The following is a 144,179-nucleotide window of genomic DNA, read 5'->3' as shown; positions in this document are numbered from 1 at the left end:
TAGCCTTTTAGAGCTTATTTATTTCGTTGGAGTGTCTAGCTTCTTAAATCAATTTTTGAGCATTTTTCAAATGTCAGTCTACTCACTGCTCTACTGAAATTAGTTAAATTCTGTCCCTCAAAGAAATCCTTCTTCTAAACTTGGGGAATGGTAAACATTTGTCATTAGCAACCACTTGCCAAGGAGTCTTGTTAAAGCTGAAAAATAAAGGTTTATAGCTTTAGGAACTCAGAGAATATGTAATATGTTTTTCCCTTTTACTCTATCAACAATATTGACTTCTGAGAATGAAATATTTTCAAAACAAATTGAAAGGAAATAAAAAATTCTCTCTTTTAAAAATAATTTACTTGTGTTATTTTGAATAGAATTCTGTGCCAAAAGACATAAAAGTCAAAACATTTTTACCAAGATTCTATAGTTTTCATGTTAGTTACATAATGAAAATAATCCCGGTTGGAAGTTGAAAATACAAGTTGTAACACCAAGCCTACCATTCATTAACTTTTTCTTTTACCTTAGAACTTAAGGTCTCAATTATAAAAAAATAGATAGCTTTAATTCTACCTGGCCTGACTATATGACAGGTTAAGCCTCGTAAGCTATAAGAACACCCTACAAACAGAAAATATTTGTAGATACTATTTAAATATTGTCCAAGTAAGAATATGTCATTCAATTTAAACAGTTTTAGGGAATAATAAGAATAGCTTACATAGTTATTACATGTTTGGCTCTATTCTAAGCAATGTATGTGTATTTATGTAGAGAGAGAGACTCATTTAATAATCATAAACACTACGAAATTCCATTATTTAGATGAGAAAGCTGAGACACAGAGAAGTAAAGTAACCTGTTAAAGATCCCACAGACTTTCAATTATTTTGCACAAAGGCAACAAGAAAGAAACAAAAAAAAAATTTTTTTTGATGAACGTATCACTATCCATAAATCTTTTGAAATTCACTCTGGCATCTTGATAATACTATAAAATGAATACAAAATGTTTTCTTTATGAAGCTCAAAAAAAGCATGCTTTTTTTTTTTGTAACTGAGAGGAGTTTGCACTATTCTCACTTCTTTTCCATAGCGCATGGCGCTAAGATAATTTCCTGCCTTTGCGCAGATAGCAAAAATAGCCAACTGGCATGCCATGCAATTGCTGGAATTTTAATTGTCTGGAAAACAGGAGCATAAATTAATATTACAGCCAGAGTCAGCCTAGATTTAAAGTCAGTGACTACGTAAGTTTGTGATTTATGAGTCTCAACAGTGTGTGCCCTCCCTTCCAACTGCTTTACCATAAAACTACAGCCCCTGTACCTAATACCCTATACCTACACCTAATCTAAACTTCTTACCATTAGTGACACTTCTATGTTATATCAGTTTTTACCAAAATTTTTCTGGTTAAAGATGTGGAAGCCATTATGTTCATTGTTTATCACTGTGAATTACTGATTAATATTAACCATGAGATTCAGCACCAATAATTTCATGTCAAATTAGATATCATTGACTCTACTTCACTAGATTATGGCATACCCTTAGCAAAGGTTTAAGAAAAAAAAAAAGTCAAGAGTATAAAATTTGATTACTTAGCTTTGTTGGCTTCTTAACATTAGAAAAAAGGCTTAAAATTAGAAAAAGGATATGAGTTCCAAGAATACTCTAGTCCCATGGGGGGAATCTCTCAAGTTGTATGGATGAGTGTAAGATGTCCAGAATGGAGAGAAAAGAGATTCCTGCTACTTCCCTCTTACTGAAAGCCCAGCTAGAGTGATTGCTTTACATGCTTTATATATTTACACTTGCAGAAGCACAGAGAATCTGTTCCCAAGATCATGAGACTCAACCGGCCAGTCCCAAAGGGTATCAGAACAGGAGGTGAAGGGAGGTGGGCAGCTACATGAGGGTCTACAAGCAAGAGATGCCAGGCACTGAAATGAAAACCTCTGGGCTTTGATTTCGTGTAGGAAGGTCATGTGGGGGAAGTAGGACTAGTGTCAGGAGAAATATTCAAAATGGTAAAGAAGGCAGTGGTGGTATTCCCATCATACCCCATTTAATTTGCCAAAAATAGTTGGATCATGGTGGTCTACCGCATACTTAATCAAATAGTACTCTCAATTATAGCTACTGTGCCTGATAAATTGTCTTTGCTGGGCAGATTATCACAGCCCCTGTCACATGGCCAGCAGACGTTCATCTGGCAAATGTGTTCTTTTTGACCCATATGAGAAAGCAGGATCAGAAGCAGTTCACATTCCTGTGTGAATGGACAACCTTAAACACTTATGATCTTGTCCCAGGGCAACGTTAACTCTCCTGCTATCTAACATAAGGTAGTTGGAAGGAACCTGGACTATCTGAACATTTCACAAACACGTTATTCTAATCTAATGAGATGAGCAAAATGACAAGTGAAATTGGTAAACACATGCAATCTGTACCCTGGCAATGGCATGGTAACTAGAGGCTCAGATCTCTCAGGAATGAGGGTATGGGTCACCCAACCAGGCAAGCTGCCTAGACAAGCAGAGATATTAACTGAGGGAGAGAGGAATCTAGAATGGGTGCTGGAGGACAGAGATGATGAGTGTCGATTATAGTTTTGAGATAATCTGCAGCAGCAGGAGCTGTAGTTCCCCCCACTAATTCTTTTTTCCTAATTTCCCCAGGAAACAAGACCAACTGAAATCCTGAAAAACTTCTTCCAGGTGGAGAGAGATTACTTAGGAAGTGAGTGGTTGTGGACCTTTCAAAGAGAGCATAGAGTGGATACTTTGGTGCCCTACCCAGAACTCTTTTGTAGGGTCAGTTAACTGCTCCTCAGCTGATAATTGCCATCAGACATAGGGAATTGCCATCAGTTATAGGCAGCTATCCTTGGTTGCAGGGAACTTCCTTACGCGAAACGGCCAGAGCCAATAACTCTCTGATGTAAAGATACAAGGCCAGGGTCTTGTCTTAATTGGAAGAATTCCATAGCCCCCCTGTAAGATCAACTGAGGCCTCAGTAGGAACTGCATGGTAGGCAGTCATCCTCACTTACTTTCAAGTGTATCTCCTTGAAAGCACACCCCCAAAAACCTTCTGGCACACAATTCTGTGTCTTAGAATTTGTTTCCAGGGGCTTAATGTAAGACATGCGGGCATAAGGCAGACTACTGTAAGTAGAAGAGTAATTGGTGGGAAAGAGGTGGAGACAGTAAAAGCAGCATATCTTTAAATTAATTAAGAGAATGGAAGAAACATGGTGGTAGCTAAGAACTGCGAGGGTTGGGAGAGTTGTCGTTGTTGATTGGTTACTTAAGATAGGAAGCACTTAAGCATTCTTAAATATTGATGGAACAGAGAGGTAGGACATATACAGAAAAGTGAGGAAAATCAGTGGAATGAGGTTACAGGGGTGACGGGAAGGGCTGGAATTTAGCACTCAAGTGGAAAGTGAAGCCTTAACCTTATTTTAGAATTTAGTGTAAAGTATGATTTCTAAATCTGACTTAATGTTTTTCCAAATGATTAGTCACTCAAGTCAACACTATTATTGACTAGTTCATTCTTCCCTACTTTTATAAATTGCTATTTTTATCAACTAAATTCTCATATATATGTGAACTTGCTTTTGACATCTTCTATTTCATAACCTTTTAACCTATTCTTCATCCAATATTAAAGTGATACAATTACTATAGTCTTATATAGCATTTTGATAACTAGTAGAGCAAGACCTTCCTCCTCATTGCCCTCTTTTTTTTTTTTTTTTTAATTTATTCAATATAGATCACTCTTCTTTTTAGGTTTACTTCTTGGGTATTACGCTGTTTGGTTGCTATTCAGAACTTTTTCCATTGTATTTTTAAATTGTCAATACTGGGCAGCTACAGATTTTAGTATATTTATATTTTATTTGGAAACCCTCGTGAGGTAGTGGTTAAGTGCTATGGCTGCCAACCAAAAGGTCGGCAGTTTGAATCCGCCAGGCACTCCTTGGAAACTCTGTGGGGCATTTCTACCCTGTCCTATAGGGCCAGTATGAGTCAGAATCAACTCAATGGCAGTGGATTTGGTTTTTTTGGTTTTGATATTTTATTGATCACCCTTGTATAATTCTTATGTTTTTACATTTATTTACTTTCTTTGGGTTTATTTTCAGATAACAATTTCTCTCTTTTCAATAATTTGTACCATTAATTTATTGTTAACATTATTAGCTAGAACCTTTTTTTTTTTTTTTTTAATACATTAGTGAGTCCTTGAGATGATAGCAGGTGACTTTACCTTGTTTTATTAAAAATTTTTTATTTTTTTCACTATTGAGTGTGTTTGTTGAAGAGTTTGGTAGATGTTCTTTAACAATGTGAAGAATTTTATTTTCTCCATACTTTGTTTTAATTAAAAATGGAGAGTGATTTTTATCAAATACTTTTTCAGTATTTCCTTTCTCTTCTTTTTTTTTTTTTTTTTTGAGGGGGGCATGGTAAGATAAAACATTTGTGGATCAAATAGAGGTGACTTTTGACCTTAAATAATGTTATGCATAGATTGTTCTAATGCATAGATTAAAATATCACATTACCCTTTGACTATTCACCAAAGGTTTCATTCTTGAGAAGTCTCTGAGATGGAAGTTTGAGTGCAGGAAGATATTTTGAAAGTGCTCTTGGGGAATCAATACCTGTGAGGGGAGAAGAGATCAGGTTTGAGCAGAAAGAGAAGCTGGGTTGTTACATAGTCTCAATAAAATCCTTAGCAACCCACATGGAACTCTGAGGCAGAGATCGTCTTTCAGAGTTTGGGGAGGGAACCCTAGGTAACCAGTCATTGTATGTAGGCTGTCCTTGAAGGAGGTTTGACCTTGGCCCAGGTGATTCACTTCAAATGAGGCAATTCCTGAAGAAATCTGATTGCTGAGGGCTGTTGACCTAGGCAGCACCCCCTGCAGTCTTCCAGGCAGCTAAGGAAATAAGAGTTTCCAAGGAAATAAGTGTTCCACTCCTGAAGGAGGATTTGTTAGCATATCACAGCATTCACTACACCTCTTATATGAAAGATGAGAAAAATTTTGCAATTATGCTTCCTCCATCTCTGGTTCCCCATTTTGATGAGATAATGAAATTTTTTTGTTGTTTTTGAAAAATTATTTTTATTATTCTTTTTATTTCAAGAATCACAACTTTAAGTTCTATTCTGTAATCGTATTCCGTATTATTTTAGAATTAATTACCTGTTTAAATGGTTCACATATTCACAACTAGTCTTTTACGCAATGATTTCTTATGAATGAATAATTTACTTATTTGTTTATCTACCCACGCATAATGTATTTCTTACGTACTTGCTTATTGGAGAATATCTTCCTGATGCCTCAACTTTAATTAATATGATACTTTTGTGATACAAATTTTTCCTCACAACTCAGCAAATATCACTCCTTAGACTTATGGTATAAAATACTGCTGAAAAGAAATCTAAGGCCAAGGGAGTCATAAAAATGTGCAGATAATTAACTTTCTTAAGTCAAATATTTTAGTAACATCTTTTTTATTTATAAAACAAGGGGCTCATTATAAAATTTTGAGTAGAATTGAAATGTGTAAAGTAAAAAGTATAAGCTCCTCCTTTCCCTTTTCTGCCTCCTACCCACTTTACCAGTTTAGTGTGTTGTTGTGTGATGTCAAATCCATCCAACTCATAGTGATCTTATAGTGACCCTATAGGACAGGGCAGAACTGCCCCACAGGGTTTCTTAGACTGTAACCTTTACAGGAGCAGATGACCAGGTCTTTTCTCCTGCAAAAGGCTGGTGGGCTCAAATCTCTGACCTTTCAGATAGCAGAGTGTTTTAACCATTGCTCCACCAGGGCTCCTTCAGTTTACTGTATACCTCTTCATATACAAGTTTTAATTTTATAATATGTGATTATAGTATAGATTGTTCACTCAATAATCTATCATAAGCACCCTTCCTTTCCAATACACATTTCTGTTTTTTGTTTGTTTTTTGCCACAAAGTAATTTTTAGCTTTAATATGGTCTGTGGTCAAATCTATGTTTATTATCTCTGGGATTTCTTCTGTTTAAGCATTTTTAAATGTTTTGAATGAAGTCTAAAATGTATTTAGATATTACACCAATGCAAGGTATTTATTTAATTTACTGAGAGAAAAGAATGTTGCTTTTCACCTCTCCAAAATATAACTTTTTTAAAATAAGAATTTAAGAGAAGACTGAAAAGAACCTAGTGTGTGAAAGTCTGGTTCTGTGCTAATGTAATTATATGGTTACCTTGAACTAGCCAAATCAACGACAACTTCAGTGTCCCTGTGCAGTGTCAGTTTGCAAAGCTACATATTTTAGACCAGCAATATTCTTTGTTCCAAAGCCTGATTGTAGAAATGGTAACTGTACAGATAGAAACCTGGCAGAGACAGTCAAGCTAATTAGAATCTTAATAACTTGTTCTTTCCATTCGTTGACCTCTAATTTTTAGCATGCTATGCTTCTTGTCTTAGCTGCTGCTTTCCCCCGTGGTTATCCTTTAACACTCATTTATTTCTCTCTCTCTAAATATTTGCCTTATTTTGTGTGGACCTGTATTTTTCCAACATAGATTTATGGTCCCTCTTGTGATCTCTTTCCTTTTGTATCCAAAGCCTACTCTATAAATCACTTACACATAAAAGGACAGTTTTCAAAGTTAACATCTTTTGTGGGATTCTTTGTCTGGGTATATTGCCAAAAGAGCAATGACTTCCCTCATTGATTACATTTCTTTTTGGCCTTACTAAACATCTTGATTGCTTCTATATTACTAGCTACATTGAGCAGTCTGCTCTCAACCTGATCACTTCAAACTTCAGGTTTTTTTTTTCTTCCTGTCTTTTATTCTTCTCCTTCTTCCCAGACCCTCAGATCCTACTACGCCTTTCACGTTTGGTATTTGGTCAGGGAATTAACTGGCCTTCATAGTTAGGGACAAAAAAAAAAAAAAAAAAAACCCATTGCCGTTGAGTTGGTTCCAACTTATAGTGACCCTATAGGACAGAGTAGAACTGCCCCCATAGAATTTCCAAGGAGCACCTGGTGGTTTCGAACTGCCAACCTTTTTGTTAGCAGTTGTAGCACTTAACCACTAGGCCACCAGGGCTTGCAATTAGGCACAAAGTACTACAAAACCTACTTGCCCATCTGTGCTAGGTTATGTGTTGGCAACTGAGCACCATTTCCTCTCTCCTGGTCTCCCACCCACCCAGCCACCCATTGCAGTGGCTAAGAGCCTGAGAATTACACTTGCCAGAATTTCTACCTGGACTTTCCAGTTTAGGTTCTACCAATTGGAAAGACTTACTTAAGATTTGGAAGAAAGATGACAAGTAGAAGTCATATTATTGTTCTTACAGCAACAGTGGGCAGTCGCATGTGAATTTTAGCAGAGATATTGCCACATCCTCCTAGCATTTTCTTGTGAATTACTTGTCTTATGCTTTAGGTAACTGTGGTTAGTGCTACTGGCTTCCTGCAGTTCCTATCACTTACTGAACCCCTGAAAACTAGGGACAACCTCGAGATCTAGCAGTGACTTTTCTTGACTCTCTCTCTTCCAATGGTAAGCACCTAATTCTCAGTGTTAAATCTTTTTCTGCTAGAAATAACTAGGTTGTTTCCTGCTTTATTGATTGACACAGTATCAAAATCCTGAGGGAGTTTTTAAAAATTACAGACACCTGGACTTTTCACATACAAAATAAATTAGAATTTTTAAGGTCGGAAGCCCAGGATTGTACATTTGAAAAATTCCCTAAATTATTTCAATAGAGCCCGCACAAACTAAAAGCCAGTATTTAGTAACCACTTTTTTTTTCTTTCTTTGCTTTAGTAGTTGCTATGGCTGTTTATGGAAACCCTGGTGGGAGTGGTTAAGTGCTATGGCTGCTAACGCCAGGCGCTCCTTGGAAACTCTATGGGGCAGTTCTAATCTGTCCTGTAGGATCGCTACGAGTCGGAATGGACTTGACGGCACTGGGTGGGTATGGCTGTTTATGATATGTTTCCAGCTCTCCTCTTTCTGGGTACCCAGTAAGAGTGCACTTCTCTACCTCTCTGAGGTTATGCAGTCATGTGACTTGTTTTGATCAATGAAATGTGAATGAAAGCATATTCAGGTGATGTGCTATTTGCCATGTTCCTTCGTCCTGTGAAATACTAGCGAATTGCATTCAAAATGTAGGGTTAATGAGAAATAAAATTTTATCGTCCTCTAAAGTTTTGGGTGTTCCTAACAACAAATTATTTTTTTTCTATCTTGCTTGATTCAGAAATTAAAACTGCTACAAAAAATATCAAATGTATTTTAATGGAGTAATGCTACAAAAAATATCAAATATGTGGCATGATGTAGAAGTGAGAGTGTGGGTAGTAAGAAAATTGTTATCAGACAGAACTGTAGATCTACGCTAGGCAGTGGCAAAACATTTGGTAAAACCATTGCTTTTCTAGAGGCTTTTTGCACAAAACTTGCAGTTCCAGGCGAAGTCAGCAAACACGATGTGGGCATTGTTTTTGTTGTCTGTATTTGGCAAAGTTTTTAAAGATGAGATCAGAAAGTAGCTGGCCAGTTTGCAAACAGGAGTGAAATGAAAGAGTCCCTAAATCCTGGGACTTGTAGACCTGAAAGAGGCAACTACTTGTAAACTCAAAGGAAAAAAAAGAAAGAAAGAAAGGAATCCTGGCGGGCCAACGGCTAAATAAATCCGCACTCTGTGGTAACGGTCAAACCGAGGGTCTCTGAACGACAATGCTGAGGAACGGAATCTCCTCAGCCAAGATCATGAAGCAAAACTGAGAAATACACATTTATTTTATTTTAGCCATTTTGTTTTGGGGAACTGTTAGCACAGTATAATCTAACACAGTGGTTATCAAAGTGTCCAACTTGGAACACCATCATCAGCATTGTATGAAAATTTGCTAGAAATGCAAAATCTCACACCCCTGAAGAAACCAAACCCACTGCCGTGGAGTCGATTCTGACTCCTAGCGACCCTATAGGACAGAGTAGAACTGCACCATAGAATTTCCAAGGAGCACCTGGCAGGTTCCAACTGCTGACCTCTTGGTTAGCAGGCCTAGCACTTAACCACTAGACCACCAGGAGTTCCTCTCACACCCCAACTAGCAAAAAACAAAGGAAAAAGAGACACATGCAGAAGCTCTGGAGATGGAGCCCAACTTTTCTGTGTTTCACCAAGCCTTCTATTTGGTTCTGTCTGACAACACTGGGAACCACCAAAGCCTTTTCTACTGGCCAAGTTTTCAAATTGGGCTGATTATCAGAATTACCTGGAATAATCCTGAAATCTCTGGATTCTTGGGTCCAAGCTCATACCTCCCCATAAACATGAGTTTCCAGGAAAAGGGCCTATGATCCTGTAATTTTACAAATATCCCCAGGCGATTCTGATTGTTAGCTAAGTGTAGGAAGTTAGTCAAGGACTGCTTTGTGGTCTTCCCATTTTCTTGTTTAAGTAACAGTCCCTTTTCCTTATATTTTTTCCCTAGAGGAAGGGACAAAACAATTACATTTTAATGAAAAAGCTGTATCTTGTTTATAGCTCTCACTGATTCAAAAACAAAAAAAGGAAGTCCTTTTTAAAATTTTTTACATTGTGTAGCTTTGCATTTCTCAGAATTAACAAAGGACCTGCTATGGAATTGTTTCTCTGGGGACGGGCCATGTTTAACGAACACAACAACACACAAAAGCTTAAGAGCCATCGACCATTTTTTTTTTTTTTTTTTATTGTGCTTTAAGTGAAAGTTTACAAATCAAGTCAGTCTCTCATACATCTCATACAAAAATTTGTATACACCTTCCTATGTTCTCCTAGTTGCTCTCCTCCTAGTAAGATAGCACACTCCTCCTCTCTACCTTGTTCTCCCTTATCCATTGAGCCAGGTTCTGTGCCCCTCTACCTTTTCATCTCCCCTCCAGACAGGAGCTGCCCACATAGTCTCATGTGTCTACTTGAGCCAAGAAGCTCGCTCCTCACCAGTATCATTTTCTATCCCATAGTCCAGTCCAATCCCTGTCTGAAGAGTTGGTTTTGGGAATGGTTCCAGTCTTGGGCCTACAGAAGGTCTGGTGACCATGACCTCCGGGATCCCTCTAGTCTCAGTCAGACCATTAAGTCTGATCTTTTTATAAGAATTGAAGACTGCATCCCATTGCTCTCCTGCTCCGTCAGGGATTCTCTGTTTTGTTCCCTGTCAGGGCAGTCATCAGCCATCAACCAATTTTTTCCTGGTTTATACTATGCCATACTAGAATGTGTCATCCGATGTGCTATCTATACTACGAGAGCAAATGTGATGAAGGGAATCCTACAAATGGTGCTGCTTTAAAACATTAGCTCTGAGTAAAATGAAGAAATGGGAATAAATTATCTCTAATTTCTCTTCCTGTTTAAAGTGCTGTGATCGAATTGTTTATTTATCAACCTATACACATATTCACTTCCAAGAGCCATAAATAACGTTAACATTGCTTTTATTGAGAATCCATTTACTGCATTGGCAAGAGGCAAGTATTTCAAGGTTATCATCCTTGTTGGCACAGAACAAAGAGGGAAAAGAGATGGAAAGGAAGGCTTTAAATACTTTGCTCATGCTTTGCTCCACTTCTGACGAATTTATTACTTGTCTCTACTCAAAATATTCAAAATGATGAAAATATTCTTGCAATCTTACAGAATGACAGAATTAGATTTCATTTTCAAATGAAAATACCAAATGCTTAAAAAAGAAAATTTCAAAAAAATCCATAATACTCAATAACATCTCATTTTATCTCAATGTCCAATTTTACTCACAAACATTATTCTTTATTGTAAAAACATACCATATTCATTTCTTATACTCTCTTAATGGCTAAATTAACTAAATGTTTAACCATTTAGACATTCTATTATTGTTTTATTATGAGTTAAAATGTGTCTCCTTAGCCTATGAATTCGTAATGGTAAATAATATATACTCCTAAAGTGAAGATGAACCTATGTTGAAAAGCATCTTGCATATTATCTTGCATTGGTACTTAATAAATATTTCTTGAATGGTAATTAAGTGCCTTTTCCGTGATTTGAATTATTAACAGTAAATCTTACTAGGGTCTCATAACAGAAGCTTCAGTTCTGTGCAAACCTTCACAGGATTATAAAGTATCTTAAAATAATTTCTCATTACCCTGTAATGCTGAAATTGTTCCAAGTAAATTAAGAATTCTTAGGGCATGGAAATGACAATTATGAAATGGCGGAAACGACATTATTTCTCTCATAAATGAATTTTGGTGGGTGCAGGGATCTTTTCATTGAAGAAAATATCATGAAAAATCTGCATAAAGGTGAAATCCAGCAATCACCCAAAACTGATGAGAAGTTCTCCTGCTTTTTGGTGACTTAATCTGGAATGGCAAGTAAGTGAAAAGTGTTGGTTTGTTGGCTTTTCCTGTCAGTTGTTAAGATGCATCCAAAAGTTAATTTTGTAGTCGTCTTATTTCTGGAATCTTCCAACCTGGGAAAGTGTTATGAATTAATGACAAGGAAAGGGCAAAGCCATAGCTAGTGGTCATGGTCCAACAAAGCTGAGTCTGTTGGCCTTCAGGGCTCAGTGCAGGATCCATCTGTTTAGCCAGACTTTTTTCTAACTGAGGAGAAATCAGTTTGTTCCTTAATTTCAAGATTGCACCAGTTAATTTTATTTTGACGGTCTAGCTTTTATATTCATAGTTCCTGTGATGTTTGATATTGGTAAGTTTTCAGAAATAAAAGTTTACAGTAATTATTATGCTTTTTGGCCTTTGAATAGATTTCACTTTATTATTGCTGAAAATAATACTGGTATAAGAATATGTGTGATTTGTGCAAAACATGTCAAGCTTAGAACACGTATTTAAAAAATATATGTTGTTGTTGTTAGGGGCCATTGAGTCACCTTCGACTCACAGCCACTCTATGTACAACATGAAACACTGCCCGGTCCTGCACCATCCTCACAATTGTTGCTAGGCTTGAGTCCGTTGTTGCAGCCACCGTGTCAATCCATCTTGTTGAAGCTCTCCCTCTTTTTTGTTGACCTCTACTGTACCAAGCATGATATCCCTCTCCAGGAACCAATCGCTCCTGATAACATGTCCAAAGTCTGTAAGACGTAGTCTCGCCATCCCTGTTTGGGAGAAGCATCCCGGTTATGATTCTTTGGAGACAGATTTTTTCTTCCTTTTGGCAGCAGATTTACCTAAGGCAATGCATCTTTTGATTTCTTGACTGCTGCTTCCACGGCTGTTGATTGTGGATCCAAGTAAAATGAAATCCTTGACAACCTCAATCTTTTCTCCATTTATCATGATGTTGCTTGTTGGTCCAGCTGTGAGGATTTTTTTTTTTCTTTATGTTGAGGTGTACAATCCATACTCAAGGCTGTGGTCTTTGATCTTCATTAGTAAGTGCTTCAAGTCCTCTTCACTTTCAGCAAGCAAGGTTGTGTCATTTGCATAATGCAGTTTGTTAATTAGTCTTCTTCCAATCTGCCCCGTTCTTCATAGAGTCCGCCTTCTCAGATTATTAGCTGAGCCCTGTTGGTGCAGTGGTTAAGAGTTTGGCTGCTAACCAAAATGTTGGCAGTTCAAATCCACCAGCTGCTCCTTGGTTTTTTAAAAAATATATATTCAGTATGAAAATGACTTGCTACCCACATGACTTCATTCACCAGGCATAAGAAATGTTAATATGCTAAGCATAAAGTATAGAAGAGACCTTTGATATTGTGGGACTCTTTTATTTTATGAAAAAAATTAAATTATTGACCCTAGATTATATTTAATGTGATTAAAGCACACACAATTAAAAAAAAAAAAAGATTTTATTTTTAACAAGAACCTTGAAATGTTTTATGAGTATTTGCAAAACACGTCAGGCTTGACTATAAAATCCACAGTGGTTAAATTTTCCTTGGTAATATTTTGCTAGAAGAAAAAGTATCTTGTATGAACTAACTAATGTTCCTAGAGAATTGGAAGAAGAGTAATGCCACATAAAGAATAGTGTACCAGCATGTTCAGACTAAAATGAACTTGATTCTGACTCTGAGTTATGAGAGGAGAGGCAGCCCCAGGTACTGGATTTTGTCATATGCTGCAACCTCATTGTAGACAGAAACATAGGTCAGACAGACCACTCTAATGATAATGCTGGGTGAGCTTCTTTTAAATCACAAATAGCACTGAACCATCAGATTGTTTTATATGCTCTTCATTGTATATGCCTTATTCTAAAAAAAAGAAAAGAAGTTTTCCCCTTATTTAAATCAGAATTCTTTTTAAAAGGAGAAACAGTATAAAAATTATTTTGAGGGACATTTCAAATCCCTGTATTTATTTCTCACTTCTGTAATAAAATAAAAGTGTGTCACAGTTTTTAAATCTTTGTTTCCTTTTTGAATTTTTTGCAGTGTACAGGTGTGAAAATAAAAATACTCTGTATATCTAAATTAATAAAGGGAGAAAATATGAACAGTTCAGTCTCTCCAGCAACAAAACAAATCTTTTTTTTAAATTATCATTTCCTAAATGATTGCCTTAGATTAATTGTTCTCAAAGTCTGGTCTCTGAATCAGCAGCAGCAGCATCTGGATACTTGTTTATAAATGCAAATTATCAGGCCCCATCCAGACCTACTAAGTCAGAAATCTATGTTTCGACAAGTCCTCCGTGTACTTCTGATGCCTACTAAAGTTTAAGAATCACTGCCTTAGACCAGGGAACATGAATTAGCAAAGCTAAAATGGAAGGTCTAAATTCCTAGGTAGACTCATTGGTTCTCATTGGATCTCAGTCTTGCATTCTGTTCCCACTTGGAAATATTTTCAAGGCCCCATCCCAGACCAATTGAATGAAAATCTGTTCTTCACCCTCAGCGTTTTTGAAAGCTCTCTGGTGGTTCTGTTGAGCAGACAGGATAAAAAGACACTGTCAGGAGCTAAGCTTACGTACTTATTTTATACTTATACGTCCACTGCTTGCTGAGTTTTAAGCATCTACTAATGTGTGTCATTCCTGTTGTCACTTTCTGCTGCCCCTGCTTCCCTGCTGTTTCTCATCACCCCATTAGTTAAAGCTTCAGAGAGCCAGAAAGAGCATCAGTCAACTGCCAGACTAAATTTCATGTAAGTTCCTCCCATCTGCGGAGAGTTTTATATTCAGTTTAAAAAATAAGCCCACTCTCCCTTGAATTCTTAAATGGATCCCCACTGTTGATATTACTTTTAGTCTTCTTTCTTTTCATCCAATTTTCTGCATTATAGTCTGTGTTAGCTTTCTAAAATGCAAATCAATCAAGTCCAAACTTAAAAATGGCTTGCACGGCTTATTCTATTCACTATTTCCCTCCCCAAACTACTTCTATGATGTAGCCATATTAAGTTTAGTTTCTTAAACCTAGCATGCTTTCTATCCCCTCCCATCAGTAGAACACACGATGTTCTCTTCACTTAGAGTAAAGCTCCCCCATGGTCACTTCACCTTTATGTCTTACCTTTGACATTATTTCTTCCAAGAAAACTTATCTGATCACTCAAGCTGGAATAACCCTTTCTGAGGTACCTAGAATCTCCTTATGACACACCGTTATAGCTTGCTTAGTTGTCTGAAATTTCCAGTGGACTTGAAATTTCTAATGGCCATTAAACCTTGCACTTTAGCGAAGGTATTGTTCATATACCTTTTGTAAACTTTTCATTCCTGTACCTAGCACTTGAACCCTGGTGGCACAGTTGTTAAGAGCTCAGCTGCTAACCAAAAGGTTGGCAGTTTGAATTTACCAGCGGCTCCTTGGCAACCTTATCGAGTTCTACTCTGTCTTGTAGGGTCATTATGAGTTGGAATTGACTTGATGGCAACGTGTTAGTTTTTTTGGTAACTAGCACTTTTTTTTTTTTTTTAGCACAGAGCCTACACATATATTTTTAATAAACATTTATTGAATGAACAAAAGGATGAGTTAAACTGTTATTGTGTTCCAGTGAATCAATTCTAATTCACTGCAACCATATATACAGAGTAGAACTGCCCCATAGGGTTTCCTAGGCTGTAATCTTTGCATGAGCAGATTGCCAGGTCTTTTCTTGTGCAGAGCCATGAGTGAATTCAAACTGCTGACTTTTTGGTCAGCAGCTGAGCACTTAAACCATTGCAGCAACCAGGGCTCCTCTAAAACAACATAAAGACAGATAATACAAACAAATAATGTAAATTAAAAGTAAGCTAGAAATGAACCCCAAACCCACCACCCAGTGCTGTCGAGTTGATTCCGACTCATAGCAACCCTATAGGACAGGGTAGAACTGCACCATAGAGTTTCCAAGGAGCACCTGGCGGATTTGAACTGCCGACCCTTTGGTTAGCAGCCGTAACACTTAAAGTAATATAGAGTTAAAAGAGTTAAAGTTGTACATTAAACACATGCACAATACCTATTTGTGCAAATATGAAGAGTAAAAAACAAAAAAATATATGAAGAGTACACTATAGTATATGAACAAGAGGCCCTGGTGGCGAAGTGGTTAAGAGTTTGGCTGCTAACCAAAAGATCTGCAGTTTGAATTCACCAGCCACTCCCTGGAAATCCTACAGGGCAGTTCTATTCTGTCCTATAGGGTCGCTATGAGTCGGAATCCACTCAACGGCAATGGGTTTGATTTTGGATATGAACAAAGCTATATGAACAATGCCTTCACTAAGGTTCAAGGTTTAACTGCCACTGGAAATTTCTAGTCCACTGGAAATTCCAGACAACTAAGCAAGCTGTAACAATGTGTCATAAGTTGTACCACCCTGACTTTTTAATCTTTTTCCTTCCATCTTGCATGAGGTCACTATCTTCTGCAAAATATTTCAGAGATGTCAGTGTCTTATCAAAAGGAAGTCCACACCTTTTTATTTGTCAGCATTTCCCATACTGTGTTCCTCAATTATCTATTCTGCAATTTGCTAATAGATGTTTCACATAAAAAGTTCTCTAGTCAAATAAGTTTGGGAAGTACTGGGTTACATTAAATTAAGCCACTTTCTTTAATGCAGAAATATTCAGAATCTTTATTATGATAATGTACTTGTGAATTTCTACGAGGAAGAAATAGTAATCATTTCTTTGGAATATTTTTGAGAGACATCTTGCAGAACTGTCTGAAACAGTTTGAAAAACACTAGCTTGAATGCGTCATTAAATTATCCACTTCAAAAAAAAGGAAGTGGGTGTTGTAGAGAGATTTCCTTCATCTCTCAGTAAACCGATTAGTTAGAATTATTTCCCGAAGTATGTGAACTTTATGGGCTTATAGAAAAGAAAATCTATACACAAAAATGATGACCAATTTATATATAATACATTTTCTTGTTGAACATACAACTCACTGGGCTGTTTCCATTGGGGAAATGCCCCTCTTCCATCCCATTCGGTTCTAAGTAAATCTTCCAATCACACACTACTCCACCCGTCTTCTGGCCAAAGTGCTGGGCCCAGACCTGGCCTAGCTTATTGTGATAATCTATCACCCTAATCAGCATGAGGGGTCCTAGCAGTGCAGTGGTTAAGTGCTGGGCTGCTAACCAGAAGATCAGAAGGTCAAATCCACCAGCAGCTCCTTGGAAACCCTATGGGGCAGTCAATAGGGTTGCTATGAGCCTGTCCTATAGGATCACTATGAACCTGTCCTTTAGGGTCGCTGTAAGTGTGACCTATAGGGTCACTACGAGCTGGAATCAACTTGATAGCAACAGGTTTGGTTTGGTTTTAATCAGCATGATAGTCCATGAAGTGGAGATGTGACCCAAACAGGACTTGTCCGAGTCCTTCATGAGTTTAGATATAGGGATAATGGGAAATGGAGAGGCTCTTTTTCTTTTGGTTCATATACTATGGAGTTATTAACCCGAGGCTGCCAACAGCTGTCCTTCCTACCATGTGGAAGAGGTTACATAAGAATGAAGCCAACACACAGAGGAAAGCAGGGCCCAGAGACAGAAAGTGAGTCCATGGATCCGAATGTGCTCAAAGTTTACCCTTTGCTTAGATTCCCAGGTATGTGTGTCAATACTTTATTTATCTGCTTATTTAGGCAAATTTGTGTTTACATTTGATTTCATTTACAAAGACAATTCAGACTGATGGATACAGCATACTTTTCCTCACAATAAGGAGCCAAGAAACAGACGGGGCCATTGGCAGAAGTTTTTTTTATCAGACTCTTGGGTAGCATGTGGTCCAACAGTGACACTAGGAAGTCAGGAAGAGGTAATTGGTGTTGAGATGAGTCAGAGACTTGCAGAATTGCTAGGGCTTCCAGCAAAGATAGCAGTAACATTTTAGCAATGTTCAGTCTCACCACTGGGAGACTGAATTAATTATAATTAATTGCTGGCAATGGCACATGGACCATGGTTGAGGGTCTGGAAATGAAAGAGATTTGGAAAGGGAGTTTGAACTCTCGGAACTTATTTTGAGGTCTTATCCCCTTGTAGTCATGAAGGGCAAGACTAATGAAAAAATACTTCATAATTTACGAATAGTAAATGTTGGAATTTCTGAAAAACAGAATCCCTTAAAAATACTGGAATCCCTATAAGCAATAAAATCTAGGCATATACACAAGGCTCTGAGAAAACCAGGCTGATAAGGCAAGCTGAAATTTTGGAGTGGGTTGTGAGAAATACCAATGACTAGTTATAATAGGGCTACCTAGGGCCAGTGTAGGATAAATCTTGTGCAAGAAGTTTAAATTGGATTTAGCACGAAATAAGAGGCAAAAGGAAAGTTTTTATGTCCTTAAATGATATGGAGCTGGCATAACTAGCTTAATTAGCTCCCAGTATTTTTTTTTTTATGAATACAGTCACATTTCTTAAATTTCCAGTTAATTGTTTGCACTTCCGAGTGTCCTTATGAAGAATGAGGTCCTCTATCACCCTTTTTAGGATCTTCTCCCACCCACCTACCCCAATCCCACACTAAATTGTCTAAAACTCAAACAATAACTTAATACAAATGGATTAGCTCTGCTTCCAAACCCCAGACAGGAGAGAGAAACGTGAAGTCAGATTGTCCTTGTCCACTGTTGATTTGGCCACCAATCAACTGTGCCTCTGTGGAGAGTACATCTCACAAAGTCAGGTGGAGATTTCCCCTCCTGCAGAGATGGACTTGCTGGTCTAGTTCCGTGCAAAGGATGAACTGGACACCATCCTTGAACTTCAAGAATATAGATCTTATTTAAATACTTATATTCTAAAACGCTAGTTCCTAAAACAGGACACCACACTAAAGTGGCTTAGTCTGAATTTAGGCTGACTCACAAGGAAGCAGGAACACAGGTATGTTTTTAGCGGGTTACTCAAAATTCTACAAGCTCTGTCTCCTACCAGCTGATCACGGAGCAAGCTTAGCTGGCCTGCTGCAAATTAGCTACAAGTTTAATAATACCAAGTGAGTTGGTGACGTGGATAAATTGTGTAAGTTTTATAAAGGCTGGTAAGAGTACAAATTGCTACATACACCTTGGAACACAATTTCACATCTAGGAAATTAAAAAGATGTGAATACACTTGAACCCACTAATTCCACTCATTAAATACATGCCAAGATAAGCTAGCTCAAGGCAGTATTGGCAAAATGAAATGGAAACAACCGGAATGTCCAGCAATGGAGAACGAGTGAATAAATTAGGATATGGACATACAATGGATGTAAATTCAGCAGTAAAAATAAATGAACTACATAGCTACACATGTCAACATGGGTAAATTTCATAAACAAATTTCATAAACAATACCGAACAACAACAAAACACAAGCCATTGAGCAACACATGCAGTTTGAGGTCAGATACCCAAAGTTCAAAAGTATGAAAAACTAAACAATATATAGTTAAGAGATATGTAAATACGTGGTAATTAAAGTGAAACAAAACAAAAACATGGAATGGAAAACACAAACTTCAGAGAGAGCTGTGATCAGCACAAAAGGGGCTTCCAAAGATACTGCAACCTTATGTATAAGACCGCTATGAGTTGGAATCAACTCAACAGCAATGGATATGGGTGTATCAAGTGTTTGTTTTATTCTTTACACCACATGCCTATTCACATACAAACACATATATAATTTTATAATTTTAGAAAGAATCACTTAAGTGGGCCGTTTAGTTATATAAGGCCAGTCAGTAAATCAATTGGTAATCATGGCTCTTCCTTGACCCTTTGGCTTACAAAAGTCTAAAGAAGGAAGGCCCCTTTGCATAAGAATCCCAGGCATTTTGGGGGAAAAATCCAACCCCACTGTCAGTCAAGTCGATTCCCACTTGTAGCAACCCTACAGGACGGAGTAGAACTGCTCCATAGGGTATCCAAGGCTGTAAAATAAACCTTTACGGAAACAGACTGCCACATCTTTCTCCCACAGAGCAGCTGGTGGGTTGAACTGAACTGACTTTTTGGTTAGCAGCCAAGCGCTTTAACCACTGCATCACCAGGGCTCTTTTTTTGGGAGAGAAACGACCAAAATAGCAACCTCTCCCTAGCTGTCCTCTGCAAACCACCCCACAGACATTTGTGACCATATCATTAAACACTGAGACAACTTCCTCTTAAATCTTTCTGTGGGCGGTGACCACTCACGTCTTCTTCAGAAGTTTACCTCTAAGCCTTTTGTCTCCAGGTGACCATGGCTCAGTGTGTGGCTTCTTGTTTACCCATCTGTTCAACATTTATTGAACATTTCTGCCCTTCAACATTTTTTCTCCTCCTCTTTGCCTTCCTTCACCTATTCCCCCACCCCTTTTTTTCTTCATTCTCTGCTTGCCAAGTTCTTAAAGCTCAAATTAATAGAACAGAGATGGGGTGGGAAGAAGGGAAAAAACAACAACAAAAAAAGGTACTTAAAAAAAAAACCATTCTATGTATACTCATTGCGTTTCTGTAGGTATTTGAGTAGGGTGGAAGCTTCATTATCAAATAAGTATAGGAAGTGTTGTAAAAAAAATTTTTTTTGGCAACAGGATGTATTAGAGACTTTAAATCTCCAAAAGGGGGATGTAATATGCTGTTTATTTCCAAATTTGTTTGCAAAAAAAAAAAAATTCCCTGTTTTCCAAATACCTATCTTGGACAATACTCTGTTCAGTGGAAAAAATGTGGAAAATTTTGAGTTAGGATTACCACCAAGAATGTTCTCATGGTATAAGGAGAAGGGGTTATTCATATATACTTTTTTTTTCTACATTAAATATTGGTAACAAAATGCTTTTATTGAATTCACTCACTTTCTACAATGAATTATTTGTTCATTTGGATATAACAAATTACCTGTGGTAAATATTGCATTTTAGTGAATGCTTTCTCAGCATAATAACATACTTAAAAATTTTACATATTTGTTTCTCTCTCAAAATTGAATAAGTGCCTGTTCTATATCAGATACTATCATAACGCTAAGGACGTGACAGTGAATAATATAGATATAGTTCCTAACAACGTGAAGCTTATAAGTAAAAAAAGAAAAAAAATTCACTCCTCAATTAAATATCCTAGAGAGCTCCTGGGTGGTGTAAGCGGCTAAGTGCTCAACTACTAGCCGAAAGTTTGGCAGTTCAAACACACCCAAGGCACCTTGGAAGGCAGGCCTGGCTATCTCCTTCTGAAAGGTCACATCCTGAAAAACCCTATGAAGCAGCTCTGCTCTGCACACACAGGGTTGCCATGAGTTGGAATTAACTGACAACAACTAACAACAATCTTAATTGTACTTAGTAGGAAAATAAAGAGTAAAACTTTAAGGCAAATTTAATGTGATTTTTAGTATCCCCCAATTTTTTCCCCAAGCTATTACATCTCTATTTACCTAAAAGGTGGAACTGATTCCTCAGGCATTCATTATTTTAGTTTCCCATAGTAAAATAAAAGTTTGCATAGGGAATAAAAAGTCACCATATGATGAAAAATTCATTTAGAACTTTTTTTATAATTTATTTTATTTCGGTTGTGATTGAGAATATACAAAGCAGAACATACACCAATTCAACAATTTCTACATGTACACTTCAGTGACACTGATTACATTTTCCAGATTGTGTGACCATTCTCACCCTCCTTTTCTGAGTTGTTTCTCTCCCATGAATATGTAACTGTCCCCTGAGTTTCCCATCTAATCTTTCAAGTTGCTGTTGTCAATTTAATCCCATATAAATAGATCTTAAAAGAGTACAATGCTGAAGGCAGACATTCTTTACTAGTTAAGCTAAACTATTATTTGGTTTTACAAAGACTTTAGGGGATATTTTTGGTATAAGGGTTACGATTTAAAGGTTATCTCAGGGTAATGGTTTCAGGGGTTCATTTAGAACTTTTGATTTTGTTCGTCCCTGCTCAAACATCCATCTCCTGTTAATAGAAGCACATAGCTCCACCATGACAGCAACATCTTAGCATATCCAGTCTTTTAATTATTGAATTTGTGTTGTACGATCTAATGTTCTATGCAAATGTGACTTAAATCAACTATGAAGTAAAAATACAAATATTATTGAGAATATAAGATTTAATGTAATTGATGGAAATAATGTTGGAGAAATACTGTAATCAAATTCCATAAAACTAAGAAATGAGGAACTAGCAAAATTAAAATTGTTAACAAATAGACAAATACATATACGAATGATGACAAAATAGAGTCTTCTGAGGTGCATAAATAACAGAGGTGCTTGAGAAAATTGGTAAGCCCTCCAATATATTTTCAGAAATAACTTTTTATGATCATGCCATGAAAGACATATAGGAAGGCAGTCATATTCTATCACATATTTTAACAAATATTACCCCAAAAGGCTCAACTTGTTTTACTCTTTTTTCAACAAATTACCACACAGTTGAAATTAACCCCAAATTTTGTTAAACATAGCATACTCATTTTTAGAATTCTAAGTTTTTTTTTTGTTGAGAAAACACCCAGTCAGCCTTCTTTATCATCACTTACTATATGGATTTCTTTCCCTTATTTTAAGAGGATTTGCTTTTAGAGCCTCTTTCCAGTACCATTTAGTCTCAGATACTGAGGATTTCCTTCACTGGTATTCTTCTAGTTGAAACATCTAACTAAAAGGTCACTTTGAAGTTTGGAGTATTATTTTCTCAGTTAAGTGAATTCCTGATTCTGCTTTTGGAAATGCAGTTAGCTAATTTAGCCGTGTGCTCGAGATAGTTAAGATTTTGAACATTTCATCTTTAATAGGATGGTATTTGGCTGTAAATACTGCAGTAAAACCTGTGAAAGCCAGAACTCGTGTAAGGCTGAAACCTGTCAGAGAAGAAAAACTCAAATATTTTCCACTAAATAGAGGGCAATAGAAAAGTGGTGACTGCACCCTGAAAAGGAGGAAAACTTGTGAGACCTGGAAAAACAAGTTCTAGCTCTCACAGGTTTCAGTGAGTGCTCTTGGTACCAGACCAATGAAAGCAGTAAATCACTGTGGTAGGCTGAATAATGGTCCCCCAAAGATGTCCACATACTAATCCCCAGAACCTGTGAACCTGTAACTTCACATGGTCAAAGACACTTTGCCAAAAAAAAAAAAAAACCAAAACCTGCTGCTGTGTAGTCGATTCCGACTCACAGCGACCCTATGACACTTTGCAGATGTGACTAAATTAAGACACTTTGCAGATGTGATTAAATTAAGACACTTTGCAGATGTGATTAAATTAAGACACTTTGCAGATGTGATTAAATTACCCAGTACCCCAGTGCCGTTGAGTCGATTCTGACTCATAGCGACCCTATAAGACAGAGTAGAACTGCCCCAGAGTTTCCAATGAGCGCCTGGCGGATTTAAACTGTGATTAAATTAAGGATCTTAAAATGAAGTGATTACCTTGGATTATCCAGGTAGGCCCAATGTAATCATAAGGCTCCTTACAAGAGGGAGGCAGGAGGATCAGGGTATATACAGAAGTAAAGACAGAAGTAGAGGTTAGAACACAGAGGAAATGTTATTCTGCTGGCTTTGAAGAGAGAGGAAGGGCCTATGAGCCAAGGATTGCAGGCGGCCTTAGAGGCTAGAAGGAGCAAGGAAACAGATTCTCTCCTAAAGCCTCCAGATGTAATAGCCCTCCAGACCGTTCTAGACTCATGACCTCCAGAATTGTAAGACTTTAAATGTGTGTTGCTTTAAGCCACTAAGTTCATGATAATTTGGTACAGGAGCAATAGCAAAAGAATGCAGTCTCCTGAGGAATTTTTCTCTTTTCTGCTCTACTGAAAATTCAAGGGAAACCCAGCCTTCACCCTTACAGTGCCCTTTCAGGAAAAGCTTGGTGAGGGACAGAGAAATGGCTTTCCCTCCTATCCCTGTTTCTTTCATGGGTCAGTAAAATCTTTTCCTTTGTGAGGCCTTAAGTCCATCCTCTGGCTTCTCATATGAGGTTGCTTTTATTTACAGTGACCACAGGTTAATTCTAAGAGTGAAAGGAGATGAAATTATAATTATGCTGATGTCCCTGGAATAAACCAGGATTGTGATGGGACAGATGGTAACGCTGCTTATATCTCCATTACAGTGCTCATTTCATTTTACCTTGAATTACAATTAATTGCTTACATGCTGGTCTCCTCCATCTTCTTCCTCCCTTTTCCTGAAGGCAAAGAAGTTTTTATCTCTATTCTCCATAATATATCCATCTTCCTAATCACCATCACTACCATCGTGACCATTATAGTGGCTAAAATGTCTATCATGCTATGTGCTGGGCATATGGTTTTAAGCACTCTCCATGTAATAACTCATTTAGTCTTTTCAAGGCACTAATATTACCCTCATTAAACAGAGAAATTATTGAGACATGGAAAGGTTAAGTCCTCTGCTCAAGGTCACACAATGGGAAGTGGCAGGGCTGGGATTCAGTTTCAAACTATCTGGCTTCTTCATCTCTGTCCCGTTTTGCCTCCTCAAATAGGACTTTTCACAGAGAAGGTGCTAAGTAGCTTACACCCCTAAATCTAAATATTATATTAATGGAAAAAGGACACATATGCAATAAGGTCAATATAATAATTTATGTTCTATCCAAAACTATGTGGCAAATTAAAAAAAAAAAAAAGTAATCCACACAAAATGTTCCTGGTCCTTGGAGATCTAAATTAAAGTTATTAGAATTGACATGGAGAAATAAGTTATTAAAAAAAACATGCATTTTTAAGCTGTTTTTTGATTAATGCTTAACCACAGTAGTAAGTGGAGCTGGCAGCTGTATTTTTCTTAATAGGTCAAATGCTTCCCAACTGTTCGTCAATAACTGAACAGAAAGGGCATTTTTGTGAAAAGGTTCAACATGGTTCATGGAAAGAGGGATAACATTTAATTAGAAAAGATGGGAGTATTTATATGGCTTCTTAGATAAACTATTTAGCCAAATTTTAAATAAGTCATGTTGAGAAACAGCTCTGGACTGGAACTGTCAGTCTGGTGAAGTCTTCTGCTACTTAGTAAACAGCGTAACCATTATTTTATTATCCACACACTTAGGCCAAGAAAAACCACACTCCTGAAAGGTAAAGATGAGCTCTAAGAAATTAGGTAGCAGGGTTGACGCTGCTTTTTTTTCCCATGTAAATCTTTGCTTCTAAGTGGACCATGATATATTTAAGTAAAGGTGAATATATCCCACTAATTTAGTGATAGGAAGAAATAGGTAGAATTTCCTGAATGGAGACAGGACTTGGATAAGTATGGGCATGACTGATAAAATTTTTTTTAAACATTAGATTTTTTAATATAAAATAATATAAATACAAATTTAACTGAATCTTAACACCTCTTTTGGATACATAATTGTTATGGATTGAATTGTGTCCCGAAAAAGATGTGCTGAAGGCCTAATGCCTATACCTGTGAATGTGATCTTATCTGGAAATAGGGTCTTTGAAGATATTATCAGTTAACAAGAAGTCATATTGAAGCAGTAAAGTAGTCCTTATCTAATGTGAATGACGCCCTTATAAAAGAGAAGAGACACATAGAGGGACGAGGCATCTATAAATCAAGGGACACCAAGGGTTGCATAAGGCTACCAGAAGCTGGAAGAGACAAGGTAGGATCTCCTCCTAGAGCAGACAGAGAGCATGGCTCTGCCAACACCTTGACTTTGGAATCCTAGCCTTCAAAACTGCGAGACAATACATTTCCGTTCTTATAAACCACCCAATTTGTGGTATTTTGGAAGGGAATACAGTAGCATTTAATTAAATGATAAATTGATATAAAATCTATCATTTTTCTTTCTTCATATGTTAGAGCAATGTAGATAAATTTTATTTGATGCACACGGTGCCAAGTAGAAAGTTGCCATAGAGATCATGGGGTGATCTCTATATGTACACTCTAAGGAGTGTAGCTATAATGTGCATACACACACATAATAAATATGTATAGGTATATGCAGATTGATCCTATTAAGCTAATGAACTCAAATTCTCAGATTGATCTCATTAAGCTAATGAACTGAAATTCTGAGGGATGTTTGAGAATCTAATAAGCTTCAATTATACAGATTGTGTGGTTCTTAGGTGCCGTCAAAGTCGGTTCCAAGTCATAGTGACCCTATGTACAACAGAACGAAACACTGCCCAGTCCTGCGCCACCCTCACAATCGTTGCTATGTTAGAGTCCACTGTCGCAGCCACTGTTGTCAATCCGTTTCAGTGAGGGTCTTCCTCTTTTTCACTGTCTCCTTTACCGAGCATAATGTGATTTTATTGAACCTTACAGAGTAAACCCATTTGTGGTGTTCTGTCTTCAACAAAAAACAGAATAAGCATCCAAGGACTTCGAATATGTGACCCGGTTTTTATCCTCACTTAAGTACTTTTTTTTTTTTTTTAAGTACTGCAGAATATCAAATTCTTGTCCTCCTTCACAGCTCCAGGGAGCTACTCTAAACCAGGAAGCTTTTTTAATGCATGACTGTGCTCAGCCCAGTCCTGTGGGAGGTATGGAGGGAGAAAGGAATTTGTCTGGTAGAATTAACATATTAAAAAACACAACATAATAGCAACGTAAAAAAAACACAAATATTGTGATTTGGCTAAAAAAGGCTGAAAAAATGGGTTTGTAAACGAGGGCTTAGTAATTTTCTGGTATTCTGATAGGTCAACTCCTACTCCACGTATTTGAACTAAAAATAAAAATACTACTAATTTCAAAATCCAGTTTTAGAGTATAGCTTTCAAAATGTGGATTGTTCTCTTCTATTACAGCTGACATATTTGAAGTGAAAATGAAATAGGTTCCCCTTCAACCCCTCAGAACAGGCCATATTATTCAACCAAACCACTGGAATAGTCCAACCCTTTAGGGAGGCCCAAGAAAGACACCAAGGTAGTGACTTATCCAATTAATCAAGACTTAGCTTTTGTCCACTATTTCTACTTTTCTAAAACTTGAGAACATGTGTCCATAGAATGTAAATAGAGCTGCTTTGAAAGGAAAAGTGTTCCACACTGTAGTATTCACTGCCATCAAGTCGATTCTGAATTACAATGCTGCCCAAATTGCAATACATTACAAGCCATGTAATTTTAAATTTTGTAGTTGCTGCATTAACAATGTAAAAACAAAACAAAACAAAAACAGGTGGCATTTTAGATAATTGTTTCATTTAACCCAATACATCCAAAATTCTATCAGTTCTAACAGGTACATTCCTTTTTTCGTGATTTTGAATTCCCATGAGCATTTTACACTTAACAGTACATTTCAATTAACTAGCTTCATTTCAAGTGCTCTGTAGCCACATGTGACTAGTGGTTGCTGTGTTAGCGTAACTACTGTTTGGAAAACATTGGGTTAAACACATACAGGCCTTGAGTCTTAGGCTATCAAGAGTCCTATTCCACATACTTTCTGTGGCACTCAGAAAGAAACATCACCTTCATTTATTAAAAATGGCACTCTATCACCTAATGAAATAGAAGACAAAATCCCTACCTTGATTGTTGTTCTACACGTGCTTTTCTCAACACCTACTGTCTTGATTTCAATTGATTACAATACATTCTTAATTTAAGGAACTGTCTCTTTGCATAAGTGTTCCATCCATTTTCTTGGTATGAAGAACAAGGAAGATGAGCACTAAATCAAAGAAGCTGGAAATATTAGACCTTATACATGGCGCTCAAGATTTACGACATGGCGGGGCTGTCCCAGTCAGGTTTCCTCAGCGCTGGCCTGGACAATTTCAACAGATTTCTGTCTGTGCATATTTGGGTGTGTTACTGACTTGATAAAACGTGTTTCATAACTTTTAAAGTAACTCAAAAATCCAAGTAAATAACAAATCACAACAGGCACCATAGCAAGCAGTTATAATAGGTTAAGGGGAAATGCCCGGGAAACAGGCCAGTGGAGTTGTGAAATATAAAACTTGACATAAATGTATTTTAGCTGTTAAGATAGGGTACTGAAATGCAACTACAAGAGAAAAATTTCCAAACTAACTTGAAAATAACATAAATCTCCAGGTTCTTTATAACATTAACATAACACAAATGTGTCCTGAAGTTACAAAGACGTAGCCTCATTCACATTTTTCTAAAATCAATACCAAAGTGAAATAAAGTCCTAACTATAAGATAAATTATGATTATTGTTCTTGAGGCATTTCAAAACTCCTGTCGACAACTATTTAAGAAATGACTGATCGTAAAGACACCTTAAAATTAAATGTTCTTTATAACCAAATAATGACGACACTTACTGGGGGCTTAGCACATGTCAGACTCACTCCTAAGCGCTTAGTTGTATTGTGAACTTATTTAATACTGATGACCATTAAGATTAACGGTCTGATTATTTAATCCCCACTTTTCATATGATAAAATGGAGGCAGAGAAAGATGAAGTAACTTGCCCCAGGTTACCCAGTTAATAAGAGATTTGAATCCAGACTGGGCTAGCTGCTCAGCAACACTTTCTTCTGCCTCTCTAAAAATAACAACAGTGCTAACATCTGCAAGGTTGATTACATTATTAATTAAATTCATTTACAAAATGCCCTGTAAATGGATCTGCATACAATAAAAGATGTAAAAATGTATAAAACCGTTGGTTCGCTTAAGTAGCTTCTAATCTAATGGGTGTTAAGATGACATAGTTTTGATACAAAACTTAATAGGTCTTATGTTGTTTTACTCTAACAAAGTATTATGGTTCAGAGAAACTTGGAACGCACAGTAGGGACAGGCAGACTTCTTACACATTCCAAAAAAATAAAATAAAACCAAACCTGTTGCCATTGAGTCCATTCCTACTCACAGCGACCCTAGCAGACAGAGCAGAACCACCTCAAAGGGCTTCCAAGGAGTGGTTGATGGATTCAAACTGCCAATATTTTGGTTATCAACTGTAGCTCTTAGCCACTGCCACCAGGGCTCCTATACATTCCAACTGGACCTTAAAAACCAGGCAGAAATTTTACAGAAAGGGATTGTTTTCTGGAAACAAGGTAGCATTCTTTGGAATGAACAATAGGCATGGAGTTGGAAGTCATAGTTTAAAATCTTGTTCTGATCTTCCTCAAGTTAATTTGAGCCTTTTTCTGATCTATCTCAGTTATTGTGGTTATTCGGTAACAAGGCATTTTAGTTAGTACTTTTTTCATTTAGGGACTGAACTTGATTAAATTAGATCAAGCATTAAAAAAGCTTTTTAGGAGTCCTGGTGGCACAGTGGTTAAGAGTTCGGCTGCAAACCAAAAGTTTGAATCTACCAGCTGCTCCTTGTAAACCTTATGGGGGAGTTCTACTCTGTCCTATGGGGTCACTATGAGTTGGACTCGAGCTTGGTTTTTTGGTTCTGGGGTAAATAAACTTCAGAAACTACAAGAACTTTAGGGACTTTAGGAATGGGAACTGGGACTATGATTGGCTTATCTGGGCCACCTGCCCAACGACCATGGACTATAACTGGTTAGGCCTGAGTCTATGCCCAAGGAGGTGAAGAATGTGATTGGCAGCTCTACCAGATCACGCAGTTCCCAAAAGGGCAGACTAAAGAATTAGTTGAATCTAAGGAAGGTATCATGAGCAAAAGTGCTAATTAACAAACAATAAAATTCACCAGCACAAATTAGCACTTCCCATGTTTTAGGCACTAGTCCAAATACATCTCATATAACATGTAGCATAATGTTTAGAGGAAAGCCCAGGCTATGCACAGGGCACTATTTGGATGTAGTGTACGGCAGTAGTGGGGGGTAATACGGGTGGGGTCAGATGGTGAACAGACTTGAATGTGAGGCTAAGTTATACTTAATTCAAATCAGTGTCAATGAAAGTTAATGTAAAAGGCAACAAACACACTTAAAGTTCTATATTAATTAACTGGATGAAGGGAGGAAAAAATGAGAGTTGGGGGATTTAATAACTATTTCAACTGTAAGTTAAGCAAACATTGAAGTTCGGGAGGTGGTAGTGGGAATGGAAAGGAAAAGAAAAAACACGTGTGGACTGGAAAGTAGAATCGTTAGCAAATGGTTTAGTAGAGATGGAGATGAGATAAAGAGTTGAAAACGGTTAAGAAGTTCCTTACTAAACGCGTTGCCCTTGAGTTAATTCCAACTCATAGTGATCCCACAGGACAGAGCAGAACTGCCTCAAAGGGTTTCCAAGAAGTGAGTGGTGGATTTGAACTCCTGAACTTTTGGTTAGCAGCTGAGCTCTTTAAACAATATGCCACCAGGGTTCTTGTTCTTTACTATATGGATTAAATGAAACAGTTGCCGTGGACTGGATTCCGGCTCATGGTGACACTGTGTGTTACAGAGTAAAACTGCTTCACAGGGTTTTCTTGGATATAATCTTAATGGAGGGGGCGCCCTGGTGGCACAGGGGTTAAAGTACTCAGCTGCTAACAGAAAGATCAGCAATTCGAACATATCAGCCTATCAGCAGAAGAAAGATGTGGCAGTCTACTACTATAAAGAAGTAGAGACCCTGTGGGGCAGATCTATTTTATCTAATAGAGTCACTATGAGTCGGAATCAATTTGATGGCAATGGGAACCTTAATGAAAGCAGACTGCTAGGCCTTTTCTTCCGTGGTTAGCAGTGAGCACAAACAACCTGCACCACCTAGGGATTTTAAGATAATAGCTAAAATGGCAAAGTCTGGGGTGAGAACTGGCTTAAAGGGAGAATGATGACAAATTTGGCTTTGGCCATACTAAGTTGAAAAAAAAAAGGGGGGAGCAATAAATTCTCAGAAAAGAATGTCAAACAGGCAATTCCAAATATGACACCATATCTCAACATAACTTGGGGTTGGGAAAACTCACGCTTCTAGAGTAGATGAAACTATAAAAAGAGCATAGAGAAAGAGGAAAATTAATATGTGATAGACTGAGACTCAACTAATGCAACGCATGTGTTTAGCCCACAGGTTTGTAAAATTTTAAAAATTTAAATTTATTAGGATTTATTAGTAACACAATTACACAGAATAAAGTTCAGGAATTTATCAATGATGATCACCAATATGTGCTTCCTCATGGCTTTTAAAACTGTTATATTTCTTATGATTCAAATTTATTCATAATGTAGTTGAATTTCATACATAGTTTCACAATGTAGATATTACAGGTCTTCCATCAGTAAAATTAATGAAAAACATATCGTTCATGAAAGGCACATAATTTAAACACATTTAAGGAATTTTGACAACTTCGAATTTCTTTACATTACAGAAAAGAAAAAAACCAATGCCCCAAATGAAAGAGATACAAATGTAGTTTATGGTTACCCCTCCACAAATATATACATACTTCAACAAATACAAGGTGACAGCACATAATTGAACCTATAAACTACTTACTAGCAAAGCTTACTAAAAGATGAACTTTTTCAAAATCAGAAAAAAAAAAAAGGGTGAGGTGGGGTAGGAAATGCTGCTATTTTTGCCAAAACAAGGTCACAGAGACATCATGAATAATCAAAGAAAAATGATTCTATCAAAGTTCAGTATCTAGCTAATGTGTAACACTTATTTCACCATACATACAATCACTGACTTTATTAAATACTATTACTCATTTTCTAAGTGTAACTGCCCATTTCATTCCTCAGAAATAATAGCACATTTTCCAAAGAAATAATATAGACCCGAGCATGTGAAGGAAATCTGAATATCTATGTAAGGGAAAAAAGTAATTTTAGCATAGTGTGATAATCAAATTTGAAACTAGTTACATACGTGAATTTAAAGCTTGCATTGTATCAGCAGTAGGTTATTCCAAGATCTTTCTTACTATCTTTCAAACAAGAAACTGTTACGTATGCTAGGTACGAGGGATTTCCCAGAGGAAATACACAAATGAATGTCTCAAAATGCGTTATGCTGACATTTTTTTTTTTTTGCCCACAAAAAACTCTCAACAGCCACCTAAACTTAGTTTTAAATAAAAATGTAGTTACTGAAAGAGTATAAAAATTAATCTAGGCATTGCCTTTAAGGCAATGCATGGATATCATCCAAATATTAAAATTCAAAGTGAAAACTAACCGAGTAAAAATTAAGAATATATAATAAGTTTAACATAGTGTATCCTCAAAAATCTGAACTTTTAGTTTTTCAAACCAAATCCAATGTAGATTAAAGCAGCATGCACTCCTAAAATAAAAGGAAAATTAAAATGTATATGGTGTTTAAATAATTGATCCAAAGGCAGGTATAGCCATCCTCTTAGGAACATCTCATAAAACATATTAAATGTAAAGAACAAATCATGTTATTAAAATACTCTGTGCAATGTTTGTACAAATAACATTTTTATGACTACAAGTATATATATATGATTATATGCAGATAAGGTCTGCAATGTTTCCTAATATTAATTATTGTACTTAAACATTTACAGGACCTGAACATAAATAAAGCTGCTTAAAACTGGCACATATGGAAATGGTCTGTCATTCAGTACAAGGTACTCTGTGTTTCTGTTATTTCCAAAGCCATTCACACTAGAATCTTAAGTTGCCATTATTAAAACCTAAAAGTAATGTGAAAAACTAAACTTATAAATACAGGTATACATATATTTGCATATTTACACTTATGCAGAAATCATCACTAACCTAGAGTCCAGCTTTAACACTGCCCTTCAGTTTCACGCTGCAGGACCTTCTTTCACATTTAAGAAAGGTCCTTCTGTTAGTTTCGGTTAAAAAAAAATGGAACAACTTTGGTCAGGTCCCAGAGGCATCTGCTGTATACTACATTCTGTGTTGCTGCAAGACTCTAGTCTAGAGAGATCCACATATAAGTACTCGTTTGGTTTGAAAAATGCATTTTACCATTGACTGCAAACCCTAGAAGAGGCCACAATCTTTTAGGTTATTTTTTATGATAACATCTGTTACGGCATCGAAAACAAACTGCACATTCTTAGTATCTGTGGCACATGTGAAGTGGGTGTATATTTCCTTTGTGTCCTTTCTTTTATTGAGGTCTTCAAACTGACATTGAATATATGCAGCTGCCTCTTCATATGTGTTTGATCCTGAGATGGGAAAAGGAAAAGAAACACATTGTGAAGTTCAAATGAGTATACTGCTAAGCAAATACAGAACTTAAAATATTGAAGTGAGTTTCATATATGTAAAACGTGTGGACTCTGTATTTGCATTTTCCCTTCTGGAAATACAGAAATTGTTTCTTCTTGATGAAAAACACCAAATGTTAATTACCTTTTCATGACTGTAAGTTACTCTAAAATATAAAAGAATCTTTTACAGCATTCAACATTCTCCATAATTTTTGTTCCTACCTAAATCTCCTTATGTCAGGTCCCTTGTGTTTCCCCTGATCCCCCATCCTCCACATTCCAACACCGAACTACCTATAGTTCCTGCACTGGCATGCTATTTCAGTTCTGGCCCAGTACCCCTTCAATAAATACTGGCTGAAAGCTAACCAGTATTTTTTATTCTCTTTCCTATAAACACATTAGCATTTCATATTGATTTTTCTTTATTCAAAAATTATACATGGGTCCAATATGCGGGTTAGTACTGCAAGGTTAAATAAGTGAATGACACACTCCTGGCCATCAGGTTACTCATTAAAGACTTTCTCTGAGTACAAACACTCTAGAAATGCTTTGGTAGTATCCAAAGCTCATCACATACATACTCTGTGATCGACCAATTCAATTTCTAGGTGTACACCTGAAACAACTGTGCACATATGTTCACCAGGAGACATAAACAAGAATGCTAAGAGCCACACTGCTTCCACTTTAGGAAACGACCTAAACACTCATTGATTGTAGACTGGCCAATAAACTGCAGTAATGAGAAATAATGCAAATATGACTGCGACACACAATGACATGAATGAATCTCATACACACATTACTGCACAAAAGATGCTGGAAACGAAAAAGTACATACATGTATGATTAAATTTATATAAAGTTTAAAAATACCCAAAATTAACTGACAAGGAAAGGTCAAGATAATGTTTACCCTTGTGTGTGGGGGGTCTGATCAGCTGACTGGGAGGGGGAATGATAGGACTTAGGAAGTCCTGGAAATCTTCTATTTCCTTCTTATTTTTTTCTGCATTATGCTTTGTATGTGTGTGTAAAAATATACACAACAAAACATACACCAACTTAACAATTTCTACACGTTTAAATCAATGACACTGGTTACATTGTTCAAACGGAATGTTCTATTTCTTGACCTCTGTGGTGGAGATACTGGACATACTGTTCACTTTTAAAAAATGAACTGAACTTCACACTTATGCTGAATACTTTTCTATGTATATGTTATATACTTAAATAAAATGTTCATTTGAAAAAGATATTTAGCAGTAATAATCCAAAATTATTTGCCCCCCTTTTAAAGTCCCCTACTCTTAAAATGGCATAGTGGTTAAGTGCTATGGCTGCTAACCAAAAGGTCGGCAGTTCAAATCCACCAGGCGCTCCCTGGAAACTCTATGGGCCAGTTCTACTCTGTCCTCTAGGGTCGCTATGAGTCGAAATTGACTCGACGGCAGTGGGCAGTGGCACACTTATAATGGAGTCCCTGGGTGGTACAAATGATTAATGCACTCAGCTGTGAACTGAAAGGTTGGTGGTGTTAGTCCACTCAGAAGCACCTCGGAAAAAAGGTCTGGCAACCTGATTCCAAAAAATCGGTCATTGAAAATGTTATGAAGCACTGTTCTAGTCTGACACACATGGGGTCACTATGAGTCAGAATAAACTCCACTGCAACTGGTTAAACTGGTTATTCTTATAATGCTGTTCTTAAGTCCTCTACTGCACATGTGAGGCTTGCTTTATGTGTAAGGACCAATATATAAACTGCCACCTATGTTGCTGGAGTACTTCCTCCCCACTGTACTTAACTGGCTGACATATCCTACTGCCTTCACATTTGTTCAAAACTGCACTATATAAAAGTTTTCCTAATTTTCCAAATCCAGATGGGCTCTCTATCTCTTAAAAATGTTTTCTTCCACCTATATACTATAAAACAAAAAAAATGCTCTATTTCAGTTTTTGTTATATAGCTTTATAGAATCTCAAATGCTTTTTAGTGTTAAGTCTTCTAAACTAGAAGGTGAGTTTTAAAGAATAAACATCATATCCTACAGCCCCCTAACCCCTTTTTATATCTTATATAATGCCCTGTACAATGCAATGTGACAAACACCCGTAGGAATGTTTTCTTTAAACTGCTATGACAGCATAAATTATGGAACTCATTATATTAAGACATAAAAAGCAAACAAAACCATGGTCTTCAAATAATTAACACTTTCAAGTTGCTAGAGACAATCATACACCTTTATAAATCAAATTTTCTTTTATTAAATCATAATAAGGTTAGTGCTCTGAAATTCAAAAGCAATAAAGTGTCTTTTTGGCCTGCAGAAGTTAATGCAACCTATAAATTAAACATGCGTCTGGGGAAATAACTGATAGTGAGTGCATAAAACTCAATTCTCTGTATATTCTGGGTAGCTCTCTAGATTACTGTATCCTAAGAGCTAGGAAATCCACGAATGAACTAATGAACAGATTCGTTAACCTGATTTTAAGTCCTAAGAAAGGAATAACAGGTAAGAGGAAGAAGAAAATGTGATTATTCTCTAAACATGTGATGGAATTGTCATGAATAATGGTAAATATAGGTGATAACAGGTCTCAAGAACGTTGGTGATATAATTAAAAGGCAGACAGATACTATTTGAGGAAAAAAATTAACCTGAGTTCAGTTTGAGTTTCAGGTGTTAGAAAAACATGCCCATGTCCAACAAGCAGTTGGAAATGCAAGCCTGAAGCTCTAGAGAAATCAAAGTTGAGAAAAGAATTTAACATAGTGAGCATCTAGGATTATGAAAGGATCCAGGGCTAAAAGATTACAGGACTAAAGGTAGAACCTGGTGAAATGCCAACACACAGATAAAAAGAAGAGAAGGAGGAAACAGGAACAGACAGAAAAGAAGGAGATAAACCAAGTGAGTAGTCTGGAGGCTACACAGTGATCTTCTACAGTAAACAACCACCAGAAATGAAAATCGAGGTTGAAACGAGGCAACTGACCAGTGCTTAGGGCATACAACGGAGATTTTAAACTATAATCTTGACAGTGGAGATGCGAAGACTTATGTACTCTCCTACATGTGCAAAGATTCTGAGATCAAGGATTCTGACAACATAAGTAAAAATTCTTGATCATATTGTATACATAGCAGGAAAAGAACTAACAAGTATATTCTCAGTTAACTCGGAAATCCCCGTGGATGTATAGTATTTATCAATTCATTTGGGGACTCTGGTGATGTTAATTACTACAAAATGGCTAGCTACTTCATAATAGAAAAGGATAAAAATAAACTGAATGACAGTCTCAAATAAGGACAAAACTGAGCCACTTTGTCTTTGGATAACTTCAATCTTGGAATGAGAACTACAGTTACAATAGAACTATAAATAAATTAGGAATTTTATTCCTAATAAGCATTGAAAATGTTTCTGAATAAGGTGACAAGATATTATGACTTTCAAAAAGAACAAAAATTTTAAAATAAGCAACTGTATGAAATCATTTTGAAGTATAACTTTGTAATATATAAAAAGTGCTATAATAATAAGTGCTATGATTATATTTATCATAGAAAGCTTCCCCTCTTTGGTTCAAATAAGAATTAATTAAAGGCAGCCTAGTTGTTAATGCCCTGAGCATCAGAGTCCAAAAGGCCTGGTCTAGATTTAGGCTCTGTCACTCCAGCAGGCCTCGAGGTTCTCGTCTGTAAGAGTAGAGATATAACAGCACTGACATCAGAGGGTTGTTGTATAATTTACTCAGTAAAGGAACTGACTAAAATTTAGTTTAAAATTAAACAAAATCTTGAGACTTTTTTAAATAGGAAGATGGGGTAAGAAAAAGCAACTTATATCCCATCCATCCATTAGCTAAATAAAAAACCCAAAAACCCTTTATAATATTTAGATTTAGAGATCATACAAACCAGTGGCAGTCAAACTTTTTTTTTAGGCACAGAGTTCTCTTTGTTAAAATATAATCATATTCAGAGCCAATATGTAAAACAGATGAAAGCTGAGTTACTCTGCTTTAATGAGAGAACAAACTGTGAAGGGGGAAGGGTCTGAAACAGAAGTCGTCTGTTTCCATACTCACCTTCTATAGCAGCCCAGGAGGTACTCCAAGGAACTGAACTAAACCAATGTTTTACAGATGGCGTACTGAGACCTAGGTAAATTAACTGCCTTGATCAAGATCAAAGAGCCAATTACGGAAGAGCCAAGATTGTACCTCAGGTCTCCTTTTCCACGGGAGTCAAATTACAGTATCACTAGCAGTCTCATTACCAACCTATGAATTTCTTGTGAAACCTTCCCTGACTCTCCTGAGGGGTTAGCTGCTTCACTACTTCCTTCTTCATTTTTGTCCCTTACAGTAGTGTTCATGCTCCTTTTAAGGACCATGTTGCATTGCTATTGCTTACTTGTTTGTTTGTTTTTTAGTAAGTCTGTCTCTTAGATTAGACAGTGGGTAGAGGCCATGTCTCATTTACTTTGCATTATATGATTCCTGACATGGCATATGTTAACTGAATGAACAAACTAATATTTTAAATATACAAAGGCTTGGAGTCAGCATTGAAAATTATCTAACACCTTTTTCAAAACATGAGCATGTTTTTTCAGCAATTTCATTTACAACTCTAGAACTATCTGTAAAAACCTTTTATAATGTGCTCGAATGCAGTTTGATAATTTCTTTTAAAGCTAAGAATTACCAAGCGAAGAAATTGAAATCAAAGAATAAAATCTTGAATTAAGGGAAATTTCACTTAGAAATGTATGATTTTACAAATTTTCTACAGGATGTAAAATACCTGCATACTCTGGATAGCATATAGTAAGAGGGCTCTTTTTGATTTTTTCTTCGAAGAGATCCTTCTTGTTTAGAAAAAGTATGATAGATGTATCTGTAAACCATTTGTTGTTACATATGCTGTCAAACAACTTCATGCTTTCATGCATTCGATTCTGTAACAGGAAAGAATACAACCAGTTTGGCATTAATAACAAGAATTAAATATTACGTTCAAAAAGTAACAAGTGTCCTAATGAAATGGAGTTGAAAAATAAACAACATGCCACAAAAATAAATTTCTGCCATTTCAAACTAAGCATATTTTGCTTTTAGGGGAAGCGAGTGTCTAATCATCATTCATCCCTTTTTGCACTTAACCAGTTCTTGCTGGGTGCCTACTATGTTTCGTGTGCAGTGCCTGGGACATCCCGCTTCAGGGACTTCCAATCTGGGGATGCCTAGTGTGAACATCTGATAAGATATATGATTGTTATGGAGTTTAAGTTTTGATTAAAAGATAAGTAGAGGATATTAAAGATTAATAGAACAATCTAGAATTCAATTAGCCCCAACACCCTCAACATAATGGCATATTAAAGAAAGGAGATTTCCAATTCCTGTTTCCTGCCCTTCAAGTAGCTGTGGTTTCTGAAAGGGCACTGCTATATTTTACAGCGCCAAAATGAGGGAAATGAATGATGCCGTTGACCTGAACCTACTGCAGTAGAGCTGCAAATTACTGATTTAAAAAATACTAAACTGACATTTCTTCCTCCTTTTTTTCCAATTTGTACCACAATTCGACGGCACTGGGTTTTTTTGTTTTTTGGGTTTTACCACAATTAGTTTAAAATGACAAAGTTTTAAATTACTATTTCAAAACATTTCCTTCTGATCTGTGGTACATTTAAACATATTTGAAAATGACATGGCAGTAGCAAAGCATGACATATATCAGAGATGACTGAATTTACAGAAATAAGAAAAGTGAGCCTTGGACAACTACGGAGCTTTCTTTTCATTCAATATGTAGTCGATAGCACTGCGTTTAGATATAGGAAAGGCATCAATCTTTTCCTTTTTCTCAGGATCTGTCTGTGCTGCTTTAGTTTATTTCCCTTCTAGTATGCAAACTGAAAAGTCAGAGATAAGAGCCTGAACTTTCAATTCACACATTAACAAGAATTTCTCTCAGAAAATTTCTTCTCAAAAAAGCAGTGTCTCTATTCCTTTATATTTCCTGCTCAATCCTTAAAAGTGGTTCTACTTGCCATTTCTTCATCTTCAGCTAGAACCAGGTCATAGTCACTAAGTGCTACACAGAAGATAATCGCAGTCACTCCTTCAAAGCAATGAATCCACTTCTTCCGCTCAGATCTCTGTCCTCCCACATCAAACATTCTGTAAGAGGAAAAATAATCAGTTGACATCACATTAAATGTGTTCAAAAGCTCTGAGGAGTTTTGTAACGTCAACAAAATAGCCCCAAAGAGCTGGGGAGAAAGGAGAAGAGGGAGAAAAAAAAATGCCACAAAACTGGTTTCACGACGAGGGAAAAAAAAAAAAAAAGCTTGGCCTTTTTTTTTTTTTTTAACTGGAGGAAATAGGACATAAAAACAAGCACAAATGAATGGACTGCAAACTATGTGTGAACACTGAGAAGTCACATGAAGCAACTAGGGAATGCAGAGATAATACATTCAATTTGCTAAAGTCATGGGACATTAGTGGCAGAGGACACGGTCCCCTCTTCCCATTACAAAATGTTATTTTGTCTCAGAGGCAATGAACAGAATTTTGACATAAAGGAGAAGGCACTTCAGGTAAGAAAACGCAAGGCAAGCAAGGCAAATACAGACAGAGGCCAAAAAGGTTTGCCTAAATTAAAAAGTAAAGCTATGGTATAGAGAAAATGAGAGTTGAAATGTGAAATGGGTAACTATCAAAAAGCCCTGAAATTTAGAGTGAAAAACCCTATTTTCAGACAAGTTATGACATGGGACCATTGTAGGTTAACGACCAGGGTAGTAACACAATCGAGACCCTATAAAGACTGTCCCTCTTTTTTCTTAGAACAGCTTATAAAGTTAAGCAAAAGTTGAAATTTGCATAGATTACATTACGTAACCTAGAAAATAACGAGTTATATAACCGAAACACTATGCAAGCTGGTACATTTTTAAAGGCTCCATTTATCTAGACAGTGCACTAATTACAACAGTCCCTATTTAACTCTCAGGCAAAAAGAATTTTCCCTAAAGAGCAGTACTGGCCTATAAACCAAATCTGAGTACAACAACTAGTATTGTTACTTTTATCATCATTTAAGCGGCCTTCATTTAATTGGCTTAGCTAGTAAATTGTTCGTTAAGTTTTAAGTATGCTATATAACAAAATGATTCTACCACATAATAAATCAAAATGGATAGGATACAAAAAGGACAGCTGGTAAAATAAAGATCAAACAAGGACATGAGAAAAAAAAGTAAATTAAAATGATTATTCATTTGTTCCATAGTTTATGACCACCACTTGAAAATAAATTTAACTAAAAGATAACATATTAGATAACTTCTCTGCTCAAATGTCACACATTACCCAGACTACTTAATATAAGCCATCCCCCATCCCACATTTCCTCTCCTATCCTGTTTTAGTTTTTCCCCATAGCCCTTATCATCAACTGATATATTAAATATTTGTTTATCTCATCTCCTTTCTCCCATCCCAAGAAATGTAAAACAAGGACTTGGTCTCTTTTGTTCACTTTTTGAGTCCCTGGGTAGGGCAAATGGTCAGTCCTTGGGTAGGGCAAATGGTTCAGTGATTGACTACTAACTGAACCTATCCCAACGTGCCTCAGAAGAAAAATCTGGTGAGCTGCTTGCAAAAGGTCACAGCCTTGAAAACCCTATGAAGCGCAGTTATGCTCTCTAGACACGGGATCACCGTGAGTAGAAACTGACTCAATGGCAACTAGTTTTGTTTTTGTTCACTTTATATTCCCAACAGTAGACACACAGTAAGTACTTCATAAATATTTATTGACTGAAAGAGTGAAATACGCCTACAGGATATTTTAATGAACTTTCAAGCAAGCAAAATAGGTTACCTTTGCTATGCTGAAAATCAAGATCTACCAGTTATACTGTTAAATTTAAGAGAACTTCAGCTTGATAAATAATTCAACCATGGAGGAAATGTCTTAAATTTATGAACTAAAATGAAGGAAGGTCATTCACATACTGGTCATAAACAAAGAACCTCTGGTCTAATCTAGTGGTTCTCAAACTTTAGTGTGCGTCAGAATTCATCAGGTGGGTGATGCTGGTGCGACTGGTCTAATCCATAAGCTAAGGGGCAAAAATGACTGAGAATGGGTCTTATAAATGATTACACTGTGCTTAACAGTTTATTAGAATTTAGAGAGAGCTAGATGAAGAAAATAACTAGAACACTGATATTACTATTGCTCTTATCTTCCCTGAAAAGCTAGGTTAAAAAAGAACAGAGCGTTAGTCATTGTTTCATACACTAGAAATATCTTAATTATTTTATATATGCTTTTAATTTCCGAACCCATAATAATAAAAATAAGAAAGAGTAATCACAACAGGAAAAAATACAGCATGCTCTCCCTCATATGAAAAAATGGCACTCTTGGCTAGCAGCAAATAGGGAGTGCACTTAAATTTCTTTAGGATTATTTTGGTGTGGGAAGGAAGATATTAGAGATCCTACGATGCACCAATTCATCCTTAGACTGTCATCTAATATCATTTGTGCCCAAGATTGATGGGTACAAAGCTAACTGGCTATATACAGGTATCAAAAACCATAAAATTGGCATTGTACCCCAACCTATTATACATGTATACTCCTAGGGGAAACAGAAATCTCTCCCATTATAATGATGAATTTTTAATTATACCCAGAAATTGGAATGGCATTAATTCTATATTTAGCAAAATTTCACCAACAGTAAAAGAAAACTGCTGGTTCTTATATTAAAGCAAAATAATCTAGATAGATACTGTCTATAAGTGCCCAGTCACAGAGGTGACAATATCCATTCTTAAATTATAACTGCCCTATTGCCTCAGTTTGAATTTGTTACTACCAATCATACAAAAAAGTAAATGAAACTGGTATTTTTATGTCAGCAGTTAAAAATCACACAAAGAATTAACACATGAAACATACAGAACTGCAAAATACTGAACACACCTGGCTTCCCAATGGAATTATTCTAAGTATATTTCTGCCATCATTCATTCATCTGAGGCTCATTTAATATATAAAAAGAACAAAGCTGAAACCATAAATTAAAATGATAGTAATTTAACAGAATTCAAATCCCAAATGAGACAAAGTTTATGTGAAGTTCCTGACAAACCTATGTTTATCTTCAAGTCAGCAAGAGAAAGCAGTAACTAAATTCATCACATGAAATTCTACCTCACTCAAGGAGACCAAAAAGAACAATATAAATGGACTTCCTGGAAGGATTATGGTGAGAGACAATTTTACTGAAGTACTGTAGTACTTGCTTGATGCTGAAATGGTAACTTTGAGAAATCTAGGCTGGAAGTAAAAAGTATGGACTGAAAGAAAATGTTTACGAGTGAATCTAGCTAAGGTTAAAAGTGAACTTTACATAGTTAGATTGCCTTAAGTATCACATGATTGACTTAACATTTACCATTGCCATTTCCCACCATTTATAGAGCTCTCATCTTTATGAAGTTTCATTTATAGTCAATATCACACTACAGCTTGAAAACTCTGGCAAAAGGCAAGACTAATGCTCATTGTGTTAAGAATCTTAACCAGCTTTGCCGACTTAATCAACAGTGGAATCTATGTCTCGAATCCCTACCTCCTAACCCCAACTCCATGCCTTTCTCCTCAGAATACACTGGTTAAAATAAGACATTATTTGAACAGAACAATAATTTAAGTTTGCTTTAGGACATGGTCTTTAATAAAGGCAAACAAACAACCAAGCAAAAAATCAGTATCTAAGGTGCACAGTAAAAACACAAAACAAAACAAAAAAATGGCTTGACTCTAACACTGAACTTTTTAATAATTATAATCACTTCATAGTTTTATGATAAATATGACAATAATCCCCAGATCAGGGATCTCCCATTACTTGAAATCAGTCCTGGGTTTGGTCATTTGGTATTTTAGAGACAGAACGCAGACTAAAAGAAGCTGAATGATTTTAATAAGAGATAATCATAATAGTAAAAAATAATTGCTTGAGAAAGAATGAACATTGAAAAAAAACTTAAAGCAGATGCAAAGCTGTACCATGTATTAAAGCACAAAGTTACATGGTCAGGTAAACTAATTGTGATCTGTATCTCCATTTAAGAAAGCAGTACAATGTTCTTATTTATTTGCAGGGGTTTGGGAGGGAGAAGCTGCCATGAAAATATCTGAAACTAAATTTTAGCTCTCTGGAAAACTTAATTGCATGAATCACTAAATGTGTTAAAAATTAGTGACAAATGAGCATAACAAATACTTAAACAATACTTAAAATAAATACTTAAGGAAGGAATCAGAGGTATGTTGTTTTTGTTACGTGCTATGAGTGGGTTCCAACTCATAGTGACCCTGTGTACAACAGAACGAAACACTGCCTGGTCCTGTGCCATCCTATCATTGCTATGTTTGAGCCCACTGTTGAAGCCACTGTGTCAATCCGTCTTGTTGGGGTTCTTCTTATTTTTCACTGACTCTCTACCTTACCAAGCCTGCTGTCTGTCATAGATTGAATTATTTTCCCCCAAAAATGTGTATATCAACTTGGTTAGGCCATGATTCCCAGTATTCTGTGGTTGCCCCCATTTTGTGGTTGTAATTTTATGTTAAAGAGGATTAGGGTGGGATTGTAACACCCTTCGCCAGGTCACATTCCTGATCCAATATAAAGGGAGTTTCCCTGGGGTATGGCCTGTACCGCCTTTTCTCTCTCAAGAGATAAAAAGGAAATGGAAGCAAGCAGAGAGCTGGGGACCTCAAACCACCAAGAAAGCAGCACCAGGAGCAAAGCATGTCCTTTGGACCTGGGGTCCCCATGCCTGAGAAGCTCCTAGACCAGAGGAAGACTGATGACAAGGAATCTTCTTCCAGGGCCGACAGAGAGAGAAAGCTGTCCCCTGGAGCTGACACCTTGAATTTGCACTTGTAACCCGCTAGACTATGAGAGAATCAATTTCTCTTTGTTAAAACCATCCACTTGTGGTATTTTTGTTATGGCAGCACTAGATGGCTAAGACAATGTCCTTCTCTAGGGACTGATCCCTCCTGATAACACGTCCAAAATAAGGGAGATGAAGTCTCGCCATCCTTGTTTCTAAGGAGCATTCGGGCTATACTTCTCCCAAGTTAGATTTGTTCGTTCTCTTGGCCGTTCATGGTACATTCAATACTCTTCACCAACACCATAATTCAAGGGCATCGATTTTTCTTTAGCCTTTCTTATTCACTGTCTGGCTTTCACAAACGTATGTAGTGACGAAAAACACCGTGGCTTGGGTAAGGTGCACCACAGTCCTCAAAGTGACATCTTTGCATTTTAACTGTTTAAAAAGGTCTTTTGCAGCAGATCTGCCCAATATGATTCATTGTATGTTTTCTTGACTGCTGCTTCCACGGGCACTGATTGTGGATCCAAGTAAAATGAAATACTTGACAACTTCAATATTTTCTCCATTTATCATGATGTTGCTTATTGTTCCAGTTGCAAGGATTTTTGTTTCATGTTGAGGTATAATCCATACTGAAGGCTGTAGTCTTTGATCTTCATCAGTAAGTGCTTCAAATCCTCTTCACTTTCAGCAAGCAAGGTTGTGTCATCTGAGTATCGCAGGTTGTTAATGAGTCTTCCTCCCACCCTAATGCTGAGTTTTTTCATCATATAGTCTAGCCTCTCAGACTCTTTGCTCAGCACACAGATTGGATAAGAATGGGGAAAGGACACAACGCTGCTGCACACCTTTCCTGACTTTAAACCATTCAGTATCCCCTTGTTCTGTTCAAACGACGGCCTTCTGGTCTATGTACAGGTTCCATATGAGCACAATTACGTGTTCTTGAATTCCCACTCTTTGTAGTGTTATCCATAATTTGTTAAGATCCACACAGTCGAATGCCTTTGCATAGGCAATAAAACACAGGTAAATATCTTTCTGGTATTCTCTACTATCAGCCAGGATCTACCTGACATCAGCAATGATATCCCTTGTTCCATGTCCTCTTCTGAATCCAGCTTGAATTTCTGGCAGTTCCCTGATGATGTACGGCTATACCTGTTTTTGAATTATCTTCAGCAAAACTTTACTTGTGTGTGATATTAATGATACTCTTAGATAATTTCTGCATTCCACTAGATCACCTTTCTTTGGAATGGGCACGAATACAGATCTCTTCTAGTCGGTCGGCCAGGTAGCTGTCTTCCAAATTTCTTGGCATAGACGAGTGAGTGCTTCCAGTGTTTCATCTGTTTGCTGAAACATCTCAAATGGTATCCCATCAATTCCTGGAGCCTTGTTTTTCATCAGTGCCTTCAGTGCAGCTTGGACTTCTTCCTTCAGCACCACTGGTTCTTGATCATTTGCTATTTCCTGAAACAGCTGAATGTCGACCAATACTTTTTGGTACAGTGACTGTGTATTCCTTCCATCTTCCCTTGATGCTTCCCACATTTTTTTCTTCAGTTCTTTCAGCCTGAGAAATCTAAGCGTGTTTGTCATGAATTGGATTGTGTCCCCCCCACACAACATGTGTCACCTTGGCTAGGCCATGATTCCCAGTATTGTGTGATTGTCCACCATTTTGTCATCTGATGTGATTATCCTATGTGTTACAAATCCTACCTCTATGTTAGAGTCTCTTCTGACATCCGTTTCGGTCTTTTCTCTTTCCTGTCCTTTTAATGACCTTTTGCCTTCTTCACATTTGATGTACTTGATGTTATCCCACAACTTGTCTGGTCTTTGGTCATTAGTGTTCAATGCATCAAATCTATTTTTGAGCTGCTCTCTAAATTCAGGTGGGGCATACTCAAGGTCGTAGTTTGGCTCTTGTGGATTTGTTCTAATTTTCTTCAGCTATAACTTGAACTTGCATGGGAGAAACTGATGGTCTGTTCCATAGTTAGCCCCTGGCCTTGTTCTAACTGATGATATTGAGCTTCTCCATGGTCTCTTTCCACAGATGCAGTCAATTTGATTTCTGTGTATTCCATCTGTGCGGTCCACATGTATAGTAGCCATTTATGTTGATTAAGAAAGGTTTTGTCAATGAACAAATCATTGGTCTTGCAAAATTCTATCATGTGATCCCCCATTGTCGTTTTTATCACCAAGGCCGTATTTTCCAACTACTGATCATTCTTATCAGAGGTATAGTTGCATGTATTTAACTATGCTTCTCACAACTTGCAAGAGGAAGTTTCTTTATGAGGTGGCTTCATGATTATTTGTTTTCTATGTTCAACTAGGAACCTTTTTTTAAAGAGGCTGTGAGAAATTGTTTATCATTACAGTTTGAAAGATTCGTGTTCAGTGAGGAAGTGTCTAAGCCATAGTGCAAATTAATGCCTCATGTAAAGTGATTGCATCAGAAAAGTTTTATTCAAAGTAACAGAGGAAAGGTAAAGTAATTCCAATAGCAACATGGAATACTCCACTTGCAGACCAAATGCAGATAAAATTTTTATAAACTTAGAATGGATTAACAGTTTGCTGTTGTTTGACTATTTTCACACATACATACACACACGTACTTTATCATTTTATTTTATTCTAGCTTTGTGGTGTTGTGGGGATGGAGTTATAGGTTAAAAGCTCAAGGTCTTTTAACAGTCTTGTGAAATTTGAAATTCTATAAAGAAACCAGAAACTTCAACTAGATATAATCTGAAAAAATACAGAAAGAAATGACTTCTCTAATTCCTCACCGTATTAAAAAATTACAATTAAACATGGAGTATAAAAATTATGAAAGTTTTACAAAATACAAAGCATCATAAATGTCTTTTCTAATTCAATTTTCTGCAGTGACAACTGGAGTTTTCTCAATTTGAGTCAACATTATAAAGCTCTGCAAGTGCAAGATGGTATCTGATTGACTCATAAGCTTATAAAAGTAACCTTTCTAAAAGTGAATCTCAACCTTGTTGGATTGAAAAAAAAAATATCTCCAAGGATATTAGTAAATACGTATTTGGTATAGGTAATATCTGAGTTTTAATACAATCTGAATGATGCGACCCTACTGCAGTTATATAAATTAGGCACTGCCTCTCAGTGGACTTGTTTTGTGTCCCTTCTGCTGAAAAGACAACTGGCACCTCGGAAATGCTACATTTCAAGTGAATTTGAATTAAGGGAAGCTAGCAGTTTTTAAAAAGCAACTTCTGCCAGCCCTTTTATGTAGCTTCAGTATTCTTAAACAAGCAATAGCATTGAAGAAAAAAAGGGAAATAGCTGTAATTTTTTTTTTTTTTTTAAATCAGTATTTTTTAAGATCAAGTGACACTATAGTGGCCTGGGATTTCTATGAAAACAAAGAAGTTTTGTTTCAGTGGAATACCTCATGATGTTAAATCACCTTACTCATGTATATATATCCTTACATGGGAAATATACACTTTTCCCATGATTTCATCTATATTAATTTAACCAGAGCAAAGGGGAGAGAGATATGAAGGACAATGTATGCTTAGTGGAATTAGTAAATGGAGCTTTTTGTAGAAGAATGTCATGGTGCCTGAAACCAGGTAGCAGAAAACCTGCTAGGAGAAGGCAGATTAAATAAAGTAGCTGACTATAGGTGGGCTATATAGATAAATACATTTTGTATTTAAGCCTAGCAATTTTTCTCATATCTTGAAAATTTTTAATTCTTGAAAAAGAGAAAAGCAGTTCTGAGTGTATTTAACTGAGTTTCCCTGAGCCTGGTGCATTATAAAACGACGGTTCTCAATAAAATGAACTCTAAGGTACCTCCCATTTCCAAAGGATATGATTCATTATTTTTGCTCAGACTCCAGTAGGCCAATATTCCATAACTTTACATTAAACATTTTTCATCATGAAATAGTGCAAACCTCAGTTTACTATGAATAAATATTTTGATAGATATTAAAAGCACCTCTCTTTTTAATATATCCAGGAATAAGTATATATTTTATCAGTAAAACTTTACCTCTTTTCATGTAAAAACGAATGACATTTTCCCAAAATACATTAGAACAGTATTTTCTGTTTAGAAACAAAAACCGAAAACTTTTTTTCATTAAATCAACATGAAAAATATGGCAAAAGGAACTTGCCTGGCTACTTTTTCTTAAATAAAAATCTAAGTATTCTACTTAAGAATGCTTCTCTCTGCCTTCTAAAAAAATTTTAAACTTTCATTATTACACCTGTTTCTAAAGCAATGTGCTTTATACCGAAATTTATAAGTCATATATTTTGAAGGTACTCACTTAAAATGAAGATCCTTGAAAGTAAAATGGGTTTCAACAATCCCTGTTGTTTTCACTCTAGTTCGGAGAACATCTTGCTGAGTTGGGATATAATTTGGTTGTGCTATTCTGTCCAAGTCATTCAAATAGCTGTAAAAATAAAAAACAACAAAAGCATGCTAATAGTTAAAATGGCCAATAAAGATCATCTAAAACCAAAATTAAGGCACACTCTGATACTTGCAATATTCTGAATTACTGAAGTTTTAAAATTTCTGTATAATGATGCAATACAACCGATTTAATCTTATATCTTACAATACTCCTAGGCATAAAACTCTATTAGTATTTTTTATGTTGTCTGCTTTCTTAGAGATAATGAAGAGTAATTTTCCTTTTATAATAATAACAATTAAAAAAAAATACCCAAACTAATTGCACACCATTTTCTGTATTTAAAAGTGTCTTCAAGAGTTTGGTTCTTAAAATTCTTTATTATACTACACTCATTTTATGTAGCTCCATGTTTATGCTCCAAAAATTCTTCTTTTGATTGAGGATTAAAAAGACTTTCAATTTTTGACCATGTAATGAGGGAACCTCTGGCCAAAGGCTGAATTAGATGGTGTTCCTTTTCAACCAGCCCTATGTTAAATACAGGAAAACACTACACATGCTCAGTTACTCTGCATTTTACTTCCCACTGGATTCAGTCATTTATTCAACACTCTCTGCCAATAATGCCAAATATTCTGTAATATAAAAAATATGGTGGTATCATACCATGCAATATTAGAGAGTAAATTATTTTGTGTCAAAATATAGGGTAGAGTAAATAGTGTCAGAGAAAGTTCAAGTATGGAGAAATTAGTATGGGTCTGAGTAGTTAAAGAAGGATGTGTACACAGTCAGGGATGTAAATAACAACCTGAAGTATGGGATAAAGACAGAAAAGGGTCTATCATTCCAATCAAGAGAAGCAGTAAAACACTATGGAGGGAGGAAGAGTCAAGTCTTGTTTCTCGGAGAATAAGGTATGAACTGGCTATGTACAACCTTAATTGAGAAGTCTGGACTTAACCCTAAGGTCAGTGGGATATGAGAAGCATCACTGCAATGTTTTGTAATACAAGAGTAGCATGGTGAAAGATAATTTAGGAAATAAATCTAGGGACAGAGAGGCAGAAAGTATTCCAACTTTAGTATTATCCTCTGAAACTCTGTCTTAGCCATATCAGCACTTAGAACAGTCTTGTAAACAGAAGGAGCTTAATAAATATTTTATTTGTTGGGAATTGGAGTTGGAAAACCATCCAAACATTGAATTACTTAACAAGAAAAATTATAAGCTTAATAAAAATTAATTAAAAAAAAATAATAAAAAAATTGTACACAGTGAATCAGCAACAAGGAACATTTTTAACAGTTATGTGGTCTCAAAAAAGGAACATATAGATGACAGCTTGTGCTACTTTTTATTGTATTTACTGTTTTTGAACTTGTTGCACTGGCGATAACAGACCAGTACTTTATCTGCTTTTAATCCCCCAGATTAAACTTTAGACTTCACTGTAAGAAAATCTAACTTAATAAACAAAAAGGAGGACACAGCAGGATTTTACTAATTGTCTCTTTAAAATAGTGTGCTACTCTTGTTTAAAATGTGTTGATTACTCATAGATACATTTTTTGCTTAAAATTCTTATAATTCTAATTGTTGTTGGGTGCCATGGAGTCAATTCCAACTCATACCAATCTAGTATGACACAGTAGAACTGCCCCATAGGGCTTCCTAAGGTGTTATCTTTATAAGATCAGATCACCAGGTCTTTTCTTTCATGGAGCCGATGGTGAGTTTGAACCTCCAACCACTCGGTTAGCAGCTGAGTGCTTAACTACTGGGCCACCAGGGTTCCTTATAGTTCTAATAGTCTCTTAAGAACAATGCATGTTTATATTTCAAAAGAACAAAAAACAAAAACGGGCATTTTTAATTCCAATTGCTTTAAATGACCAAAAATTTAAAGTGTAAATTGGTGATGAGATAGTTCTAGAGGGCAACTTGTCAGCATCCTCCCCACACCTGGTCAAGAACTCAAAAATCAAGATACCCTCTAACCAGTACAGAGAAAAAAAAATCTATTACTTTCTTCTTTCTTGAAAAAAATGGTTGGTTACAACAACTAGCAACAAAGTAATGGGGAGTCAAGGTGACACTTTTTTCTCAATAGATGTCCACGCACTATGCAGAGAGAAAGAGAAGGTCATGACCAATAGAGTGAAGGGGTCTGCGAAGTCCCCCTGTAAAAAGAAGAGGACTGTTGCTGGGTGTCAGCAAGTCAACTCCAACTCATAGTGACCCCATGTGACAGAGGAGAACTTCTCCATAGGGTTTTCTTGGCAGTAAACTTTACAGAAGCAGATAGCCCAGTCTTTCTCCCACAGAGCCACTGGGTATGTTCAAACCGCCAACCTTTCGGTTAGCAGCCAGGCGTTTAACCATTGCCCCATCTGGGCTCCTTAGAAGAGCACTAACACCACTTAATTATTGAAATAACTTCCTTTGCTGGGTTCTGCACAGAGCAATCTCACTATGATAAAGATTCCCAATTAGATTTTTCAGCAGGTACTAGTCATACCTAAGCAAATATTTTGGTGTGAGAGTTTTGTTCTTGCTGTAAATAAGTTTTCTAATTTATGCTCTAGTCTCTGTGAAGTTTGCATTATCAATTCATTTATTAAAGAAATACATATTGCATGACTACTATGTGTCGAGCATTGTGGTTACAACGTTAAGGAAAAAACAGACCTTAATGAATTTACAATGTAGTGGCAGAGTCAGAAAAGAATCAAGTAATCTCAAAATAAATAGAAACAAAACAACATCAAAATAAATGTAAATCTGTGACTGTTATAAAGAAAAATCACACTATGCTATGAATACACAAAACAGGGAAACAGGAACCAACTCAGAGGGTCAAGGGATATTTCCTTGTAGAAGTGACAACACCAGTTGGAGAGATAGGCCACATATTCAATATTATGTATAAGTTACATATACAGCTATGTATACAATAATTCATATGGTTTATATACTTACAAAATGTTAAAATACAGATTAAGAGCTTGAGTATTATAAAGACTGCTGTGGCTCCTATAATGAGGCGTATGATTCACTGTGGTCAATTATTTACATGAGACATAACCTAGTGGGTACTTGAATGTGCAAACAAATGAGGCGCTACGAGACAATCAGATCCTCAGGAGCCATTTGTTTACCTTTGCATATGGCACAGTGTGTGCATTTATCTAGACTTTCCAATATCTGTCATCTTCTACCTAACGTTCATGTGGGTCCCTAAGAGGCAATAGCTGTCAAGAAAAAGGAATTATCTGGGATAGTAAAACAAGTGCATAGTGCGTGTTTGAAAAGACCAATGAATGCTGCACAAGTCATATTTGACTTGGGGTATGTGTGCTAAATTACGGTCACAAATACTTGAGTTTTAAAATTCTATGTAAATCACCAAACAGAAAAGGTTTTATCACCACTTGCTTTACAAATTTTCTGGGGCTACCACCTAGAAAACCAAGGTAGAATTTTCTTCCAAAAAGTGCTGAGGTATCTTTATACAGCATCTGATGTAACGGGGAAACTGAAACAGACACTTTGCAGGTGTACACTATTTCCCTCAGTGAACAAAAAATCTTGGGACCACCATGCATCCCTTCAAAAAAACTCTGTAAGGTGCCTGTCAAAGGGCTACTAACTTACCTCAGGCATCATTATTAGCAGAGTAAAATGATCCTCAAGTCATTTCCACCCCATCTGTCTATCCCCAGACAAAATACCTATACACTCAAATTCAGAGTGAACTTTACGGAGCTCCAATTTCTTCTTGGGAATACATTGGGAAGAGTCCCATTCTGCATGTTTCAATTACAATTACATAACCCCAAGTCCCCTGAGACACTTCTGAACACAAAGAAAATAAAGCATTGCTATCTACAAACACACACGCACAAAGACAGAGGCTTTTAAACACTGTCATCCTGAATATCCTGAGTTGTACAAGAATGTGTCAGCCAAGTCTGCAACAAAATTGACTTGGAGGTATATTTGACTTGCAAGTAATTATTCATGATAGTTTAGTTCTGAAGTTATGATTACTTACTACGCTGCAGAATCATTAAGCTGGTACTCTCGGGATCTGTTGAAACAGGCTTGTACCCCACTATCTTTCCACAATCTCTTTATAACTCCAGCAAGTTCTGCAGTCATAAAACCCTCTTCAGCAGCACCAGCAAGCACAAAGAGTTGGCGGGCGTCGTCCTGAAAAAAGACCATGAAAACAAAATACAAAAGGGAACATTATAGATAAAAAATCAAATACGAGAAAAAAATGTATGTTTTTTTTTCTTTTAATTGAAGTGTCATAAACTTTTCTTTCCGTAAAGCACCACTTTAAAAACTAGTTTAACCAAAACAGCATAATTCTAAGTCATAAGTCTATGTTTTATGGTAGTAGTAATATTTAGCAAGATACTAGGAAGCTGTGGAGGCGTGATTACCCTTCCAGCTCATAAAGGGGATCTATTAACCAACTCTCTGCCAGTAGCGTGTTGTGCACTAGAAATGATCATTTTTGAGAAAACAAAAGAAGAGCCTATGTCTTACTCCTCCCCACAAAAAAGCTTATTTTAAAATATAACCTAATTAGATACATTTTAGAAATGTTAAATTTAAGTTCAGAGAAAGAAAAAAATCAATGAGGAGTAAGGAAAAATAGTGTCACAGAATAGTCAGGGATTTTCTAGAGACCTTAAAGTATGCATAAAAGAGTACCAACCAGCCAGGGGTGGTTGCTGGGTACCGTGAAGTCTGTTCCTACTCACAGTGACCACATACGGCTGAGTAGATTACAACCTAGAAAACTCTATGATGTACAGTATAATTTATAGCAATTTCTTTTCCTTAATCTAAGGGTAGTTCCCTTATGTGTAAGGTTAAGAGCTCAAACACAGTTTGTTGAATGAATAAATGATAAATCAATAAATTAAAGATCAAATGGATAGTAGATAAGGCAGAAAATATTCTGGATATGATGAAATCTTGTTTCAGAAAAGAAAATTTAGAGGACAATTGTCAATTATTAGGAAAAATAATCTCGACATCTAATTTGAATCTTTGTTTAAAGTGAAAAGGCTTATAAAACATTAATGCATCCCAGTAACTTATCAAGAAATTTTAAAAATACGCCAAGTTTATTTTACGGGTTTGCCTTTTGCTACGTTCATTCTTTTTTTTCCCTAATAACCATTAATTGAGCCTCTACGTTTTTTTAAAAAACTATACATATGTGTGTGTGTCAGTGTGTGTGTGTATGACACTAAGAAGACACAAAGAAAAAGCTATAATCTCTACTCACAAAATCTTCTCAGCACTATTAGTAAACATTCAATATATGTATTAATATATGTTATTAATATATATACTCACTATATAAAAATATAACAGAAAAAACTGTAAAAGGGAGGAAGAAGAGGTATACTGGTAGGAGTAGTAATGTATTCACTTTGTACAAAAAATACATTAAAAATTAAGCTAGGGATTCTGTTATTAAAAAACGGTAACAATGAAATTACAGACCATATACAAATAATCACACCTGAAATAAAAAGATTAAAAGGTGTAGGGAGGGTAGGGAACAAAGAAAGTGTAGTAAGGACTGGAGCAGGGAGGGCTGGTTCTAGCCAAATGGAAAACAAGTGACGGGGCCAAGTAAGGAAACACAAGTATAGTACCTGGGTTTCCACTGACTTTATGGCAATCTTTATATCCTGGTAATCTCCTAGGACCCATTTTCCTTACTGGTAAAATAAAAGAGTGGGACTACATTTTTTTCCCCCAAAGTTTCCTTTAGCTCTACAATCCCAATATATTTCTACAAGTCCATAGTTTCCTATTCCAATAAAAGCAAACTTTTATACTTTTTTTCATTCTATAGAATTAGATTACTTTTTAATCTGGGCAAGAATACAAATAATTAGATCATTTCAGCATTTGAAATTATAAAAACAGATTTTGAGGCGTGCCAGTGTAGGCAGTTTACCAAACTCAGTACTTACTATTGTAAGTTGCTATGGTGATACAGGGGTACCCAATATGTTACACAGAAAATATTGCAGTAATTATTGAGTTGTGCAAATCATCTATGAATAAGGAAAGTAAGTATAGGTATAAAGGAAAAATTACACAATCCTGTATATTCTTATTTCTCTTACTTCTAAAGCTTCTGACTCACTCCACTCTTTTTTTTTTTTTTTTTGACTCCTTTTATAAATGGGTTTGAGATGATGAATCTACGTTATGTGGTATGGAATTATCATGCAAGTCTCCCCCCCTCCACCCCCACTCATCAAGTCTGCTCCAACGAATTTAATAACTTACCGCCCGAGCCGAGTCACCGAAGTCTATCTTCAACCTCCCCATGGCCCTAATGATAGCAATAATTGACTGGATGGTGTTACTGTAGACCACTGCTTTGTATTGTTTGCATTCCTCTTCTGAATAGCCAGCTTCGTGGATGATTCTAATGACAGAAAAGGAAAAAAATAACACTTCCTTCCTTCAATGGAGGGGTACATTTCAATATAAAAAACAAATTTAATGTTTACCTACTTCATTTGCTTGACAATTGTACTTTTCCCAGATTCACCAGCACCTAAAAAATAAAATAAGGGATTTTTAACAATATCACTTAGGTATATCCTACTTCCCTTCCAACACACATACACTCACTCTCTCTCTCTCTCATAGTTGAATTTTGTTTTATATAAAAATGAACTTTACTTGTTTCAAACACATAGAAAATTCTCAAAAAACTAGTTTCATCTGTCTATTAAAAACTACTTCATAACATATAGTCAGTAAGCTCAACTGAAAGCAAATGCTTTCATTGTTGTTTATGTGCATTCCCTAAAGCATTACAAAACTTCAGTCTTCATAACTTGAAATGAACAATTATAAATTAATTTTATTTAAGCTTTTATTCCCTACTGGAAGAAGTTTTAACTGCTCTGCCAATTATTATAATTTTAATCTTTGGATTTTGTGAAGTAGTAGACAGTGATGCCAAGTAATTTTAAAATATTATATATTAAAATAACTGTAGCTCATGCAATATTCATTCAACAACCACTTATTTAGCACCTAAATATATAATCAACACTATTTTTTTATTTGTTAGCACTGGACATACAATGGCGTGCTGGACAGAAATGTCTCTTCCTGAGTTTTTTCATCTTTACTGTCACTCAAGTCATAAACCTAGGAGCCATTCTCAAAATTCCTTCTTCATTTTCCACATATGCACGGACCCTTTGTGATCTGAGTCCCCATGAGTTACAACATGAAAATAAGGAGCTCTGGTGGCACATTCTTTAAGCACTTGGCTGCTAATAGAAAGGTTAGTGGTTTACACCCGCCCAGCAGCCCTGTAGGAGAAAGGCCTGGCAGTCTACTTCTGTGAAGATTACAGCCAAGAAAACTCTATGGGGTAATTCTACTCTGTCACATGGGATCTCTATGAGTCAAAATCAGCTCAACAGCACCCAACGACAGGAAAATATTACTAATGAAATAACCACTTATAAATTTAAGCCCGCTGCCGATTTCGACTCATAGTGACCCTATGGGACAGAGAATAACTGTCCCCTGGAGTTTTCAAGGAGCAGCTGGTGGATTTCAACTGCCAAGTTTTTGGTTAGCAGCCAAGCTCTTAACCACTGTGTCACCAGGGCTCCCTTATAAAATTAGGCCCCTCTTAAATATCCTCCCCACTTCAGAGTAGCTTCTATCTTTCAGGGTACCCCTGATTGCTGGATATTGTGAACAGCTGAGAGGAGAGCACAAAATAACAAAGCTATGACAAGTCTATCACTGGCTTCAGCTCCCTTTGGATTTTGTGAAACAGAAGGCTACATATCCTGGAAGAATTTATTCCTGTTTGAGAATCAGGGTCCAGGGTTCCAATTACGCAGCCCCCATATTCCTATTTCCCTATGGCCATTCAGTTGTGATTTATGCTCCAACATTACTTAACAATTTGCAGTTCCAAGAACACCTACTGCTGATCACACCACCAGCCCTCAAACATACCATTTCCCTTGCCAAACACACTATTCTACTGCCAAAATGCTATTTGTTTTTCTTCCTCTTACCAGCCTGGTGATCGTCTACCAACCATCAAAACTTATTTCCTTCATCCACCTTCCCTGACCCACTCCAGATGCGATCCCTGCAGCCTCTGCCTTGCAACATATTTCTATTTGAACCCTCAGCAGCTAGCTTGTGCTAGATACACAGTCAATCATCCAGAAATGTTATTTGAATTTATTCATACTATCTGTGTCTGACACAATTAGGTAGTAAACTTCTGGGCCTTATCTCTCCATTCTCCTCTATCTGCCTACACACACACGCACACATGCACACACATCAGGAGAGGTATCTGAGAACAGGTCAATGGGTAAATGACCTATTGAAATCGGGTGGGGGGGAACTTCCTAAATTTTGTGATTTAATATTCATGAAATTTTTCTAAGACACCATCATATTAAGTAGAAAAGCAGGAACTGAATAAACAATGAGGGCATTCTTCACTTACAGATAGCCTTTGAATCTTTCAGGGCATCTGCCAATATAAACAATTTCAAGATAAGCACCGCATTATTTATTAATCAACAACAGTGTACTTGGCTCTGTGAAAAGCACAATTGCAGGCATTATGGCTTACACATTTGTCTAATTCAGGAGCAGTCAACCCACGTAACACACCCTAGGTAGTTTCAAGCAGGGCTGTCTCTAAAATGTCCCCTCTGGGTTTCTACGGTACTGAAAGTTGACTTAGCAGCTGCCATACTGTGATAATGGGACATTCTAGATCCTAGTGTCCATATACAAGGGTGGAGAATCCACATAGTGAGTTTCGGTGAACAGCAGCCTATGGTCCCTTCTGTTAGTGAAACAACTGCAAGGTCCAAAGAAAGGCTTACGTGACATAAGCAGGCGAGGCTTGAGAGTCATGCAAGGGGAAAAATCAGAAATAGAAAAGATTAAGATCATGATCAATTGAACCATGTGTACGCAGATGAGGAATTTTAAAAACCTTAATAGCCCGTTGCTGCCAAACCTTAATAAAAAAAAAGAAGAAGAAGACTCAAATTCTCTTGATGTTGGGCATTACCTTTAAATTCTAATTCACTTTCTATCCCTTAATTTAACTGGTGACATGGAACACTTAGTTAACTTTGCAATGAGAATCTAGTTGATGACTTGTGGTTCAAAAAATCCTGAAATCTGTTTAACATTTTAGAGTGAGGGCAGCAATCTTATTAATTGGATTTCTACCTAATTTCTTTACTAGTGGTAATTTACTCTTTGTGTAACAAATATCTAGGGGCAGAATGGCTAAAAAAAAAAAAGCTTTCAAAGCTCAACATTTTATGTAGTTTTCAATTATTTTTTTATGCAGAGAGACTCCTAATACCAAAATCACAAATGCCACATAACTAAGGTTTCAACATTTTTAATATTGGTGTTCTAAATACTGGTTTTAAGGAGTTAAAAGTTTTCTCTACAAATCAGTCAGCGAAGTTACAGTTGTGAGGCAAGCAGAAGAAATGTGAGAAAACACAAGGGTAGCAGAGGAGGTAGGGAAGTAAGAAGGGTACATTTTCCCAGTAGTGCTCAACTAGGTAAAAGAACCCTTGGTGGGGCTGTGGTTAACTGCTTGACTGCTAACTGAACAACTGGTGGTTTGAAGCCATCTGCTGCTCTGCGGGAGAAAGATGTGGCAGTCTGCTTCCATAAGGATTTACAGCCTTGGAAATGCTATGGGGCAATTCTACTCTGTCTGATAGGGTTGCTATGAGTCTGAACTGACTGGATGGCACTGGAAATGGAGTAACTCAGCTAGGCAGCAGTTGCTTTTCATTTAAATCAAGAGGAAGGTGTGATAAAAAGTGCTCCTGCCCTACCAACATCAACTTCAACAGGAAATAAGGAATATACAACATGTATCAAGCAGAAAAGATCAAAGCATGTGACCACTTCTGGTTATAAGGTCAGGCTGGTCAGAGTGACTAAGTGGCCTGTCAAGTAACTGTCAACAAGCTGGCCACTGGGAACAAACTGAGACTTTAGAATAGTGGGAAAGCAGAATGTGACTCCTAAAGGGCCTCGAGCATATGTGATATGTAGATCTGTAGCTATAAAGCTAAAAGTGAGACCACCGAGGGAGGGTCTTCAGGCCTCTCCTTAAGCCATCAAGCAGCCAATGGAAAACTGTTTCTCTGAGAGCAAGTACAGAGCACAGCAGGTGTGTGAGCGCAGCTCAGCATCTGATGGCAATGCAGCCTATAGACGCTAGAAGGGCAAAGGAGCACCACACCACAGAAACACTGACAGGGAACTCATCTGCAGTTTGGAGCCACAGCCTGTACAACAGCACTCTACTAACGGAATCCATGAAAGGGAAACACATAAACAAGTTAGGGAAAGGAAAGGGGAGGATATAATCACAAACAGTATCTGCCTCTGCTTTTGTTAAAGAGCAGTACAGAAATTTTTAAATTGCTGGCAATGTTAAAGTACATATATATTTATCACCAGCTCTGACCTCAGAAAACAAATACAGATTTTTTTTTTTTTTTAATTTTGAGGGGATCTTTTGTCTAATTATCTGCTTATAGACACATTCATATCATTTATTTCCTGGTTCCAGGTTGTAGTTACCTGACATCACAGGCTATACAGATATTAAAAAGGTGATTTAGTTATCTTATGCTGAATTCCTGATACCACTACTCTCCTTTTAAGAAATCCTAATCTTAATATAGAATTTACCAGCACAAAATTCAATAAAATTACAAGTACATTTAAAGTCCTGCTGTTTATCATAGTGCTATTATATATAAGGTTAAAATTATGAAGTGCCTTATATTTAAGAAAGAAGCAAATAAGGGGGTAAGAATGTAACATATATTCAGCTACAAGAAGCACTAAACTTATATTTAAATAAATACATACATATGGGATATAGCTGACTTTCTGGAACGTAAAAATAATTCAACAATGACTAAGAACACCAGAATCTAGATATCTAAAACCACCCACTTTCCCCAATCTGAAGACCCTATAAAATTACTCTCAACCATTCATACCGAAGATACGTATCACACTTTTACATTAAGCAAGAATGAATGCATATACAGCCTACCCAGAAAGGTAGGACAAAGGAAAGGAGAATCACAGGTAGTACTTGAAAGCTCTTTCCTGGCAGCCCAGTCAAAAAGATTACATGATGTAGTTAACTGAACTGAGAGATCATTGTTTCTACAATTTGAGTCTATAGACCTGCAAGACCGGAGGGCAGGAGGCTACCAGCATACTCTTGGGGGTCACACAAGCTCTTGGGGGTCCACAAGCTTCTGTAAGAATTTTAAACTTCTATAAAAAAAACCAAAACCAAACTCATTGCCGTTAGTCGATGTTGACTCATAGCCGCACTGCAGAACAGAGTAGTACTGTCCCATAGGGTTTTCAGGGGGCGGCTGGTGGATTTGGACTGCTGACCTTTTGGTTAGGAGCCAAGTTCTTAACCACTGCACCACCAGGGCTCCTTAAACTTCTATAATGATTAAGAAGTAATTTAGGAAATTCTGTGTCAACTGAATGACTCCATATGACTGAACGGGGCCATGTGATGTTAGGGTCTATATTTCAGTTTCTGTTTGTAGGTGGCACAGTGGTTAAGAGCTCAACCGATAACCACAAGGTCAGCAGTTCAAATCTACCAACCACTTTTTGGAAGCCCTATGGGGCAGTTATACTGTGCCCTATAGGGTCACTATGAGTTGGAATCAGCAATGGGTTTAATTTTGTAAGTGGTTACTTCATTAGTATCACTATGAGTTGGAATCAACTCATTGGCAATGGGTTTGCTTTTCGGTTTTTGGAAGACACTTAAGGAGGAGCCCTGGTGGTGCAGTGGTTAAAGCACTTGGCTGCTAACCGAAAGGTGAGCAGATCAAACCCTTCAGCCACTCCATAGGAGAAAGATGTGGAAGTCTGCTTCTGTAAAGATTACAACCTTGGAAACTCTATGGGGCAGTTCTACTCTCTCCTCCCAGGTCACTATGAGTCAATCGATTCAACGGCAACAGGTTTGGGTTTTTTTTGGTAAGACACTTAAGCAAGTACCAATATTACCTGTCTTGGGGACCCATCCATCCACTACTCTGGTTTGACTGTCCATCACCCCAGCATTTACCACCAAAGGAACAGTCATCTGCTTCCAGTTGGCTAATTGGAGTAATCCATCGCTTTGGACATAAGTGATTTTTTTCCCAAGAAAGACAGATCTAGACTAAACCAATCAGGTTCTTTCCCTGGACTTCTATATGAAAACTAGCAAGGAAGGTCAAATCACTGAAAGGATGTGAAATTTGGCCTACAGAAACCATCTTCATGATCACATCATGGAAGACACTATTAGAGGATGCAGTCAAAATAGAGGAAAGCAGAACGGAGAGACTTAAAGAAAGCTAGGCTAACCGAAGTCCGGATGTATTGCTTGAACCTATAGATGAATGAAGTCATAGTTGGGAAGCACATATAATTTATCATCTAAATGGTGACACTTTTGAGAATAAGAAGTGGCACAGCATGAACCAGAAATGACTTGGGCAAAACAGGTACTGTATCACCACAGTCATAAGTGAAGACTATTCTATCTTCATTTCCAAGCCATGAGAGCCTGTTATGAGTTTGTTTTCCACCACATGGACTCAAAACGTTTGGACTACCTATGAGCCAAGGAGTATTACATTAATTATCTTGAGTTAATGAGGGGGAAAAAAAGGAGGTTAATGATACATTTATATCAAATGAAGGTCAAATGATAATCACTGCATGGTTTACAAAAGAAAGTTACAAAAGTTTGGATAGAAAAAAGATTTAGATAGAAAAAGGATAATTAGTCATTATATAGCCGATTGTAGAAGTATGCTAAATTTAAAAGGATCATATTGTAACTTATTATAGCTAATGTATTATCTGTCATATTAAATTCATGTTCATTTTACTTCTTAAATTTTCATGTAAAATTGTTTTTAATGGCTTGTACCTTCATGTAGAATTTAACATAACGGATCTATAAGCATAAGAGATTTTAGACTAATGATAGTTACACAAATTTATAATTTAGAACCACACGGATGAGAATGTTTTCCTTTATCACGGAACCATACATCAGTCTAAAGTTCAAGTCTAATCGCTCTCATGCTTTTCCTAAGCTATTTACTTTCAAAACCAAAACCTACTGCTATCCAGTCAATTCTGACTGATACTCTTACTTTCAATGAGTGGTAAATAACGTATACAAACTTTTTCAATTTTTTTCTATATTGGGAAGTAATTCTCCATGATTCTCTTGCATTTCTGAACATTGTGAGCACAGCCACTGGCTGCCTTTAATTGTGAATTATTTTTTCAAGGATATTTGCATAGAGAACAGCTTTGGAAGACAGAAATAATGTCGTAGAGGGTAGGTTTATTTACTGTCCAATATAATAATGTGCCTTCTGGGGTGAAGATCAAGTAGGCTTATTGCTCATTATAAAAATGTGGGTTCCTCAAGTTATGGGTTTCTCTACTATAATACAGTAGAGGCATCATGTGGCTCTCTTCCTGTTGCCCTGAGAATACTGGGGCAAAGTTGCTGATTCTCTGGCAAAATTGCTGATTCTTTGGCAACTGCAACTACTTTGAGTGATAAAGTCCTTTTTTGTCTCTGAACCAAAAATCTCATGTCTCTGTCAGCATCCACGAAACTGTGGCAAGCTAACTTGGTAGCTTGCAAACAAGGTGACATCTTAGACCCTGAATAGTTCTTGAAAAATGATTTTGCTTAATTTTTCAGTAATCCCCAAATTTCAGGCAGCTATGGACACTTCTAGCCGTCATCTTCACTCAAGAAATTCTTTAATATCATTCTTACTCTTATTCTTTTATCTCAACCTTATTTTAGCACAACTATTTGGAGCATTCCTTTTTCTTTCTTCCTTTTTTTTTTTTTTTGGATACCTGTTGTGCCTCTATTTTCAAAATCCTAATCTCTTATTTTCCGACCGAAAAATGGCAGCTAAAACACGCCTCCCTGTTAAATCTGAAGAAAGAGGCAGAACAGTGTTCTCTAAGTATGATCTACAGACCACCAACATTGCATTGCCTTGGAATTTGTGAAAAATGCACATTTCTTTGGCCCATTCAGAATGTATTGATTCAGAAAATCTGGTAGCGAAGTCTAGCAAATCTGTGTTTTAACAATCCCTCCACGTGATTCTGGCACATATTAAGTCTGAGAACCACTGATGTAGAAGATCATCTCCATTTTTTTTTTAAATTAGTGACCAGAATAATTGGTAATTAAGTTACTGACTAGCTATTAAAAACAAACACATCATTGAGTTTTTCAAAATAATATAAGGAGTTAGTATAAAGAATTATCTATTTTTTTCCACATTCATAAAAAAAAAAAAAAAGCTTTTAAAGAATGGCATGATTGCATTAGCTCTCAGATGTCTGTATTCCAAATGCTGAAGAAAAGAGTAGGTCCTTATGATAAATTGGGCTTTGAATGATACATGCTACAAAGCTAGATTAAACATAATTCTATATCACAATAAATTTAAACATAATTCTATATCACAATAACTTTTTAAGACTTTAAAGCATTTTTTAGGAGAATAATTTTCAGTGCCAAGTTAACTTAATTTTTATGACCTTACTGTCCAATATACAAAACAAACAACAATATACAGCACCTAAAATGTCTTACTTAATGACAACAGGCACAACTATAAAGGATGTGCAACTAAAAGACTTTGAACAATGAAAGATTTTAAAAGTCCATAAATTCAGGAGTCATAAAAAAGAATTCTCAATCTATTTGTTTTGCTTTAAGAAAAATATATGTTACAAGATCCATAAGAACACAAAAATATTAAGGATTAATTAGAGAGTTCAGTAAAGTGGCCAGATGTAATGCAGTCATGTGCAGTAGCGTTAGCCAGCTATAAAAAAAATAAAAAGCACTCTCAAATATCAGCAAAAACTAGTAATAAAAATTTACCATGAATTGCATGAAACCTATATGAAGAAAGTGGCAACAATTGAGAGAAATGTAAAAGAAGACTTGTTTCACTAAAGAAAATCATATTTCTCAGAGGGTGGGAGAGCTAAATGTAAACCAATTATCTCCAAGCCAATGCAAGAGTTTGACACATGACCAGTCAACCATACAAAATTATCTTCTGCAACTCAATTCAACAACTCTAAAACAATCAGTAGGATAAGCTGATGAGAAATAGTAAGAAAACAATGTTAAGGAACAGTAACGATAAAGAAATATCCTCTCTCCTCCAATAATAAAAAGCTATTTTCTTTTAAAACGACAGCACTCGCAAAATAAAAATAGTCAGATATGAAGCATGAAACAACTTTTAGATAAATCTGACATATGACTGACAACACAAACTAGTATGAAAAGGAAGAATGAATAAAAAAAATGGCACTAGCGTGACTTTGGACATGCCATCAGGAAAGACCCATTACTAGAAAAGTACAGCATGGTTGGTGAACAAGGGTCAGCAAAAATGAGGTGTCATGGATTGAACTGTGCCCCCCCACCCAAAAAAAATGTGTCAAATTGGTTAGGCCATGATTCCCAGTATTGTGTGGTTGCCCTCCATTTTATGATTGTAACTTTATGCTAAAGAGGATTAGGGTGGGATTGTAACACCACCCTTACTCAGGTCACCTCCCTGATCCAAGGTAAAGGGAGTTTCCTGGGGTGGGGCCTTGTGGATAAAGGCAATGTCAAGGGGATGGTCACTGGGTCTGGGTAAGGGGTTGGTGGAGCAATGGGAAGGCAGCTACTTGATTGTTGAATGACCACGTGCAGCAGACCATCCCAGGGCTGTTTATTCTTAGGACTGTTATAGGGGAGAAATAAAAGTCTATCTATCTTCTTTAGGCCACTGACAGAGCTTGGCTTCCATACTAATCTTTAAAAAGTTGGTTAGATTGAAATATATATAGCAAAATAAACAAGCTAAAAAAACCCAAAACCTATATATTTCCAAAAAAAATTATCATAAACTAAATGAAAAGGCAAAATACAGAATGAGGAGAAACTACTAACAATAATTTATCAAAGCATAGATATCCTTAATGCATACTGAACTAAAATTAATTGACAAGAAAAATGCCAGTTTTTCAGAAAACAGCAAAAGGCACAAACATAAGTCATGGGAAGAAAAACACACAAGCAAGCACATACAGTATTTTTATACTATATATAAATAAAATACATATTCATGCAAAAAAAGGTAAATGGGAATATACTGAAAAATTAAGCATTTCAATCTGAGTGACATGGTCTTATTCCTCAAACACATCTGTAAAACATAAGACTGAATCAAAAATATGCAATTTATTTAGAAAAATGTGCTCATAACTCTCCCATGATTCAAGCTAAATAAAATCATCTTCTTTAATCTCATTTGCTTCTTTTACCCACTTTCTCGTCTCATCACTCATGTAGATAAATATCACATTCTAATCACAGCACATTACTTTTACTCCTTAAAGTACCATGACCATTATGCCTCCAATCTTCTCCTCTTTCTCTCCCATGGGGACTTTATAAACACCAAAAAAACAAAAACAAAAAACCCCAAACCCGTTGCCACTGAGTAGATTCCAACTGATAGGGACTCTACAGGACAGAGCAGAACTGCCCCCACATGGTTTCCAAGGAGTGGCTGGTGGTTTCGAACTGCCGGCCTTTTGGTTAGCAGCCGAACCCTTGGCCACCATGCCACCAGGGCTCCCATATCCACATGGGGCACTAAAAAGGGCCACATCATGTTTTTGCAGAGAAGCAATTGGGGTCGAGCTTTCCCAACCAAGGCACCCCCAGGTTTCAAGGAGAGTGGAAACTGAGTTGACAGTGGGCCTATTACATGGTCCAATGTGGCAGTGAAAAGGGTGACCACAAACAATGTTGACCCGCAGAGAACGAGGCAAGAGATTTCAAGGCCTGCACTCACAGAACGCACAAGTGGGCAGGCTCTGTGTTATAGCACCAGATACTTCAACTGTGACTGTCAGCAGCACAGGACTTAACAGAGGGTATTTTCCCTCGAATATCAACATATTCAAGATTTAATTAAGTGGTCGGCTGCTAACAGAAAGGTTGGCAGTTGGAACCCACCAGCCACTCCATGGGAGAAAAGATCTGCCGATCTGCTTCCATAAAGATTTACAGCCTAGGAAACCCTCTGTGACAGTTCAGCTAAGTCATATAAGGTCGCTATGAGTTGGAATCAACTCAATGGCACACACCAATTTCTACACACTCCTTTCAGAACTATTTTTCTAAAATGTTTAAATCTGTATCAACTCTTTAATGCAAATTTCTTAGCAAAGCATTCCAAGCTTTCTAGGATTTGGACCCAAATGCCTTTCAGTTTCACCTCTTATTACACACCTCCAACCATTCTCCAGCTAAAAAAATCTACCTAGTCCACACTGCCAGAATTTGACTACTTTGTGTCAAGGACTATATTAAGCAATCAAGTCCAAGTTGAGTAAGATGAGGTCCTGAATTCTAGAAGGCTGACTCCAGACTATGCAGAGACAGCCATGGAAATGAACAATTATAATATTTATTGTTTGAATAATATATACTGAATATCCACTACAGGCCAGGCACAGTGCTAGACACTATAGACAGTGTGAGCGGGAGTAACAGTTGTGGTCACTGCTCTCCGGAGGAGGGGGAACAGGTGGTTGGAAACTTTTCAGATCGTGCGGTCAGGAAAGGCCACTTAGAGGAAGCGAATAATACATGTAGACAGTTTACTTAAAATATCAACACCTGCTATTAATCTATCTTAACAACAAGTTAATGTATCTAGTAACTCACTGTAAGAACTAAATTAAGATAAAAAAGACAGTAAAAGGTTATAGAAACATTAATTCAAATAAAATGTGCTCAAATACATATAATCCCAAATCACAAGCACTGGAGCTTTTCATTGGTTCACTAACATCTGAAGTATTCTTTTTTTAACCATTCTTCTAGGAAGGACACTAATAAATGTGATTTTAACCAGAGAGATGATATAGAAGACTATAAAATATATCTTTTGAAGAAAGAGGAAAGGAGGGGGAATATTTAGGGAAGAAACAGACTAGAAGATAGGATGTCTAATAGCTGAAGAGCCCTCACATGGAAAGAGATGTTACATAGTGTGATACTCAAGAGGGTAGAATTAAGATCAACAACGGAAGTTGTACAGAAGCAAATTTGGCTCAGTAAAAGGAATAATCTATTAATAATCTGATGCCAGAATCTATAAAACTACATTATCTGTCAACAGAAGGACTGTTATTCTCCCCAGTTCTCTACTATAGGAGGTGTGTATATTTCTGTATATTTACCTAGATGCCATTTTACATCATTAAGATAAGTAAAAAAGAAATAGGGTAAAATAAAGAGTAAGCTAGTGATCTATTCATGCAGCGTAAAGCTGAGATACTCCCATGTTTATTTTCTAATATCATTATACTTATTAAAAAGAAAAAAAAAAGAAATGGGGGCAAAACAGAGCCCTTGATTACACTGCTGGAAATCATCAAAATTATTTGTACTGTCTTGATTCATGCAGTTGTATTAAAATGTATATATCATATAAACATCCATAGTAGAGTATGTCGAGTTCATACATTCTAGCTGCAACCAATTTCTGAAAGGATCAAAGTTCATGGACAGCAATAAACGGCAAGCCTTCACTGCTTATTCTCATCAGCTGTCCTCTCCACACAAGAGTGAGTTTAACAATGACAAATGATGGAGAAGCTTTACCTAAATCCCTTAATTTCTTCATGCACATTGACAATCCGAAATCTAAAGTTTATAAAGAACAGGTAAAAGTTCTTGGCTGCCTATCTAATAAATTAATAAGTTTCTTTTTGTTACCAGAAAAAGCGAATTATTGTTTTCAAAAAATGAGTACAGATAATGCACAAAATCCCTCATGATTGAGTAGGACATGATAAAACAGGTTGGCAAGTACAGTCATGCACCGCTTAACATCCACGACACATTCTGTGAGACAGGATGTTATGTGATTTGGACGCTGTGCGAAAACCGGATCACAGTAATTCCCCGGGTTACGAACGTCTGATTTACAGACGATTTCACCTTGCCCTTTAATGTTGGGTAAATTTGCCCTCACTTTGAAATGGCTGAAGCAACCCCTAAACCCTACCTACAACAAATGCTTCATCACAATCACCTTCACTTGCTGCGCGTGCAGCTTTTAAATCACTGAAAGGCTTTGAGCCTTTTCCAGCATTAAAGGCTAAATAAGAACCATATGCACCTGTTCTGACTTAACTACAAACTCTACTTAAAGGCACATTCAGGAACAGATCTTACTCATAAGCTGAGGACTGCTTGTATATACAGGCAGTCCCTGATTACGGAAGTCCAACTTATGCATAACCAGTAGTTACGAACCAACCCCCATAAAGCCTACCATGTTAAAAATTCAACGTATGTGCAATGGTTCATAATAACAGTCGCTACTCTGTAATGTGCATCAAAACATTATTATTACTCCGATCAGGATTTCTAAATTTAATTATAACTTTATGGGACCATGGACATACAAGCAGTTAGACATTGCCCTAATGGATGTTACGTAGCACATGACTGTACTGGCACTCTACGCAGAAAAATTTATGTGGGCAAAATTTTTAAAATTTAATGAGAAACTGCAAGAGAAGGAATTATTTAGTTTTTTACTGATAATAGAGCCCTGGTGGTATAGTGATTAAGAGCTTCACTGCCAACCAAAGGTCAGTAGTTCAAATCCACCAACCACTCCTTGGAAACCCTATGAGGCAGTTCTACCCTATCCTACAGGGTCGCTGTGAGTCGGAATCCACTCGGCGGCAAGGGTTTTGGAATATGAGATCATTCTAGTTTCTAGCTGAACCAATTGCTCTAGGTCTACAAAGCCAGAGGCAATAAATCCTCTTAACTGTCAACTAGATTTTCTCTTTTTCAAACACTCTTTACTAAAGCCATATTACATTTACTTAAGGTGTGCTGAGTTCAGTGATATTAAATGTGAAAAAATAACTTACAATTGAAGAAATATGTTCTCTCAGTCTATCCTAATTAATGGATGTAAATGCTAGGTTAGGGCTTCCATTAGGGATTAGCTATAATTATATATTAAGAATTAATACAAATTTTATAATCAATAATTAACAAGATAATTTAACAGTAATAGTTAAAAACCTGATTACAGGCATTTCAGTGCCCTCCTTTCTATGAGGTCATCCTAAAGCCTTAACTAAGGTTAATCTTAACTAAGATTCCTTGCTCAGACAAGACCAAACCTGTCATAAGTGACCTTCCTTCTACCTCCCCTTCTATTGTGTAGCATTTCTGACTCTACAGCTTGCTGAAAGACTAGTGACTGTATAAACCCAGTGCCGTCGAGTCAATTCTGACTCATAGCGACCCTATAGGAGAGAGTAGAACTGCCCCGTAGAGTTTCCAAGGAGCGCCTGGCGGATTTGAACTGCCGACCCTTGGGTTAGCAGCTGTAGCACTTAACCGCTACGCCACCAGGGTTTCCAGTGACTGAATACAAAGCACAAATCCAAAGATTTTATACATAGCTGAGTTCTATGGATCACAGAAAGAGATATGTGGAGTTTGATATGAGGGAATGATGCTATTTCTACTACTCTAGTATGACTCTAAGGAGCCTTGGTGATGCAATGGTTAAGTGCTCAGCTGCTAAGCGAAAGGGTGGTGGTTGGAGCCCACCCAGTGGCTCTGCAGGAGAAGATCTGGCCACCTGCTTCTGTAACAATTATAGCCTAGAAAACCCCATGTGGCAGTTCTACTCTGTCACATGGGGTCACTATGAATTGGAATCAACTAGATGACATAGCAGCAACAACAACAGTATGATTCTAGTATTAATAAAACATTCTCTTGGGAGGAAATTTTAGCCTGCAGGTCTTCAGACTTGCTAAACTTAAAAGTTTTCCAACCATTCAATACGGCCATGATGAAGCTTTATTAAGGAGAGCCAGGAAGGCTACTGCAGGGGCAAGGGGATGGAAAAAAAATCACCCCAAGCACATTATGTAGGATGTGGAATCTCCCTACAACTGTCATCTCTCAAGTCATCACTCTTGCTCTGTATTTTTAATCTAAGAACATATTAAAAGGGAAAATCATTAATATTTTTTAATTCTGACAGTAAAATGGTCAAAATGAAACCAAAAGAATTAGGGAAAGAAGTATAGAAAGAGGGTAATGATGAAATCATTATTTAAAACATTTAAAATAGGTAAGATGAAACCAACAAAAACACAAAGAATCCAAACCCAAACCCATTTCCACTAAGTCGATTCTGACTCATAGCTACCCTACTACAGGACAGAGTAGAACTGCCCCACAGGGTTTCCAAGGTTGTAATCTTTACTGAAGCAGACTGCAACATCAGCCTTCTACAGAGTGGCTGGTGGGTTTGCACTGCTGACCTTTCAGTTACTAGCCAAGCACTTAACCACTGGACCACAAGGGCTCCTTAAAAAGACAAAGAACGAAGACAAAATAAGCAACAATAAAGAAATAAAAAATAAAGAACAAGAACTGGCAACAGAGGAAATATGCAGGTTCTATAAACATTGAAAAAAAAAGTCAATCTCACTAATCATCCAAAAAAAATCAAAATTGTAATCACATATTTTTAGTCAAACCAGTACAGTAAGTGATGTGGGAGTGTGAATAACTTCCCTCAGATACTTTTAATGAGAGAGCTATTACAGCCTTTCAGAGGGCAACTGACAATATACTTCAAAAGCTTTAAAAACTATCTTACATCCAAACAATATGATCATTTGGGGAGGAGTTTTCATAAACATATTTATGTATTTTAACAATACAAAAAAAAGTATAATCAACCTAAATGTCCAGGAATAGGGGACTCACTGAAGAACTTATGACACATCTATATACAATGTTTTATTATATTAGCATCAAAAATATGATGGTTCCATGATTTAGCATAGAAATATATCCAGGAAACATTATATGAAAAGTACAGACTATGAAAGTGTATGAATAAAATATATAATCACTTTACAGTAAAATAATAATTTTACAATACAAAAGTAGGATTCAAACAAAATAATACAATATCTACTTGGCAACTGAAAAAATTTAAAGGGGTAAAAAATATGGTTGAAGTAAAAAATTTAAAAAATGACAAAGCTGAAAGAAATTGAAAAAAAATTCAAGAGAATAAAATATGCATATATGAGTAAAAACATGAATGCACAATGCCAACTATAAAATAACAAAAAATTGAAGTAGAAAAAGTAGAGATGTGACAAGAGGAGTAGGACAATAAAATGGTTAAGACAGCAGAGACTTTTATAAAACATAATCCTGAAAATGAAAAGTTAAAAAGCCAGAAAGTTAGAGAACCAAAAACCAAAGCCAAGCCCACTGCTGTGGAGTTGAGAAAATGGGGGTAAAATACATACTGGAGATTTCTAGAGCACATCTCACGTGCACCAAAACCAAACTGAACCGGTTCCCAGTGAGTCAGTTCCAACTCATGGCAGCCCCACACGTACCAGGGTAGAACTGCACTCCACATCGCTTCCAGGGGCAGTAACCTTTCAGAAATACATCAGCAGGACTGTCTTCGAGTCACCCCGGGGTAGATTCGATTGCCAACTTTTCACTTAATAGCCAGGTGCTTAACCCTTTATACCACTCTGAGCTGAGGGGCTCCCAGGGCTTCAAATTGCCAATAAAGTTCTACTAGGCTCAGCACAGGGAAGTAATTCTCAAGAGGAGGTGCTACCCCATTGGCAGCATAATGGAAATTTGTGAGAGCATTTTTGGCTGCCAGAGTGGTTGGCAGCACCATGGAGCAGCACATGGGAATATATAGAACAACACTATAAGCGAAGCATTGTCCTGTGTCCTATATGATTTTTTTTTAATGACCTAATGACTCTCTAGACATCCCTGTTGGTAAAAAATTTATTTTGCACAAAGGAAAAACAATCTGAAAAACTAGTAACCTTTTTAACAATTTGTAAGTTCTGTTTTCCCCAATAATTGTGATTATATATTATCCAACCCCACTTTCTGAAAGACTGCATGTCTATGACTACTCTTGCACCCAAATTACTTGTTTCTCTTTATAAGTTACCTAAATCGGGATAAAAGATTTCCCAGAGCAAAAACTGAATATTCTCTCTTACGTGCTTAGTGCCTAGCCTAAGGCGGAGCAAACTGTGGTTTTGTTAATCCATTAAAATAGCTACCTTTTAAACTCTTACTATGTGATAAGTGGGGCCCTGGTGGTGCAGTAGTTAAGAGCTTGGCTGCTAATCGAAAAGTTTGAATCCACCAGCTGTTCCTTGGAAGCCCTATGGGGCAGTTCTACTCTGTTCTATAGTGTCCCTATCAGGATAGACTCAAAGGTAACAGGTTTTTTTTCTTGGGGGAGGGGGTTAGTGATAACTGGTGGGGGCCTAAATTTGAATAACAGGTCTTCCTTGTAGGCCTATGGATATTATTCTATCCTTGACAGCATTGTACTTCAGGACAGATCTTGAAATGCTCTTTTAGACAATGAATGCAATGCCCATTCCTCTTAAATTTGTCATTCCTGGCTTAGTAGGCCATATGATTATCTGACTCAAAATGTCCAATACCAGTCCATTTTAGCTCACGAAAAAAAAAAAAAAAAAAAAATTATTTTTTATTTTTTTTAGTGCCTAGGATAATGATCTTCAAGTGTTCCGTTTCATTTCTGACAACTTCCAATTTTCCTAGATTCATATTTCATAATTCTACAATCTGATCACTACTGGATTTTTGTAGCTGCGTCTTCTCATTTTGAGTCATGCCACGTCAGCAAGTGAAGGTCCTGAAAGCTTGACTTCACCCATGTCATTAAGACTGACTCTACTTTGAGGAGACAGCACTTTACCAGAAGTATTCTGAGTGCCTTCCAATCCTAGGGGCTCATCTTCCGGCACTGTATCAGGCAGAGTTCTGCGGCTATTCATGAGGTTTTCACTGGCCAGTTTTTTTAGAAGTAGATTGCCAGGTCCCTCTTCCTAGTCTGTCTTAGTCTGCAAACTCCGCTGAAACCTATCAACCAGGGATGACTCTACTGGTATTTGAAATACCAGTAGCATAGCTTCCAACATTACAGCAACATGCAGCCACCGCAGTACAATAAACTGACAAGTGACCGTTATATGACCATTTTTCAAATTAACACACAAACCACTAATGCAAAAGATGAAGAAACTGAAGACTTTTACCAAATTTTGCAGTTTGAAATTGATCAAACGTGAAATCAAGATGCACTAATAATTACTGGTGATTGGAATATAGAAGTTGGAAGCAAAGAAGAAGGATCAGTAGTTGGAAAACACGGCCTTGGTGAGAGAAATGATGCCGGGTATAGCAATGATAGAATTTTGCAAGACCAATGACCTACTCAGATGTTTACTTATATTTTATTATCTATGCAAAGGCATAACAGTGTGGATAATAACAAAATATAAGTAATACTGCAAAGAATGGGAATTCCAGAACACTTAATTGTGCTCATGAGGAACCTGTGCACAGACCAAGAGGCACTCGAACAGAACAAGGGGATACTGTATGGTTTAAAATCAAGAAAGGTGTGCATCAGGGTTGTATCCTCTCACCATACTTATTCAGTCTGTATGCTGAGTAAATAATCCAAGAAGCTAGACTATATGAAGAAGAATGCAGCATCAGGTTTAGAAGAAGACTCATTGAACACCCACGATACACAGGTGATACAACTTTGCTTGCTGAAAAAGTCTACAGCCTTAAGTACAGATTACGAGTCAACACAAAGAAAACAAAAATCCTTACGACTGGACCAGTAAGCAACATCATGATAAAGAGAGGAAAAATTGAAGTTGTCAAGCATTTCATTTTACTTGGATTCACAATCAATGTCCATGAAAGCAGCAATCAAGAAATCAAAGAATGTATTGCATTGGGTACCTATGCTGCAAAAGACCTCTTTAAAGTGCTAAAAAGCAAAGATGTCACCTTGAGGACTAAGGTGTGCCTGACGCAACCTATGTGTCTTAGTCCTCTAGCACTCCTGTAATAGAAATACCACGAATGGATGGCTTTAACAAAGAGAAATTTATTCTCTCAGTGTCTAGTAGGCTACAAGTCCAAATTCAGGGCATCAGCTCCAGGGAAAGGCTTTCTCTCTGTCAGCTCCAGAGGAAGGTCCTTGTCATCAACCTTCCCTTGGAGTGGGAGCGTTTCAGCGCAGGAACCGCAGGCTCAAAGGACATGCTCCTGGCGCTGCTTTCTCGGTGGTATGAGGTCCCCATGTCTCTCTGCTCACTTCTCTCTTTTATATCTCAAAAGGACTGGCTTAAGACACTAACCTAATCTTGTAGATCTCATCAATATAACTGCCACTAATCCATCTTATTACATCATAGTGATAGGATTTACAACGCATACAGAAATCACGTCAGATGCTAAAATAGTAGAGAATCATACAAGGGAATCAAGACCTAGCCAAGTTGGCAGACATTTTTGGGGGGCACAATTCAGTCCGTGACACCATGGTATTTTCAATAACCTCCTAGGGTGAAAGCTGGACACTGAATAAAGAAGACCGAAGAAGAGTTGATTCAGTTGAATTATGGTATTAGTAAAGAATACTGACTATACAATGGACTGCCAGAAGAATGAACCAATCTGTCTTAGAGGAAGTAGAACCAGAATGTTCCTTAGAAGGGAGGACGGTGAGACTTCATCTTATGTACTTTGGACATTTTATCAAGAGGACCAGTCCCTGGAGAAGGACATCATGCTTGGTAGAGGGTCAGCAAAAAAGAGGAAGACCTTCAATGAGATGGACTGGCACAGTGGCTGCAACAATGGGCTCAAATATAGCAATGATCTGAGAATGATGCAGGACTGGGCAGTGTTTTGCTCTGCTATACCTAGGGTCACTATGAGTGGGAACTGACTTAACAGCGTCTAACAACAACATGGTAAGCATTTTAGATTTATTTTTTTCATCAATGTTAATAAGCATTGTGGCATTACCATGCTAAATTACAAATTGTAACATTGAGGCTAACAATGATTATAGAAAGTGTTCAAGGGCACACCATTTGTAAGCAAAGTTCCACCAGTCAAAGGTTTTTATAATAATTTACCTTCTCTTCTCTGTCTTTAATTCTCAATGAAGTACAAAGTAATGAAAGTCAAAGGATACGATGCTGCCCAAATAGTGCAGTAACTGTTATGGAAATATATATTGGATTTTATATTTTGGTTATATCTATGATTTACTTTATTGGCAAATCAGAAAATTCCAGGGATAATATTCCTAAATAGCATTTGTTCTTTTAGGACAGAATAGTAATCTAGTATTTAAAAAAAAAAAAAAAGGTAAAAAGTAGTATAGTGAAAAATAAGGAACACCTCCAGTTATAGAATAATTTAGCTAAAAGAACTATAGTAATGAAAAGTTTGAAGGAAAACATAAAAATAAATACACGAGATGTTCAATTTCACAACAGACAGAAAAACTGCTCTGCCAAAACTCTGAAAGTAAACTGGAAATACACTATTATTAAAAATAAGTTATCAAACACTCTGTTATTTAAATTATTGAAATGTTGCATGAAGTGTTTATATAAACACATGAATTAAGAGTTTTCTTTCTTATGCTGAGAATAGCACACTAACGCTGCATGATCACTTTTCCATTAGGGGATTCATATGGAATGTTAACAACACTTTAAACGACAGAAAGAGAAAGAAGAATGAATCTAAAGCAACAGATCCTTAGAAGGAGGTTGAGGTTTGGAAAAAGAGAGAAATACTGAACAAGAAAGGGCTTGTAATGGTCATCCAGTCTCTCTGTTAGCTTTTGAGAACACTTAAGACTGCACCATTAGTGAGTGACAAAAATCTTTAGTTTTAGAGATTTTTAGAGGGGAGAAAATCACAACTTCCTTCAAAGAGTCACTCCAGCCTTCAACAATATTTAGAAAAAAAAAAATCCTAATTTATACTCAATATAAATCCTTAAATTGTACAGTTTAAATACATTACTTTTGTTTGGCTTTTTGGAATATATGAAAACAGCAGGCCATCATAACACTCTTCACACAGAAAGTCAACCTTCAGCTTTCTCTTTTTTGGGGACAAATACGCCATCTCTAGCTTGTAGCTATTAAGTTTTACTTTCTAATCTTTCATAAATTCTTTTCTCTGATGCCTCTCCATTACTCTTAAAAGGCTGAATAAAGTTTGGCGGTACTCTGATGCTCTGAAATGCCATCCAGCTATTATTAAGTGATCATTCTTGTTTCCCCAATTACTGGTGTCTTTGCAAAATCATCAGTGGAATCCGAGAAATCACGGAGAATGTTAGAGAAGAGTAGAGATGGATACACACCCCCAAACTAAAAGGAGGAATGGGAGAATAAAGTAAAGCCTAGAGTCAATTCTCACAAATTTGAAGGCAGCTCATTAAAGGGTAAACTGTAAGCACTCAGAAAAGAAAGCATGACAAAGTATGAGAAAGGAGCATAAACCAGTTGCCTTCAAGTCAGTTCTCACCTATGGTGATACCATGTGTGTCAAAGCAGACCAGTGCCCCACAGGATTTTCAATGGCTTATTTTTATATAAGGTCAGTCCTGTTTTGATAAAAATATTAGAGAAAAAGGTAAGACTACACCTGAGACCTAGAGTAGCTCAATTTCAGCAAAGCTTTAATGATTTGCCCCCATGCTATTTTTTCGTTCAATATAAGAACGCAACAGTAGACTCTAGTTCATTTAGGTGGGTTTGTATCTGATAGGACAAGTCTATTTAGGGAATGTTTATTAAAATGGTTAAGAGCTCAGCTGCTAACCAAAAGGTCAGCAGTTTGAATTCACCAGCTGCTCCTTGGAAACTCTATGGGGCAGTTCTACTCTGTCCTGTAGGGTTGCTATGAGTCGGAATTAACTTGATGGCAATGGGTTTGTTTTTTCTGGTTATCAACATGTGGATAATATGCTACAGAATTCATACTTTGACTGTAATCCTGTCAATATTTTATCAGAAATTTGTATAGAAATAAGAAGATGTATGACTGAAGTTGAGGTGGGCAAAAAAAAGGGACGGAAAAAATATCTTAAAATTTAGTAATAATAGGCTGGAACAAACTATATATTCTCATATGTTAAAATTAACGTAAAATAGAGAACTTATACTCAAAACATCCAATTTCTCAAATATACCTTATCGGTTGGAGCTAAGTAGCTACATAAGTGAATTTCAGTTGAATAGAAGTAATGTGCAAACAATGAAGAGTTTGGAAAATTTACTATAAGTTTAGACCATATTATAGGGGGACATATAGAGATCAAGAAGGATATAAGTACTTGCTATTATTCAACATATATCTAGATTTTGCAAATAGGTAGGGGCCCACAGAAAGGCTACCAGGATGCTGAGGTATCTAGGGTTAATGGGACAAGGATGATTATAGATCTAGAGTTATTTGCTGTTCATTGACAGCGAGTCAGCTAGAATCATGGCAAATTCACATACAACAGAACAAAACATTGCCCATGGTCCTGTGCAATCTTCAAGGTTGTTGGTATACTTAAGTCCACTATTGCCAGCCACTGTGTATTTTGTGCCTTCCAACCTAGAGGCCTCACTTCCAAGCAGTATGTTGGACAATATTCTGTTGTGATCACAGGGTTTCACTCACTAATTTTTGGAAGGAGATTGTCAAGCTTTTCTTCCTAGTCTTAGTCTGGAAACACCACTGAAACCTGTCCACCATGGGACCTGGCTGGTATTTAAAATACTGGTGGCATTGCTTCTAGTATCACAGCAATGCAAAACTGACAGACAGGTGGTGGTAGAATTATTTAGCATATATAAAAGACTGAGAGCTCGAGGGTAGGGACCATTCATATTTCAAACATCTAGAAATCTTTCAGATGCTATATAAAGGAAAACTGATACCTATACTACCAACGGAAATAAACAAGTGGCCCAGAGAGAAAAATGCAAACTAGATGTGTCCGTCTCCCTCAAGTGGCTCTGGTCAACCTCTTCCAACACTGTGTCTCAAAAACCACCCATCATTCTTAGCTACACTAAATCCTAGTATTTGGCTGAATATATTATTATTTCTTCTCAGGTAAACGTCTTAAATATCTTTCCCCCAACCTCAAGGAACTGTTCAAAGTATTCATTTAACCCAAAAAGGGTCTCTTTCTAGGTGGAGGAATTTTCCACTGCTATTTGAGTGCTAGTCCCAATAGCAAATCCTCTTTCAAAACATGAAACTGGAAAGAGCATTTAGCTGATTTTGCTTGTGCATCAATAAAGCCAACCGCTAAAGATGTAGGATCGTTCTCTTCCTACTGCTTGTATTAACCACAGCATACAGCTGTGTACCCTCAGTTTGAGAAGTATGGGATTAGATAAGTGTCAGTTTCCCCATCTATAAAACGAATATAATAATACAAACTCTGTAGTTGAACTAATAGAGGATTTAATAAAACACCTTAAAGAACCAGGCAAATCACCTGGCACATTAGCAGGCACTCAATAATTATAAATTAAATAAGCTGATGTTTATAAATCCCTTAGGACACTGCCTGGAAAATAGTAAACACTGTATAGACACATTAATAAAGAAAACAATTGAGCCCTTTCCAGGGACCTTCAATCATGCTATACAATTCCATCACCCCATAGGGATGCTTCAGGGATAATTTCAGCTTGTTGAATAAGAGGATGGACAAAGGGAAGGGAACAATCTCTTTGTACTCAACACTTTCTCTCAAGGGTGTTGGCACATATATGCTCCTACTACATTTTTCACCCCTGGAGGTTTACTGGCAGGCATTCAAGCCACTTTCTCGCATCATGGTGGATACTGGTGCAACTGTCTAAAAAAAACAAGGACGTTAGTTTGTGCCACATATGAGTCTTGAAAGCCATTCTTATGAGGGGATGCTTCCCGGACAATGACTGTGTGAAACTTGTGTCTTTTGTCTTCTGTAAAGTGAAATAAGGCCTGAAAGCATGTTTACTATTTCCTTTGTGTTACTGGGAAGGTACAGTTACTGGCATTTGGAAATATTCAAGTAAATGAGTTATTTTGGGGGCAAAAACAGTTTGTGATGCACTTCCTAGGCCATGGGACCAATATGTATCATGTGCGATGTGCTTCATGGAACATGGGACTAAAACAGCCTGCGTGCATTAGTCACCTCCCTGATGACATCTTTTATAAAGTACTCACCTCCCTACAAACATTTTGTGATGCACTTCCTGGGCCATGGGACCAATATGTACTGTGTTTGTGATATACTGATATGGCCCACTTGCAATTGACACCCCATTTTTTCAAATAATAAAAAACTACCAAAATCCACCACAAAGGATAAAGAAGGACACTACATCATGATTAAAGGATCAATACACTAGGAGGACATAACCATAATAAATATTTACACACCCAATGACAGAACTCTAAAATACATAAAACGAACTCTACACAGCATTGAAAAGAGAGATAGACAGCTCCACAATAATAGCAGGAGACTTCAACACACCACTTTCGGTGAAGGACAGAACATCCAGAAAGAAGCTCAATAAAGATACGGAAGATTCAAATGCCACAATTAACCAGCCTGACCTCATAGACATATACAGAACACTCCACCCAACAGCAGCCAAGTATACTTTCTTTTCCAACGCACATGGAACGTTCTCCAGAATAGACCATATATCAGGCCATAAAGCAAGCCTTAACAGAGTCCAAAGCATCAAAATATTACCAAGCACCTTTTCTGACAGTACAGCCATAAAAGTAGAAATCAATAACAGAAAAAGGAAAAAAAAGAAAAAAATCAAACACATGGAAACTGAACAACAGCTTGTTCAAAGACCACTGGGTTATAGAAGAAATTAAGGACGGGATAAAGAAATTCACGGAATCAAATGAGAATGAAAAAACTACCAACAAACAATGCTTCAGTATCTATTCCATTAGTGAAAAAAACATGGCACCACCAGAAAATTTCAAAACAAAAAATAATTCATCCTCTAAAGGGATATCAGTCTATGATTCAGAGCGTTTTGGATTATGGAACTCCCATGTTAGAAACAAACACAACCTGCTTTAACAAACAATAACATTATAAATTAATTTGTATATTTAAATTTAATTTTAAAAGAACCTAGAGAGCTTATATTGCAGAGCCATAATGCACTTCTATAAAAATATGACATTTAAGGAAATTTGTTCTTACTGATACAAAAATAATTAAGGAGTGGAAAATTTCACTAGCATGCCCTGTGGTAAATAGTTGACATTCTTAAACTCTCATTCTCTAAATCAATGTCTTCTAACAGATTTCTCTTTAATCACCAAAGTTGTATTCAATTAACTTCTCAAATACTTCTCAAAACAACATGCTGCTGCAGATTTAAGATCTAATTTCTTTCCCAACACAAACTGATCTCCAACTCTGTAAGTATCTGCCTGCGTAATGTAGCCATAAGTTCTCTCATACTTACGTACCTAACCAGTGAAACACCACACAGGGCTCTGAGACTAAAATGAGGTAATAGTGTAACAGTGCTTTATAAACTGCAAAATACTACATGAATGAGTTTTCCTCAAACTGTATCCTTGGAACATTAATAAGAAGAAGGTCAGAAGGTGTGCTGTGTATACCCGGATACTTAGTCTGATAAGGTGTGCATCACTTTCGAGAACTCACGATGCACATTATCTTACTAAAGATTCAAAAGCATCCAACTTTTTTAAAAGTTTGTTAACTTTCCTTAGCGCATTTCTCAGACGCAATTAACTGGGAAACCCTTTTTATTTGATTTGTGGAAATTTTGTTTTGGAGAAAACTACTTGGAAGATATCATACTACACAGATATCAAGTATTATGTTATCACAATTTTTTTTTTTTCTTCTAAAATAAGAAGTATGGTGAAAACTGTGAGAGCAGAACTCAATGGGCCTGCCTTATTTTTCTGGGTCTCGCAAATTTTCTGCCTTTGAGAGGGTGCAGTCTTACCACTTTTCTATCACTCGTTTTAGTGGTATATATTTTAGTTTCCATTCTCTGACAGCTTCGCTTACACAGATTCCAGCTTCTGCAGGTTTTACCGTATTACTAAATTGAATTGAGTATGAAAAGATAAACTTCCTGCCTTCTTAGGAAATACTCAATTGTTTTACCACAATATCCTTAATAAGACAGGTTTTCATACTGCTGTGAAGAATACAGCGTGCTATAAAAATCAAAGGTAACATTATTCTTCTTAAAAATTGGTAAAATCACTACAGATAATACCGTGGCAAATACCTTAAAATAAAGTCTCTAATTTGCAAATGAATATCATGGACATTCGTTTTTAAAATGTAATGAAAATAATCTTTGAATACCACAACCAATATGGGCTGGAAGCTGTCTGGTCAATTTCCAAACCCTTACTTCTGCTGAGTTCCTTCTTGACAGACACTTATATTCCATGACAGGAATACCAGGATACTTCTTATTTATTTTTACATATTCTTAGTTATTATTTTATATATTCTAAGTTATTATTATATAGGGTCTCTGTGAGTCAGAATCAACTAGATGGCACTGGGTTTGGTTTTTCTTAGTTATTTGCAAACCACTTGTCAAAAATAGAAAGTTGAGCACAGTATAGATCCTGTCTTATAGACTAATAGTTTTTTTAAAAAAAACACGGAAAAATTCTTAAGAAATCATTTCTCATTTTTCTAATAACCAATCTTAGCTCCAGAGAATGTGCAGAGAAGCTGAGCTCCTGCACTGTTGTTTTCCACTCTACACTCTGCTGACTGTCACATGTCCTCATCATGTGTAAACAGTTCTACTGCCTTTCCCAAACACAATCACATTTTACAGGGAAATAGTCTACAATGAACAAATTTTTAAGAGAGGCCACCTGGAATATGTGTTGCTGTCATCATTTAAAAGAGAGGTGGTCATCTTCCAGAGAAGCTTCAGGAAACTGACTGGCAATACAGCTACCTCCCAGCAAAGATCTATTAAGCAAAGTACAGGTGGTCCCCAGATTACAAACAAGTTCCATTCCTAAATATTTCCTTTAGTCAAATTTGTACGTAAGTTAGAACAGTTGGAACAGTTGAGTATGGTTCGTATCTAATGCAATCAATGTTTGTCTTAGTCTATAGTATACAGAGTACCCTTCTATGCATGAAAAACATCTAACACTTTCAGATACACTAAAACATCTTTAACATAATAATACAATAATAACAGTAATAATGTTTTAATGCCAGTCACAAAGTACAGCTGGTTGTTATTACAAACCATTGTATGCACCTCAAATTTTTAGGATAATAGGCTTTAGGGGGGTTGGTTCAGAACCATGGGTTGTACATAAGGGACTGCCTGCCTGTAACAGGACAGATTCCTTTATTTACTGTTGGTTAATGATTGATCCAACCAACTTGGCGAGGTCAACATTGTGTAATGGGCGGCTAGCATGGGCCTGCACTTAGCACACATGTCTAATCTTCACAACAATCCCTTTGAGACTGGTATTTTCTGTCAATTTCCTAAGAATTTTGAGTTTCCAGGAATTTAGAAATGTGGCATGGCCATCCCATTAGTTAAAGTGATGATGAAGTTGAGATTCAAACTCAGTTCTGCCTGCTTGAAGACTAGGTTCTTTTAGCACAGAAAACAGGAATAAAGAAAATCTACCTGGAGAAAACCACAAGTAAAGATTCTCAGCCACCCAAATGGGATACAAAGTATATTTCAAAATGTTAACATTTTGCTGAAAAAGAAGATATTCCACAGAATTGTCTAAAGTGTCTGCTATGAAGCACCATGTGTATGGCTTGAACTTGAGCTGTGCTCACCTGGGATTACGCTTTTCTAGACGACTTGGACTGGAACAGTGCACACGGACACTGCAATAGGCAGCAAGTAAAACCTAAAAAAGAACTGTTTCACAAAAGTCTCTGTGGGACTGAGAGAACACAAGGCACCAGAACCTGCACCAGCAGCTCTGGCCCGGAACAGTACTCTTCAGCAAAACATGCGGAGCCTCGCAAAGAACCTGGTGAGGCCTCTAGGCCGGCCAGGCAAGCTCAAGCCTAGGCAGCAACATCTCAGCAAGTCTGTGGTGGGCATCAGCAGAAGCTATGCCACCTCTAACCTCAACAGCTTTAGAAGACATCACAACTGCAAGCCACAGCAAGAGAGGAGAAAAATGATGGATTCCAAGTGGAAGCCAAGAGCTCTTGTTCAAAGCCAACAGCTGAGAGATCCTCCCTGACAAATCCCGGGATGAACTGGGAGGAATTTGAAGGGGCCGGATTTCCTGACACTGGCAAGAGTAAAAAAAAAAAAAAGCTTGGTACAAATTAAGAAAATTGCGTTTTGTCATTTGCATTGTGACTTTTTATCTTAAGGTCACTTGATATATAAGGTTGCCATGAGATGGAGTCCTGGCAACTAACGACAACAGAAACGATGGAAAAGAAACATTTAATTAAATACCTAGAATAATTGTTAAATATTAGCAAGCATACTGATAATATATATACAGACACCATAGTAATAAGGGTTATGGAGTTCCTTAAGCAAATCATGTTTTCATTTTAGTACTCAATGCCCCTCTTTAAAATAAGTATACTTATAAAATATACTGGGGGAGGGAGTGAGCTGTTTCACCTCACAGAAGGATCTCTTAAACCTCTCACCTACCACTGTCTAGAGTACAAGAACATTCTACATTTATTGTTTCATTTCTTCTAACAGGATGTATGGCACATGATAAGCACACAATAAATGCGAATTAGATACAAATATTCACTTAAAATAAGGGGCAAAGTATTTGGAAATGAATTATGGCATCAGCAGACAACTAAAGACTGTTCCAACAGCTCTTTGTTTTTAATGTCATAGGGAAGAGAGGCAGAACTTGCCTGCTGATGTGTACATTAGTTTTCTAATAGTCTGCTCAGTCACACAATGACTTTTTTTTTTCCCTTAAACATCTAACTGCATAGCTCTGCTATCATTCCTCTTAGAATGCCATTTGCTCCTTAAAATTTCAAAACCTCAATTATAATCACTGATCTTTAATAATAAAGACACCAGCCTACTCACTGACTTTGACACCTTGATGACTAAGAGTACAAAGTCTTGAAAATGAGACTACATAAAATATATTTTGAGAAGCTAAGCACATAGTTTTTGTTTAACCTTGATAAGTCGTTTTATTTTAGATAATAAAAATAAAATCTTTAAAAACCAAATTTTGAAATCACTAAAACCTTTAACTATAGACCTTGCACACACACACTGAAAAAAAATAAAATTTTATGCATTATACATGTATTGCCTGACAGAAATACAGGATTTGAAATTGATACTACTATCAATGAAAAAAATCTGTTTACTTTTCTTTATATGAGAAAAAATAATTCAATTATGACTAAAAGGTCCAGAAAACAAAATAACTCATTTGATTAATATCAACTTAGAATGTTTTGTCTTATATACTGAGATTATAAATACAAATTACTAAAAAACACTAAACTTTTTCCTTTTACCAGGAAAAGCTCAATAATTCAAAAGTTGCATAATCCCACTTACTGAGTCAATATTTTTTTAAAAATCTCCGCACTTCAGTTAGAAATGCAAAATTTATAAACAATCCATTTAAAAATAAATACAAAATTAGGCTAAAATGGAATAAAAAATGACTAAACGTATATATATAATAGGTATCTTTGCTGCAGTAATATATCTCATTAAAGGTAAAACTATAGCAAAAACAACCTACTTTTAAAAAATAAATTGTAAGTCTAAGTCTTTCACAATATACTCATTTATTGTTCTGGAGCTTGGCCCAGAAAGCTATTACTGGGCCGAAAGCTTTAGTTACAATAATCAAAACTTTCTTAAATTCTTAAAATTTGGGGAAAATACTATTTTCAAGAGATAGAGTTTTCTCTTAAAATAACTAAAAATACATTATTTGATTTAATACAGACTAAAAAAAACTAACCCTAAAAAATGATGTAATAATTGAACTGTGTTATCTATCAACCATGAAACTAAATGAAGTTACTCTAGTGAAGAATATAAATTACGGTACAGGCTTGTTTACCTAAATCAAAACCAAACCCACTGTTGTTGAGTCAATTCCAACTCACAGTGACCCCAGTATAAAAACCAGAAGCCCCAGAACACATCAGTCTGGAACTGCACATATACACAGAGTTCACAGATCATGTCCTGTCACCACCTGCCTGCAGCTCTTTCTACAGCAAACTCCCAAGAACCTGGGGAACATTAGGGCTTTACTTCAAAAGTTATGGTGCAATGAGTTCAATCCTAGTTTTCCATGGTATCATCAAGTCCAAAATTCACCAAACTTGCATAGGCTTCAATAATACACCCTTAGAAAATATTTACATCTAGAACTGAAACACAAGACATTATAACCGTAAAAATAACAATTGTTATTCTATTATTCCCCGCCCCCACCAAAAATCAGTTCAGTGACAACATAAACTAGAGTTTCATAAAAAAAAAAGAGTTTCATAAACTTATGTAAATTGGCTGCCCAAATTATTTCTCAGAATTGTACTAAAGGAAACAAATAAAATTCACAGAGGATAAAATGCCCTGATTAGGAAACAAGGCAATTTTCTAAGTGCAAGAAAAAAAGATTATGGTGCCCTTCCTATTCACCAACATTTGTTTTCTCCTCATTCTTGACCATGATGCAAAGGATGCACCTCCCTTTGTTGGCTTCTGGAGAAAAGTATCCATGTTTCAGAATGTTGTGTTGTGTTCGCTGCCCTCGAGCTGACTCCAACTCATGGGGACTTAAATTCGTCAAATTATATAACCCTTCAAAACAAGCTAACCAGAAGCATTCCTTTGTAGATCTGCATTTATAAGTAATTTTGGGTAGAACAAGCACCCCACCTTTGACTTGTTGTTTATTAACTACCTCCCTGTTTTTCTCCTACCATGTCACAGTAAAAATATTCCAAGGTATTCCTTCATAGAACTGGAAACGATGTAATTGCAAATAGTTTTGATAATTAGACAAATTACTGCTTAAACATACTTACAAACTTTTTAGAAAAATACAAGCATTAACTGTAGTTTACCAATTTTGAGATACATATCTTTTAACTGAAACCTTAAATAACCAGGGATGTAAAACTATGGCTATATTGAAGAAAAAAAATGCAAAGTTAAAATGAATACTTTGATTCTTCTTGAAGAGTACATTAGTTATGATAAGTTTGATTAATTTAACCCAGAGGCTAGTCTTTTGTTCAGAAGCTGTCCCTGTGGACAATCAATGATAGAGACATTTTTACATTGTGGGGTATTCTTACAAATTTAATATTTTGGTTACCTTGTTTAATGCAAAGGCCACTGATATTAAAAAAAAAAAAAAACTTTCTAAAATTTAACAGTCCACATTCTGTTCTTGGTAAACACAGTGCATTAAACATAATTAACTCTCAAGTCCACATTCTTTCCTTGGTAAATACAGTGTATCAAATATAATTAACTTCTCAAAGATTCAGGATATTTAATTGATTGCCCAAGGGCTTTTCTTTTTTAAATAAATTTCACTTTTCATTTGATATACTTCAGCCCTAGATATAGAAGATCTAAGAGACTGGGCTGAATTTATACTAGTCTCCAATTATATCCTGAGGTTAGTTTCTCTTTTTAAAAAACAAATCACTGACACTATTTTAACCTATGCATGTGTATACACACGTCTCTTTAAAATTTCTGGTTAAAATGACTGATAAGCTATTAATTAAAGTTGGTGTTTTGGGTTGTAATTATTATTTCAACATAAGACACACTTGCTAACTGATTTATTCAACCAATATTTATTAAGTGCTTACTCTTTACCAGGTCTGGTCACCCTAATGGGGAAAAAACCCTTTAATTTCACAATTACAAACACCTGCATAAAATAATACAAGGATAGAAGTTTACATTCAAGCATAAGAAAGTTCTGAGAAGCCGTGTACCAAGAAGGTTAAACCCAAACTAAACCCATTGCTGTCAAGTCAGTTTCTACTCATAGCAACCCTATGGAACAGGGTAGAACTGCCCCACAGGGTTCCCAAGGGTGTGATCTTTACGGAAGGAGCCCCGGTGGCACAGTGGTTTAGAGTTTGGCTACTAACCAAAAGGATAGCAGTTCGAATCTACCACCTGCTCCTTGGAAACCCTAGGGGCAGTTCTACTCTGTCCTACAGGGTTGTTTTGAGTCGCATCGACTCAACGGCAACAAGTTTGGTAATATTTATGGAAGCAAACTGCCACATCTGCTTCAGCGGGTGGTTTCTATCTGCTGGCCTTTCGGTTAGCAGCTGAAAGCGTAACCACTGTACCACAGGGCTCACCAAGAACGTTAAGAACCTGGAATCAGACAAGGAGGTGTTTCAAGACCCAGGCTTGCCACTTATTATAAAGTCTATGTCCTTGGACAAACTACCTACCTGTCTGTAACTCAATTTCCTGCTTTGTAACATGAAATTAATATTAATGTAGGTTTTTTTTTTAATACGATCATTATGAGTTTGAATCGACTCCATGGCAGTAGGGTTTGTTTGTCTGTTTAACTTCAGGAAGGAATAGGCGTCCATGAAAAAGAAATGAGAGACAATGAAAGGAGAATAAAGAACATAAATATAAACGTAAAGAAATCAACTCAAAATAAACATGTTGACCTCATATTCTTTAATGGCTGAGGGCTGAGTAGTTTAGGCACCTAAACTTAGGTGCCTTAATATGTGAGTTCAAATCCCATCACCAGCATTTATCCCACCCATAAATGTTTCATTTTGCTTGGTTTTATCACTGACCTCCTTGAGGGGAGCATCCACGTTTGATGTATGTTTGGATCCAAACAACTGACATGTTATTGTCAGGTGCTGTGGAGTCGATTCTGACTCACAGCAACCCTATGTACAACAAACAGAAACACTGCCTGGTCCTGAGCCATCCTCAAAATCATTGTTATGCTTAAGCCCATTGCTGTAGCCACTGGGTCAATACATTTCATTGAGGGTCTTCCTCTTTTTTGCTGACCCTCAACTTTACCAAGCATGATGGCCTTCTCCAGGGACTGATTCCTCCCGACAACACGTCCATAGTATGTGAAATGTAGTCTTCCCATCCTTGCTTCCAAGGATCATTCTGGTTGCACTTCTTCCAAAACAGATGTGTTTGTTCTTTTAGCAGTCTGTGATATATTCAATATTCTTCTTCCACACCACAATTCAAAGGCATCAATTCTTCTTCGGTCTTCCTTATTCATCGTCCAGCTTTCACATGCATATGAGGTAACTGAAAACACCATGGCTTGGGTCAGGCGTGCCTAAGTCTTCAAGGTTTTGCTTTTCAACACTTTTAAAGAGGTCTTCTGAAGCAAATTTACCCAATTTAACGCATCTTTTGATTTCCTGACTGCTGCTTCCATGAGTGTTGATTCTGGACTCAAGTAAAATGGAATCCTTGACAACTTCAATCTTTTCTCCACTTATCATGGTATTGCTTATTGGTCCAATTGTGAGAATTTTTGTTTTCTTTATGTTGAGGTGAAATCCACACTGAAGGCTGTAGACCTTGATCTTCATCAGTAAGTGCTTCAAGTCCTCTTCACTTTCAGCAAGCAAGGTTGTATCATCTGTATAACGCAGGGTGTTAGGGAGTCTTCCTCCAATCCTGATGCCCCGTTCTTCTTCATATAGTCCAGCTTCTGGATTATTTGCCTAGCGTACAGATTGAGTAAATATGGTGAAAGAATACAATCCTGACGAACACATCTTTCCTGACTTTAAACCACTCAGTATCCCCTTGTTTTGTTTGAACCACTGCCTCCTGATCTACGTACAGGTTCCTCATGAGCACAATTAAGTGTTCTGGAATTTCCATTCTTCAAAATGTTATCCATAATTTGTTATAATCCACAGAGTCAAATGCCTTTGCATAGACAATAAAACACTGGTAAACATCTTTCTGGTATTCTCTGCTTTCAGCCTGGATCCATCTGACATCAGCAATGATACCCCTGGTTCCACCTCCTCTTATGAATCCAGCTTGAATTTCTGGCAGTTCCCTGTTGATATAATGCTGCACCCGCTTTTGAATGATCTTCATTAAAATCTTACTTGTGTATGATATTAATGATATTGTTCAGTGATTTCCACATTCTGTTGGATCACTTTTCTTGGGAATAGGCATAAATACAGATCTCTTCCAGTCGGTTGGCCAAGTAGATGTCTTCCATATTTCTTGGCATAGGTGAGTGAGCACTTCCAGTACTGCATCCATTTGTTGAAACATCTCAGTTGGTATTCCATCAATTCCTGGAGCCTTGTTTTTCACCAACGCCTTCAGAGCAGCTTGATCTTCTTCATTCAATACCATCAGTTCCTGATCATATGCTACCTTCTGAAATGTCTGAACGTCAACCATTCTTTTTGGTATAGTGATTCTGTATTCCTTCCATCTTCTTTTGATGCTTCTTGCGTCGTCTAATATTTTCACCGTAGAATCCTTCAATATTACAACTGGAGGCTTGAATTTTTTCTTCAGTTCTTTCAGCTTGAGAAATGCTGAGCATTTTCTCCCCTTTTGGTTTTCTATCTCTAGCTCTTTGCACATAACACTTTGTCTTCTCAAGCCACCCTTCGAAATCTTCTGTTCAGTTCTTTTACTTCATCATTTATTCCTTTTGTTTTAGCTACTCGACGTTCAAGAGAAAGTCTCAGAGTCTCTTCTGACATCCATATTGGTCTTTTCTTTCTTTCCTGTCTTTTAAATGACTTCTTGCTTTCTTCACATACAATGTCATTCCACAACTCGTCTGATCTTCGATCATTAGTTTTCAAAGCATCAAATCTATTCTTGAGATGGTCTCTAAATTCAGGTGGGATATACCCAACATTGTACTTTGGCTCTTGTGGACTTATCCTAATTTTCTTCAGTTTTAACTTGAACTTCCATATGAGCAATTAATTGATGGTTGACATAGCCCATAGCAAATAGTAGCTAATTCACTATTTACGGAATGATTATCTGCATTTAGGCAATAAGAAGCTGGGTTCAGACATATATTTTTCACGTATAAAAGCAAGCTACTTCGTGGGAATGATACCTGGGTGGTGCAAACGGTTAAGCACTTGACTACTAGCTGAAAGGTTCAAGGTTCATACCTACCCAGAGAAGCCTTGAAAGACAGGCCTGACAATATGTTTTCAAAAGGTCACAGCTGTGAAAACCCTATGCAACAGTTCCACTCTGCACACAAGGGGCTGCTGTGAGTCAGAATCAACTCACTGGCAACCAACAACTTAGTGGGAACACTAATGAGACTTAGGATTCATTAAACCACTGTTTTAAATAACTTAAAAAAAATCTTCATCATGTACCTTATAATACTGAGGCACTGGCGTTTCAATGGTAAAATCCTCACCTTCCACGCAGGAGATCCACTTTGACCCCTGGGCAGTGCACTTCATGCGCAGCCACCACCCATCTGTCAGTGGAGGCTTGCATGTTGCTATAATGCTGAACAGGGTTCAGTGAAGTTTCCAAACTAAAAGACAGTAGGAATAAAGGCCTGGTGATCTCCTTCTGAAAGTCTACCAATTAAAATACTACGAACCACAAGAGCTCGATCCACAACCCATCATGGGGGTGGTGTAGTAGCAGTGGGCAGCATTTTGTTCAGTTATGCATGGGGTTGCCATGAGTTGTGGGCCAAGTTGACAAGAGCTTAAAACAACCACAACTTTATAGTAAGTATTTTTATTCTTGGGGGATTTTATAATTGATATAAACCCACTTAGAGACTTTGAAAACTAACAATCAATGCCTCCAAAAAGAGATATTAGTTAGAAACATGACGTTATATCCAATGTCTATAGTAACCATGGTATTCACACTTAAAAATCTCCTTGAGTTTTTTTTTTTTTTTTAAATATCGAAGTTTCATTATATTGAAATGACCAGTACTCAAGGAAGTTTGGGGAAACCTCATACTTACATTATCAGTAAAATGAGAATGTGAGACTTCATAATCTCTAGTCCTGCCCACTTTTCCAGCACTATGACTGAAAAGTTTCAAGGTAAGAAGAAGGCTATTCAGCCAAGTCTCTTGTCTTTTTGTTGTTGTTATTTCCTAAGGCACGGGTTCAGTCTACAACACCTATTTTTTTTTTTTTTTTTTAGTACATACTTGTAAATCAATGATTTACAACCTGAGGTCTTCAGTTTAGATATCTAGACCCATATTAATTTTGAGCTTTCTATGAACACTTAGGAGCCCCCGGGTAGGGCAAACAGTTAATGTGCTCAGTTGCTAACAGGAAGGTCAGAGGTTTGAGTTCACCCAGAGCCACTGGGAAGAAAGTCCTGGCAACCTACTTCCAAAAAATCACCCACTGAAAACCCTACGAAACACAGGTCTACTCTGACACATATGGGGTCACCATGAGTTGGAGTCGATTCGACAGCAAGCGCTTTTTATGGTCATTTAAAAAAATAATAATCAATATAAAAAGCATTCTGGTCATATGAATGATCAGATGTAATAAAGCAAACATGACACAATCTCAGTGCTCATAACTGCATTTGTGTTTAGGATAACATTGGTAGCAGTGCTATCACTTTTATAATTGTGGAATTTTTTTTTTAAAGGAAAGGGAAAGGAAGTCGAATACGCAGATGATGCCTCAATGAGGCATTTATTCCAGCAAAGGTGGAGCACAGCTGGAATGAGAGTTTTGCAACAGCTCAATTAGAAAAAGAGGAGGGGAGTATTACGACATCTCACGGCATTTGGTAGGACAGCCATGCCAAATACAAAACAGCCTATACCTGATTCACATCGCAACCAGCACATAACTAATGTTAATTAGAATTGCATTAGTTTGTACTTCCGTTCATGATTTTTTTTTCTGGTATTGGGGTTGCTTAGGAGTGAGAAATGTATGATTTTTATACTTAAGAATATGTTTTCATAATTTTTTTTTATAGGGTCCCCATGAGTCGGAATCGACTCAATGGCAGTGGGTCTGCTTTGGTTTTTATGTGATATTGTAATACATTTAAATCAATATTAGGAATCCTAAGAATTAAGGATCCGGATACTCAATTTTGTGAAGAACTGTCCCAAACTCTGCTCACGAAATATGTGGGCAGGAACGGAAATAGATAAAGAGTGGAAGGGCATTTCTGGAGACAGACAGCTTGAGCAACTGTACCAATATGTGAAAGCATAAGAAGTGCTCACAGACTGGCAAGGGATAGTCATAGGAAATGTGAAAGGGCAGGGTCGGGGGCCAAATCACAGAGGTTCTTGTATATCATGCTAACAATAACATGTAAATAACAGGAATTACTGTAAAAAAAAAAATTATTTTATTTTTTTAAGTAGTTACTGATAGGATCAAAGCTGTCATTCAGAAAGATTAATATAGATTCAAGGGCAGAAAGTGTGCACTGGTAGGTGGGAAGGCCAGGTAGAGGATATTACCACAGATTATATGAAAGTGGAAATCTGAGAATGGACTAGACAATGCAAAGGAGGAGTAAACAAGGCTTTGGAAGTAACCAGATATGAAAGCATAATAAAAGAATACACCAGAGATGACACGCATTAGACTACGATTACAAAATTCCTGTTTACTTATGAGGGATTTCATTCATACAAAAATATCTAGAAAATAAATGTCTGTGCATCCAGCACCATGCTTTAAGAATTGAAACATTAAAGCTCCCTTGATATCTCACTCTGATCTACTTTCATCTCTACCTCTTCAGCGCCTGAATTTATGTTTATCCTTTCATGTATTACTTTTTAATTTTATTACATATGTTTACACCTATAAGCATACGGTATACATTTGAATACTTTCAAAATAGATATGAATGTATCATAGACCATGCCATTTTGCAAACTGCATATTTAACCTAACATTGTCATAAGTATTTATCCACAGATAGTTCACTTCCTCTGTACAGTATTTCAATGTACAGTTGTAGAGTATTTCATTTTTAATACAGATTCTATTTATTTAATCCTGGTGATGGGTATTTTTGGTGTTTCCAAATTTTGCTATCACTATTAATACTGCAGTGAACATTCTTCTTAGTGCATGTACAACACTTCCTCTGATATCTGTACCCAGGAGTGGAGATGCTGGGTCCAAGGGTATGTGCATCTTTACTAGGTAATGACAAAAATTCCGAAAAATGGTTCTACCTTTCCCCAAAATGGCTCCCAGCAGCAGTGTATTAGAGTTATCCAAATCAACATCTGGCATTATCAGATTCTCATGGGTGTGAAATGGTTATCTCATTTTTACTTGTATTCCAAAAATAACAGGTGGAAAGTAGTATGCTTTTGGCCTCACTTGGTTTATCCTACTAAAGTCTTCAATGTTAATGAGACTGCATTAATCAATCTGGTCTATTGTGGTTAGCAAATTTTTCTTCTTGCTTAAGAAATTTTTCCCTATGCCTAATGAAAAAGTTCTTAGGTCATGTGTTCCAGAGTTCTATGTGATTAATAGGATATAAAAATATCATTTGTAAAAACCACTCACAACATAGTTATATGGACCAAAAACAATTTTAACAATTCTATGCCTTTTTATTTAACTTAAAATAAGCTATCTAATTCAAGAAGTAACAAAATCAAAAAGCACACAAGTGGGGGAAACACATATAACAAATACGCAAAGCATTACAGAACAGGTTCTGATGAATCTCAAAAGATTAGTTTCTGTAGAAAGTCCTTCTAACATCTCCTAGCAAATCCAAGACTACAGATGAAAGCAAAACTGCGATGCCATTTTTATCCATCAATTTAGCACGGATAATTACAAGAGCACTTAATGCTGATGAGGGGCAGGTGAAACAGCAGTCTCACAAGCCACCTACGGGGTGAAACCTGGAACATTCGGGGAAAGTAATTTACCTACACACATCATAACCTTAAAACTGCTCAAACTTCTTAACCAAATAACTTAAGAAAATAATCAGAAATGCAAGTAATGCTGTAACTGCAAACTAGGATCATCATAGCACAGTTTACGATTATAAAACTAGAAGAATTCAATTTTCAATGCTAGTGTTCTGATTAAATAAATTAAATAGGTCTATTAAATGAATTATTTAGGTAGTCACAAAACTTGGGGTTTACATAAAATGTTTAATGATAGGGAATCATTTAAGGGAAAATATAGTTATATTAGCAGTATCATGTCAACTATTCAAAAAGCACAGAAAAATTCAGTCAAATATTTGTTTTTCCAAATGTTCAAAATACACACATATTTATAACTAGAGAAAAATATTTAAAAATAATTAAATGCTAGAACAAAAAACAGCAAAGGCAATATTGTATTCCTACAATAAAATTTACTATAATAATTCCTATAATAAAAATATGGTCTTGTTCATAGAAACAACATGGGGGGGTCGCATGAGAGAATTTTGTAAGATCATCAACTTAGTCATTGCAAATACCTTTTTTCAACAACATAAATGGTGACTATACACAGTGGATCTCATCAGATAGCATACAGAAGAATCAAATCAACTACATTTGTAGAAAGAAGGATGGAGACACTCAATGTCATCTGCCAGAACAAGGCCAGGGGCCAACTGCAGGACAGACCATCAACTACTCATGTGCACGTTCAAGATGAAGCTGACAAAAATTAAAATAAGTCCACAAAAGCCAAAGTACAACGTTTAGTATATCCCATCTGAATTTAGAGACCATCTCAAGAAGAGATTTGATGAACTGAACACTAATGACCAAAGGCCAGATGAGTTGTGGGATGACATCAAGGACATCATACATGCCAAAAGCAAAAGGACATTAAAAAGACAGGAAAGAAACAAAAGACCAAAATGGATATCAGAAGAGACTCTGAAACTTGCTCTTTAACACAGAGTAGCTAAAGCAAAAGGAAGGAGTGGTAAAGTAAAAGAGCTGAATGGAAGATTTCAAAGGGCAGCTCAAGAAGAAAAAGTAAAGTATTACAGAGAAATCTGCAAAGACTCGGAGTTAGAAAGCCAAAAGGAAAGAACACGCTCAGCATTTCTCAAGCTGAAGAACTGAAGAAAAAATTCAAGCCTCGAATTGCGATACTGAAAGATTCTATGGGGAAAATGTTCAACAATGCAGAAAGCATCAAAAGAAGATGTAAGGAATACACAAAATAACTGTACCAAAAAGAACTGTTCGACATTCAACCATTTCAGAAGGCAGCATGTAATCAAGAACCGAAAGTACTGAAAATGAAGGCAAGCTGCACTGAAGGCATTGCCGAAAAACAAGGCTCCGAGAATTGATACAATACTAGTTGAGATGTTTCAGCTACCTGGCCAACTAACTGGAAGATATCCATCTATGTGCCCATTCCAAAGCAAAGTGATTCAACAGAATGCAGAAATTATCGAACAATATCATTAATATTACACATAAGTAAAATTTGTCTAAAGTTAATTTGAAAACGATTTCAGCAATACATCCACAGGGAACAGCCAGAAATTCAAGCCAAATTCAGAAGAGGACATGGAACAAGGAATATTATTACTGATGTCAGATAGATCTTGGGTGAGAGCAGAGAATAATAGAAATAATGTTTATCTGTGTTTTACTGACTACACAAAGGCATTCAACTGCGTGGATCATAACAAATTATGGATAACATTGTGAAGAACGGGAATTCCAGAACACTTAATTGTGCTCTGCAGAACCTGTATATAGACCAAGAGGCAGTTGTTCAAACAAAACAAGGGGATACTGAATGGTTTAAAGTCAGGAAAGGTGATATCAGGGTTGTATTCTTTCACCATATTTACTCAATCTGTATGCTAGGCAAATAAACGGAGAAGGTGGGCTATATGACAAAGTATGGGGCATTAGGATTGGAGGAAGACACATTAACAATCTGAGATATGCAGATGATACAACTTTGTTTGCTGAAAGTGAAGAAGACTTGAAGCAATTACTGATGAAGATCAAAGACTACAGCCTTTACTATGGATTAAGCCTTAACAAAGAAAACAAAAATCCTCACAACTGGACCAATAAGCAACATCATGATAAACAGAGAAAATACTGAAATTATCAAGGACTTCATTTTACTCGGATCCACAAATAACACCTATGGACAAAGCAGTCATAAAATCAAACAATGTATTGCACTGGGCAAATCTGCTGCAAAAGATCTCTTTAAAGAATTTTAGAACAAAGATATATCACCTTGAGGACTAAGGTGTGCTTGACCCAAGCCATGGTATTTTCAATTGCCCCATACACATATGCCTGGGAAAGCTGGACAATGAATACGGAAGACCAAAAAAAGAACTGATGCATTTGAATTATGCTGTTGGCAAAGAATATCGAATACACTAGTCCAGAAGAACTCCCACGTGTCTGTCAGTTTGTCGTACTGTGGGTGTTGCATATTGCTGTGATGCTGGACACTATGCCACTGGTATTCAAATACCAGCAGGGTCACCCATGATGGACAGGTTTCAACTGAGCTTCAAGACTAAGACAGACTAGAAAGAAGGACCCAGTGGTCTACTTTTCAAAAGAATTAGGCAGTGAAAACCTTATCAATAGCAGCAGAACACTGTTTGATATAGTGCCGGAAGATGAGCCCTTCAGGTTGGAAGGCACTCAAAATACGACTGGGGAAGAGCTGCCTCCTCAAAGTAGAGTCAACCTTAATGACATGAATGGAGTCAAGCTTTCTGGACCTTCATTTGCTGATGTGGTACAACTCAAAATGAGAAGAAACAGCTGCAAATATCCATTAATAATTGGAATGTGGAAAGTATGAAGTATGAATCTAGGAAAATTGAAAATCATCAAAAATGAAATGGAACACATGAAGATTGATATCCTAGGCATTTGTGAGCTGAAATGGGCTGTATTGGTCATTTTGAATCTGTCAATCACATGGTCTACTATGCCGGGAATGGTAAGTTGAAGAGGAATGGCATTGCATTCATCATCAAAAAGAACATTTCAAGATCTATCCTGAAGTACAACGCTGTCAATAATATTCATACACCTACACGGAAGACCAGTTAACACTACTATTATTCAAATTTACGCTCCAACCACTAAGGCCAAAGACGAAGAAATTGAAGACTTTTACCAAGTTCTGCAATCTGAAATTGATTGAACAGCCAATCAGGATACACTGATAATTACTGGTGATTGGAATGAGAAAGCTGGAAATCACATGATCGAATTTTGCAAGACCAAGGACTTCTTCATTGCAAATACCTTTTTTCCCCACCATAAATGGTGACTACACACGTGGACCTCACAAGATGAAATACACAGCATTCAGTATGGACTACACTTCAACATTAAGAAACAAAAATCCTCACAACTGGACCAATAAGCAACATCATGATAAACAGAGAAAAGACTGAGGTTGTCAAAGATTTCATTTTACTTGGATCTGCAATCAACACTCACGGAAGCAGCAGTTAAGAAATCAAAAGATGGACTGCATCAGGCAAATCTGCTGCAAAAGACCTCTCTCTTCAAAGTGTCGAAAAGCAAAGATATCACTTTGAGGACTAAGGTGCACCTGACCCAAGCCATGGTGTTTTCAATCCCATTATATGCATGAGAAAGTCAGACAATGAATAAGGAAGACCAAAGAAGAACTGATGCCTTTGAACTGTGGTGTTGGCAAAGCATCCTGAATATACCATGGACCGCTAAAAAAGGGAACAAATCTGTCTTGGAAGAAGTACAACCAGAATGTTCCACAGAAGCAAGGATGGCAAGACTACATCTCATATACTTTGGACATGTTATCAGTAGGGATCAGTCCCTGGAGAAGGACATCATGCTTGGTAAAGTAACCAAAAACCAAACCCACGGTTGTCAAGTCGATTCTGACTCATAGCGACCCTACAGGACGGAGTAGAAGTGCCCTACAGGGTTTCCAAACAGCACCTGGGGGATTCGAACTGCTGACCTTTTTGGTTAGCAGTCGTAGCTCTTAACCACCATGCCACCAGGGTTTCCTGGCAAAGTAAAGGGTCTGCAAAAAAGAGGAAGACCCTCAATGAGATTGACTGACTCAGTGGCTGCAACAATGGGCTCAAGCATAGCAACAATTGTGAGGATGGCCCAGGACCAGGTAGCGTTTCATTCTGTTGTGCACAGGGCTGTTATGAGTCAAAACCAACTCGAAGGCACCTAGCAACAACAACAGTCCAGAAGAATGAACAAATCTGTTTTGGTACAGCCAGAATGCTTCTTAGAAGCAAGGATGGAGAGACTTCATCTCATGTACTTTGGACATATTATCAGGAGGAACGAGTCCTTGGAGAAGAACATCATGCTTGGTAAAGCAGACTGTCAGTGAAAAAGAGGAAGACCCTCAATGAGATGGATTGACACAATGGCTGAAGTAATGGGCTCAAACACAGCAACAACTGTGAGGATGCCACAAGACTGGGCAGTGTTCCATTGTGTTATACACGGGGTCTCTGTGTAGGAACTGACACAACAGCATCTAATAACAACATAATAAAATAATACTGTTGCATATAACTAAGGATATTCAAATTGCATCATGCTATTACTTACTATAGTCGAGAGTGAACACACCAAAACATGAGACAACACATCTGTCATCACATATAAAATATCTTAATAAAAACCTATTTTTTGTTGCTGTTCAAAAGGTGATAAATTACTTCCTGATACTCCATTTCTAGATGATTTAGAAGCAATATATAAGTTTAAAAAAAAAAAAAACAGCATTTAACAGCCCTTTCCTTACCTTTTTTGAGTGAAGATAGTGACCCTGCCTCACTCCCCACCACAGCTGCCATTATAACCTACCAAAGACCTTGGACTATGTAGCCTGGTGTAAAAGCTGCGACGAGCTGATCAGATTTGTCTGTTTTTTTAAATGAATTAATCGTTTGAGTCAGTGATGTGAACTGAACTGAAAGCTCATGAAGTGAGGAAGCCAGAAGGATGGATGGAAATCACTGTGGGAATGCCATGCTGCTAGTGAACCAAAGGCAAAGATTTTGGTGCCTGATCCACCAGTTTTAAAGAGTCTCAGCCTTGGGTCTCCTGCAAGTCTTCTGTATAGTAATGCCCCTTTTGCCAGAGATAGCTTGAGTAGTCTGTCTTCCTAGCACATAAAGAGCCGCACCTACAAACAGAAGTACTCATTGCATGTCATGCCAAATATTTGCTGTATCTACCAGCACAGATGCCAATTTATTTTTATAAGAGAATGTTAAAGAATGATAAAGAAATTAAAGAAACAGAGGTAGCTGGGAAAGGAAGAAGAAAATTATTTTGTAAATATTTTGTACCTAAGAAAGTTGCAGACTATGCCTTTCTTAAAGTCTTTAAACTGAAGTTATGACAGTAAATTGCATTAAAGCATAAAACAATCTTGGATCTATGACATGTAATTAATTATTAACAGAAGAAATGTACTTAGAAAAAAAACCAGTTGCCTTCAAGTTGATTATGACTCATGGGGACTCCATGTGTGTCAGAGTAGAACTGTGTTCCACAGGGTTTTCAAAGGCTAATTTTTTTTTTAAACAGATCTCAAGGCCTTTCTTTCTAGGTGTCACTGGATGGACTGGATCCTCCAACTTTCTATTTAGCAGCTAAGCGCATTAAACATTTGCACTATGCAGAGACTCCAATGTACTCAGAGTTACTATAATACCAGAAATGCTTTGGTTGAATGTCTCGATTTAAGGTATTCACATATCAAGCTTTAGAAACTTAACTATAGTAAATCAAACCTTGAAAATGTGGCAAATGTAAATGATATCTACATTATTTAAAACCAACCTGTCCTCAGACTATGTATACGAGAGATATATAACAAGTGACACTTATATTTTTACTCAAATGGTTTGTCAAGTAAGTTGGCTATAAAACCAGTTTCTGTTGAGTTGATTCCAGCTCATGGTGACCCCATGTTTTCCAGAGCAGAACTGCGTTCCATAGGATTTTCATGGCTGTAACCTTTTGGAAACAGATTGTCAGGCCCTTCCTCCTAAGCACCTCTGGGTAGAGTTCGAACCACCAAACTTTTGGTTAGTAGCCACCTGCTTAGCCATTTGTGCCACCCAGGTATTCCAAGGTAACCATACTGGTTGCAAACTTATCCATGTAATACTTAATAATTGAAACTACCATAAACTTAAGTACTTAGCCTTTACTTTCAAAAATACAAACAAGTCATCTTTATGCCAAACCATTTCTAGAATGCTACTAATCATTTCTAAAATATTAAAGTTTAGCTCTCAACAAACACCCCCCCAACCCTCATGTATCTGGTCTCATTCTAGAAATTCCTCAAGGCCTTTTTTGCTTACATTCAGAAAAAAATATGTTATTTATCTGACAGATGTGTTCAGACACTTGAATTTTCTAAAAGTGTTTGTTTTTAATTTTAGAAAAACATTTGTTCACTGAGGGACAAAAACATCTATATGTACCCAAATACAATTCCAAAGTTTAGAGAAGTGTAGACTTATAAAGCGTAAATCCTGCTGAGTGTTTCTCCAAAGGTGGCCACTACTAGGAGTTTCTTAAAAGTTCTACATTTTTTCAATAACACTTTCTACTTTAGCTACTTTTTAGATTAGAGCTTTAAGTTATTTCAGATGTTACAGTTAGGCCTATACAATGGGCTACATTTGCCTGTTGGTAACTTTCAGGAAATGAGCTCTGAAATTCTAAGCACCACCATGTGCATGCTATAAATTACTTTGGACCTCATTATTTATTCTTTGCTCTGAAAGTTTTAAAACCACTTTTGGCAAAAAGCAGTAAAATTCAACTTGACCTATAAAAGGCAGTCATCCAAAATAAAGTTAAGATGATCTACCACAAAGGAATACTAAGACACAAAGAGAACGGGAAAAACTGAGAACTCATTTTTTTATACTGAAACTTAAAACAAGTCAAAATAATAATGGTAAATTGCTTAAGGACAGTTTTTTCCATTTTAATTAGTATCAGCTTCCCAAAGATTGTTCCATTCTCAGATATCCAAAAAATGCAGGCACAGAATTGGAATTCTATACAAGTATTTGTTGAGTGAATTTACATATGTTTCATAAGAACCAGATGTCAAAACTAACTGAACGTGAGCCCAACCAGCAAATGATACCGTCTATGATGAAACCTCACAAAGACCCCATCTGACAGAGTATAACTGCCCCCTGGGGTTTTCTTGGCTGTAACCTTTACGGAAGCCGATCTCCAGGTCTTTCTCCTGCAGAGCCACTGGCTGGGATCAAACCAGAGCCAAGCTCTAAACCATTGCACTACCAGGGACTGGACAGTACACAACAGCAACATGATGAAATTAGAAGCTATAGAACACTTCTGCTATATTTAATCACAGAATATTTCATATTTTACAGCTACCTGTCACTAAATATTAATGTAAAGAGTAGTTTTCTAAGATCAGAAATTCACTTTTAAAGGCGATGGAAATTCTGTTGTACTTGTCTATAGATTAGGAGAGCTGAGGTTATATAAAAATAGCAGAGCCAATTACTTTTAGTCCAGTGAGTATAAACTTTCTTAGAGTTTACAATCATCTTTTATGTACTTCTGAAAAATGAATCTCATCATGAACATTACCAGATGAAAATGGTCATAAAAAGATTAGTATGGGGGCACTTTCAACCTGATCTGGATAATCTTATCATCAAAAGAAATCTATTTTGAAAATTCTTACAAAACACACAGAAGATTCATTATCACTAATTACATCTTTTGATCTCACTCCAGAAAGCAGTATGCATGTTAGCATGAAAGATAGTATCAAATAGTTTTTTTCATAATACACAATTGAAACAAGTCTCCATATTAAGACTAGAAGAAATTTAACCATATAATAACAATAATAATTAATGACAGGCACTATATATAATGTGTACACATACATGTGAATATATAAGACACAGGAAGTGCTACCTTTATACAAGGCACTGTATAAACACATCTAAAGATTTTTAACTGTATTTAAACACTGATAAGGTTATGGGGGGAAAGCCTGGTGGCATACTGGTTAAGTGCTATGGCTGCTAACCAAAGGGTCAGCAGTTCAAATCTGCCAGGTGCTCCTTGGAAACCCTATGAGGCAGTTCTACTCTGTCCTATAGGGTCGCTATGAGTCGGAATCGACTCGACGGCACTAGGACTGGGAAGGTTATGGGAGACTTCATTAATGCAGCAAAGGCAGGCTTAGTCTTGGAAAATGATTATGAACTGGATAAATTAAAAAAAAAAAAAAAATCAGGAGGATCTGCTGACCTAGGACTTTGCTTCTTAAATTATGAGACTAAAAAACTAAAAAAGTGGATAAACAGTACGGGCATCCCCTGGGAGCTTATGAGAAATACAGACTCAGGCCCCACCCCAAACCCACTGAATGATAATTTGCATTTTAAAAGATTCCCAAATGATTTGCATGCACATTAAAGTCTGAGAAGAGCTGCTCTAGGAAAACAAGGCAAGTGAGCACAAGAGATGCGAGCAAGGACATATAGTGAGGACAATTATAAAAGAACCCAGCTTTCTTAAGGAAAAAGCAGAAGTATAAACGGCAACAGGGAATACAACACAAGCAATCTTTTGAAAATCACTAGTGCGTTTCTTCTCTCTTCTAATTTACATGCCTAACGGGAGAAGAAGCAGACAGGGTGCATTAGAGCTACCCAGATAGAAACGGAAGAACACAAGAGGCTTACGTTCTAGGCATTGCACGGCAGAGGCTGCAAGCCTGGGAGCCACTTGTGACAGAGCACAGGGCACTCAATGGCTTAAGTAACCCACCCACCCAGTGCTGTCGAGTCGATTCCGACTCATAGCAACCCTATAGGACAGAGTAGCAACCACAAAAGGCAGCTGGGGAGAAGGGAGGCTGGGGGTCAGATCTCTATCTTGATTTCCACAATGGGCCAAAGTTTCAGAGATGGCTGGTATGTCAAAGAAAATGAAGAGCTTGCTAAAGGCACAGCTGCCTCCCAAACTTGCTGTTTGGGGTCCTGAGAGAAGAAAGTGTTCCAGGCAGCCTAGGCAGCAACACAGCAGCAGCCACATCCAAACAGCCTGGTGAAGAAGTGTGGTCAAGCAGTGTGGTTAAGCAGAGGGAAAGCCTGAGCTCACCTCTCCCCTGCACCCCAGACCTCTGTGGGATGGATGCAATATGTAATTTCCCACATTCTTGAGAAGATAGGAGGAGGTTGGGCACTGAAGAGCTAAAAGCCTGGTTACCACGTGGTGGCTTCACGGCAGGGGCTGCCTGGGGGAAAAAACAAAAAACAAGAGATCTGGAGGTTTACAGCATCCCCAAAGATAAAGTAGGGCCAAGACAGCAGGAAAGATGGTCCTGGCTGTGACCAAGATGACATAACGGATCAACAAGTCTATTTCCACTTCAGCCGTAGATGTCAGCTGACAAGAGGCTGGATGCCAGGGACAATGGCATGATGGAATTCAGTGAAGATCCCCAGAACAGTACTAGAAAACCACCCCCCAACACACACACAAATACACACACACACCTCACACTCACCTCTCATCCTAAGCAGAGACCACAAGAGCAAAGAGTAGAGATAGGTAAAAAATAACACAGGAATGAAGGAAACCATAAATTGCATATTACTGGAACAGAAAGTGTGAGGCAGGAAAATAAGTAAAATGCTTAGAAAATAAATTCTACGGGCTGTTGACTTAGTGAGTTTGAAAGCAAATCAGAAGTGAAGGGCCAGTAGTGCCACCAACTAAGAGAAACCAGGTGGGAGGAGGAAGTAGTTGAGAAAGGGGGTGAGAGGCAATGCCTTCAGTTTTGGATACACTATGTTAACTAAACTAGAAATAAACCTGCCTCTTCCCACCTCCCCACCACCCACCCAAGAACTGACAGGAAAACTGCAGCCAAACCAGAGTACATAGGATTCACAGAGACAATGTGCTGGATAATACACGCTCACGGTAAAATAAAAGAAAATCACAAAAGGAAGCAATATACCATGAGAGACAGCCAAGATACCACACGTAGCTGACCCTAAGGACTTTAAATAAATTTTTCTGAGACTATAAGATAGACATAATTTAAAATATTTTTAAAAAACAACCTAGAAGAAAAAATATAAGAATAAAATAATAATTAATTTTTCAAAGGAAGATTAATAGAAATAGTTTCTAGAAATGGAAACGTCACCATTAAAATTAAAGATGCAATACATTAAAAGGCACATTAGGTCAATGCTGAAAAGACAACAGTGAACTAGAATATATATGCTATTGCTGTTATGTGCTGCTGAGTCGATTTTCGACTCACAGAGGCCCCAGGTGACAGAGTAGAACTGCTTAATAGGATTTTCTAGGTTGTAATATTTACAGGAGCAGATCGCCAGAAGCACAAAAAAAATAAACAAAATACAATAAAAATAAAGAGATTAAAAACAAAGGGAAAAAAGGAGAAAGACTAAAAGATACAGAAGTTTGAATACATAAAAGGAACTCCAGAAGGAAAGAAGGAGACAGAAAAGGCATAATATACATCTTTTAAAAAATACATAGGTGTGGGTTATGTAAGTGGTATGTTTCTCAATACTTCTGTATCAATAAAATAGTCCACAGTTTTAAAATAAAAGTTAAAGAGTGGATGGAAAGTGGGAAAATGAAGTCTAATAATCTGAAAAGTTTAGATGCGAAAACAATGAAAGATTAAATATTATTTAAGAGCTTTGTTTGGATTTCATTAGTTTAGTCGTGAACATGACAACAGCATGTTTATGGACCAGGACACAGGAGTCATTTAAAGAACTGTGAAGATGCTACAGAGAACCAGGGTGAGTGGAGAAAGGTTCAAGTGGCAAGAGAGAAGTGAGTGGGAGTGAGGGCAGGGTGCTGGCCTTGAATCAGAGGAGCCTCATGTCACCAGTTCCAGCATCTTTACTGATCAGCAGAATGACTTTTTACAGTCACGCCACAGTCCATGCATATGTTTCTTGATGTGCACTGATGTGCTCAATTTGTGAAGTCAGTGAGCACCATACGGGGACCAACTTTAAATTTTATAGAAATAAATGTTCTTCCTGAAATTACATTAACTTCAGAACTACCATCAACTCACATAAAGTAAGAAGGCAATTTTCATCACTCCTACTATAGCGTATTGATATTAATGTTAGGTGTACCTGCGGATTCCATGCCTCTTGAAAAACAAGAACAAACAGTATGCCTGAAGAAAAGGCTTCCAGCTGAATGTTTGGTGCTCAAAAAAAAAAAAAAAAAGGGCAATATAGATCAGTACACTACTGGGGAAAAATCATGGACAGTACCCTAAAAGGCAAGGTAAACATGAGTTCTAGGCAAACGAATGCTAAATCTAAAGGGATTCTTTTAAAACATTATTAAAAGGCAGAAATACTGTAACAGATTCAGCGTTTCATTATTTCTATATCAAGGTTACTACCACTTTCCAAGAGATGCTTCTCCTCCCTTACAAGTAAATTCATGGTAATTCTAGAGTTTTATTAAGACTCTCTTTTGAGTCATCAGTACAAGGGAGTTTCAGAAAGGTTTAAAAATTTGTGGGAAGTAATCATACACTCCTCCGAGAAATGGCACATTCATTTGAATCAACTCAAATAATGTTTCATAATTTACACTAATTGCTTTGTTTTATTTTCAAGAAAGATAAAAGGAAAGTTTGCAAGACTATTGTGTTTATTTTGAAAATAGGCAATAAAATGGAAAGGAAATTATGTTTAAATCATTTGCAAAGTTTTCCAATTACTTAGAATTTACTCTGTATATTATTCTTAACATAGCACAGGTATTTACCTGCTCTAGTCCCAGCATGGAGACTGTTAACAGAAATTCATGTCCCACAAGAAAGCTGTAGTGGGATCAGAAACCAGTAATCAAGACTGATTTATACGTCTTAGTCTTTGCTAGATACACCCCCTTTGCTAAGAGCCAGTGAAGGGATTTAATGTCTATGACCATAAATGCATCAAACTGCAGGGCAGCAGAGAAGGGGAGCTGCCCCCTGAGAGACTCTAAGGCATTTATAACAGCTTATATTTTATTAAGAACATAGGCACCATGCACTGTCCTAAGCGCTTTAGATGCATTAGCTTACTTTGTCCCCAACAGTCCTATGCAGTAGAGTCTTTTATTATCCTGCATTTATAGAAAAGAATACTGAAGCTTAAAAAATTTTGGGTAACTTGAACAAAGTCTCCAGGGAAACATTTTACCACCAGAGTTCTAGGTCAACTATCTTTCCTTATCTGGAGGTTCTCCCTACAGAGCTAAAATAAGCCTTGGAGGCATTCTCCAAGAGAATGTGAGAAAATGAAATTCACAGATAGCAAAGTGTCTTTTAAATTATAAGTCTAAGAGCCCTGGTGGAAAACCCTGGTGGCGTAGTGGTTGAGTACCACGGCTGATAACCAAAAAGGTCGGCAATTCGAATCTATCAGGCGCACCTTGGAAACTATGGGGCAGTTCTATTCTATCCTATAGGGTTGCTATGAGTCAGAATCGACTCGATGGCAGTAGGTTTTGGTTTTAAGAGCCCTGGTTGCACGTGGTTAAATGTTTGGCTGCTAACCAAAAGGTCAGCAGTTTGAAACTACTGGCCGCTCCTTGGAAGCCCCACAGCGCAGAGTTCTGTTCTGTCCTTTGGGGTTGGTATGAGTAGAAATTGACTTTACGGCAAGCAGTTTGGTTTTACAGCACAGAAGGAGCGCTCCTGTGCAGTGGTTAAGCACCTATCTGCTAACCAAAAGGTTGGTAGTCTGAATCCACCAGTCATTCTGTGGAAGAAAGATGTGGCAGTCTGCTTCTGTAAAGATTTATAGCTTTGGAAACCCTCTGGAAGCCCTCCACAGCAGTTCTACTCTGTGCTATGGGGTTGCTATGAGTTGTAACTGGCAATGGGTTTGTCTGTCTGTTTTTATACAGTACAGTTTACAGCTAGCTAATCAGGATCAAATAGTAAGCTTAGAAATACATCAAGGAGGTTGATCAATTTATAATCACAGTAATTTCTAGAGACATGCCATGCCCTCACCCCACAAGAGAAACACTGAAGTCCCCAATATTACAGCTCACCTCTCCTAGCATTTATTGTTTCTTCCCTGTCATTATGTCATCTATATATTTTCCCTGAAGAGATTATGAAGCCTCTTAAGAATTTTGTGTGAGGCATAACTTGATGCCAAAAACACAGAACATACTTTACAAATACCATCAGTGATAACTCTTACCATAAAAGACAGGCAAGACCTAAAGAACAGACTGGTGGTGAGCTTCTGTATAACCTGATGGGTCCTGAAAGCCAGCACTGCCCACATTGTACCATCAATTTACCAAGAGTCACAATATTTTTCTGACCATGAAACAAGAATTTGGTCCCCCAAATTAATTCTACTTTTTAGACCTGTGTTAGGAATAATTTAGCAAGTTTTGGTTACTCTAACCTACAAGATGTAGATAATGCGTAAATGAAGATATGATGTGTCAAAATTTGCTAAAATTGCACAAGGAACAAAGACAATGTATCAACTTTTTTCTTTTAAAGAACTATTAGTCAATAAATGGTATGCCCAAAATTAATGTTCAATAATTTATCCATTCATTCATTTAACCAATATTTATGAAGAAATACTATGTGCCACCCATCAGGTCATAAGTCAGACAGGATTCCTTCCCTGATGGAGCTGAACCCACAAAGGCAGCAGAGAGTAAAAAAGTAAATGCACACGATGATTTCAGCATGGTGTATTAGGAAGGAAGATGAAGGAACACTATTTAGACTGGATGGTCGGGAAAAACTTCACTAAAGAGGGCTGACACAGTGCCTGCAACAATTGGCTAAAACAGCAATGGTTATGAGGGTGGCGTGGGACCAGGCAGTGTTTCACTCTGTTGTACACAGGGTTGCTATGAGTCAGAATTGACTCAATGGCACCTAACAACAATAAAAAGGAGTCAAAGAAGGAAAGTGTTTCATACCATGACTTAAATGAAATATCATGGGTTCATTATGAAGTGCCAGAAATTGGTGATTATTACTGTTACCATGCTAATTACATAAACTGTGAGGTATTAAAGAACATAAAATTACAGTCATTATGCATTCCCTAAAGTTACTAAAAGATATGAGTATATTACTGCAATATCTCAGAAGCCTGGAAGTGGGATGCTGCTGTAATAAATACCTAAAAATGCAGAAATGGCTTTGGAACTGGCCATGGACAGAGGCTGAAAGAATTTTGACGAGCATGACAGAAAAGCTGAGAATGCCTTGAGAGACTGTTTGTAGAAGTATGGATGTTAACGTCTCTAACAGTGAGGGCTCAGAAAGACTGAGGACCATGAACAAGAAAACATATATCATCTTAAAATACCTAAATTGTCATAAACAGACTGTTGGTAGAAAGCAGACTTTAAAGGTGCTGTCTGTCAGGAATCAGATGAGAGTAAGGAACATGTATTAAAACTGGAAGAAAGGTGATCCTTGTTATAAATTGATAAAAAGCTTAGTTGAACTGTGTCCTTCAATTATGTGTTAAGCCAATTTATAAGCAATGAACTTGGATATACAGCTGAGGAGGTTTCTAAGCAAAGAAAGTGGTGCAGCCTGGCTTCTTATTGCTTATGAAATGGGAGAGGAAAGACGTAAGTTGAGAGAAGACAACATGAAAGAATGCTGTTGGACTCCCACAGTTCTACAGGTAAGAAACAGGCTGATAAAACTAGTCATCTTTAAATTTATGCTATCTCTCACTAAAAAAGAAGGATGACTCCAAAGACGGAGCCCATGTCCAGTGGGTAGAGCAGAGAGCCACACTGGCTAATTCCCAGGCCTTGAAACCTAATGAAGCTTGACCTGCTGGGTTTCAAAATTGCTTGGTACTGGTGATGCCTTTTTTTCGTCTGTTTTCTCACTTCTTGAACATATATAACTGGTATTTTATGCCTCTCCTACCATTATATACTGGGAACAGATGGTTTTCTGATTTCACACAGATAGAGAGGGATTTTTCCCAGTATCAGTTATTCCCATACCTGATTTAGGTTACTTAGATGAGATATGAGACATCTGAACTGATGAGACTCGAATGCATTTTGGATTTTGAGTTGAAGCTCTAATGGGTTGAGAATTTTTAGAGATGCTGGGTGAGGTTGAATTTATTTTGCATGAGAGACTTATGTGAATTTGTAGAGAGACCAGAGAGTAGGCTGCGATAGGCAGAATATTAACTCCCCCAAAGATACTCAAGTCTCAATCCCCAGAAACTGTGAAAATGTTACCTTAAATGGCAAAAGGGACTTTGCAAATGTGATTAAATTTAGGATCTTGAGATGGGGATATTATTCTGGATTACCTGGTTGGACCCAAAGTAATCACAAGAGTTTTTATAATCGAGAGAGGAAGGCAGGAAAGTGATGCTATGGGAGAAAGGCTGTACCAGTCATTGCTGGCTTTGAAGATGGAGACAGGTACCACAAGCCAATGAATGCAGGCAGCCATAAGACAGATGCTGGAAAAGGCAAGGGAATATATCCTCCCTTAGAACCTCAAGAGGGAAAGGTGCCCTGCCAACACCTTTATTTTAGCCCAGTGAAATCCAATTTGTACTTCTAATCTTTATAAATGAAAAGTAATAAATTTGTATTGTTGTAAGTCACTAAGTTTGTGGTAATCATGTAAAAATTATTTTTGTCCTATTTCTGTCAGTGTTTTTAATTTATCAAGTTACAACAGAAAGCTACCTAAATTTTACATACCTAGGTTGACCATAGTTCGTAAGGCTCAAATGCCATCTTGGATATGAATTTCAGCTATGTAACTGTGTCCCAGAACAGGCCCTCATTTGTAAAAGTGACCAATACTTTTAGGTGCCCCCAGTGGATTTATTCTACCTTGAATTTTCCAAGGCAGTGCGAAATGCCTAACAAAATAAAAATTAAAGTTGGACAATCAATTTTTGTTTCAAAAAACTAAAGCAACCTTTTCCAGGTTTAAATATTATCTTCCACTAAATTCCATTAAGAGGGATTTCCTATCGTTAATAAATTTAACAGGACTCACCCTCTTTATTTACGTTAAAAGAGGTCAAAATTAAAGATCAGAATGTGAGATTTACCTTTACCAAAAAAAAAAAAAAAATCATTTAATAACTATAACATAGCAAGCCTTCCTTCAACAAATGCCCATTGTTATTGCCTTAAATTTATCTAACTTACTTCTCTCTCACTAAATAAATATAATGACTGTAAAAAGTTATTATAAATATGAAAAAAATCTTAACCCAAACAAGCTGATTTTAGATACGTTTTAGTCATCACATACTTTTACTGTTCTTTTTTATTTACGTCGTTTGTCTGAGTAGGTATTTATACCTACTGATACTGAAAATGGTAAAATGTAAGGTTCATATTCCACGTAAATCATGATCCTATACAAGACATTAATTTAGCATAATTAAGAACTCATTATGTACATGAAAAAACAGAAGGGTTGTCAGGGATACAAGTAGGACTTACAACGATTCTGCCCCAAAATGCTCACAGTCAGCAAGGCTGCACCCAGGGTGGCTAAAGGACACAACAACCGAGAATGCAAACATGCTTTAACACATGCAGGATGGGGGTGCTCTGGGGAAAGGAAGTTAGCTTTTATTCTGCAGGCCACAGAGAAGTCAACAAAGGTTTCTCAGCAAGGAATTAGCTTGGTTTGAAAAGACACCTATGGTAGAAAGAACAGGTTAGAGAGGAAAAATCAGAAGTGTAAAGCCTCCTGGAATTAGCTGCCAAAGACAGAGAAGGACCTGAACTATGAAAGTGAGAAAGAAAAACGGAAGATAGAGAAAAATCACTTTCAAAACATACTTTTATATCACCTGTGGCTTCTATTAAGGTAATTGTTAATACAAGGTAGGCCAATGAGAGAGAAGCGCACAACCCATGTTGAAATTCTAGGTCCATTTATTCAAGGAAATGGAATTTCTGACATCTAAGATCGTGGGCCAATTCTAGGAAAATAGCTAAAGCAATACAAATACAAAGTCCTGCAATGCCAAAATTTCTCAACTAGGCAAGTCATAGGGCAAGTTCAAAGGGAGCAACAAAGAATGATGATGTAGCAGCCAAAATAGCTGTGTGTGATGGTAGCAATGGAAAAATTACCACCAAGCAGAAGAGATTCAATCCCCTGACTTCATTTTCACCTAACCTGTATGGGCATTTGTTTGTGGGGGTGGGTGGGTTGGGGGTGAGGATAATGAGGTGGAATGATGGAGAATAAAGCTCAGAACCTTCGAATGAAAGAATTTATGAACAATTAATGTGGAAATTTCACTTTTTATGATCTAACCCCTCACATCTTAGAAAATTACAATAAAGTATTTAATAAGGGGCCACATGTACACTATGGGTACTGAAAAACAGTACAGGCCTAATGCCAACTTTAAAAAGATGACAGATAATGCACCCCAAGGATATAGCACTAAAAGATGTTTTTCCCTGAGACAGTTAGTCATATGCAATGGGGGAAAAAAAAGATTTCATTATTAAAATAAATTTCTCCATTTAGGATTGTTATTGTAATAGTAAAGCCTGGAAACTAAACCTAAAAGATTTAAGCCACTCAAAACCTGACCTAGTTTCCTTTAGGTCAAGGATTAGACCATGTCCTCTCTTCTATGAGGCCTAATTCACTGCTCCTAATAAGGAGAGTAAAATACTACTGGCAAAAAAAAAAAAATTACAGACACCTATTTTTACCATTTTACTAGTAATATGTAAGTCTCATTCTTGAATTTCTCAGCCCAGATGACTAAAATGACCACACCTCCCCTAAGAGAAAAAATACAATATAATTATCTATTTAATATGCTGTTAGATAAACATATACATACACACACACATATATAATTCAATGGAAAACAAAATAATTGAAGAGGAAGAAGCCTTGATGTAAATGGAAGTGATATTGGTTATACAGGTCACCTAGAAGCCATTTTACACTTCTAGTTGATTCAGTTGCCATGTTTCATATGGGATGATTTCACTGAGCCACTTACATATACGGCTTTAAACATCCAAAAAAGAGGCAAAGGTTACACTTCACTGCTAAAAATCAAATCAGGGAAAAAAAGAGAAAATTCCAAACATTCCAAGAATTAAGATTTCTGAAATAAGTAAACCAGCATTCTGTTGTGTGGGAACTCTGGGCAAAAGGGTAGAATAGATTGGGGGTGAGAGAGAGAAGACAGAGGAGGGTTGGGCCTTACAAGAGAGAGATGTAACAGGATTTCTGCAGAGCTAGATGAGAAAGAAAAAGACCAAAGCTAGAAAAGACAGCTGAAGGAATTTAGTTACTTAAAATATTTTTCATTCTGAAATCTTTCTTAATGTTTTTTGTGTAAAGAAATTAGAATTTTATAATTTCCCCTGAAAATCATGACTTTGCTACATATTCCCCATGACTCTAACTATAGAATGCTGCAGAGATGAAACTTTTGGTTCTACATCACACACTCAACTATATTTGTTAATGCAGACCAGATGTTCTCAACCAGGGTTGATTTTGCCTCCAGGAAACGTTTGGCAATGTCTGGATATAGTTTTGGTTGTCACAACCTGAGGGGGAGACTTCTGGCATCCAAATCATAAGAGGCCAAAGATGCTGCTAAATATTGCATGATGTAAGAAGAGCCCTCACAACACAGAATTATCTGACCCAAAGTATCAATAGTGCTAAGGTTGAGAAACACTAGTCTATTCTGAATATAAGTAAAAATAAACTCTATCCCTTTCTAACAGACATCTCATTAAAGCATAAACCACCACCACCAGAGGAATCATTTTGCAATTGTCTTAAACATGGTGGATGGCTGGCTCAAGCTAAGATACGATGAAATATACAAAAATAATACCAGAGCAGGAGGGCAAAAACTAAACAAAGGAACTTTTTAATCCTGTCTTATTTTTACTCTCAAGCTCATGCAATTCACAAAAGTCGAAGTGTTTCTTTAGCAAATTGTGTCTCTTCTGTGCTCAGTACACTGCAAATATACTGACCTGGTCAAAAATATAGTATTTCTTATCAATGTAAGGAAACCCTGGTGGCGTAGTGGTTAAGTGGTACGGCTGCTAACCAAAGGGTCGGCAGTTCGAATCTGCCAGATGCTGCTTGGAAACTCTATGGTGCAGTTCCACCCTGTCCTATAGAGTCGCTACGAGTCAGAATCGACTCGACGGTACGGGGTTTGGTTTTTTGGTATTAATGCAAAACCTCAGGTAAACAGTATAAATTGAGGAAGGTTTATGTTGTGGGGAGGAGGTAAAGACATTCAGGTCTTTGAAATGCAAAGTTATTTCAGTTTACTTTCAGAATGACTCAGATCATAGTTACTTTTAGTCATGCCAGGTTCGCTGCTTCTAAGCTTGCTAGTGATGGGGGAAAAAAACCCACCATTTTTTTCTGCAGTCATTAAACCAGTGACATAGACGCTTGCTGAAAACAGGTTTCTGCAATATTTCTCTTTTATTATAACTGTATGTATGTCTATATATATATAAGCAATCGCTGGAAGTGCAAATGAAGATTCTGAGAAACCTGTCTCTACTTAGAGTGGGGTGGGGGTGGGGGCAAGGGAGTCAAGGAAACAAAAGAAAACCCTAACTCATAAAACTAAACATCTTAAACTGTGAATATCTTCCTAACATATCCCTGAGTCAAAACCCTGGTTTACTCTTTTTTTATTTTCTCCCCCATTAGCAATGGAAAAAGTCCTCCACGTAACGTTTCATTATGAGGACTAAGACTAAACAAAATCCTGGCTTGTACCTGGCAAACCTCATTTATCAGAAACCGTGGCGGCCGGAGAGAGAATCCTGTTGTCGGCGTGACCCTTTCGCACCTTTCACATCAGTTTTCATCACTCATTTATCCGTCTGATCCACTACTGGAGCGAACGTAACCCAACTTTGGTGGTTTCCATGCCCCCGGAGTAGGAAAAATAAAGCACGTAGAGCAGCCTATTTCCTTCCGCAAGGTAAATACAATCAGTGTTCCTGTAACACTTACTGAATCGCCATCGGAAGTTGACAGGAAAGACACATTTCAACCCCAAAGGCCCCACAAAAGGTTCACTGATTTCACGCAAAGTGCCACTCTGGACTAGTGAAACCACAACCGCGACACAACACCGGGTATGAAAGGTCTCCGGGGGAGGGAGACTCTTATTTTCTTGCCATGAATGCTCATCTTTACAAGGCTGAGCTAACTTCAAAGAAAAGGGTTTCCGCGCCATCTGCCGCTTTAAAATCGCTCCCCGGCTACCTGCAGGGGCCACACGAAAGCTTCGGATGAAGTGAGGCTCCTGCCCCACCGCGGCCGAGTTCTCGCCCTCCACGGCGATGGGAGGCAGACGACCGGGGGACAGGAGGGCACCCCTGGGCGCTGCACCGCCCTGGACAGCCTCTCTCTCCGAAACCACCCTCGGGCGCTACAAGACGCGCCATCGGCCGCTTCGACACATTCCCTTCGGGTTCGAAGACGCCGAGCCCCGGCAGCAGCCAGCCCGGCGCGCCGCGCCCAGCCCACCGGCCTGCTCCCCCTCGGCCCCTGGGACCCCCAGGCCGTCCTCCCCACCCCGGCGTCCGGCCTGGCCGCCCTTACCGAGCAGCAGCAGCTTGACCTCGCGCGCCGCCTTCTCGCCATCCTCGCGGAGGTTCCGGTCGATCATCTTACTCCTCTCCACCGCCGCCTTGTCCTCGGCGCTCAGCGTACAGCCCATTGTGCCAAGAGCGAGAGGTTACCGCCGCTCCCTCCACGTCCGATGTGCTGTCTCCAAACACGGGGAAATTCTTTCTTTCTGGATGCGGCAGTTCAAATACCTCCCGACGTGGGCCACACCACCCCCACCCACTTCGTCAACGGAATCTAGGAAAAAGGTGTCTGCAAAGAAGCAGACGGCCTCTTCAAAGCCTCTCCTCAAGGCCAGGCTCCGCTCCTGGCGCCCCTCAGCGCCCAGAAGCCCGGGATCTGGAGCCTCCAGATGCAGCAGCTGCCACCCTCCCGCCGCTGGCCGCGCCGCAGCCTCTCCAAGCCCCGCGGAGCTCGGCGTCCGCGCGCCGCCGCGGCCCCGCCCCTGCCCGCCCCTCCCGCCAGCCTGGGACCACTCCCAGAGCGCGCTCCCGCGCACCTGCCTCGGACAGAGCTCCCTCGGAGGGGCGCGCCCCCGCGTTCCCGACGTGCCCGGCCGCTCCCTGGCGCCGAGCAGTCCCCGAGATCCGGGCACCCCCCACCCCCCGAGCCCGCGCCCTGGAAGCGCCCACAGGAGCGCGGAACTGCCCGGTGAGGCTGGGTCCTCGCGTTCTGCCACCCGCCTCCCTCCGAGGGAGTGAGATAATTTCTTCCCGTTTACTCACACCGAGGGATCTGTGCGGACCTGCCGCTTTCGGTGTGGCGGTGGGAGAGCTGCCAAAGTTGAGAGCCGAGCAAAGCCAGTCCTGAGCTTTTGAGCATGCCCAGCTTCGCACCCACGCAAGGGTTTTCAAAATGTAGAACCCCTGTCGGGTGGCGTTCTGGGCCGTGGGAAACAGGCAGCTGGGAAGGGAACGGAGCCGCGGTGGAACCAGAGATGGGGACAGTGGGGAGCAGGAAAAGTCGGGGAGAAAACGGGTCAGTGACTTTCTCCTTTTCTTCAGTTTCCCGTCCTTTGTAATGTCCTTTTTTCTTCCACCCATTATCACTTTTCTTTTTCACAAACAACATTTTGAAGGATTTCCTCATAATCTGAGAAGATGAGAGACAAAGAATCAAAGCATGTATAAAAAATGACCAGAGCAATAAAACACACCCACACAAACAAATCTGCTCCACACCGTAACAGACCTCCTCTGGAGCAGCTTGTGAACTTCCTTGTCAAATTTTGAACCAGTATTTATGACCCTGTTAATAACTCCTGTGCCATTGGGCATGGCACTCCTGTTAACAGACCTTAGCTTCCTCACTCATAAAATGGTGAAGGGTTGATGTACTTGATGGCCCCATTCTTCCAGCTCTAACTGGTTTGGGCAAGATGAGCTCTTGGGGCTGGACAGACATTTCACCCAGTATCTAGCGCCTAATATAATTGCTTAAGTTCACTGCCTGATCTCTCCCTGTCAGGCTGGTGATCCCAACTGCCATTGTTGCACTCCATCTTTGTCTTACACACACCACAGGAAAGGCTGACTGATTAGAAGATGGGGCTGGTAGTCAAATTTCTTCATTGATGTACTAAAACTTAGAAGTTGATATCTATCTGGAAGTCTTATTTTCTGAAATTCATCTGTAAAAATTAGCCTTGAGTTACCTTTTTGTATTTCTTGGCACTCTAAATGTTGATGTTCATGAGTAACTCTGAAATTAAGCTTAAGGAAGTTAACTTTCGATATAGTGTTTGTGTATTAGTCATTTTGGATTATCTGTTACTGTGATTCTTTTTTCCTGCAAGCTTCGGACCAGATAGAGCATATGACTAACAAAAAGTTGCAGCAAAAGATGAAGCAATCATGGCGGAGTACTGGTGGAAATGACTACAGAAAGTGTTTTGGAGAAAAGAAGGTATAACAGAATCATAAACATTACCTCTCTCATTTGATAATCTTGTCAAGTAGTTTAGGAGTTAAAGGATAATAATGAAAGAATAAGAACTTCAAATTAGCTGTATATAAACTTCTGAGAGGATACAGGTAATAGAGTGATCAGTCTGAGGGCAAATTCCAAGAGAAGAAAGTTTTGAAAGAACTTTTGAAGGATATGATGACTGGGATTGGTGGGGAGTTTCAAGGGGTATATTTTGTTTGAGAGTAATAACCAGCTAAAAGGGTTAATATGCAAAGTGTCTATAGGAGAGAACAAGTGTTTTATAACTAAAATTTAGCTGGGCTGTGAAGAATGGTAGGAAGTATAGAACAAAGTTGGAAAAGAGCTTTAAATACAAAGGTGAAGAATTGGACTGATACAATGGGTACTAAGTGTTCCTTATATTCTCCTTAGTGAGTTGGGGAATAGGTGCTTCAAAAAAACTCTTGCCACTATGTGTGAAAAAATGGGTTACCAACAAGTGGACTGTGTTAGTAATCCAGATATGAGGTGATGAAAGTCACTCAAACTAATTAATAACTTACATAATTATGAGGTAGCAAAATATGATTCAACAATTTTATCAACAAGGTAAAGAGTTTATTAACTCATCCATTTTAGAGAGAGTGAAGCTGAGATTTAGAGGTGAAAACACTTTGTTTCAGAGTACTGATTTCCTTTCTAAGCATCACGTTTGTTTCTTTTTTAAATAGCTTTATTGAGATATAATTCACATACCATATAATTTACTCTTAAAGTACGCAATTCAGTGACTTTTAGTATATTCACAGAATTGTTGAAGCATCGCCACAATCAATGTCAGAACGTCTTTGTCACCCCAAAAAGAAATGCTGCATTCCTTAGTTGTCACTCCCCAGGCCCCCATTTTACACCCCTCTCCCCCAGTCCTAGGCAAACACCATTATGCTTTCTGTCTCTAGATTTGCCTATTCTGGAATTTCATAGAAATGGAATAATGCAATATGTAATCACTTGTGACTGGCTTCTTTTACTTATGATGTTTTCAGGATTTATCTATGTTGTAGCATATATCAATATTTCTTTTCATTACTGAATAATACTGAGCATCATATATTAAGAGAGTCAGAGACATATGCCAAGAGACTAACTGGAACACATTCAGCAGAGAACATCTAGGTTTTAAAGTAACTCTGAACTCTGTCATAAGGAATAATTGAAGAAGTTGAAAATATGTAATGTAGGAAAGAGAAGCTACAAAGTGACATGATAGCTGTTTTCAAGTAACTGATGGGATGTCATGAATCAGAGGGAATAAACATTTTCTTTCTGTCTCCAAAGTGGTAGATTTAGAAGTAGTAGAAAGAAGCTACAGCAAACAAATTTTACCTTGATGTAAGGAAGAACAGTGTACAATTCATCTGAAAGGAGACATTTGTAACATCCTTGACTAGTATGTACAAATTTAGGTTGTATGATATCTTACCGGGCACAGTCTAAAGCTAGATGAGATAACTTTTAAGATCCCTTCCAACCTTGAGATTCTATGTTATTCAGAAGACAAATGGGATTAGTGTCAACTGAGGTTAGAACTCAGAAACTCCTTCTAGCCTCCAACCTTTTCCTTGCATGTCCTAGCATCTGACAAAATGAAGCCAAAGAACGTAAGAAGAGTGGATTTGAGATAGGCTGACTTGGTGTGTCAGTGGATTAGTGTGGGGATAAACTGGAACCATATAAGAGAGTTAGGACTTTGACATAGATATCTATATCTGGACCTATAAACATACATCAATCAAAAGAGCAGTGTATAGTACATCTTTGGTTAAATTAGGAGCAGTTGTGCTATGTGTACACTTCTCTATTGTTTGCTTTGAGTTTTTTGCTTTCTAAATGAGAAGGGAAGAGTTTGGATTGGGGAAAGATTAGGGATAATTGGAAGGATAGAGGGGCATCTGTGCTGTTACACTGTTAGAGATATAAAGATACCAAACCCAAACTATTTGCATTAGCCATGCTGTGAGATTCTGGGCAAAGGTCAAAAAACAAAAGCTCATAGAATTACTACTAAGATACTTCGTGAGACAAGAAGGGCTCTTCGGATACACAGGGTGCAACATCTGGCTCAGAGATGATATGGAGGTCATTGTCTCTATGTGGAGCATACCACGACTCAGGCACCTGAGCACCGAGGCACTAAAAGCCATCTAAAGACAGTACTTTGGGCATGGATAGTCACATCCTCCTGATGGGCACTGCACTATGGGCAGTGCTCAGTCTCCCTCAAGTAACTTCATTGCCAGTGGCAATGACAAAAGGGAACACTGGAAAAGAGGAAAACAGAAGGACATTAGGCAGTGACTTTAGACAACAGACTTGTTTGTACTCGTGTGAATATGAAGCCACCTTGGTGGACTAGTAGAAATACCTGGAAAATACTTCTAGAAGGCTTAATTTCCTACTGAAGCAGATACATCTTAAAATCATTGGAGATGAATATAAATGTGAGCCTAATTTATATGTCGATGAAGCTAGGAGACACTAAGAATTATAAGCACGTAAGTGAAGGAGGGAGAAGTTTAAGAAAAAAATGGCTATTTATGATTTCAAATGCATTAGAAAAAGATCAACAGGGACAAGTATGAAGAAAAAGAACATTGGCAATAGTGGTATGGTGAAAGAAGCTGTAAGCAGGTAAACTGGAGAATTTAGAGCAATTCTAAACTGTGTCTATTACATGTCTTTAAATGTCCCTTAATTACACTATCCCTATCTAGAAAAATGTAGGCATTGAATTAGATCATCTGCACGATCCCAACAATTCTAAGTTCCTGTGAGTCTTTAATTTCAACAGGAAGAGATTGTTGGCAAATGCACCAAAGCACTTTGATCTATTGTTGTGAACAGAAGCTTTACCGTGTAGAATGAAGGAGTGTGTAAACACTGAGAATGCAGAAGCTGAATGAAGAGACTCAGTAGTTTTAATTGCGGAGAGTGAGAGATACACGGGATAGTAGACGGAGAGCAGGATTTTTGGGGGGAATTTGCCATAGTTGCATTTTAGCCATGACTCTTCTCAAGTATTATGCAGGTGGAGAAAAGGAGATTGTTATGGAACAATGGAAAGAACATGACTACCCCGTACTCTGACCTCCATTCTGATCTTTCCAGCCCCCTCTTTTATCACCATCAATTCTTCAAGACTGCGGAGACCTTCCATCCACAAACTGTACATTTTTCTCTGTCCCTCAACAGATGTCATGTGCTAATTTCTCTCCTATCCCAACTTAGTTACCACCTTCAATCAAGATAATCTTCTCTTCAAAACACCCCCACCATTGTATTCACCAGGAAAAACTTCAAATCTCATTAAATCTAGCTCTTTGCCTATCTGTGCTTGCACCTGTACCATTGGAAGAAAAATACAGTAATTGGCAACTTCTTCCTTCCATTTGTTCAGACCAAAATCTTAGAGTCATCCTTAATTCCTTTCTTTCCCTCAGGCCTTATGTATCTAATCCCACAGGAAATCCTGTTAACTCTGCCTTCAGTTATATCTAGCATTTGGCCAAATATCACCATCTCCACTGATATACTCTCATTTGTGGTATCTATGGAATATTTTTTTTATGGAATATTATAATAGCCTGCTATCTGGTCCCTCTGCTTCCACTCATGTTCTGTACTGTCTATTTTTCATATAGGAGCCAGAGTCATCCTTTTGGAATGTAAATTAGATTATTATCACTCTTCTACTCAAAACTAGCTATTCACTTTTCATTTTGAGAAAAATCCCATACCAAGTTATTATGATGACCTACAAGGACCTCTCTGATTTACCATATCCACCCCCTCTACCCCCAGTATTATTTCCTACCGCTCTCCCTCTTGCTCTCTATGGTGCAGCCTCACTCACCTCCAGACTATTCCTTGAATTTGCCAAACACACTCCTCCACCAGGCCTTTGAGTGTACCGTTCCTTCTTCCTGGAACACTCTTCCCCTGAATATCTACCTATGCCCTCATTAATCAAAATCTCTGTTCAAATGCTGACTTGTTGGAGAGATATTCCCTAAAAACCTACTCTTTATTCCCTTATTATGTACTACAATTCATTTATAACTCATAAAATATATTTTTATGATTATTATTACCTGTCTTCCCTCACTTGAATATAAATTCAAAAGAACAGAGACTTTGTCTCTCTCTCTCTCTCTTATTTTGGCTGCTGTTTTAGCTCCGACACCTAGAACAGTAAATATTTATAGTAAATGAGTAAAGAGGAGGAACTGGATTTAGAGAATAAATCTAATCTCTAAACCCATTAATTTATTCAGTCAACAATATTAATTTTCAGTCAACAGTATTAATTGAGGACCTGTCTTGAGCCAGGCACTGTTCTTAGTTCTAGGAATGAAGTAGTGGATAAAACAGATTACACTAGGTTGCAGATGGGGAGCAGTGGTAGGGGAAAGACATTAAATAAATACGTAAGTGGATCAATTATATAGGATAAATTAAAAATAGTTGTATGTGCTATAAAGGTAATAAGATGGAGTGGTTTACAAGAGGGTGCATCAGTTCAGGTCTTCTGAGAAGCAGGTGCCAAGACAGAATTAGACATGCAAGAGATTTACTGGGAAAAGTGCCTGTGAAGGGTAGAGGAGAGAGGGAGCAGGTGCAAGTGGGGAGAGTTCTCAGAACAGGATGCAGGCCTGGCACTAGGGAAGGGGAGAAAGAAGGAGGGAAGACTAGGGAAGAAAAGCCTCTGATGATGGTGCAGATAAAGTCCTGGTCAGGCCTACGGCGAACCCTTTCTGCATACCTCCAATAAATTTTGCTCTTTAGAGCATATTGTTCATTGTGCGGAAATAGCCTAGCTCCATTCACGGGCTGGGGGTAGGCCTGAACAGCAAGACCTCAGGCCTGAGGGCGAACGCTGTGGGATATCTGAATTAGGGTCAGCTGGGAGCTATCAGCCAACCACACTCCTTACAAAGGACCAATAGTCCTTTGTAGACACCACAGAGAGTTACTCTGAGGAGATAATCAGATACTTCCCAACTGAGTTTTCAGGAGCGATCACCCAGGGGAGGTGGCCATTTGATCTGAGAACTGAATGAAAAGGAGCCAGATTTGGGGAAAGAGGACTCCAATGAGAGAGAATAGCAAGTGCATGCCCCTAGGATGGAACTAATGCCTGATCAAGAAACTCAAAGGTCAGGCTGGCTGAAGCATAATGGGTGAAGAGGAGAGAAGTAAGAGACGAGAGGCAACTTAGATACATTCTAAGTAGTAATTGCTAGGCCTCAATTTCTTCCTGAAAACTGAAGATATCAGTAAAGTTGTTATTACATACTACACAGTTCCAGGCACATCATGTGCTCATAATTATAGTTCTTTCTGCTTTGTCAGCTCCAAGAGTAAGAGCAATACAGAAGAGAAGAGAGGCTAAGGTGCACAGGACAACTGAAGATTTGAAGGGCCAAGGTGAGGAGTTTGGACAGGATCCAAAGAGGGCAAAAATTATCTTACAGCCAAATTCGTGATACACTAACCATTTGGGCAGCAAAAACATTTGGTGTATATTTTTGTGATTTCTATCTGCCTTGTCTTTTCATGCCTCTCAAGCTTTCTACTTTTCTTTTTGAGGATGAGTCTGAGAATTATGACATTTCCTATTTTTTTTTTCATGTTTGATGTTATCAAAATTTCAAAAATGCTGTTATAGTAAAAGATCAAGCAAGCTTTGTGCTAACCTTTTGAAGCCTTGAGAGGCTGCTCAAGGAAGGAGCTACCTGCCTTTATTAAAATCTATGTGTTTATTTACTACATTGGACTAAAAAATAGCTATATTGATGCTTCCGCCTCTTTTTATGCTCCCTGCTGGCTCAGCTGTTTTCTTTCACCGTAGCTCTCTGTTTAAGCTGTAAAACTGACATGTGTGTCCCTTGTTCAGCTCAGCAGGAACTAAAACAGAAGGATTGCTAGAGGACTGGGAGTAGGAGCCAGACCAAAGGCATTCAGGGAGGCTCTGAGAGCTTTTTTGTTCTAATAGTTATTGGCAATATTATCCTTAGTAATGATATTAATCAATTTAACAAGCATTTGTTGAATATCAACAATTCTTTAGGCTATTATGGATTAGGGGCAAAGGAGAAAATATATTTCATAGTAAGTTATTAAGAAATGAGCTCATTTTAAGAGTTCTGGGTCACTGAATGGGGAAAAAAATCACATATAAGAGGCTTTAAGACATGAAATGACCCAACTTTTCCATATACCCAACCACAGCGGGATACAAAAAAGGGCGTCAGTTGACCAAATGCTGAAGATCATATTGTGAAACTCCTATGGGAAAAGTGACTGGGGCAAAATATAACTGTATGTGAAGAGAATCTTCAGTAGCTCCTCCCTGTGCCTGGCCTACCATGCCCGCTTTGTTCCTAGCTCACCTTTACCCTACCCCCAATACTCAAGAAGATAAATAATTATGTCGGCCAGTGGCGCAGACCTCAAATGGGTCCCATTGCATTGCCTTCTAAAAGGCAGACACTCCAAGTCTCTGCCCTTCTTGCAGTCATTCTTCTCATCTCCATGAGTGGGCAGACTCAGGCAGGGACTCTGCAGGAGCAGATGCTTCTCAGGGGTAAATGGGCTCAGGGGTCTTTGGCATACACCCTCTTTCACAAGCAAGCTGGAGTGCCTTGGCCCACACAGTTTTATGTTTTGTTGACTGGGAACCACTGCTCAACTCTAAAGCTTTAACCAGAAGTTCAACCTCATTCTTTTACCCAGGCTCAGCTTTGGTAGCTGGGGCTACGCATCTATTCACAGAATGTTGTTTTGCTTCACAAAGTGCCATTGTCCCCTTTCTGAACCCTCCTCAGAACTCCAGGATGAGAGAATGTGTTTAGACTGGCAAGGCACTTTCCAAGCAAACATTTCTTGATCCTAGAGAGTAAAACTCAGCATATTATCAAAGCCCTACCTTAACCTCCAACAACTCTTAAAGTGGAGATGAAAAATTGAGATGCTGAGAATTGCCTTTCAACAAAAAAGTTATTCTGAGAATAGTAGTTGAGAATCATAAAATAGAGCCAGAAGATTGGGTAAGGCGAAGTAAACCAGGCCATCAGCTGCGTTTTAGAAACCCAGCTTCCACAAGACTATTGAAATTGCTTTCTAACATGAGGTTGCTGACTGAAAGAAATTTCAGATACCACAGGAAAGCATTGAAAAAGAAAATGTAGCAATGGAACTACTGTGATTGCAGTGTGGTTTGTATGAGTTTTGATACTGGTTTTATTGTCCTCTAATTTTAATTGTATACAAGTAGAAATGTAATGTGATTAGTTGTTCTTGTTTTTAATTGGGATATAATCACCAACAATAAAATTCCCATTTTAAAGCATACAATTCAGTGGTGGTTTTAGTATATTCACAAGGTTGTGCAACTATCACCACTAATTCCAGAACATTCTCTATTACCCCCAAAAAAACCCTGTACCCATAGCCACCATTCCCAATTCTTCCCTCTCCCTAGCCCCTGGCAACAACTAATCTACTTTTTATCTTTATGGATTTGACTATTCTGGACATTTCTTATAAATGGAATCATATAATATGTGGCCTTTTGTGTCTGGCTTCTTTCTTAGTGTGTTTTAAGGTTCATCTCTATTGTAGCGTATATTTCATTTCTTTTTATGGCTGAAAAATATTTCACTGTATGAATATTTTGTTTATCCATGTATCAGCTGGTGGGCATCTGGGTTGTTTTCACTTTTTGGCCATTACAAATAATACTACTATTAGCATTCATGAACAGGTTTTTGTGTGAACATAAATCTTCATTTCTCTTGAGCATACACAAAGGAGTGGAATTGCTGGGTCACGTGGTTATTCTTTATTTAACTTTTTGAAGAGATGTTTCCAAAGCTGCTGCACCCTTACATCCCCACTAATGTATGAGGGTTGATGTGGCTGGTTTTGAATTTCTAACTATTAAGTTCTGCTGCTGAAACCAGATCAGACTTTCTTACCTCAATTTCAAAGAGTACAAAAAATCAACACTGTGAATTGAAAGGTCCTCCACTGCTGTTTAGTCTTTTCTTCTAGAATTTTAAGAGATTTTTGTTTAAATTGTTTTTACTCATTAGTAAAGGACTATCACTTATCTACTGTGCGCTTTATCACATAGTAGGAATTTATCGGATACATAGTAAATGAATGAATAAATGAAAGGTCATCACTAAGGAATTTCATTAACTGCCTAGATTTGAGGAATGTCTTCTTGATTCTTGACACTAAAGTATGTTATCACTGTTCTGTAGCTGTTGTAACATTTAAAGGAAATTGAATTCACAAACATGAGCCCCTGAATTAGGAGATTAATATAGACTTTAGATCTGCTCTGAAACTAATTTACTGTAAAGCATTTGGTAAATGATTTAACTACTTTATCTTCAGTTTCCTCATCTGTCGAACTGTAATGATACCTGCTTTAATTACTTGACAAGTTGCTGGGTGGATCATAGGAAATAATACATTTATAACCCAGAGTCAGCTGCTACCTCCCTCTCCTTGAGACCCTGGGTATTGTAAGTGCTGCCTCTGGCTTCTTCTGCTTTTACACACATTCCTTCTGTTCCACGCTGATTCGTCTAGATGTACTTACTTAATGCACACACACACACTCTTGCTTCATTAACACAATGTCCAAAGAGAGAACACATAACCTACACTACATAGAAACAACTAAAAATCATATATTGATTATTTTTCTTTTAAGAAGTTTTTTTTTGGAGGGGCTACTCTACCACCAGGGAGATTTTTACAAATTCTTTTAGTCCATTCGTCTTTGACACACAACATTTCTTGGGCTGTTTGTCTCCCAGACTGTTCTCTCCTATCTTTTTCACTCCACTCTTCTTAGGAGCAAAATCCAATTTATAGAACGATGAGTGGGCACCTAACCCAAATAGAAGCAGATTCCCTGGGAATTTTTAGTTGTAAATGAAAGAGTTGATAGGCTCTTTAGGTGACTGGATCTGTAAAATGTGCTCTCTGAATCTGTAGGCAGCCACATTTTCATTCAAGGAGAAACAGAAAAAAATCCACCTTTTGATGTGCTCCGGGTTTCAGATATCAGAAGATGGTTTCATAATCTTATAATATGATTCTCTGTACTTCTTTTTCCCCACAACTAGTTTGAGTTCATTTCTATTGCTAGCAACCAAAAAAATTTCTGATATGAAATATATTAATAAAACAAGGACTTGTTATGACTATTAAAATTGTTTAAGCATCAAAGAATGATAGCTCATATTTTTTCAAAATGTATTTATATGTTTCACTTAATTTGATTCTCATGACAACTGTGTGAAGTAGGCAACATAGGATTTATGTCTCATGTTGTAGAAGAGGAAATTGATACTCAGAGAGATTAATTGATTTACCCTTGGTTACCTAATCAGTAACTGGCAGAACCTGAAAAAGGACAGAGCTTCTGGGTGCTTCTGTGACACCACAGGAATGATGTAGAGAGGAATGTCTTCTAACTAAATTTCCAATTAATTTATAGAAAAGGTGTAATTGTCGGAAATCCCACTTCTTCCCCTTTTAAATTCAGTCAAATTACGGTAGAATTCTGGTATAGGATATAGGAGGCAAAACCCTAACTGATGAAACAAACACATCAAAAAGTTGAACTGCACTGCTATAACCACAAAAGTGGTATGGTTTCATTTATGGAGTAAGTGTTATAACTGGTCCAGATATTAAAATATTTTTCTCTAATAATATTAAATATGGTAATTTTTTGTTTGTTTTTATAAAATATCACTAAATATTTCCTTTCTATGTCTGAATTTTTCTCACTATTAAATTCAAATCTTTTGCCATCTAGGAACCTAATAGTGGCCTGGGAGCATTGGGAATATGTAAGTCATGTAAGTCTGAAACATTGAAACATACTGTGTATTCAAAACATTTGGAAAATTAGGACAGACCTGCCCTGTTTATTTCCCCTAATGTAGAGAGTATTATGAGTTCTCTAGAGGCAGCACTGTTACGCTTCTGGCCCCCTGGAGTAGGTCTAACAGGTTGGCCCTCAGAGGGTAAAGGCCAAGCATTCCCTGAACTGACTCAAGAGTACATCCATTTCACATTCCCTTGCACCTCCTTGGGGCTTAGCTAGATGGATGGAAGTCATTGTAGAGAAGACACACAATTCCTCAGGTAGGCTGGTCCAGCATGCCTGTCCATGGAAGCTCTTTGTCTTTTGAGGTTGTATTCAGGGCATCTTCTCAGAAACTGGCAAAAATGACAGAGATGTGGAATGTTGTTCAATGATAAAAAGAGATGAACTAACAAGCCATGAAAAGACATGGAGGAGCCTTAAGTGTATATTGCCGAGTAAAAGAATGCTGTCTGAAAAGGCAACATACTGTATACATGACATTCTGGAAAAGGCAAAACTACAGAGACAGTAAAAAGACAAGTGGTTGTCAGGGGCTTGGGGTGGGGAAGAGGGAGGGATGAATAAGTGGAGCACAGGGAATTTTTAGGGCAGTGAAAGTATTCTGCATGACACTGCAGTGGTGGGTACAAGATTATACATTTGTCAAAACTCATAGAATTGTACAACACGAAAGAAAAAAAAAAAAAAACATTCCTATTGAGTCAATTCCAACTCATAGCGACCCTATAGGGTCCATGGACAATGGACATTGACTCAATGGCAGTGGACGGAGAACTGCCCCATAGGGTTTCCAAGGAGCAGCTGGTACATTCAAACTGCCAACCTTTTGGTTAGTAGCCATAGCTCTTAACCACTGTGCCACTAGCACTCCATACAACACAAAGACCGAAATCTAATATAAACTATGGGCTTTAGTTAATGAAAATGTATCAATATTCATTCACCAATTATAAGAAATATGCTAAGGCAAGATGTTAGTAATAGGAGAAACAGTGGGGGGAAAGGAGAGGGAGATGGGTGCTCAATGGGCTTTCTGCTCAAATTTCTATAAAACTAAAACTCCTCTTGTAAAAATGTCTATTAATTAAAATAAAAATGACAGAAGTAGACTAGAGCTTAAAACCAAAAACCCAAACCCAGTGCCGTCGAGTTGATTCTGACTCATAGTGACCCTACAGGACGAGTAGAACTGCCCCATAGAGTTAGACTAGAGCTTATAGACCCTTATATCCATTAGCCTGTTATATCTTTGTATGGGCAATTACTGTTGTTGTTGTTGTTAGGTGCCATTGAGTCGGTTCCGACTCATAGCTACCCTATGCACAACAGAACGAAACTCTGCCCAGTCCTGAGCCATCCCCACAATTGTTATGCTTGAGCTCATTATTGTAGCCACTGCCAATCCACCTCATTGAGGGTCTTCCTCTTTTCCACTGACCTTATACTCTGCCAAACATGATGTCCTTCCCCAGGGACTGATCCCTCCTGACAATATGTCCAAAGTATGTAAGACACAGTCTCATCAATTACTAACAATTATTTATTTATTATGGCTTTAACAATTTCTATTTTTTTAAATGGTAGTATTTCATTAATTTAAAATAGTAAAAAGTATTCTCAGAGAGGTAAAATTGCCATATGATGTATTTTTCCAGAAAACAGGAACTAGTTATTAACACTTTTAAATTTTATTTGTTGCTGATAGAAATCTTTGTAAATACATTATATACTTTCTGTCCCAATAAATAGAAGGCATTAAACATAATCAAAGATCTTATGTATTATTCTGAGGAATATACCTCTATTACAATACCTGGAGGAGCCTGGTAAGGGCATTTGTCCCTTTGGAAACAGTGTCTCCAGAAGGCCCTAATTGCCCCTGATTCCAGCCACTTCTATCTTCTGTTTGTTACTGCTCCCCACTATTACTGAAAACTCTTTTTGCCACTCCTAGCTACCTTGTGTTTCTCCTGGAACTCGTTGCAACTGATTCTCCATCCTTTTTCACATTTTACACACAGTAATCTACTGTGTTTGGCAGCTCCTCCAAAAATTAAGCATAGAACTACCATGTTGTTGTTGTTAGGTGCCTTTGAGTTGATTTTCAACTCATAGTGACCCCATGTGACAGATGAGAACTACTCCATAGTGTTTCCTAAGATGCAGTCTTTTTGGAAGCAGATCACTAGGTCTTTCTCCCCCAGAGTGGCTGGGTAAGTTCCAACCTCCAATCTTTTGGTTAACAGCCAAGTGACCCTATAAAAACCAAACCAACCTGTTACCGTTGAGTTGATTCTGACTCATAGTGATGCTATAGCCCAGTGCCGTCGAGTCGATTCCAACTCATAGCGACCCTATAGGACAGAGTAGAACTGCCCCACAGAGTTTCCAAGGAGCGCCTCTCGGATTCAAACTGCCGACCCTTTGGTTAGCAGCCCTAGCACTTAACCACTAGGCCACCACGGTTTCCAGTGATGCTATAGGGTGGAGTAAAATTGCTCCATAGTGTTTCCTAGGCTATAATATTTATGGGAGCGGATCTCCAGGTCTTTTTTCCCATAGAGCCATTGGTGGGCTCAAACTGCCAACCTTTCCGTTAGCAGCCAAACTCCTAACAATTGAGCCAGCAGAGATCCTTACAATTACCATAAAAAAACCTGTTGCAGTCAAATCAATTCTGACTCGTAGTGACCCTATAGGACAGAGGAGAACTGCCCCATTGGGTTTCCAAGGAGCAGCTGGTAGATTCGAACTGCCGACCTTCTGGCTAGCAGCTGAGCTTTTAACCACTGCACCACTAGGGCTCTGGAACTACCATATGACCCTCGAGTTCAACTCCTACGTTTGTTCCCAAGAGACATGAAAGCAACAACTGATACGGACGCATATACCCCAATTTTCATTACAGCACCATTCACAACAGTCAAAAGGTGGAAACAACCTAATTGTCAATCAATGGATGAATGTGAAACAAAATGAGGTACAGACCTACGATTGAATGCTACTCAGCCACAAAGAGAAGCGAGCATTCTAAAACATGGTTGAACCTCAATAACCTTATGCTCAATGGAATAAGTCAGTCACAAAAGGACAAACATTGCATGATCTCATTTATATGAAATATCAAGAATAGGCAAATGTATAGAGACCAAAGTTGATTTAGTGGTTACCCGGGCCAGGAGGGAAGGGGAAAGGAAGAGCCATTATTTAGCAAGCAGTGAGTTTGTGTTTATGGTAATGAGAAATTTGGCCATAGTTATGAGTGATGGTTGCGCAGCATGATCAGTATAATTGAAATCACTAAATTGTACACCTGATAAATGCTGAATTTGCAAATGTGTTATATGTATTTTTACAACAGTAAAATTTCTTTTGAGACTTTTATTTTTGTTTTATTTTGATTCTCTTCAACTGGCTCTTCTATAGCTTCTTAGAATATTTATATTTTCTGGACAATTGAGGGTATTGGGCTGCGTATCCACTGGGTATATTGGGTTAAATTGTAATGTCATTCAATTTCACAATCCTTGACCATTTTAGCATAACAAATGTGCTTTGGAAACAATCTATTTACTCATGCATTTATTCAACAATTAGCAAGTACTACTCAGCCCAGGTACTGCCCTTGGCTTAAGAAAACACAGGGCTGATCAAGAGACACAAGTTTCCTCTTTAGGAGCTTTTTCTCCAATGGACGTTCAAGTGAATAGAAAATAAATCACATATTTTAAACAAAATAGGAAATAAATAAATAGCATGTTTTCAGGTTGTGATAGGTAGTAGGACAAAATGAGCAGGGTGAGAAGATGAAGAATAGTAGGCAAAGGTGATTTTACACAGTATGGGGATGGCAGGACTCTTTGAAAAGGAGACATAGGATCTGAAACATGAGGGATGGGAATGAGCCAGCTGAAGGGTGGGGGTGAGACAAAGAGCATTTCTGGCTGAGAATGGTGATAAAGTCTTGGATACTGGAAGAGCAAGCTGGAGGTGTCTAAAGCCTGGAGTGTAATAGAGGAGGTCTGTTTGCAGAGGCAAATAGAAAGATGATTGTGGAAAGATGCAATGGGAAACAATTAGAGGGGTATAAATAGAGAAGTGACACAGTCTAATTTATTTCAAAAACATTATTTATGCCACAATTTGGAGAAGAAAAGAATTGCCAATGAAGCAGGGATTATAATTAGGAAGTTCTTAACTGTAATCCAGGAGAGGGCAGTGGCAGAGAAATTAGAAGTAGGTGAATTAAAAACACAAAGTCCCTGGTGGTGCAAACAGTTAACATGCTGTGCTACTAATTGAAAAGTTGGACGTTCGAGTCCACAGAGAGGCACCTTGGAAGAAGGCCTGGCTTTCTGCTTTCGAAAAAACTTAACCATTGAAAAACCTTTGGAGCACAGTTCTACTCTAACACAACAAGGTCACCAGGAGTCGAAATCAACTCTGCCGCAACTGGTTGGTTTCAATGCACACATAGTTTAGAATTAGAACCTATAGGACTTGATGATCAATTAGTTGTCAGAAGTGACAGTGTAGAACAGAGAAGAATCAAGAATGATTTTTAGATTTATTTCTTTCTGCCTTTCTTTTTCTTTTGCTTGGATAACTGTTAGGGCTTTTTCCTAAGATGGGAAATCAGGGCGAGGAACAGGTCAGTAGAAAGAATCACCAGCTTCTTTTTGAACATTTCAAACCTATTACTTATCTAAGTGAAGATGTCGTATAGACAACTGAATTCATGAATCAAGAATTCAGAGAATAGATCTGATCTGGAGAAATAAATTTGAGATGTGAGAGCATAGGATACTACCTAAAGCTACGAGAAAGAGATAACCTAGGAAGAAGGTATGAGTGATAAAAAGAAGCCGGAAGCTAAATCTTTGGTCATAGGAAACAGGAGGACCCAAATCAGAGGCTGAGTTTGAGGAGATAGAGAGGTAGGAAGAAAAGCCCGAAACTATTGGGTCAAGGAATCCAGGAGGGACGGTTTCCAGAAGAACAGCATTGCCAACATGTTGATTGCTCTCGAGTAGCCTAGTTGGTTAAACACATAGAAATTCCTATTAGATTTGGCCACTTCGAGGTAGTTGGTGACTTTGAAAAGAGTAGTCTATGGATGTGGGAATAAAGGAGCTTTTTTAATAGATGCAGTTTGAATGGTGAAAGGGCGTTAGAGAAAGTAAGAGTAGAAAACTAAATAGAGAAATTTTGCTCTGAAGAGAAGCAGAGAAACAAGACAGTAGCTGGAAGTGATATGGGGCTAGGAGAGAGATATTTAAAATGGAAACACTGGAGAATATCTGTATGCTGGGCTAGGGAAGGGATTTTTAAAATGGTAATATTAGAGAATATTTGTAGGCTGATGGAATGATTCCAATAGAGAGGAAGAGATTGATGAGGCAAGAGAGAAGAGGCATGACTAAGGCAGTGAAGTCCTTGAAAAGAGAAGAGTAGATGGAATTCAGTAAGTATAAGAACAGATTTGATAAGAGAGGGACAGTTAGTTTCTTTGTACCAGGAGGGGTGGCAGAGATGATTAGATATCCAGCTGGGAATATGAGGGAGTTCCTCTCTAGTAACTTTTCTCAGTGAATGTCGAGGCGGGGAGTGCATTAGCTGAGCTTTACATGTGGGGGAGGGGAGAAAGCAAGTATAGGGAAAGAGGAGGGACTGAGTAACAGTTACTAGGGGTGGATGGGGAAGGGGTTATTCTCACCAGGAGGAGGAGGGGAAGTTTCTGTTGTTTTCTGATGCCATAAAGGAGCCCTGGTGGAACGATGGTTAAGAGCTTGGTTGTTAACCAACAGGTTGGCAGTTCAAACCCACCCACTGACTCCATGGGAGAAAGACCTGGCCATCTACTCCTATAAAAATTACTGCTTAGAAAACTCCCTGGGGCAGTTCTACTCAGTCACATGGGGCCTCTATAAGTCAAAAAATCGACTTAATGGCACCTAACAACAAAAACAACTGAAATCAAAATGAATGAGCTACTTCTTAAGACGTGAAAGATGAATGCATCAAGGAATATGACTGGCATGTTTTCAAAGGCTCAGGAGAAAAAGGTTTAATGCTAATTTTAGAATTGACATTTAAATAATTTTTAGAATCTAACTGATTTTGTTTTCATTTAGATCACTTATTTTCTGTTCCATTTTTGGTGATCTGGGAAGGTACTTGGTTATCTACACGTACTGACATCTAGCCAGGCTGAATATATAAATGTCTTTAATAAAGAGTGATATTTAAATAGAGTCCCTCAGATCTAATGAGAAGTCTTAGAAACATCAGTTCTTATCTTATAAATTCAAATCTTGTATTAATACTGGATTATACATCATATTTTTCTGTAAGGATTCTCTAAAATACACACATAGGCAAACACAGAATTTTTTCTCAAGATATTCAGATAAATGAGTGAAATAAACTATAAAGTAATTTAAGATCTTGGATGTTAAAAAAACACAAAAACATGAATTTTAGTAATCATAAGATTATACAGTGAACCTAATTTGTACTCAAGCAGTAGCTAGTGTCTTACTGTATATATTTAAAAAAAAAATCTCAATGGGTTTTTTAAATATATTCATAAGACACTAGCTACTCCTTGAGTATAAATTATGTTCACTGTATAAACTTATGATTACTGAAGTCCATGTTTTAGTGTTTTTTTTTTATATATTTGTACTTATGCAGTTTCTAGTGTCTAACTGAATATACTAAAAAAAAAAAAAATTAGATGACTAAAAAGTTAACCAGGTTAAAAAAAATTAAAATAGTCTATTGTTTAAACCTATATAATGCCAAGTTGCCCCAGCTTTATATTGTACTCATACATTTTCAACTGAGATATATGTGCTATGGTTTCACAATATATGTAGTTGTATATATTTTTGTGTATGACAAATCCATGTTTCTTTTCATGAGTAATAAAATAAATCAATGTAGAATACAAATATACTAATTATTAATTTCCCCAAAGCCCTGAATTCCAATGGATTTATTGTTTAGTTGGATTATGTATGATGTTTAATGGGCAAATGAAATTATATAATTTTTTCTCCATATTATCTTACTAGAGTCTTAATTGATTTGTGTAGGTCATGCAGAAACTTAATATGTGATGACAGAGTATGTTTTTTCTTGTTTTGTAGTTTGTTGCTAATCTGTAATTTATACCAAGATAAATTCAGAAAATGTTATCTGCTTCCTGATAGTGTTTCAAAACACATAAAAGAACTAGACTCAGATGTTTCAGGTGAACGGAACTCTGTACATTTGATAAGAGAAATGCCTTTGGTATCATTCAGGGTAGAAACTATTCCTTCAATTTATGTCAGTAGCCTAGACCTCTTCTCTGGGCTTCAGACCTATGCATCAGTGTCTTTTGCACTTCCACTCTTGTGAACTTGTGTTCAGCCAAATACTACCTGTTTCTGTCTTTTGTTTGCTTGTTTCTTTGTTTAAGTCCCATGAAGGCCAACACTTTCTACTAATCAACTAGTTTCAATAACAAATATGTAAAACCTCTGGGTACCTACTTTACCACCTGTTGATTTTACTTCCTAAATATAAGTAAACTCTACCCGCATTTCTTTCTGACTACTACCATCTACCTAGTTCAGGCTATTATCATGTCATGTCTAGGCCACTGCAATATAGGTTAGCCATTTATTTTCAATCTCAATCTGGGATACTTTTGAGACTGCAAGAGGGTGCCAAAATAAATTACATATTTTTTAATATGCTTATCTCTAGTAAAAGTTATTTGATTATACTGCTAAAACTGTAAATAATTTCTAAAAATAAAACATTAACACAAGCTTACCACAAAAATTTTGTAGTTCATCTATTCTGCATACTTATAAAAATTTATAAATTTTGACAGTTACAGTCTCCATTTGATTATAGAGCATTGCACTTGTTGGCATTTAATTATTAATTATGTGTACATCACAACCAATTCCAAATATGTCTCTGTTTTTGAGCTCATTGTTGCCAAGAGGGTTTGTAACTGAATGATTGGCCCAAATCTCTGTATCTTTTGTATCCACACCTTCTCATCCTGGCTGAATGTACTTTCCTACCCCAGGGCTTATGTTGGCCAATGGCACGTGGATAGATTTGATAGTGTTCTAGTTCTGGGCATAGACCTCAATAGGCCTTCAGTATTTCTGCTTGCCCTGCAGAGTCTTTGCCATCACAGGAAGAACACATACCTGGGCTAGCCTACTGGTCCATTGAGAAGAATGAGAGGCATGAAACAGTGTTAGTTGAACATAGCCCAGACCAGTTGACCCTCAATTGCCACAGTCACTTCTTATTACCACTCTGGTCCTACCACTCTAGTCCAAGCCACCATCATCCCTCTCTTGATTGTTGCATTCATCTCTTTGGTAGCCTTCCTTTGGTAGCCTTCCTGCTTCCAGCTAACCACATACCCATGAGAATAAGTAATAATTGTTTTAAGCCCCTGAATTTCAGATGTTTTATTATTCAGCATAAATATGTCAATAACCAACTGATACAGTAAAAATACCAGTTGCCTGCTAGTCAACTCCAACTCATGGCAGCATCAGTTGCGGCAGAATAAAAGTGTGCTCCATAAGGTTTTCAATGGCTGGGATTTTTTAAAAAAGAAATAGGCATTTCTTACCCGAAGCCTCTGGGTTGACTTAAACCTCCAACCATTTGGTTAGCAGTCTAACACATTAACTGTTTGCATGAACCATGGACTCCAACTAGTACAATAAAAAAAAAAAAAAAAAAAAAAAAAACTAGTGCCATTGACAATAGCTTTCTTAAATTAGCTAGAACTTTGTTTTCACCACAATGCTGCTCCACCAAAATTTGTATTCATATTATCACTGTAAAAGTAAATAACTGTATCTTAAATGTTAACCTTTTTAAATGAATTTATATCATTCAAAATAATCAAATATTTCACCTTGTCCAGGATTTTTTCACTTTGCCTTTACTTTGATTCCATGGATTGGATGGAAAAATTGAACCATTATGGATTTAACTTACAAAATTTCTACTGAAGCATCTGATGACGTACAAAATGGCATCAGAGCTATTGCTTCACTTTTCATACACTTCCAAAAAAACTAGGAAGTAAAAAAAAAGAAGGAAAAAAAAACAAAATTACTTAGAAGATCACTCATGTGATATAAATGAAAACCCGTATTTCTCAGAATGTTATGCAGCAACTGCATGTATTAAATCATTGTCTTCGGAAACCTTAAAATTGTCACTAGCTTTTGGAGTAGATGTTGATGTTTTTTCAGAGATTTGTTAGCTTTCTTGTAACCATTAACTTTATTATAGTGGATGATAAACAATGGTAAACATTTTGTGCGATTTCACACTAGTTATCAACTTGTTTGAAAAGTAGGTATTCAGTACTGAATTTTTCATTAAATACGCTTTTTATATGTTGAATTTGTTGCTGTCAAAAGAGTTTGTTGCAAAATCAAATAACAAAAAGCTTTACCAAACCACAAAATAGTTGAATGAATAGTTGTAGACGTACAAAATACAAAAACTACTCTAGCAAGAGATTTGAGTATTCTTTTTACATTATACCCCAGAAGTGTCATGCATATCTAACCTTTAATTTCTCATGTTTTCTGTTGACCATGCTGACTTGCCTGGTGGCTTCATACATATTCCAGGCTGTGACATCTTCCACAACACAGCTAGCTAGTTTGCCAAGTGTCTGGCAGGGACCACAGCTCAAAAACTTATCCCATCATCACCTGAAAATGCAAAGACTTAACTGTCTCCAGCCACTCACATTCAAGTATACTTGTTTTCTTCACCAAGCAAGTATGCTCTCTTTGAAAGGGAGCTGTTATTTACAGTGAACCTGGAAAAGGTAGATGGTTATTGGAGACTTTTTCAGATATAACCACATACTAGTCAGGCTATAGAAGCTGTAAGGATAGAGGGTAGATCTAACAAACTCATTCCTGATTATTTTAATGCAAATTTTAGTAAAAATACTTTGATAAAAAGGAAGAATCCTGGACAAATGCTAAACTTGATGAGACATTGAGACAACAGGTATAAACAAAGACTGTTCCAGCCAAACTGGAACCTGAGGTCACACAAGAACAATAGGCTCCAAAGTGGCCTCCCTCAATCCATTCTTCTTCCATTTCAAGCATTTATCCATTTTGCAGCCCAAATGATCTTCCCAAAATGGAAACCTGATAACATCAACCTCCTGCACCTCTGGAATAGGTTTTCATTGCTCCTAGAATAAATTCCAAAGTATTTAAAGTGTCTATTAAACTTTTTTTTTTTTTTTTTATGCTGACCCGAACAGCTGAATCCAACAACAAGTTGTCTTTCTCTCTGAACATGTTGCTTCTGGGTGAGATTGCATTTTTGTTTCTTTTTCTTTATATTTATTCTTTCTTTATTTTTTTCTGCAGAAGCTAAATGGTATGGAGATTACATGGCATAGGTTTTCTTACTGGATCTGTCACATTTTAGCTGTATACACTTGGGCAGGTTATATAACTCTTTGCATATCAGGTCTCTTTTTTATCAAACGGGGTAATAATAATTTTACTGTAAAGATTAAGTGATTTAATAGATGCATACATGTATGTGCATATATGCATTGTGTATATAATACATACATGATAATATATTAAAAAAAAAAAAAAAAAAACTCATTGCCATCAAGTGGATTCCGACTCATAGTGATCCTATAGGACAGAGCAGAACTGCCCCATAGGGTTTCCAAGGACTGCCTGGTGGATTCAAACTGCCTCCTTTTTGGTTAGCAGCCGTAGCTCTTAACCACTACTCCACCAGGGTTTCCAACATTTCTATATTATATATATAATATACATATACCTGTAAAATGCTTATAACAGTCCAAAATAAAAAACCAAACCCAGTGCCATCGAGTCGATTCCAACTCATAGCGACCCTGTAGGACAGAGTAGAACTGCCCCATAGAGTTTCCAAGGAGGGCCTGGTGAATTCGAACCGCCGACCCTTTGGTACCTACTACAAAATAAGTATCAAAATGTGGGAGCACACACACACACACACACACAAACATGCAATTACAAAACCAAGAAGATGGCAAAAGAAAAAAAAAGACTCAGAAGAAGAAAGTATTTCTTAATTTTGCCTAAAGCCACAAAATGCCTTGAACCCACAAAATCAAGTATCTATTCTGTAAGTTTCTTATATGCTTGTGGTAAAAAGCTCTGTAACAGTTTTTCAGACTTGGTGGCACCAGCCATTATAATCATCCTTCTAATGTATTTGGCTCATGATACCCTCTGATTATAATATTGCTGCCCACACATATTTCCCCAGAAAGAGGCATTACCTTCTGATAATGTAATTCTTATTTTAAAATAATAAATGAACTTCCTAGTTTTATCAACAGTGGAACAAAAAACACGTCTTTGAATTTATTTCCCTTTTGGTTGTTGCCTGGTATCTTTTTCTGTTATAGTCAAACATCTAGAAAGGCTAGTCTCTGCTTCTTCACAAATTCATTCATTTAGCAAGTATTTACAGAAGACTCAACAGGTGAAGGGGAGAAATCATACAGCACATACATTTAGAGAACATTCCAGTACATATATTTAAAAAACCAAAAACCCATTGCCGTCAAGTCGATTCTGACACATAGCGACCCTACAAGACAGTACAGAACTGCCCCATAGGGTTTCCAAGGAGTGGCTGATGAATTTAAACTGCCCACCTTTTGGCTATCAGCCAAGCTCTTAACCACTGCACCACCAGGGCCCCATACATACACTTAAGGATACTATTAACTTGGAATGTTTTATGAAGAGAATATGACAAATAAAAACACATAGAAATGTGAAAAATAGTCTTGTAATATATATTGATGTGATGTTAGGGGCAAAGCAGTACGCCCAGCATTGACCAGGGCTACAGAACCATAGAAATGAGCTTTCAATTTTAGAAACTGACCATTTACTCAATTTACTACAAACCTGAGAGTTACTCATTCTTTGTGTTATCTGATATTTAGGTACATGCAACTCTGTTAGTCAATGTTAGTGATACATTTACACCATGAAATGAAGTCTGTAATAGTTTATCTAGGCTTCTTAACTGCAAATACAAAATTCAGTTTGCATACCATGTTTGTGGAAATTTTTTTAAACCTGGAAAATAGTCAAAAATTCACAGATGGTATCATTATGTATGTCCTATGTGTATGTGCTCTCGTTCTCTTATAAACGATTTAATATATTACTGTTTGTATTTGTAATTTTTTTCTCAGCTTAATTATTATATATTTAAAAGAAAGCCTATATTTTGTAACAAAAATGTTTTAAAAAATAGTTGCTGCATTTCCTCTTTTTTAGAAAGATAATGAATCTAGTATAATGAGTGTGAAGTATAAAATACTATGAATATAATGTTTCATTACCAATTAATTACTTTATATGAAGTATACAAGATCTTTCAGCCCACATTTGGCCTCTTCTACCTCTCAATAAATCTTGAAATGTCCTGATTTTACCCTATTATATTAAGAAATGGTGCATTAAAAAAACTCAATTTTTGTATTTCTATAGTAATCAAAACCCTCAATTTAGATCTAATTTTTTAGTTAAAGCAGCCTCATTTACATGAATACAATAAAAACTTTTAGGTGTGGCTAGGATCATTTCCATAATTCTGTATTTTCAATCTTTCCTTAGCAAGTCTGATCCTGACGTTGTGGTATAATTCACAAAACTAAAATTCATTCAGAAATAAAATCCTTCATGAAAAAAGTAAAAACCAAGAACTCAGACACCAGATTTAGTGCAGCTTTGATCTTTAATCATTAACCCAATGGCAGGTAGCAAAGCATTACAAAGTAGTTCACCAGAAGGGTGGGGTTGATTAATTCCCTAGAAATAGACATAGTTTTCATCCAAGTGTGATGGGATCATGCCAAGTACTATGTGAACCAGCTGCAAGTCACTATGTGCCTGAGCTGAATGCAAAAATTGTACCTGTGCTATCACTACTAATTCTTGTCTAGAAGACTCTTATATGCCTAATAATAAAAGCAAAAAGTCAGAAATATTAATAGTAGCACTTAAAATACTTTTTAAGTTCTTTCTTGAATTTGCGTGTTTCACAAATATCTCTACACAAATTTTTTTTTGCGAACAACAGTCCTATTCTGTGTGTGTGTCTCTTGGCATTTTGTCAAACATTTGTGTCATGTTCAATTTTGAATGTGTTCATTTAATTGAGAGGATTGAATAAATTACATGCTTAGCTAATGAAAGCACTTTCTTTTTTAAACAAGTAATGGCATAAAAGATACTTTAGTAAATAACTTATCTGTACTTTATGGACTGAAATTTATGTCAGGAACTTTAAGGTATCTGCAGAAGATGCATACTTACTTATTTTACCAAGTTTTTTCCCCTGAAATAAGACAGTGTTACCAAATAAAGTCAAATATAATTTCCACGTGGCTTTTTCTTACACCCTGAAGAGAAAGCACTTGGGCAAATAAAGTACAACGGTGCCTCATATAGCCACATCCTCAGTAAAAGTATTTTCAGTGAAAGTCTTTTAGAGGAAACACTTTTTTTCTTTCTTTAATCGAAACAGGATACTTAGAGCCTTCAGAGAGAAAATTGAAGAACCTACTAGTCTCTTATATCTGAAACCACAGTCTGTACCTGTCATTTATTGTTTTCTAAATGAACTAAAAATGAAAGATTGATGGGCTGTGTGAAATCCATAATTTGTATTAATGGCCTACTAAGAAGCCATGTGTTTAGGACACTCGATTTTATTCTTCTCTCTCCTTGTTTTATTAAAGAGAGTTCTTAGAGGACTTGCTTATTTTGTTATCTTATTCTTGTTTTGACTTCCAGGTAAAACAATAATTTTAGTTTATTAAATTTGGTTTCTTCCCATACATACACTCAGCACAGGATTTTGCCTTCTAAATCCACAGAAAGTCAAGAGTTCGTAATTTCCTACCCCCCTCTCCACCCCTTAATCTTCTGACAACAAAGCTACATCCCCATCAGTTAATTTTTCTTTCTAGTCTCAGGCAGGGGCTGTGCTTATGTCTAAAGCTATGGTTAATATATGTGGTCTGGTTGTTATCTCCCCTTCTGTTCAAGAAAATATTTTCATGAATGGTGTTCTCTCTGTCATCTCTCATCTCTCTCCTTATCTCCATCTCTGTTTCCTGTATTGTCACTTTTTCAGCTTTATAGGCACTTTCCTTTCAGACTCCTTCCCTTCTAAATATAAACACTCCCAGTCTCTTTTGTTCTAAAAGTAACATACTATAACTGCCCCTCTCTCTCCTTCCTTTCAAAACCAATCTTTCTGAAAGTGTAGAACACTCCTTACTATCCATTTCTTCATGCCTAATTCAGGCAACAGCTTGCTGCTCTTTGGCCTCAGCTCACAGCACTCCTCAACACACCAGAGACATCAGTAACTCCCTCCACATAAAACCATTTTCAGACATTTTTTTAGTTGGAGTCTCGGGCATTTGATACAGTTGACTTGCCCCTTCTTTAATTCATCACAATCCTGGATTGTCTTTTTTGTTTTCTATATTTTCTTTTATGTCACTCTCTGGTCTTCAACCAAAGATATTTAAGTAAAATTATGTGTAGAGCTCAACAAATGCTTAGGTATGAAGTAAAAATGAATGTCAATCTGATTGTAGAGAAAAAAAAGCATCAAATTACCCAGACCCTAAAATTATATATGAAAAGCAGTCATTATCTACACTTCTAATTACCTAAATATACAAAACTATAATTTTATCTTCATTTATCAGCATAAGAAGAAATGTTCTGTTCTACCCACATATCATTGGGCGAAAAATATTGCTAGTGCTGCTTAAACTGACCTCGCCAGGAGAAACCACTGAGCAGGGAGGGGCATTAACTCCTTCAAATTGCTATGATTATATGTAAGAGGTGCTCTGAACTGGGTTTTCTGTTTCTCAAAAAAGGAAAGTTTAAAAGGTGCTAACCTGAGACAACTTTTTAAAGAGCAAGTTAATCTTCCTGTTTCTGCTAAATTCCACATTCATGTTAACGAGGAAGAGAAAGCCTCAAGTGAATATTTAGGAACATAAAAAGGGAAACAGGATTTCTACTAAAAAATATGGCTAATCACATTTCTTTTCCTTTTCAGACCTTACTAAAGCAATAATAAATGAACATAAAAATAAAAAAAACAGAAACTATAACAAATACATGCAAAAAATTTACTCATTGGAAGCAAAGAAAATGCAGGAAATATTAAACAAAAAATAACTAAAAGTACTCTAGTGTTCTCAAATATATGTAACAAGAATAGAACACTATGAAAAAGGAAAAAAAAAACAGAGAGCAAAAATATGTTAGAAATAAATAACACTATAAAAGGACTAAGGAGTCCTGGAGGTACAATGGTTAACCGATAGGCTGCTAAGCAAAAGGTTGGTGGTTTGAACCCATCAATGGCTCCTTGGGAGAAAAGACCTGGCAATCTCCTCCTGTAAAGAATACAGTCTAGAAAATCCTGTGGGGGCAGTGCTACTCAACAGCACCTAACAACAACAACATAAAAGGATTGGAGATAAAACCAAATACTAAAAATTGACCAAAATACAAAGAATAAAAAAGAAAGTTAGTGGATAATCCATAAGATTTGACATCTAATTAATAGAAGCTACCAAAAGAGAGGAAAGAGAAAACAAAAAGAAGAAACAAAACAATTTTTTTTAGAATTAAAGGATATGTATCTCCAAATTGCAAGTACTCAGCACAAGTGGCCCATTTAAAAAAAAAAAAAAAGTCTCTTCAAAATACATGAAATATGCAATTTTAAAATAACAGGTATAAACAATCTAACTTAAAGCTACCAGAGAAAATAGCAAAGGTCACCTATAAGACGGTAAATCAAAATTGTATCAGCCTTCTCAAAGGCAGTAGTGAATGATAGAAGACCACAGAGCAACGCCTTCAAAAGTCTTAGTGAAAATGGTATTTGACCAATAATTGTATATTCATCTAAAATGTCAACCAAGAATGAGAGTAAGTTAAAGACATTTTAGAAATGACAGAACTCAAAAATACATTCCAATTGTGCATTCAGTGGGAAGCTACTGAGGATAAGTGACTGAGGGGGTAAATTAAGAAAGATCCAGTTGTAGTATCCAAGACATGGTGGATCAAACCTAAAAAAATGGCAGAAGAATTTCCAGGATGACAATAAAGGAAAATACCATGACAACAGTTGTGCAGCTATCCTGGAGAGCAAACAGTACACACTTGATCAAGAGGATGAAGAGCTCAAGTAAGGAGTTCTCCATGGGGACGGGGAGTTGAAAGAAACTTGTGTGTGCGTTTGGAAGAGAGTGGCAGAAATTTTGGAAATAATTGACACATGATATATATGAAATTAGACAAATGGGAGATATAAGGCAATTATTAAACTCTAGGAACATTAAAGGATTGCTGTAGCAACCAGCCTCCAAAGAGGCCCTAAGTAATTCTCACCTCCTAGTATTTATGTCCTTGTTTTGTCTCCTCCTATATTGAATAGAATTGATCTGTGTAACCAATAAGGTACTGTAGAAATGACAGTGTGTGCCTTCTGAGTCTAGATCTTCAAAGGTATTGTGCTTCTGCCTTGTTCTTCCTTGGATTGCTCACTCTGAAGGATATCAGCCACCATATTATGAACGTGCACAAGCAGCCTGTGGGGAGGCCTACATGGGAGGAAACTGAGACCTCCTGCTACCAACTGGCCCCATGTAAATGAATCATCTTGAGAATAGATCCTCTAGCTCCAGTCAAGCCTCCAGATGCAAACCTGAACTACATATATGTATATACACATACACACACACACAACTGGGGTGAAAATATACATAACAGAACATATGCCATCTCAAAAATTTCTACATGTCTGGCCAATATCTTGGCTACAACCTCATTAGAAACAAGTCAGAGTAACCTAGATAAGCTGCTTCTAAATTCCTGACCCATGGAAATTGTGTGAAATAATAAATGTTTATTGTTGTTCAAAGCAACTAAGTTTTGGGGTAATTTTTTAGCATAAGTAGATAATACATTAACATTAGAAATGTAGAAATGTCAAATGTAGAAAAAGTCCTCAGCAGGGTAGTAGAGAATTTTAAACCCAGTGCTGTCAAGTCGATTCCGACTCATAGTGTCTCTATGAAAGAATGTTTACATGGACATAATTATTTCACCTCTATCCCTGTGTTGCAGAAGCTCAGGGATACCATTCATATAGCATATAATGTGAGTAAACACTGACACTTGATTTAACTAAAATTTGTGATACATATTGTGATGGTTAAAATTGTGTGTCAACTTGGTTGGGCCATGGTTCTCAGTGTTCTGGCAGTTATATAATGTTGTGATCACTTCCCTGTTGAAATTTGATATATGATCACTCCCATGATGGAATCTGCTGAGTGGTACGGGTGGGGGTGGGGCCTATGGTGGCTCATTGTACCCTCAGCCTTCATCTCTCCACCTTCTGCTGCCTACTTCCTGCTTGCCTTGCCAATGTCGTTGGCTTGTTCTGGATCTAGTAGCTGTCTCTTGTCTGACCTCCGGATCTTGGGTCTTGAGCTAGCAGCTTACCTGTCCATCTTGGGATTCGCGTGTCTTCACAGCCTGCGAACAAGAGTCCTGCTACTCAACCTACCAATCTTGGGTTCACCAGCCTCTCCAGGCACGTGAATCAGAAGAAACCTTGTGGTCTTTCCTGCTGAAATTGGGGATTTCTTGACCCTCACAGCCTGTGAGCGGGAGCCCTGCTCCCCAACCTGCTCTCTTGGGTTCAACAGCTTCTGCAACTCCATGAATTGGGGAAGGCCTCTATCCTGATCCAAGGACTTGGGACGTTCCAAGCCATACAATCGCTTGAGCTGTTTCCTTGATATAAATCTCTTTATATTATATGCTTTACAGGTTTTGCTTCTCTATGGAACCCAGCCTGAGACATATATCTATGTTGATAATGTGGGTGGGGGAAACAGGGGCTCATGGTATGAGAGAGCTAAATTCTTGTTTGCCACGATGAGCAACCAATGGGTAACATCTAAATTGATAAATTGTGTAATAGCTGCATAAGTATA

General features: G+C 37.3%; 1 protein-coding gene across 1 annotated transcript; it reads right to left on the bottom strand.

Moving 5' to 3' along the window:
- Window positions 1-30,079: 30,079 nt before the first annotated feature.
- GNAI1 (G protein subunit alpha i1) lies at window positions 30,080-114,464 on the bottom strand. Its single transcript, XM_003407179.3, has 8 exons — window positions 114,112-114,464; window positions 54,686-54,728; window positions 54,455-54,596; window positions 52,179-52,336; window positions 48,025-48,153; window positions 38,786-38,915; window positions 37,534-37,687; window positions 30,080-32,650 (listed from the first exon to the last, which is right to left on the bottom strand). Exons 1-8 carry the CDS (start codon window positions 114,227-114,229, stop codon window positions 32,460-32,462), a joined length of 1,065 nt encoding a protein of 354 aa, XP_003407227.1. The 5' UTR covers window positions 114,230-114,464; the 3' UTR covers window positions 30,080-32,459.
- Between the last annotated feature and the right edge of the window lie 29,715 nt (window positions 114,465-144,179).

This window comes from Loxodonta africana, chromosome 8 (genome assembly GCF_030014295.1).
Source record: "Loxodonta africana isolate mLoxAfr1 chromosome 8, mLoxAfr1.hap2, whole genome shotgun sequence".
Classification (NCBI taxonomy): domain Eukaryota; kingdom Metazoa; phylum Chordata; class Mammalia; order Proboscidea; family Elephantidae; genus Loxodonta; species Loxodonta africana.
Note: the sequence above shows the minus strand (reverse complement) of the source record. Positions and strands in the feature narration are given on the sequence as shown.

Bases quoted from the DNA above. Each gene is read 5' to 3' on its own strand.
- GNAI1 (XM_003407179.3), bottom strand. From the start codon at position 114,229: ATGGGCTGTACGCTGAGCGCCGAGGACAAGGCGGCGGTGGAGAGGAGT. The intron at 54,597-54,685 runs GTAGGTAAACAT...TTCTGTCATTAG, and splicing joins ACAATTGTCAAGCAAATGAA to AATCATCCACGAAGCTGGCT. The intron at 52,337-54,454 runs GTAAGTTATTAA...GTCTTTTTTCAG, and splicing joins TCGGTGACTCGGCTCGGGCG to GACGACGCCCGCCAACTCTT.